This window comes from Eucalyptus grandis, chromosome 10 (genome assembly GCF_016545825.1).
Source record: "Eucalyptus grandis isolate ANBG69807.140 chromosome 10, ASM1654582v1, whole genome shotgun sequence".
NCBI classification, from domain to species: domain Eukaryota; kingdom Viridiplantae; phylum Streptophyta; class Magnoliopsida; order Myrtales; family Myrtaceae; genus Eucalyptus; species Eucalyptus grandis.
Genome location: NC_052621.1, coordinates 36,618,298 through 36,758,389, shown reverse-complemented (window position 1 = coordinate 36,758,389; position 140,092 = coordinate 36,618,298). Strand labels below are relative to the sequence as shown.

The 140,092-nt window shown below is 40.6% G+C and overlaps 16 protein-coding genes and 2 long non-coding RNA genes across 21 annotated transcripts; 7 read left to right on the top strand and 11 right to left on the bottom strand.

Annotated features, from left to right (window-relative positions):
- Positions 1–24,482: 24,482 nt before the first annotated feature.
- Positions 24,483–26,773, top strand: LOC120288862 (receptor-like protein 34). Its single transcript, XM_039303051.1, has 2 exons — positions 24,483–24,693; positions 25,911–26,773. The coding sequence occupies exons 1-2, from the start codon at positions 24,483–24,485 to the stop codon at positions 26,771–26,773; spliced, it is 1,074 nt and encodes a 357-aa protein (XP_039158985.1).
- A 1,029-nt stretch (positions 26,774–27,802) lies between these two features.
- LOC104423127 (coatomer subunit beta'-3) lies at positions 27,803–30,271 on the bottom strand. The gene is made up of 10 exons (XM_010035590.3): positions 30,232–30,271; positions 30,015–30,035; positions 29,800–29,861; positions 29,593–29,647; positions 29,412–29,448; positions 28,971–29,296; positions 28,745–28,876; positions 28,505–28,653; positions 28,249–28,317; positions 27,803–28,057 (listed from the first exon to the last, which is right to left on the bottom strand). The coding sequence occupies exons 1-10, from the start codon at positions 30,232–30,234 to the stop codon at positions 28,006–28,008; spliced, it is 906 nt and encodes a 301-aa protein (XP_010033892.2). The 5' UTR covers positions 30,235–30,271; the 3' UTR covers positions 27,803–28,005.
- A 7,606-nt stretch (positions 30,272–37,877) lies between these two features.
- LOC104423124 (probable sulfate transporter 3.4) lies at positions 37,878–43,152 on the top strand. The gene is made up of 13 exons (XM_010035586.3): positions 37,878–38,299; positions 39,120–39,168; positions 39,288–39,495; positions 39,689–39,860; positions 40,270–40,335; positions 40,439–40,552; positions 40,668–40,784; positions 40,890–41,016; positions 41,270–41,556; positions 41,718–41,908; positions 42,095–42,180; positions 42,597–42,673; positions 42,780–43,152. The coding sequence occupies exons 1-13, from the start codon at positions 37,952–37,954 to the stop codon at positions 42,921–42,923; spliced, it is 1,986 nt and encodes a 661-aa protein (XP_010033888.2). The 5' UTR covers positions 37,878–37,951; the 3' UTR covers positions 42,924–43,152.
- A 1,191-nt stretch (positions 43,153–44,343) lies between these two features.
- LOC104423122 (protein SYS1 homolog) lies at positions 44,344–47,688 on the bottom strand. 2 transcript variants are annotated; one of them, XM_010035585.3, is made up of 3 exons: positions 46,936–47,688; positions 45,109–45,335; positions 44,344–44,818 (listed from the first exon to the last, which is right to left on the bottom strand). In XM_010035585.3, exons 1-3 carry the CDS (start codon positions 47,157–47,159, stop codon positions 44,811–44,813), a joined length of 459 nt encoding a protein of 152 aa, XP_010033887.1. In that variant the 5' UTR covers positions 47,160–47,688; the 3' UTR covers positions 44,344–44,810. The 2 variants fall into 2 exon arrangements, with proteins under 2 accessions (XP_010033887.1, XP_039159816.1); XM_039303882.1 differs by having other exon boundaries at positions 45,120–45,335.
- Positions 47,689–50,556: 2,868 nt separating this feature from the next.
- Positions 50,557–52,844, top strand: LOC104423121 (trihelix transcription factor ASIL2). The gene is made up of 2 exons (XM_010035584.3): positions 50,557–50,803; positions 51,237–52,844. The coding sequence occupies exon 2, from the start codon at positions 51,384–51,386 to the stop codon at positions 52,596–52,598; it is 1,215 nt and encodes a 404-aa protein (XP_010033886.1). The 5' UTR covers positions 50,557–50,803; positions 51,237–51,383; the 3' UTR covers positions 52,599–52,844.
- Positions 52,845–54,348: 1,504 nt separating this feature from the next.
- Positions 54,349–58,505, bottom strand: LOC104423120 (pentatricopeptide repeat-containing protein At3g16010). Its single transcript, XM_010035583.3, has 2 exons — positions 58,245–58,505; positions 54,349–57,929 (listed from the first exon to the last, which is right to left on the bottom strand). Exons 1-2 carry the CDS (start codon positions 58,348–58,350, stop codon positions 56,086–56,088), a joined length of 1,950 nt encoding a protein of 649 aa, XP_010033885.2. The 5' UTR covers positions 58,351–58,505; the 3' UTR covers positions 54,349–56,085.
- A 1,581-nt stretch (positions 58,506–60,086) lies between these two features.
- Positions 60,087–67,530, bottom strand: LOC104423119 (heat shock 70 kDa protein 14). The gene is made up of 10 exons (XM_010035582.3): positions 67,340–67,530; positions 64,031–65,266; positions 63,231–63,458; positions 63,035–63,130; positions 62,712–62,951; positions 62,073–62,267; positions 61,840–61,986; positions 61,613–61,762; positions 61,395–61,525; positions 60,087–60,661 (listed from the first exon to the last, which is right to left on the bottom strand). Exons 2-10 carry the CDS (start codon positions 65,198–65,200, stop codon positions 60,394–60,396), a joined length of 2,625 nt encoding a protein of 874 aa, XP_010033884.2. The 5' UTR covers positions 65,201–65,266; positions 67,340–67,530; the 3' UTR covers positions 60,087–60,393.
- A 2,901-nt stretch (positions 67,531–70,431) lies between these two features.
- On the bottom strand, positions 70,432–72,591 carry LOC104423118. The gene is made up of 3 exons (XM_010035581.3): positions 71,839–72,591; positions 71,023–71,094; positions 70,432–70,807 (listed from the first exon to the last, which is right to left on the bottom strand). The coding sequence occupies exons 1-3, from the start codon at positions 72,439–72,441 to the stop codon at positions 70,772–70,774; spliced, it is 711 nt and encodes a 236-aa protein (XP_010033883.2). The 5' UTR covers positions 72,442–72,591; the 3' UTR covers positions 70,432–70,771.
- Positions 72,592–74,776: 2,185 nt separating this feature from the next.
- On the top strand, positions 74,777–77,827 carry LOC104423117 (ras-related protein RHN1). Of its 2 annotated transcripts, none has more exons than XM_010035579.3 (7): positions 74,777–75,051; positions 75,452–75,529; positions 75,627–75,794; positions 76,202–76,250; positions 76,785–76,858; positions 77,043–77,136; positions 77,498–77,827. In XM_010035579.3, the coding sequence occupies exons 1-7, from the start codon at positions 75,013–75,015 to the stop codon at positions 77,596–77,598; spliced, it is 603 nt and encodes a 200-aa protein (XP_010033881.2). In that variant the 5' UTR covers positions 74,777–75,012; the 3' UTR covers positions 77,599–77,827. The 2 variants fall into 2 exon arrangements, with proteins under 2 accessions (XP_010033881.2, XP_010033882.2); XM_010035580.3 differs by having other exon boundaries at positions 74,777–75,055.
- Positions 77,828–78,576: 749 nt separating this feature from the next.
- On the bottom strand, positions 78,577–82,285 carry LOC104423116 (protein ROLLING AND ERECT LEAF 2). The gene is given in 5 exon segments (XM_010035578.3): positions 78,577–79,540; positions 80,168–80,391; positions 80,646–80,821; positions 81,084–81,870; positions 81,873–82,285. Coding segments are annotated over 5 exon segments (2,181 nt in total). The 5' UTR covers positions 82,083–82,285; the 3' UTR covers positions 78,577–78,756.
- Positions 82,286–86,215: 3,930 nt separating this feature from the next.
- Positions 86,216–92,422, bottom strand: LOC104423115 (heat shock 70 kDa protein 14). Of its 2 annotated transcripts, none has more exons than XM_010035577.3 (10): positions 92,275–92,422; positions 90,317–91,553; positions 89,539–89,766; positions 89,347–89,442; positions 89,040–89,264; positions 88,286–88,480; positions 88,021–88,167; positions 87,801–87,950; positions 87,585–87,715; positions 86,216–86,760 (listed from the first exon to the last, which is right to left on the bottom strand). In XM_010035577.3, exons 2-10 carry the CDS (start codon positions 91,484–91,486, stop codon positions 86,568–86,570), a joined length of 2,535 nt encoding a protein of 844 aa, XP_010033879.2. In that variant the 5' UTR covers positions 91,487–91,553; positions 92,275–92,422; the 3' UTR covers positions 86,216–86,567. The 2 variants fall into 2 exon arrangements, with proteins under 2 accessions (XP_010033879.2, XP_039159175.1); XM_039303241.1 differs by having other exon boundaries at positions 90,317–91,557; positions 92,282–92,411.
- Positions 92,423–93,416: 994 nt separating this feature from the next.
- On the bottom strand, positions 93,417–96,719 carry LOC104423114 (methyltransferase-like protein 22). Its single transcript, XM_010035576.3, has 9 exons — positions 96,392–96,719; positions 96,232–96,288; positions 95,942–96,015; positions 95,744–95,846; positions 95,143–95,193; positions 94,837–94,990; positions 94,548–94,686; positions 94,239–94,344; positions 93,417–94,112 (listed from the first exon to the last, which is right to left on the bottom strand). The coding sequence occupies exons 1-9, from the start codon at positions 96,702–96,704 to the stop codon at positions 93,949–93,951; spliced, it is 1,161 nt and encodes a 386-aa protein (XP_010033878.2). The 5' UTR covers positions 96,705–96,719; the 3' UTR covers positions 93,417–93,948.
- Positions 96,720–97,343: 624 nt separating this feature from the next.
- On the bottom strand, positions 97,344–102,576 carry LOC104423112 (pentatricopeptide repeat-containing protein At1g05670, mitochondrial). The gene is made up of 5 exons (XM_018864499.2): positions 102,442–102,576; positions 99,043–101,491; positions 98,783–98,880; positions 97,881–98,118; positions 97,344–97,774 (listed from the first exon to the last, which is right to left on the bottom strand). Exon 2 carries the CDS (start codon positions 101,377–101,379, stop codon positions 99,130–99,132), a length of 2,250 nt encoding a protein of 749 aa, XP_018720044.2. The 5' UTR covers positions 101,380–101,491; positions 102,442–102,576; the 3' UTR covers positions 97,344–97,774; positions 97,881–98,118; positions 98,783–98,880; positions 99,043–99,129.
- Positions 102,577–106,072: 3,496 nt separating this feature from the next.
- On the bottom strand, positions 106,073–107,348 carry LOC104423111. Its single transcript, XR_721345.3, has 3 exons — positions 107,182–107,348; positions 106,880–107,082; positions 106,073–106,388 (listed from the first exon to the last, which is right to left on the bottom strand). It is a non-coding gene; the product is annotated as an uncharacterized LOC104423111 (long non-coding RNA).
- A 4,036-nt stretch (positions 107,349–111,384) lies between these two features.
- LOC104423110 lies at positions 111,385–113,000 on the top strand. The gene is made up of 4 exons (XR_721344.3): positions 111,385–111,537; positions 111,672–111,727; positions 112,505–112,546; positions 112,646–113,000. It is a non-coding gene; the product is annotated as an uncharacterized LOC104423110 (long non-coding RNA).
- A 901-nt stretch (positions 113,001–113,901) lies between these two features.
- LOC104423109 (splicing factor, arginine/serine-rich 19) lies at positions 113,902–116,177 on the bottom strand. The gene is made up of 2 exons (XM_010035574.3): positions 115,712–116,177; positions 113,902–114,516 (listed from the first exon to the last, which is right to left on the bottom strand). Exons 1-2 carry the CDS (start codon positions 115,994–115,996, stop codon positions 114,334–114,336), a joined length of 468 nt encoding a protein of 155 aa, XP_010033876.2. The 5' UTR covers positions 115,997–116,177; the 3' UTR covers positions 113,902–114,333.
- A 1,765-nt stretch (positions 116,178–117,942) lies between these two features.
- On the top strand, positions 117,943–119,943 carry LOC104423108 (mitochondrial arginine transporter BAC2). Its single transcript, XM_010035573.3, is given in 3 exon segments — positions 117,943–118,621; positions 118,872–119,103; positions 119,106–119,943. Coding segments are annotated over 3 exon segments (981 nt in total). The 5' UTR covers positions 117,943–118,351; the 3' UTR covers positions 119,585–119,943.
- Positions 119,944–133,642: 13,699 nt separating this feature from the next.
- LOC104423107 (kinesin-like protein KIN-13B) lies at positions 133,643–139,799 on the top strand. The gene is given in 13 exon segments (XM_010035572.3): positions 133,643–134,283; positions 134,926–135,147; positions 135,487–135,678; positions 135,906–136,007; positions 136,310–136,387; positions 136,495–136,576; positions 136,985–137,144; positions 137,234–137,451; positions 137,454–137,535; positions 138,094–138,312; positions 138,400–138,763; positions 138,844–138,909; positions 139,264–139,799. Coding segments are annotated over 13 exon segments (2,142 nt in total). The 5' UTR covers positions 133,643–134,106; the 3' UTR covers positions 139,444–139,799.
- The last annotated feature ends 293 nt before the right edge of the window (positions 139,800–140,092 follow it).

The following is a 140,092-nucleotide window of genomic DNA, read 5'->3' as shown; positions in this document are numbered from 1 at the left end:
GGTGTGTGCCAGAAGCCCTGGAGGTGTGTGCCGGGGGGATACCTCGTGATGCCAGTTGGAATACGAGATGCCCGGAGGTGTGTGCCAGAGGCTCCTCGCGATGCCAAGTTAGGTGCAAGCGATAAATGAGGGATGCAAACACTGATCCCCGGAGAAAGATGAAAATGAGATCCTCTTATGAAAGTGAAAATTTAAAATTGAATCACGTGCATGGTGGAATATGCATGGCTGCTTGATGACATATGTACAAGTGCATGGTGGTATATGCACATTGCATGGTGGAATATGCATGGCTGTTGATGATATAAGCACAAGTGCATGGTGGCTTATGCATGTTGTATGGTGATATATGCATGGCTGTGAGGAGAGGTATGCTCGAATGCATGAATGATATGTGTTTTATTCATGATACCTTGATTGCTCTGTTTGACGCATTATGTAGTTTGGTGGATCTTTACTGCTGAGTGGTTGTACTCACCCCTTTGGGGATTAACATTTCAAATTAGAAATATGTCTCTGTCACCAGTCATGCGTGGTACCTTTTATGACATACCTACTAACGTTGATGTGGAGTGTAAGGAGCATTCATGTATTAGTGTACCTAGTCTGGTGTTTGTCCAAGTCCATGTCTTGGTGATGTACGACGTGGGTTTTGCTAATGGCCTGTTATCCAAGAGTTTATGTTTGTTCATGTTCGACGCAATGGGGTGATGCTAGGGATGCTGTCGCCGCCGCCGCCGCTCGATGCACCGAGTTGGGTGTGATGGCACGTATGATTGGTGGAAGCTGACACTTTTTGGAATAGCCGACGCTTGTTGATGGAGGGGTGTACATGTCTGATATAGGGTCAAGTTCTCTTTTGAGTTATAACCAAGTATAGTTAAAAATCTTGGCCTTTTGCCATACCAACTCGAGATGTCCATCGTGAAAATGTAAATAAAAGTGACTCAGCTTTATCTTTCATTTGGTGTGTAGTGGGTGTGCATTTCATTATTGTTATTGAAGTAAGAGATGGTGAGACTCGTTTATGCTTCCATTGATGAGCTGCGCTGGGACCTTTACAAAAAAAAAAAAAATGGGGGAGAATAATTTTATTGATCAACCCCTATGAAATTAGACCGGTATGTAGTAGGATAAGAGATAAGTACATGTGGCGACCCTAACGGATCGGGGAGCGTGCCGAGGGGGTACCACAGAATCCATCTCCCTTCACTTTCTCGGCCCTAAAGAAGAAAAAAAGCGAACGAAACAGTAATCCCGAGGCTAGCGTTGTCGACGTCAAATCAGTTAAAAATGAAGTCTAGCAAGCTAGACGCAAGGTGAAACGTCGAAATCAGAACTTGTGCGCATCCTTCGACGCATTCATTATTCAACAACAGGAAGAAATCGAGTTTCGAGATCACGCGAAAAAAACCGAGGCGCGCACCATTTTCTGCTGATGGGAGATCACCCGCTAAACCACCGCCCGGCTGGCGAGAGCTGGAGATCAAAGCTCACGACCCAATGGCGATCTCAACACGGCAAGATTCACCGCCTTCATTGCGCACGCTTCGAATTTTGGGAGGGAGCTTGGCTTCTTTGCCAGTGTTGGAAATCCGGAGTGGCGCTTTGCGGTTAGGAAAGTCGAAAACGAACATGGATCGCCCTTGCCCCGGGACGGAACTTTCAGCTCAACCGATGCGCAACGAAGACGGGCCCAACTAGATCGGGCTGGGTTGGGTAGGGCCCATAGCGTAGGCCGGGTCGACAGGCCTAGTCCATGGTCCAAGCCCATTCTTGTAGCTTCACGTAATATAAATTAAGAAAAAAAAAAAAAACCGGGGGGGACTTAGGGCGGTTTGGTAACATTTCTGTTTAAACATTGTTCCGGGAAACGAGAAATAGAAAAAGTGTTTTTGTTCGGGAACAATTTTTGAACAAAAAAACGCGTTTGGTAAACTTATTCCAGGAATAAAAAATGAACAGAAATACGTTTGGTAAATTTGTATAATTTTTTTTATTTCTTTTATTTTTTAATATTTTCATTTTATTTTTTCTATTTTCTTTCTTCTTTTTCTTATTTATTTTTCCTTTTTTCTTTTTTTCTTCTTTTGGCCGGTCGCTCTTCCTCCTCGGCGTCTCCTCGCACGACCGTACCAACGTGCTGCGCGCCGGCGGCGAGCCGACGGTGACCTAGAGCCACACCGTCATCTCCCTCCACCGCATCGGCGCGGCACTCGACGCCTCCTCGCCGCCACCGTACCGGCCGTTCGTCGGAGCAGCCACAACATCCCCGCATGCCGCGATGCCGAACCCGCGCCCGACAACGTCACCGACCTCTGCGTCCCAAATCCGTCGCCTACCGCTCCGTGTTCTCCCCTTGCGACACCAGACCTGCACCCGAAACCTCCGCCGACGACCAAGTGACGCCGGACCCCAAAGACCACCGCTCCGCCTCATGCCCGATCTACGCATCTGCAGGTCTCGAGCCTCCGTTTGCCACCGCCGCATCAGATCTCACCGCGCCGTGACCCACGACTTCGAGATCTGCTCGATCGTCGACCACGCGTCGGCCCATGACTTGACCGACCGTCCTCGCCGCTCCGCTCCTCGACGTCCGCCGCTCGAGACCCCACGGCCGAGCCCCGCACCGCAGTCGCCGCCGCCACCCAGCGACCCGCGACCCAGCTCCGTGACCCGCGAACCAACCCCGACTCCGCCGCTACCCTGAATTGGAGCCCGCCGTCATTCACTTGCAGCCGCTCCCCCCGGCCACTGGGCGAGCTCGGCCTCGCCGGATCTGGGCGAGATCGAGCTGGCGCAGCCCAGCGCAAGGTGGGCCTCGCTAGGGGCCGGCGACGCTCCGGCGAGGTCGCGGCCCTCGACGGCATCGCCGACCCTCAACGGCTGGTCGCCGGCCATGTCTGAGGCCGGCAATTGGCCAAAGAAAAAGAAGAAGAAAAAAGAGAGAAGTGTTTCTGAATTTTGTTCCAGAAACAAGAAATAAATTTTTTTTTGTTTCTTGTTTCTATTCCAAATGTGTTTTTGGGAACAAAAAAATAATTTTAGAACAAAAACGCAAACAAACGCGTTTTTGTTCTTTTTAGTGTTTAGAAACAGAAAAAAGAAACAAAAACAAACGCAGCCTTACATAATCCCTATGTCATTTTTGAATTTTTAATTTGTTCCGTATGGTCCCTAAACTATAATTTGATGTATAATGTCATCACTATATTTTTAATTTGTTCAAATAATTTAATGATGTGGACCCAAATACATAAATATTTTCTTTTTCTTTTTCTTTTTTGTATTTGATACCTCTACTTTTCCATTCAATTAAATATCCCATACTTTCAAATTGATATGCTTACTTAAATGGATGAGAAGAAATTTATGATGCGTTTGGTAACGTTTTTGTTTAAAAATTGTTTCAGGAAACAGAAATAGAAAAAAGTGTTTCTGTTCCAGGAAATAATTTTTTAACAAAAAAACGTGTTTGGTAACTATATAAAATTTCTATTTCTGGAGTAGAAAAATAATAGAAACACGTTTAGTAACTGGACAAAATTTCTATTCCTAGAATAGAAAAAGAACATAAACACATTTGGTAACTGCACAAAATTTCTGTTCCAATTTTATTTCAAGTGTTTTTTTTTTAATAAAGTGTAAACTTGGTATTGAATTATTATTCTCATGAAATGCTCATCAATTTAATTTTGTTCATAGTAAGTGAAAACAAACATTCTAAACATGATCATATTTGCTTACTTGGAAGAAAATTTATTAAGTTTGTACCAAAATTTTCCCAATTGCTTTATTTTTTTTTTAATAAAGTGTAAACTTGGTTTTGAATTCTCATTATCATAAAATGCTCATAAATTTAATTTTGTCCATGGTGAGTAAAGTCAAATATTCTGAACATGGTTATAAGTGCATACTTTGAAGAAAATTTTATAAATAAACTTTGTACCAAATTTTTCTCACATGCCTTTTTTTTCAATAAAGTGTAAACTTGGTATTGCATTATCACTCTAATGAAATGCTCATCAATTTAATTTTTTTCATGGTGGGTGAAGACAAACATTCTGAACATGGTCATGTGCATACTTGGAACAAAATTTCGTAAGTAAAATTTGTACAATAAGAGCTAAGCTAATATAAGAATATCTTATAGATCTCTACATAGACCCTTTCATACATAACATCACAATAATGAAGTAATAGAGTTCATTGTTCAACTTCATCACATTGAATTTGATAAGTAAGTACTTAAAAACAAAATTACAAAAGTCAGAGACACAAAATCATGAAATCTCAGGCATATTATGATCCCTCACCATTATATTTGCAATCATTGTCCTAAGCATGTTTATTCCAGGTGCATCATGCAATGTATCATCTGCAACCTCCACTTCTGTAGGTCCACATGGATACTCCGGATCTCTATATAGGGAAAAGTTTCTATACATCGCATCTTGATCACGAATGTAATTATGGAGAGCACAACAAGCAATTACAACAAATGCTTGCTTCCAAATTGTAAATGGAGGCATCTGTCTCAAAATGGTGAAGCGATTCTTTAATGTCCAAAATGACCTCTCAATTACCATTCTTAGTGAAGAGTGCTTCTTGTTGAACAATTCTCTTGCTGTCATTGGTCCTTCCCCATTCCCTCTATACTTGCTTAGATGATATCGATCGCCTCTAAATGGAGTTAAAAATCCTGTAAGTGCTGCATAACCCGAATTTACCAAGTAATATTTCCTTATAACATGATATATATAAATTTGTTGTGATATTCAACCATATTATATAATCATAAAATTGTCTTCATAAACAAAGTAAGTACCAGGTGGTGGTGGTGGGGAAATTGCAGTTGAGGATTTTCGAGTGCTGCTGAAAGCACTCGACAATCGTTGGCAAATCCTTCCCATCCAGCATACACAAAAGTAAATTTCATATCAAAAGAGCAAATACACAGCACATTCTGGGTTGTTCTCCCACTCCTACCTCTAAATGGAATCTGCTGAGACACAGGGACGGTAGCATCTATATGGGTGCCATCCATAGCACCTACGCAGCCCTGTCAATATATTAACAATCTAATATCATATAAGATTATCAACTACATGTATTTGATGGTATAAAATCAATATAAAAACCATACCTTGAAGTAGCGTTTATGACTAGGATCAATAAGAATTTCTTGTGGAATGACGTCAAAGGACGGTGGTTTGATTATCTCCTTTGAAAGTTTGATCATTGCTTTCAACACTTTGTTAAAATACTTGTTAATCGTTTCTCCTGAATGTTGGAATCTCTCACATAAATCTCTATTTGAGTTATTGTGAGTAACCACACTTAAGAATATCCCAACTTGTTCATCTATTTGAACATATCGACTATCTTTCAACCAACCCATTACCCTCATTAAGTCACATAAATTCAAAAAAACATGTCTCTCCATCCTAAATGCTTCATATATCATATATCCATGAACAATCTCCCTTATCCATTCTACTCCTGATAATTGATTGTCCCTAATAGGTTCTCTCGTATGTAGGGACGTGTCCATCGCAGCTAAGCAGAACCACGCTACCAGTATGTTAATATCATCATCCAAGAATTGTTCAACTGGTTGTACCTGCTCATTAGACACACTATTCGATCCCCCTTCCATAGTACCTATACAATCACAAAAATGACTAAACCATCAATATAGATTTTGAAAACACATCCCAATAACAATCAATAACATAAGTCATAAAATCTCAATAAGATATGCCATTACATATAAGTACAAGAGTCTCAACACTAATCATATTTGAATAAATTAAAGATTAATAGATAATATAAGTTATACAGTCTAATGAAACTCCATGCAATTCATAATATATTTCCAAACATCTACTAAAGGAATTGAAGAAGTCCAATCCTCCTTGCAGGTGTGGATATAATGAAAGCCTCCCTCCATTGAGAACTGGCGCATGCTCGTTCCACTGCTTTATTGTAAACATCTTGCTCTATCTTGGGCATACTCAGTAAAATCTAGACCACATCAGATATGGAGAAAGGGTCTACATGTGGTTGTGTAGTCCCTGAGCTCGCAGAGCCACCACCAAATTGACTTGATGACCTAACTTTCAAAAAATCTTGTATGGCTCTACAAGTTTCAGCAATACCGGATTGGTTACTCTTTCTTCTTCACTTACTATTTGGAGTTCTATCCAATTTTTACTTTCCACGAACTGAAGTTCCAGCATCGTCTATTATAAAGAGTCTATCATCACTGTGGTGTCCAATAAAATCATTTGCATTGCTACCATCATAGTCACCACCTGCATTGACACCATCTGCATCGCCACCACTGTTGTCACCACCTACATTGTCATCATCATCCGACACATTCACATCTTGAGCACTTCCTATGACGTGATCCCCAGTAGCATATGTACCACCAAAAACAATACAGAGCTCAGGATACTAAGGAAATCCATTCTTCCTGAATCTTGCCCACTCGACATTATTCTACAATTTTCACAATAATGACATTTCAGCAATATAATCATACATTTTAAAATTGACATCTGTAATGATATCAAAATGACCACAAAGTTAAGAAATACCTTGATATGAAATTCCCATATACTTGGATCGTCGACAACAACTATTTTGTTCACATTATCCCAACCAAATCCGGACTAAGAAATGAGTTTGTGAAAACCGCCATACTGTTTTTTCAGTTTGTTTACCTTGTTCCTCAGTTGTACCATGGTAAATTGGAATCCTGTCTGTCTATTGAGTTTAGACTGTACATTCCTCCACCCCACTTTGTTGAAAGTGGAAGAGGTGTGGTTTCCCTTTTTTTACCTCATCCACCAATAAACCGATAAGTATATTGGTTATAGACTCCGTCCACTTTGCATTGAATGAGTGTCTCTCAGATGCCATTGAATCTTCGACCGGTTGAGCATCATATGAGTTATGAATTAAATCAATAACATAATACCATAAGAACTATATGCCATACACAGAATCAGCATGGTAACCTATATGGATCCGTATACCCTATCTTATTTTGTGCACGGTCCAACTAAATTATAAGATCTCTAAGATTAAGACAATGAAAAAAGAAGCCGAAAGGCCAACCTTAGAGTGCAGATAACTGTTTCCAAAGTCAGCAAATTGTGATTTATGTGGCAGGGACTGGCAAATTGCATACAGAGCAAGGGAAAAAAAATATGTCTTCGTGGATTAGCACCAGCAAGGCGGAACTTTGGATGGATCCACCGAAGTTCTCAAAGCATCAGCGTCGATAATGGATCCACCAACACCAGCATTGTTCACCTGGGAATGAGACAACTAATTGAGATAGAGTGAGAAACAAGGAAAAGAGCAGGAAACAGTCACCAAACTGAGTGCAAATATGCAAGAGGCTTCCACAATACAGGATAAGTTTTAATTCCACATTGCAACAAAAATCAAATGATGGAGGTGGACATTATCATTGCCAAAAATCACTATACCAAGCCTATTTTGGCAAAAAAAAATCCTTTGAAAATGATTATTTAAGTTTCACAACTTTTATAAAGTAATTAGTTAAATGATTTCAATGACTTAACTTGCCAGCAAATGTAACGTGTCACTGTAATAGAAGGGATGAGATATTGAGAGGTCCTTTTCCTCTCTTTAGTTATGTAAAATAAACTCCAACTCTATCATTTGAAAGTATTTGCGTGTTTTTAATACTACTTGTATGATTTTTCCATTTATCGTTTGATCAATAAGAAAAATTGACTCGCTTCTTATAATTACATTTATTTTATCCAATGATTATCTTGTCAATATTTGTAAGAACCCAATTTGGTTTATGTCGCCTAAGCTCCCAAAAAGAGTACCCTAGTAATCACATAATGTGATGACAATTTAGAATTAGGTGTTTTTTCAACTGGGACTCTTCCATGCAATCTAAAATTTTGGGATATTCTAAACTTCCGCTTAAGGAACGACATACTTGTTAGTCATCAAACAATACTCTCTCTATTTAATGTGTCATTCATACAATCACGTTACCTTATCGTTTGATCAACAGGATTGACACTAATACAGGAATTAACAATATTAGGATGCATCCACCTATGCATCAATCTCTCCTAGTTGCAACACAATCCAAAGATCTTCAACAACTTCAATAATCAATATCATTAGGCGCTCGCTGCTCTGTTTGCTCGAGCGTGAGCAACTCGTTTGCTCGCTCGCTCGAGCGTGAGCAGCAAGCGGACGCTCACTACTACTCACGCTCGAGCGAGCGGGACGCTCGTTGCTCAGCTCGCTCACTACTACTCACGCTCGAGCACTGCTCGCTCGAGCGTGAGCAACAGCGAGCGAGCGAGAAGCAAACGAGCAAACGCTCGCTGCTGCTCACACTCGAGCGAGCGCACGCTTGCTGCTACTCACGCTCGTTGCTGCTCATGCTCGAGCGAGCGGATGCTCGCCGCTTTGCTTGCTCGCAGCTCGCTCGAGCGTGAGCAATAGCGAGCGAGCAGAGCGGTGCTCGCTGCTCAACTCGCTCGAGTGTGAGAGCAGCGAGCGAGCAGCGAGCAACGAGCGAGAGAAGCAAGCAAGCAGATGCAAGCTACTATGCTCGCTCGCGCTGCTCACGCTCGAGCGAGCAAACTCGAGCGAGCTGCGAGCATCTCGCTCGCTCGAGCGTGAGCAGCGGTGAGCGAGCGGGCGGGGCTCACCGCTCCGCTCACTCGAGCGAGAGAAGCAAGCGAGCAGACGCTCGCGCTCTACTCGCTCAAGCGTGAGCAGCGACGAGCGAGCGAGCGGCGAGTAGAGAAGCAAGCAAGCAAACGCTCACTGCTACTCACGCTCGCTACTCTGCTCGCTCGAGCAGAGAAGCAAGCAAGCAGACGCTCGCTGCTGCTCACGCTCGCTGCTGCTCATGCCCGAGCGAGCAGATGCTTGCTGCTCTGCTCACTCATAGCCCGCTCAAGCGTGAGCAACAGCAAGCGAGCGAGAGAAAGGCTCGGCTGCTCGCTCGCTCGAGCGTGAGCAGCAGCGAGCGAGAGAAGCAAGTGAGCAAATGCTCACGCTCGCTCGCTCGCTCTCGCTCACGCTCGAGTGAGCAAACGCTCGCAGCTCGCTCGAGCGTGAGCAGCAGCGAGCGAGCAAAGTAGGGCTCGCCGCTCCGCTCGCTCAAGTAGAGAAGCAAGCGAGCGACGCTCGTTGCTGCTCACACTCGAGCGAGCGGACACTCGCTATTCCGCCGCTTGCTGCTCGCTCGAGTGTGAGTAGCGGCGAGCGAGCAGAGCAAGGCTCGCCGCAAGCAAACGCTCGAGCGAGCTGCTCATCTGGGCGAGCGTGCTGGTCCAGATCTCGGCTGCAAGCAAACGCTCGAGCGAGCTACTCATCTGGGCGAGGGTGCTCGTCTAGATCTCGGGCAGCGTCTACTCGCCAGATCTAGGCGAGTGTGCTCGTCCGAGATCTCAAGCAAGCGAGACGAGCCGCGCCGCAGATCTGGCGAGCAACTGTGCCCTAGATCTGGGCGAGCAATGCTCACCCAGATTTGCGAGACTCGCTCGAGCAAGCGTCTCACAGATCTGGGCAAGCGCTGGCTTGAGCAAGCCCTCACGCTCGAGCTCTGAGTAGCCATCGCCCAAATCCGCAAGGGGTGGCTCTCGCCGAAGCCCTCGTCAATCGATGAAGGAGGAGCGGTGAGCGAGGTTCACCTGGTGAAGGAGCGGCGGCTGTCGACGTCGGAGAAGACGACGGTGGAGAAGCCAGATGGTCTTGAGACAAAGGCGGCTGTTAGCACCGGAGAGTGGGAGGTGCCGGAGAAGACGTCGGTGGAGAAGATGCAGGAGGAGAGGCAGTGTTCGAACGGCTCAGCAAGAAATAGAAAAGAAACACGAGAGCTTATGTTTTTGTTCCTTTTTGTTCTTCAAATGTGTTCCAGAAATAAGAAACATAATTTTTTTTGTTTCTTATTTCTGTTCCAGATATGTTTCTAGGAACAAAAAAATAATTTTGGAACAAAAACACACACAAACGTGTTTTTGTTCCTTTTTTGTTCCAGGGAACAAAAAAAAAACAAAAAAATTGTTTAAAAATAGAAAAAAGAAATCAAAACAAACGCAGCCTTAGTTACCGATCTGCGCTCTAAGAAAAAACTTACTTGTTATGTCATTATTCTAAAAAATCCATATACTTAAATAATTAAAAAGCCTTATACATTGCATATTGCATATATTTTGACCGAGAAGTTGCCAATTATGATTTTTGTGTGTATATTTATATGTATTTGAAGAATATTGTGATCAAAAGCAATCATGGCAAAGAAAAATAAGTAAATACAAAATGAAACCGTTCAAGTGAATTAACGGTGTAAAAAAAAAAAAAAGTGAATTAACCAATTTCCCTTTGAAAAATGAGAGTTTTAAAGAGAATCGTCACTATCCTGAAAATGGCGGCACCTCGGCATCTTATTTCTCAATTCCAACTAACGTTCCGGCTTAGGATAAAGGAATTGGCCTAAGAACGGTGCATCATGACTGAGATCCAAGAGATCTAGTGTTCAATACAAGTCACGGGCCTAACTTTGTTAACTATCAAAAGAGAGCATCAAATCTCACATTTTAATTCTTCACGAGTTTGTCAGACCTCTTAAGCCAAAACCTATACACGGGACTCGCATTAATTGAACTCTTAACCCAATCTTCATTTCTATATCATGTTCTACCTTATCACTACATCTCGGCAAACCTCGATGGGGAGTTCTAGCTGGATCGAAACCTACCAAGTCTTTCAGGAGTTTGATCATAGGTTGTTTATGGAGGGATACCCCTGTTGGAAATATGTCAAAAAAATGAAAAAAAAAAACTTTTAGAGGCGTATAAACATTGCTATTAAGGATAATTTCGCCTCTCGGAGTACGAAACTTGGTGCAACAAATTTTATTCTTTACTCTACACTAAATAATAGAGAAAAGAGGAACAACAAAATTATATGTGAAGCCTAGGAAAGAAAGAAACGCAATGGAAGGGAAAAAAGGCAATTTTTGTTGATTTTTTTTTTTGGTCAAACAATTTTCCTTGATGAGTTGTGTGTATTTGGAGGGAAACTATAAAGAAGTCTTAAACTTATGGCACTTGTGTGGATGATAGCTGTTTTACATGGCACAACTGACTCTTACATGAGCAAGTTTCCCAAATTTGTAATAATTTTTTGAATTTTTTAATTAATTTTTTTTTTTTTGTCATTGTGGCTAGCAAGGGCACCTCGCCATATAAAAATTGTAAAAATTGTTCACGTTAAAACTGACCATGTCATGTAAGATATTCAGTATCTATGTTCGCGATTTCTAGTCAAAATTAACTAAAATGACTATATTGACAAATCGTCAAGTTTATGATTGATTCCCATATATTTTGAATTGTAGTTTGGAGGTTCTATTTGTAAATAATGAAAGACATAAATAATTCATATGCGGAAGCCAAGATCGTTTATAAACAAACCTCCAGCCATTGTTTGCATTCACGTTCGTCGAATCTCCTGAAAAATCAAGAAAGCAATAGGCGCACTCTACTAACCAAATTTCCTCACGTACTGATGGTGTATTCTAAATGTGAAGATTTTGTGTTAGACCTTGATCGCCCGTCAGAAATGAACGTACGTTCCTTATATATATCGTCTCCCATCAAGACGAGCGGTTGTCACAAAAGGGTATGAAGCATGTCGAATAGTCGTAACAATTGAGTCTAAATGTGGGATCACAAAAGAAAAATAAATAACATTCTCCCACTTGATCCCATCATTTTCATCATACGGATCATTCAACTAATTCCACGAAAACTTTATGCTTAAAGAAAAGAAACAAAACACATGGATCATGGCGACATGTCCTCTAAGAGTGAGTAATACCTTCCATATATCACAATGCATCTTATTTCTTTAATATCAGCCTATATGTGACAACATATCTTAATGAATAAACCTCATGTTTATTCCAGAACCAAGGATAAATGTTATTCTCATAAACAACAAAATGTGTACACAAAAATTGAGAATCAACATTACAACTGAATAAGAGTTCCATACAACAAAAATCGTTCATATGTCGACAAATCACATGATGGGACCTATTCCCATACTAGTTACATGATCCTTATACTTCATTGGTGGCATGCCTTTAGTTAAAGGATCGGCTATCATCAATTCAGTGCTAACGTGTTCAATGACCACTTTATTCTCCTTAACACGCTCCCTTATGGCTAAATACTTAATGTCGATATGCTTACTTCGACTGCCACTTTTGGCATTTTTAGCCATAAAAACTGCAGCTGAATTGTCACAATATATTCTTAATGGCCTAGAAATAGAATCAACAATTCTAAGCCCAGCAATGAAACTCTTCAACCATACACCATGCGAGGTAGCCTCAAATCAAGAAATGAACTCAGCCTCCATAGTGGAAGTAGCAGTCAAAGTCTGCTTGGCACTTCTCCATGACACGGCCCCGCCAGCTAACATGAAAATGTATCCAGATGTTGATTTTCGTGAATCAATGCAACCCGCGAAGTCCGCATCCGAATAACCGATCACTTCCAGGTTGTCAGTCCGTCTATACATAAGCATATAGTCTTTGGTACCTTGAAGGTATCTCAACACTTTCTTTGCAGCTCTCCAGTGGTCTAAACCTGGGTTACTCTGATATCTTCCCAACATTCCAACAGCAAAAGCGATGTCAGGTCGAGTACAAACCTGAGCATACATCAAGCTTCCAACAGCAGAAGCATATGGAATGTTGCACATTTGTTCCCTTTCTAGATCGTTCTTCGGGCATTGGTTCAAATTGAAACTGTCACCTTTCACAATGGGTGTTATACTTGGTGAACAATCTTTCATCCGAAATCTCTCTAGGACCTTATTGATATAGGTTTCTTGAGATAGTCCTAAAATTCCTCGAGATCTATCTCTATGGATCTTAATGCCAATGACATAAGATGCCTCACCCATATCCTTCATGTCAAAACTCCTAGAGAGGAATTGTTTCACCTCATGTAGCAACCCCTTATCATTGGTTGCAAGTAGTATATCATCCACATATAGCACAAGGAAGCAAATTTTGCTCCCACTAACCTTCTGGTATATACATTGATCCATGACATTCTCTATAAAACCAAATGAAGAGATAACATCATGAAACCTTAAGTACCATTGGCGGGATGCTTGTTTCAAGCCATATATAGATTTCTTAAGCTTGCACACCAAATGCTCACCTTTACTAGAGGAGAATCCTTCAAGTTGTTTCATGTAAACCTCCTCCTCTAGTTCTCCATTGAGGAACGCCGTTTTCACATCCATCTGATGTAATTCCATATCAAAATGGGCAACCAATGCCAAAACAATACGAAGAGAATCTTTCTTAGATACAGGAGAAAAAGTCTCAGTATAATCGATTCCTTCCTTTTGAGTGAATCATTTGGCAACAAGTCTAGCTTTATATCTTTCAATGTTACCCAATGAATCTTTCTTAGTTTTGAAGACCCATTTACAACCAATAGCCTTCGCATCATTAGGTAACTCAACCAAATCCCAGACTTTGTTAGATGCCATAGAACTCATCTCTTCCTTCATAGCATTGTACCACAAATTGGATTTATCACTATCCATGACTTGTGAAAATGTTTCAGGATCATCCTCAGCTCCAATATTGTAGTCAGACTCTTGTAAATACACAATATAATCACTAGGAATAGCCGATTTCCTTGTTCTAGCAGATCTTCTCAATGTTGGATCAACATTCTCTTAAGGAGCATGTCGCTCAACTGGTTGTTCAACAGTTTCTGGTAATTGCTGAACAACTGGATCTACTGGATCAATATCAGCAGGTTGTGGAACTTCAACAATTGGTTGTTCAATAGCCGGCTGAACTGAAGGGGCATTATGAGCAACAACCGATCTTAAACTTGAGGTGGAAAGTTGAGTGTCTGAATGATCTTCCTTAGGAACAAGATCCCTTGGTCGATCGCTCCCACTGATCAAGTCATTTTCAAGAAATTTAGCATTTCTTGATTCCACAATCCTAGTGGTATGAGATGGACAATAAAACCTGTATCCCTTAGACCTTTCGGCATATCCAATGAAATACCCACTTATGGTCCTTGGGTCCAACTTCTTTTCTTGTGGATTATAAATTCTCACCTCAGACGGGCATCCCCAAACGCGCACATGATGTAAACTTGGTTTCCAACCTTTAAATAACTCAAAAGGTGTCTTTGGGACAGCCTTGGTCAGAACTCGATTTAATATGTACACTGCCGTCTTAAGTGCTTCAGTCCATAAGAATTTAGGAAGTTTGGAGCTGCTAAGCATACTACGCACCATGTCTAATAAGGTCCGATTTCTTCTTTCCGCTACGCCATTTTGGTCCAGAGAACCAGGCATAGTATATTGGGCAACTATCCCATGCTCTTGAAGAAATCTTGCAAATGGACCAGTGCTTGTCCATCTTCGGTGTATCTACCATAGAATTCTCCACCTCTATCGATCTCACGATCTTAATTTGCTTATTGCATTGTTTCTCTACTTCCGCCTTAAATACTTTAAAGGCATCTAATGCTTCATATTTATTATGAATCAAGTAGAGATACATATAACGTGAATAATCATCTATAAAGGAGATGAAGTATTTCTGACCACATGAGTCCATATCCGGATTACAAATATCCGTATGTATGATTTCTAATATTTCTGTACTCCTCTTGGCACCTTTCTTTGACTTGTTAGTCTACTTTCCCTTTATGCAGTCCACACAAGTATCACAATCAGTAAAATCTAATGTACCAAGTACTCCATCATTTACTAATCGCTTAATTCTTTCTATGGAGATATGTCCCAATCTCCGGTGCCACAACATAGAAGAATGTTCTTTCACAACACATCGTTTCATACCAGCTTTATCATGAACATGCATCGCATCATAATAGGCATTGTCTTGTAAATTAATTCGAAAAATACCATCAGACAAAATACCACTCCCAACAATTTCAGATTTAAATGATAAACAAAAGTTTGAATCTGAAAAGTTAAAAGAGTATCCCAAAAGTACAAGTCTTGAAACTGAAATTAAGTTTCTAGAAAAACTAGAAACATAAAAGGTCTTTTCCAAATCTAAAACAAAACCACTATTGAGAACTAGTCTATATGTCCCAATAGCTTCCACATGCGAACGCATCTTGTTTCCCCGAATATATGCTTTGTTCACTTCCCACTGGCTTCCGGTGGTTTTGAAAACCCTGCAAGGAATTCGAAATATGGATTGTAGATCCAGAATCAATCCACCAAGTGTTGTGACTTACATCAGTCATATTAGATTCATACAAACACAAGAGATTGGATTACCTTTCTTCTCGAGCCAGGCCTTAAATTTGACACAATCCTTCCTTATATGCCCCTTCTGTCTACAGAAGAAACACTTGGATTCTTTCTTAATGTCAGCTTGGGGAGGTATTTTACCTTTTCCCTTATGCTTGCCATAGCCCTTATTCTTTCCTTGTGTTGCCAAATGAGCACTTTCTCCCAATTCCATAATCAATCTTTCTTCCTCTTGTACACACATGGTCATGAGTTCATTAATTGACCATTTATTCTTATGTGTGTTATAAGAGATCTTGAAGGGTGCATACTGTTGTGGGAGAGTGTTCAGAATATAATACACAAGGAAGGATTCAGATATCTCAACCTCAAGGTTCTTAAGCTGAGCTGCAATGTTCCTCATTTGCATGATGTGCTCACGCACACCTCTAACACTAGTGAGCTTCAATGATGAAAACTTCATAATCGGGGTCATGGCATGCGCCTTCTCGGAACTTTCAAGCTGCGCATCTATAGCCTCCAATAAAGCCTTAGCATTGCTATCTTTGAGAAACCGAACCACGAATACTAGGAGATATTTTAGCTCTTATAAACATGGCACAAACGCGGTTGGACCGCTCCCATTGGTTATAAAGAGTTATCTCGGTGAGTGCTCGAATCGGTAGGAGCGGGTGGTTCGTCTTTCCTTATAGCATAGTCAATGTCCATCCACCCTAATTGAAGAAGAACCGACTCCTTCCAAACTTTATAGTTCTCACCATTCGGTATAGGAACATCAAACTTAAATTCGAGAAATTCACGGGTTAAAACCGCATATCAAATAATCATGCTTATGTCACAAAATTTGAGGCAAATATAAATAAATCATGTTTTACCAATGTAAACATGTCACAATATGAATCACATAACATAAAAAACTACCTGTGGGCTAAGTCTTTAATTTAAATAGATTCATAATTACTTCATGAAGAAACTACCATATTATATGCATTTTCTTAATCCCTGTGGGTAAATTAAGAAAAATAATATGATATTTCATCCTAATTAATCATATTAATATAATGAAAATTCCTGTGGGATAAAATTCATCATATTAATATAATTAATTACAATCAATGTCCATTTCTAAATATGATCCGAGGCTTTTAATATATAATTTAATTAATTAAAGATGCTTTGTGGCCACTCCTAATTAATTAAATATATGGACCATTGGACATTTAATTTCATGCACAAAATATTCATAAAAAAGCATGAAATGGCATAATAAATAAATACATCAAGGGCAGAACAGTAAATAATTAAATTGGCCAAGGGCATGATTGCAAAAATTTTAAAAAATTTGGGGCAAAAGTGTAAAAAGGATAGTACAATTTCTGAAATGGCAAAACGGAAATTTATGAATTTGCGTAGGGACAAAAATGTAAAAACAGCCCCGCGGCCGCGTCAGGCACGTGCCGAGCAAGCGCCTGCAACAGTCGCGGGCGCGTGCCTCGCACGCGCCTGGCAACTGCCGCGGGCAGTTCCGCGCGCGTGGACTCCACGCGCCAGCGGTTGGCGCGCGCGTTGATCCCACGCGCACAACGGTTCCGCGCGCGTAACGGCGCGTGGCGCGTGGTTTCCACGCGCCTGCAACTGCAGCGCGCGCGTGGAGACCACGCGCCTTCTTCCTCGCGCGACAGAGTCGTTTTCTTCGCCGTTTTTCGCCGTTCCGCCACGGTTTCGCCGGCCGTTTCCTCTCCGACAGCCCATTTCAGACACAAATTAATAGTGTGTTTTGAAGATAACGTCGGCACGACCACATGGGTACAAGTTTCAGCGAAAATGATGAAGAAATTAGCCCAAAATCATAAGAAAATTCCCAAAAACACAAAACCTCAACCACAGAGACTTCCGCCGCCCGATTAGCCTCCGGCGAACACCAATATACCGGAAAAACTCATGGCTAACGTTCCTCATGGCGGTGCGACCGAATGGGTCCAAAATCAAAGGGTGGGTCGTGCGGATTTTGCCCGGAATTTGGGAGTTTCTCTCTTGGCCTCAAAATGCCGAGTTACTGTTCATGTCTAAAATGCCCGAAAAATACACCAAAAAATTCGAAAAAACAAGGCAGAGGTAATAAACACGCTCTGATACCAAATGAAAGACATAAATAATTCATATGCGGAAGCCAACATCGTTTATAGACAAACCTCCAGCCATTGTTTGCATTCACGTTCGTCGAATCTCCGAAAAATCAAGAAAAGATAGCGCACTCTACTAACCAAATTTCCTCACGTCTTGATGGTGTATTCTAAATGTGAAGATTTTGTGTTAGACCTTGATCGCCGTCGAAATGAACGTACGTTCTTTTATATATCGTCTCCCATCAAGACGGCGGTTGTCACGAAAGGGTATGAAGCATGTCGAATAGTCGCAACAATTGAGTCTAAATGTGGGATCACAAAAGAAAAATAAATAACATTAATGAAAGAACGGGCCATTTTTTGTTCATCAATTATTGCATTGACTTGAAAACTATTACAAAATAATTACTTTCAAGGCTACCATAACTTCTATCAAAATTGTTACAAAATAATGGCATTCAAATATTTTGGAAATGTTGATATATCCAATATACCCATCATGATTTAGCTATCTGAGAAAGATTAACGCGGTTCTGATAATAAATATAAAATAGACGCTTTGTCAATTAATGCACATATAGTCACAAGGCTGCTGAAAATTGATAGCGCAAGATGATAGCCAAAGAATAAAAACATCACCATTCTTCTATTCATGCACTCTCCTGGATAAGTATGGCATTGGTGAATTGCATCGTAGAAGTGATATGTGAATAAATAAATAAATAATGGTTTATGAGAGGCCAGGAATGGAGGCACACAGTTTGAGCAATATCCATGAAGAAGAACTAATGCTTTCTCTTTACCTCGACACACAAAACAAACAAAGGAAATGTATGAGCGAAACCATCATTAACTCACTAAATTTGGCTCATTATCACACTAGTTTATTGAGAACTTGCACTATGATATGAGTCAAGGAAAACAAAAATAGAATTTGTGACAGGTATTAATTAAAATAAGAGATAAGTGCATTGGAAATCTTAAAACTTATCAATAAAGTGCAATATAGTCCAATAACTTTCAAAAAATATAATCGAGTCATAAAACTTATCAAATTAGTCAAATCGAGTCCTTCCATAATAGAACTTTAAGAAAGTTTTAGGAATTGATTGTATTAGAGAAAACTCCTATGTTGTTTGAAGCTAACAAAACTTATCTATGTTCTATTCTGAAAATTGCCAGACTTTTGTGCCAAAGTCTATCTTACAACAAAAGTCTGCCCATTCTGATAAATTCCAGACTAAACGCAAGAGAAAGATGAAGACTTATCCAGACGAGAGATTATCTTTCTTTTTTCAAGGGTTCGGTTCATACAGGTTATATATAGCCTTCTGGATGGAAATGTCAGCTACGAGATTAATTATCTTTATTGGAATCAATTTAGATACATCAAATCCTTTTGGATGGCAAGTTAATTTGGAAATAATCTACTTATGGAATCAAGATCCTAATTGTATGGCGAACGGGAATGACGGACTTTCATCACAATCTTCAAACGACTCGAGATCTCCTTGATTGATTATGTCCAACGGGTTGATTGAAAGAATTCCTTTGGAAAGTGCCAATGATTGAGAAGGCATGAAAGAGTATTTAAGGAGGCCTCTCTAGTTGTTCGATAGAGTGCATGAAAGAAGAATTCCAAATCTGAAGCTTACCACTTACTTGTTATTCCTTACACTTAGCTCATATTTGTACTCAAAAGAGAGAGAGACTTACACTATGACTTCGCGAGAGCAGTACAGACTTTTCACTATGAAGTCGAGATCACAAGATTGCAAATTCACTTTTGATTCTTAGTGGAAACTAGCCGAGAAGGCTATTAGCGAGGAGAATGGATGTAGGCTTGATCTAAGCCGAATCATTATAAATTATGTGTTCCTTTTCTCATCCCTAAACTCCTTTATTTTATTTGTACATCAATTCTGTAGTTAAAGTCTAAACTCTTTTAAAGTCTGCTAATCATCAAACTCAGTTTCAAAAGCAAAATATTTTTATTGCTCTTTGTGAAAATTGTCTTCACACCTATTTACCCCCCTCTAAATGTTCATACTAGCACTTTCATATTGCACTTTCGTGACTATACTTTTTGAAAGCTTAAGAACTCGATTGCATTTTCGTGATAAGTTTTAGGACTTAATTGCACTTTTTAAAAAGTTTTAAGGCTCAACTGTACTTTTATGATAAGTTTTAATACTTCTCGTGCACTTTTTCCCTCAAAACAAAGTACATGTTAAAGCAGATTTGCACTTGCTACTCCTTGTATATGAGCCACATAATTACTTCTTTCAGTCCTAATATCCTCATGTGTCTCTTCACCCCTTCTCAATGCTGAAAAAAAATCAAGGAAAGAAAAGGGCTAATTAATATATCATCAAAAGTTCCTGAATCAATTTCTACATGACTGATGCTGTGATAATACTATTGCTATGGGCATTGTAAACATTGAGTTTTGAATGCCAAAATATATAATTGATATTATCATACCTCACAAAAAGAAATTTGTTTCACATGCACTTATGTATGGAATGGGGAATTCCATCAACTTGATTGAAACACTCTGATAATTGTAGATGGAAGAACTCATGGAACAAAAGAAACGTCATGTGATAATGTGAAACCACATAAGACTTTAGTGCCTTCACAGAAACAATGGCCACAAGATAAGTGGTTCAGTGTTATCAACACGGGAGGGCTAAACTTAGTATTCACGTAAAGTTGAATTAAAGGTGGAAGACTTACTAAGAATATAACACTTTGGTTAGTCAATCTATTCTAACCGTTGACTAGCATGGATCAAATGGACCCTGGGTGTTGATCATTGAACGGTTCAGTGAAACCGATCTAACCGGTTCCGATGCACTTTTCTATTCGATTCAGTCATTTTTAGACCAATTCCTAAGGTATTTTGAGTGCTGAACCTATTTTTGGCCTTATAATCTCCATTATTGCTCTCTAGATATTGGTTGTCTCACATTATTTTTCCCATCCACTGTGCCAAAACTACTAAAGTGCATATTATGAATAAATTAGAAGTTTCAATGCCTAATTTCTATAGATTATGACCTAAGCACTTACGGGAATGGATAGTCGACCCCAAAACCATGATCTACATGCAAGTTTATCCGCCACTGCCGCTACCATAAAGGCTTCTCCAATGTTTGTCCGTTACTCTCTCATTAGAGAATCTTTATTCCGTTCTTCAAGAATTTGGAACTTCTAGCTCCTCTATTGTTTTTGTTATGTTTGTTGCTTGAGGTAATTCTGATTTGTGGTTTTTTGATTGTCTTTTGCAAGCATATGACTTCAAATTCTAATTTGTTTCAATCAAAATCATTTACTTCTCATGCCCTTACTATAAATGCCCTTACTACAAACACAGCAGATAATATGTCACACTATTAGACAATAGTTTTATATATCTCATTGTTACTCAACCTGCCATTGGGAAAAGAATACATGAAGTGTCAAAACTTAGCATGAAGAGATATTTAAGTGCCAAAATTGAAATAAAATGAATTAGTTAAGTACCAATAGCGAGAAAATACAACCAAAATATTGACGTAGCAATTTTTGGGCAAGTCAAATGCAAAACGACGTCATTTTGTACACTCTTTTGAAAATATAAATATAAATATTTTGACATAGCTAGAAAGTGCAAAAACAGTGTCATTTTGCATAGCACTTAAGTCTCACTTTCATAATGGCACTTATTAACCAAGGCTACAATCGATCTTGTCCTTCCCAGTTACTCTAATTCTGCCTGTGAAAAGATTAGTCCAAGCGAAGCAGGTTCCCTAGCATTAGGGATGGATTCCCACCTTATCCACATAACATACAAAAAAGCCTAAAAAAGGTGACTCCACTTGGTGAAAGCAGTGTGAAAAATGAAAACCCGAATAGGGTGCTCATGATGATTCCATCTCCATGGATTCTAACGAAACCAATACACAATCCCTAAGACAATAATTTAAGATTGAAAAAAGGGTAGGACAAAATAGCAGATTCATATTGGGGAATGCAAGTTGAGAGTGCCTTTTGGAGCTATAAAGCCTAAAAAAAAAAACAAAAAACAAAAAACAAAAAAGAGCACGTGTTGCACATCGACTCAGCTCACTTGCATGCCCTTACAATCTGATTGGGGAGGCCATTGCAGTGCAACTAAGTCGAGTCAATCCTCTCTTTCTCATACCCTCTTCTTTTCTTCTTTTCCTCTTCTTGGTGAGGCCATTGCCGTGGAAGTGAAAGAAAGCATTTCTACATTCTTGATGTGCAGGAGAAATTCTAAAGTGGGCTATTTTCTAAAGGTGTATGCATATTCTATGAGAAAAGTGTAAGAAAAGTCATAAACTTACTGCGTTGGTGACAACTTAGTCTTAAACCTTTTAATGATGCCAATTTAATCATAAACATTTTGAACTTGTACCAATAAACTTTTTAACTTGGTACCAATTCAATTCTTCAGACGAATTTTGACAGGATATTGCTGACATGGATGCTAGTCGATTTACGTGACATAAGTTAGGCTAGCGCCAACATAGATAATTTTTAATAACATTTTAATAATTTTTTATTTTTTAATTTTCTGATTTTTTTTCCATTTTTTTTTCTTTTTGAGCTAGGGCTCCCGTCGCTGGACATCACCTTGGCGAGAGCGAAGGTGAAGTCCAAAGAGGTTGCCTCGGCCTAGACGAGGGCCGGCCTTGCTAAATCTAGCGCAAAAGGAAGGCCGACCCTTGCTTGAGCGAGGGCAAGCCGTGGAGAGGAGCGAGACCATCACTTAAAGGAAGAAGAATGGAAGTGGAGGGAAAAAAAAAGATATAAGAGAAAATAAAAAGAATCGAAAAATTATTAAAATATTATTATTAAAAATTGTTGGCACAAAGTCATAAGCTTTAAGAGTAAATTGGCACCAAAAATTTAGAATTAAATCGCCAATGCGTTAGCTTGTCAACGTCCACATCAACAATATCCGGTCAAAATTAACTAAAATGACTGAATTAGCACAAAGTAAAAAGCTTTAAGAGTAAACTGGCACTGTCAAAAGGTTTAGAATTAAATTGGCATCAATCCAATAAGTTTAAGACTTTTCTAACACTTTTCCCCATATTCTACTGAGATACTAGAGTAGGTTACATCACTGTTGAGTTGACTTGGAAATGTTGTACAAAGGCGCCAAAATTAGTCCAAGGAGTTCTTCTCCGTGCGTGTTGGGCCAAACCTAGTGTGTGTGGGAAGGGTTTGAACCATCCGGCAATGAATGACAATTAAGACATTTGGGGACGGTTCGATGAAGACTTTTTTTGAAGGACCTGCTTGATCGAGATTTATAGATTGTACCTGCGACGGGTAATCCCATATACAAACAGTTCCTGCATACAAACTTGATAATCCTGCATCAACAGCAATTAGAGTTAAGCAAATATGTGTTGTTATATTTTACATGAAAATTGAAACAAGTCATGCCGACCATGGTTCTATCGGATGCAGGTCTACGGACTTCAGAGCAAATTTGCTCTGGCACGGATACAGTTAAATTGAAGCAATTGCTATGAAATCGCATGTTGAAAAGACAATGTAAATTCGCCGATAACCAGAAACGAACCTTAACTGCCAATCTGAGCGGCTGTTGAACAAATTAACAAACAAAACAATAATTAGTCGCGAATCAAAACCCTGAAAAAAGAATACACATGCAATCCTTCTTCTTCAGCTCATTGTCAACTAAAACTATACAAATCAAAGGATTAGCGAACTCCATTTACTTCATAAGAAAAAAAAAATTCTAACTTAATTCCAGCAATTAAATAGAATATAATCTATTGAATACAACAAACCCAAAACCTCGGCCTTTCTTCACATACCACATCTCAAGGAGGTTCAAAAATTAAAAGCCAATGTTTAAAGTCATTACAGCTACCTATTTCAAAGTTCGAATCCATCTCCTTCGGTTTCTCGGCCCAAAAGAATAAAAAGCGAACAAAATAGTAATCCCGAGGCTAGCATTTGCGAGCTCAAATCAATAAAAACGAAGTCTAGCAAGCTAGACGCAAGGCGAGACGTATGGAATGCGGAATTCCATCAACTTCACTTGTTGAAACACTCCAATAACAAATAAATTCAAAAACTCATGGAGTAATAGAAACGTCATATGATAATGTGAAGTCAGATAAGACTTCAGTGCCTTCACAAGAACAAGGACCACGAGACCAGTGGTTCCGTGTTATCAATGCAGGCTAGACTCACTATTACATGAAGTTGACTTAAAGTGGAAGACTAAAATAATATATTATTTCAATTCATGTATAAGTGGGAATGCACCCCAAAATTCAAGTACGACGGCTATGACCCACGACCACTAGGGATAAGCAAATTATATAACGACAATGTAGTTTCAGTACTTGTCCATCATCCCCTCGCCTACCCAGCAAAAACAAAGCCCAAGTGGAGCGTTGCACAATTTAATCATCATGAAACCAATGCCATTGGTGACTTTCCTTGCAATAACTCTCCTCCACTTTGCTTCCTCCAAGACATTGCCTTGAACAAGGCCAGCGAAGTGCCATGAGCAAAAGCGGTCTGCCTTGTTAGAATTCATGCAATCATTCTTCCATCCAGAGTTCTATTTTTTCTGCTTGGGACAAGAAGCTAGAATCGTGGAAGCTGGAAGATGGGGATTGTTGTTATTGGGAAGGTGAGTGTGATGAAGGGACAGGCTATGTGACTAGCCTCAACCTCGTCAGAAGTTATCTTTCTGGTTCTATCAACTCGAACACCAACCTCTTCCGCCTCACACACTTGAAAGGTCTCAACCTTGCCGGGAACTACTTCACAAACTCTCCAATACCATCCGCAATAGGTGATCTTGTGGAGTTGACAAGCTTAAACCTCTCTTATTCCAATTTCGGAGGTTAAATCCCGTCACAACTCCTAAATTTGACTAACTTGTCCTCCCTCAATCTCTCTTCAAACAATGGACTGGAGTTGAGGAATCTCGGCATGGGTACCATGATTCAGAGGTTGACCAAATTGGAACACCTTGATCTTAGCTGGTTGAATGTGTCCGCTCCATTTCTTGAAGCTATTGCAAATTTATCTTCCTTGACGTCGCTTGTACTCAAAGGTTGCAACTTGCAAGGAACAATCCCAACAGCCATCTTTGAGCTACCAAGGGAACTTCTTAATTTGTGTTTCAATTCAGAGCTATCAGGTAATTTGCCAGAGTTTCCCTTGCACAGTCCCATTAAGTCCTTGTCTCTTTGTGAGACCAATTTTTTGGGTCCACTACCAACTTCATTGGGAAACTTGACTTTCCTCAGCAAGTTTGACATCAATAGCTCCAATTTATCAGGGAACGTTCCATCTTCAATAGGTAAACTAACTCAACTTACCATGTTGAGTTTCAAATCAAACTCACTCTCGAGTGAAATCCCATCTTCTATTGGGAAGCTCATCCAACTCTCCTCTTTAGATCTTAGCATGAATCAACTCTCTCAGGAAATTTCAATTGAGATCACTTGCCTCACCCAATTAACTTATCTCGCCCTATCCTTTAACAAATTAACTAGTCCAATTCCTGAAGACATCTCTAACCTTGAGAATCTTACTAGCTTTTACTTGCAGTCAAACAACTTGAACAGCACTTTGCAACTGGATGTGGTACTTAGACTTCAACATCTAACAACATTGCTGCTCTCATTCAATGAATTCTCATCTATTATTGAACTCAACATGAACGCTAGCCTTCCAAATCTGTCCGCTCTCGGCTTGGCTTCTAACAACTTGAGTAAGTTCCCATGTTCATGTATAACCAAAGTAGGTTGCTATGGTTGGACCTATCCCAAAATAGCATTTATGGGCCGACACCTCTCTGGTTCTTAAATGTGAGTATGGCACATTTATATTTTTGAATCTTTCAAGAAACTTAATTACCAGTTTCCCAGCTTTCAAATGGCCAAATATTATGACATTGGTCCTCAAGTACAATGATATACAAGGTTTTCTTCCTAGTCCCCAAAAGGCCATTAGTGTCTATCTTGTCTCGAATAACAAACTATCCGGAGAAATATCACCAGAGATGTGCCAGCTAAGCTCTATTCACATACTTGATTTGTCCAAGAACAAGTTGACTGGTGTTATTCCGCCATGTTTGAGCAATTTGAGTGAGGCCCTCTCCGTCTTGAGTTTGCATGGGAATGATTTATATGGAAGATTTCCTCAATGGAAAAATGATTTTTGTGGGGTTGAGATGATAGATGTGAGCGATAACCAACTACAAGGGTCACTACCTAGGGGATTAGCTAATTGTAGTGGATTGGAATTTCTCAATTTCGGAAATAATCAGATCGCCGATACCTTTCCTTCATGGATGGGCTTGCTTTTTTATGGTGCTCATTTTGCATTCCAATTGATTTCATGGAGCCATAGGGGAGCCTGAAGTTGGTGACCAGTTTCTCAAACTACGAATTGTCGATCTATCCATGAACAACTTCTCAAGTAGCCTTCCATATGAATACTTTAATATCTGGAGTGCCATGAAAGTCCACGATTCATATGATGGATACTACTATGGAGTTTCTGAGATCACTTACAACCCAATCTTCCTACATGGGGAGGAGCGTCTGAGAGATGATGATCAGGTAAGGTATCACTACTCCATGACAATAATCAACAAAAGCATTGGGCTGGAGTATGAAAAAATATTGGGATACCTAAATGTAATTGATATTTCAAGCAACAACTTTATTGGGGAAATCCCGAATTCTATTGGAAGTTTAATTGAACTTCGTCTACTCAATATCTCCAACAATTATCTTACTAGCCCCATCCCTTCGTCTCTGGCGAATTTGATCAAACTAGAATCTTTCAACCTTTCAAGCAATAAGCTCTCGGGAATGATTCCTCTAGCTCTAACCCACCTTATTTTCCTTGCTTTCTTCAATGTGTTGGACAACCATCTTTCTGGGCCCATACCTCAGGCGAACCAGTTCACTACATTCGAGAATAACTCTTATGGAGGGAACTTCGGACTGTGCGGAGGTCCTCTAACAAAGAAATGCAGAAATCCTGTTGAAACACCCTTTGCACCGCCATCTAGTGCATTCGCTGAAGAGGACTCGAGAACGTGGTTCGAAGAACTTGACTGGAAAATTGTCTTGATAGGTTTTGGAGGCGGGCTGGTCATCGATGTGGTTATGGGGCTGACCACAACTTCCAGAATTGAGCGATGGTTCCTGAGGTTTTATAGAGGAATGCAAGGAAGACCGATGCATCAAATAAGGTTTGTGTGATTTACTATCTATTGTGAAAGTTCAATGATTGGATTGCTCATTGCTAGGTGCACATTGTAGCATACATTTTCGGTGTGTTATGTGCTTCGCAATAACATCCAAATATCTACCATCTACATATGAGATTTCGAATAAAGTGTCTCTTGTTTGATCGAGCAAACTACATATGTGCTCTTTTGATAGCTATGAATATAATTTCTCGTGTCAGCCAAAAAAGGTTCTCAGCTTCATTCATTTCTGATAAACCGTCATGCAGAAGTTTCCTTCCCCTCATTTCTTCAATCTCGATCAAACAAGATAATGAGTCATGGCCTCCATGTTTTGGACGAATCGGCACTACAAGGCCCTGTTTGTTTAAATTTTTTTAGTTTTCCATTTAAAAGGCACACCAAAATTAGTGTTTGGTCAGCACTGAACATGGTACTCCAGGATCTGGATCGAAGAACTAGACTGGAAAATTGTGTCGACAGGTCGTGTCATTGGACTGGCTATGGGACACAAAACAACCACGAGAGTTCGACATTGGTTCCTGAAGAAGATTTTATGGCAAAGAAGGCGGCTTGTATGAATTCACGTCACGTTGCGAAGGTTAGTATTACATCTCAACAAGTCAAAATGTTGCAATAGCATGGCATTCCACTTTATCTTTTGACAGGTGACGAAGTTTGTGAAAAGGCTTTCATCTTAGTATTGATCTGGCTAAAGGGCCTCAAATATATGCGGAGCAACCCTTGAGTTGTTCCTGACGCAGGCAAAATGAATCTTCTATTTCAATAATATTAGCATGATGTGAACCAACTTTCACATCCCATGTGCAACAGATCTGTTGAAATTTGTGTTAGGAAATAGGATATAGATCACCCGGTTGTTATAGACTCCAGGTTCGTCGGTTTCATGTTCCAAATCTGCCATTATTTTCTTTTTTTTCTTTTTCAGGCAATTTTAGTCATCTTCGAGAGAGATTTATCACATAAATAGCACATTAGACCTCAGGTCGTTAAACGAACTTTCACTAGGACACACCGCAAAAGGAATGTATGAGATCTTTGGATTACGCTGGAAAATCCTGCCACTGGCAGGACGCAAAGAGTATACACGTAAACTAATACAAAGCGACACTTTCTTCCTTTGACAGAAGAACGGTATGCACTCTTATTTGAACTTCAAATAGAAAGTAATAATTGTAGAGGTCAGCATCTGTTTTATGGGAAATAGCATAAGGCGCCACACTATCAGCACACAATCTCGACCACGGCTATTCCCTCATCGCAGGCGACCGCAACCCTGCAGAGCGAAAGCCACAGAAAAATGAGACAATGGATATGGAAGACTTCATCTTTGTACTGAAACCGCAGAGCCTACATGTATCTCTTTATAGTGGCAATGGAAAACCTCGGACTATCAGAATAGCTTATCATTGTCAATGCATGGATATAGTTAGGAAATGAAGCATTTAGAGCAGGTATGAATGTTACCGGTGCGATCCTTTCTGATATGCAATATCCCAAATCCTTCCATGACCGAATTTCACTACGTGCTTAATCCTGTATGTGACATAATGGCGGAGTCATTTGCCAAACAACAAAGAGTCCAGGGAAATAAATGGTCTTATCCTATCGTAAATTTTGGAAAATCTGGAAAAGAGATAGGTGGTATTTTCATTCAACTCTGCTGTAATTGAAGCTGCATTCTAGAACATGCTACAACCATACAGACTCCCACAATGCATACCCGAAGCCATTTGCATCCCATATACGAAGAGTCTCGTCCTCTGAACCGGTAATTACTATGGGCAGCTCAGGATGCGCACACACAGCGGTAACATTGTGCTCATGTCCCTCGAGCGTTTGTATACAGCTTCTTCCTTTATCATCCCAAACCTGTACTTGTTATTTAATAAATCATATATCAATTGATCTCTTTCTAATAATGCACCGATATATTAAATTAAGAACGATAAAGTTTGCAAACCTTAGCAGTGTAATCATCAGAGCCACTAAGTAAATAGAGCACATCATCCCTAGAGAAGTAATCAACAAAGTTCAGCCCCTTCTCGTGCCCATCCAAAGTAACCTTAGGCGCAGAAGAGTGAACATTCCAAATCTGCAACAGATGGGAATCGTATCAGGAGCATAAATAGCATGTTTGGAAATGGAAATATGTTTTCTGTGAAGAGCGAGACCCACGAAGAGAGTACCTTTATAGTTCCATCGAGTGATGCACTTGCAAAAGCATTGGGATCTCGAGGATCAAACGCTACTCGCATCACATAATGTGAATGTCCTTCGAATGTTTGAGTACACATCCAGTCCTTCTCCCAGTCCCAGAGCTTTATAACAGAGTCGTCCGATGCTGATAGCACATAGGGAAGTGTAGGGTGGACGCACAAGCATCTGATATAATCTTTATGCGCTTGGAACTCTTTGATCTTCTCCATCGTGCCATAGTCGTACACACGAATAAAGGCATCGTCCGATCCAACAATTACCCAGCCCTTGCTCGGGATAAATTTGGCAGACCTCACTGCAAATATCATCAGCAGTGTAGATTAGGATGGATAATTCTCTGGTTTGGCATCACGAAATTTCAAAGAAATTTGAGTACATATCAATTTAATCAGGTGTGTTCTGATATTTACCTGGGGACTCGGCCACCTTGAATGTTTTCTCAGTAGTCTGAGACACCAAACGATGTCGATGTCAATTAGTAACATAAGATCAAGATAATTACTTCTTGTCATCGATATATTCAGTAACGATGAATATATTGGAGATTTCTTTGTACCGTGAACTATGAAAGCAGAGAAGGCTGTTGTTTACCTGGGATTGGTAGTTCCAAATGTAGACGGTTCCTGAATGCAAGCTTACAAGAATCCTGCATGACATCAAGCATCATTCTGGTAAGACACTAATAATTAAGCTTGGTTAAGTGAACATAGACATTAGACATATGATTGAGCTTCATTTGGAACCATACTAGAGCAATGAAAGATATCAACAAAAGAAGCATAAGCAAAATCTCATTACCATGGTTGTGTTGGATGGAACTCAACAGATTTAGCTCGCTCCGATCTTTGAACAATCTCATTCTGGTGCAAAAGTGACATTAAGTAGTTTCTCAAATGGTGAAGTGCTTATACTTAATGTCGATGAATATGCTCATGTAATGTACTAAAGTTAAACAAGTCAGCAAATGCAGAAAGGGAAATGAAAAGGAGAACTGAGGAACAAGGCTTGTGTACCTCGAACTTGAACACGGTAGACTGACACATGCCAATTGAAGAGAAGCCAAATCAGTACAATGAAAACTCCATACACAAATGTGGCGTAAAACAAAATTGTGTCTCGAGAGATGAAGTATATGAAAACCCGAGAGTATTAAGCATGTTTTGATTTGAGTTGCTTTTCTGAGTAAATTGAGATGGAAAAAAAAAGGAAAGACAGCCATAAATAACTCACCATTTTCTTGTGTGATGATCGAAATGGATATATCTCCAGAAGTTGCTGCAATCTTGGACATAAATTAATGTGTGTTCGGACATCTTTATATGCAAGGGTTGCTTGTCGATGAAGGATGTCCACGCAATTTTACTCTCTCTCCAGCCAAGAAAATTCTTCTGCATGCTGTTGTCATCCAATGCCTTTGAAGCCGTCCATTAGGCACACGTGTCGAAATAGACGGTGTGATCGTTGTCCAATGATTGATAACCATGGGAATTACGTGAGCGCGTACACTCTATTCTGCTCTCGCCCTTGCCAAGATTACTCCTCTCTCCTATGCTGTCATCCGCGACTCCTCAGCCGTCCACTCTGCTGTCGTGTCACAATACACGGTGGAGATCAAAGTCTAAAGGCTGTTCGGTCAAAATGAATTACGTCAACGTAGTCTAGAGATAAGAAGATTCAGAGGGCTGGTCAAAGTCAAATTTGGAGGGTTGAATTCTCATTGTGGATCAATATGATTGGCATCATTGATTACATTAACGGTCTGGATGGATTTGTTCTACGTAATTTATAAACTACCCGATATTCATTTTTTTATGATTCCCATGTCATCGTGTGTTCAAATGAGGGGATTAAAAGCTCAAATTTTGTAAGTTCAAGATTCAGATTAAGCCAAATATGTTTCCCCTGCATGGGCCAAGCGAGAATAGATCGAGTCAATCTTTGTCACTAATTCATGATCGATTCATCTACAAATACACAACACATCATCAGAAAAACGATAAGTTATGTTAAATTGAGTATCTAAGGAACTTCTCTAAAGATTGAACTCTCGAGGAACAAATTGAAAATGCTAAAAAAATTCGCGTGAATACCCTTATAGAAATTGCCAAGAGGATTATCAGTCCATTAATTTCCCAATAGCATGCTGGCTTAGGAGGAAGGAATTGGCGTAGCCATGGTATCATGACAACAGATCCAAGGGATCTTGGGTTCAAGAGAAGCATCAAGTTTCACACGTTTGATGGTTTACGAGTTTATAGGCCCTCTTGAGCCCAAACCTAGATGTAGGCCACACGCTGCACTGATCGAACTCTTAGCCCAATCTCGACTTCTGCATCATCTTCTGCTGGCAGAAGAAAAAATTGTAAATTAGCATAACAACCATGAAAGGGGAGCTCTTGGCGGACCGGAACCTACCATGTCTTTTAGGAGATAGATCACAGGTTGTTTGTGAAGGAATACCCATCATCATCTGGCTATCAGCGAAAGATTCACCCCATTCCCGATACTTAATCAAACATAGCGCGCCAATGGATGAAGCATTGGGCTATGTATAATCACAAGGCGGTTGAAAATAGATAGTGCAAGAAGATAGAGAATGAAAACAACACCCTTCTATTCAATCACTATTCTGGATAAGTACGACACTGGTGAATTGCGTTGAAGAAGTGCGATCTGAAAAAAAAAAATAACCAAAAAACAAAAAATGGTTAATGAGGTGTCAGGAATGGAGGTTCACAATTTGAGCAACGTCCACGGAAAAGAACTAGTGCTGTCACTTCACCTCAAGGTCATGGGGCACTTTGTTTCTTCACTTACCACACGCACACAGACCTAAAGCGAATGGATTCACCAATCTTCTTACAATTGATCGTAAAAGCACAATTGTCACTAAGCTCGACAAGAAAGTATGCGCGAAATCATCATAACCTCACTGAATCTGGCTCATCATCACACTAGTTTATTGAGAAGTTGGAGATTCTTTATTAAAAAGTGAAAGAAAAGCGAAAAAGATATAATCATAAGAGGCCATTAGTGCTGGTATAATGAAGGACATCATGTAAAAAAAGGTAGATTAATTAAAGAAAGTACAAAATGAAAGAAGGTCTGCACTTTCTGCTCATTGTATATGAGCCGCATAATCACTTCTTCTAATCCTAATTTCCTCACGTCTCTCTTCATCCTTCTCATTGCTTAGTGCTTACCAAACCAAGGAAAAGAAAAGGGCTACATAATATATTATCAAAAACTACTCAAGTCATTTTCTGCAAATTGATTCTGTTATAATATTAGATTTCGGATGCTAAGAGATATACTTCATATGATCATACCTTGCAAAAAAGGTGTTTCACATGCACCAGCAAACGAAACTATTCTGGAATGCGGAATTCCATCAACTGCACTTGGTTGGCACACTCCAATAACTATACATTGAAAAACTCATTCTGCCAAAAAAGATGTCAGATGAAAATGTGTGAGCCCGAGACTTCAGTGCCCTCGCAAGAATAACGACCACAAAATCAGTGATTCAGTGTTATCAACACGGGCTAGACTCAATATTCCACAAAGTTGACCTAAAGTGGCAGACTAAAGTACAAAGAAAATAAGACACTTCGGTCAAACTAACAATGATTAAAGCAATTGAAGCAGTGATAAAAAGAGAAACACATAAGGGTATATTCCAGGAATAAACTTGAGCACTCAGCATTCTTCTCAGCCCCTTCCATCATCTCAAAAAACTGATCAAAAGGATACTGCTAATGTAAACAATGAAAAGAAAAGAAAGAAAGAAAGGGAAAATAGGTCTGGACCCTAGCCAAGCATTATAACCCCCACTGGACGTCACTCTGGTTGGTTCCTAGTTGCTACTGCCCATGACCAACCAAACTAAGCTGACCTATTTTGACTAAAGAATGAAGGGTCGTGTCTCTTCGTTGCTTCGGATTGGGTCTTCCGTGTCTCCATCATGTTTTCTGCCTTGGGTGCTCATATGATAGCCAATACAAGTGTGGTCTTACAGGCAAAAAACCTGAACAACCATGTTCATAACTCTTCTGCATTATTGGCATTACTCAACTCAAAAGTTGGCATTCAAAGAGAGCAAGCTAATGGCTATGGGCCTAAAAGTATCCATTTCTGGTTCAGCCATTGGTCGACGTGCTCACTGAACTCAGCCCCCACTTAGAGATTCTTGAGGATTCATCTTCCTCAGATTGAGCCCCATCTCACTCAAGGAAATCACAGGAAATTACAGTCAACCCAAGAAACCCTTTGAATAAGCTTACTCTATGGGTATCCATAGAAGAAGTTCTCATCCTCATTGGGTCCAGTGGTAGGAAAATGTGAATAATTCTAACTCCATCTCAGATGAAACAGAAATCTCATTGAATAATCCAAGTGAAAAGATGAACCATCCAATTTCTCTACATATTAGTCAAAAGGGCACTCAATAGTCCAGTCCAGGCCAATTGGATTCCTCCTTATGCCCCCTCTATCTCTGCTTTTCCAGAACAGCCACTCCACAAAACGTGAGCACAAAATGTGGTTCTTTCAAAGAACGGATTCGAAGAAGGGAATAAGTTCTCATTTTCCAAGCTACATTGACATGACTGAGGTATTCCAACCAGAGAGGCCAGATTGGACAAATTTTGTACCCAAGATTTTTTTTTCCCAAGTCCCGAGTTGACAGCAAGCTACACCGACCAATCGGACATGTGCACGAGAAGAGAGAATCTTCTTCTCTACTTTAAACGGGAGAGAAAAAAAGATTTGACCTTTGGAACTCGATTTCTGTTTGAGTCTGGTCCATCAATGGTGGGTACTTTGTGAAGTGGAAGATTGGTGGAGCCTTTTTGAGGTCAAGGACTGATAGATAAAGATGGCCATCATCGAACGCAATTGCTTATCGCCGCATAGACGATTCACGCTATTTTGCAAAAGTCCTTGACTTGTCCCTTCCAATTTTGACAGAATCAATTTGTGTGATTACTCGTCGCAGCTGCATCCATTTTGAGGTCAAAAATATTCTTCTGACACCTTTCACCTCGAATGGCTGGGAACATTTTGACTAGAGGTTAATATTCCCAGAGTCAAGTTGTCTCGCTTTAGTAGATTATGCATGAGCTAAGAGAATCCAAGCTGGTTGGCCTTATTTTGCTGTGAATTAGCTTGTAATTTGCATATCTAAATTATTGACTTACCAGCTTTTATAAGAAAAGCTACCAATTAATTTTAGGTCACTAACTCTGTGAAGTTACTTATCAATGCTTAATTTTTTTTTTAAATTAATACCAACTTTTCTATTAAGTCAATCACTTTTGTTTATCTTGGTTAGCAACCCCTCATCTTTACAAGCTCTATTTTAGAGATCACCAACCTAAACTAGCGTGACTTACTGACTTTTCTCCCATTATATTATTACATAATATCAAACTACCAATTTTTATTTGAGTTATTTATCAATGTTCATTAGCTTATTTTTACTTGCCAACTTTTTTTTATTATTTACAAATATTTATTTCCATTTCTTGGCAACAGTTTCAATTTTGAGCTCATGGCAACCATGGGACGCTCAACCTTTAAGATCACTACCATGGCCGCTCGAGCTCAAGGTGGCATTGCAGCGTGGCAGTGAGCAGTGCTAGAGATAGAGAGAGAAAGAGAGAGAGAGGGGGAACAGGAAAGGGAGGGGAAAGTGATGGATAAAGAAGAGAGGAAGAGTGATGCGAGATGAGTCCAGGACAATACATGTCGCTCAATGAATGAAATAGTATTTTGATAAGTTCGCATAACTATTGTGCCCACTATTTTCCCAATGCCGAAAGTTAGTAAACTTTTATAGATATAGAATACATTGAATTGAGTCCACCTATTTTATTACGAGGGATTTGAAGAGAATCAGGCGCAAAACCTGTGAGAGGTTGAAATCAAGAGATTGACGTATGGCCAAATTGAAGAGTGACCCCATTAGCACCGGTAAAGACAAAAGCAGAACTCCGATAAAAATAAAAATAAATAAATAAATAATAAAAAAGACAAAAGGAGAACTTGATTAACACCCCAGTAATTTGAAGCAATTGAACGGTCAGTGCGTATCAACTTGCGAAGCTACCGCGTCTCTAACGTTAACAGTATGGGGTGTTCGCCAGAAATATTGCTTATTATTATGGTTGAGTCAAAGAATGTCGTCTCCGACATTACCTAGGTTTTAGGTAGCCATTTATTTCCTGAATACTTCAACAATTTTCCTGATAAAAGCAAGTCAGAAGTTGTCCCGTGCGACTTAATTACCGGGATTATCTTGGTTGTGTATACACGGGACTTTCTCAATCTAAGAAATCGAATCTTCTCATGAAAGTACTACTTCGACATCATGTCTAGTACTCCAGTATGACTTCAGTCCGGTTTGCTCATGGGGAGATATCAAAATTATCCAAGACCGCTTGAATTAAATAACATAACTATCGCTATTATCTTATTGCGTATTTCCTTCACCGAATATCTTAAATTTCGGCATCTTCTTATGCTCTTATTTTGTTTTGTATTTAACAATTTGATGGCTCTTTTGGTTTGGCATCGAGGGTTTTGCCTGTGCTCCCACAATGGACATGCCAAAGCTGGGTTCGTACTACATGGTACGTACCCATTAACGGCACATATTGTGCAGTTCATATTGAAGTCCCAGAGATGCTAAAGATGTCGATTCCAGCTAGCTTTAAGAGCAGCATCATCATAAAAATCATCATCTAAGTGAAGAACTTCAGCTTGAATCCAAAACAAAAGATGATCATTATAGAGAAGGAATTAAAATAGTCACTTGGAGCAAACGTGAGATGGAAAAAGGGAAGGAAAGGTCGACGGGTGTGAAGGGCTAGAATCTTTCGACTCGTACAAAGCAACAGAGAGTGGACGGCCCTTGTTCCAACACTCAATTAGTGAAATCAAAGTCCCAGGCTGGCATTGCGGATACTCCACCGAACCCTTGAAAGCTGCTCTCTTTGTCATGCACTTTTCCTCTTGTTTTCCTGCTCGAAACTCCGATCAGCCCTAATTGCATCTTGGAATGAATAGATGATTATCAGTTGGGTCCGCTGCAACTTGCATAATCAGTACAAAGATGATTGAAAACGGGATCGCGGCATTCTAATCATGTAAAAAAAAAGCCATGTATTGTCCCCCTAATGCATTGTGAGTTAGTCTACTTAAGCCGCCTTGTGCGTAAGTGGTTGCAAACGTGGGAGAAATGATTTGGTTGGTCCCATGTAGGCTTGGTTTTTATCCTTACAAATGACCATGTCCTACATGCAGGATAGAGGCTTTTTGTAAGTTAATCTTTTTCCCGATATTATAAAATTTTAATAAGGGGATGAACCCATGCGTATGCCAAGTTTAATTTGGGAGGCGATGAAACGATGTAGAATATAATTATAGGCGTTTGCCTTATTTTAGGACATTTTTCACCATTTAATCGTACAAATGACTATTTCTTACGTGCAAGAGAGAGGCTTCTTATACGTTAATCTTTTGCTGAAATTAGAGAAGTTCTACGTTTGAATAAACCTATCCATGCGCCGAGTCAATCTAGTGGTATTTTAGAACACCCCCATCCCTCTCTACCTTTTTCTTTGCGTCAAGATATAAAATATACTTGAAATTGTGATCATTTTAGGCGATGATACGATCTAAAATATAGTCAAAGGAGTATTTAGCTTTAGTTTTGGGTATGTGTCACCTTTGATTCTACAAATGACTATTACTTACCCACAAGATAAAGTTTTCTACTTCGTTAACATTTCGTTGAAATTAGAGAAATTCTATAAGTGCATGAACCTATACATATTCTAAGTCTAATCTAGTGGTATGATTGCAAATACACACATCGCTCGATATTTGACCAAAAAAATTATTCTGATAGAAATCATTAAAATTAAAGGCCAAGTGAAGATAAAATTGCGATTGGTACTTTTGTTTTTGTTTTCTATCCGAAGTTAACAAATGGAAAATTATCCGTCGTAAAAATGTATACACATCTTAGGCAACATTAATCTAAAAACCATTCAAATTAAAAACTTGATTTAATTAAAAGTCAAACTCATTTAGTCTTAAAATTTAATATATTAATTTAATCCAAAACCTTCTAAAAACTTGTTAATTGTACTCATTTTTAAATATTTATAATTTATCAATTTTCTCCAAGGTTGAAAATCACTAATGTGACAGCCTATCAATGTCACTCGTCTTATATAGCCCAACAACACTAATATTGACAACTTTATATTTATTTTATAATTTTATGTTTTTTTTCTCCTTTTTTTTTCCATTTTTCCATCCTTGCTAGCCTCAGGTAAGGGACACCCACACCTAGGCTAGTCAAGGTTGCCCTTGCCAACCTCACATGAGGCTGATGGAGGGAAAAAAAAAAAAAAATTGTAAAAATTATCCATGTCAGTAATCTCTCATCAAAATTAGTCAAAATGACAAAATTAACAAATTATTAAAAAGCTTAAGACTAAATTAGTAAGTAATCAAAAGTTATAGATTTCAACCGGTACAATTGAAAAGTTTATGATCTAAAGTTATAGTTTTCCTTAATTTACCCACATTTTTTAAGTTCCTTGTTATAATTTGGTATATCAATGAACAAGCTAATTTGAGTAATAAATTTAATTTCATTCACATTGCAAGTGGCATCATTGTCACAATAACATTATCCAGACCATTTAGGACGATGATAGAACGACATGACCGAACTACCCCTGGGAACGAAGTAACTGTAGCTTCCCATTAACCACCTTTGACACTTGCCCTCTCCCCCTTCTCTCTCTCTCTTTCCTCTCAGTCCCTCCCTTTTCTGTATAAATTCACGCCATGCAAAGCCTTGGTTCTTCAGCAAGCGCTCGTTGTGTCTTGCCTCCTACACACATACCACCATCACCACCATTTTTCTTCTGAAATGGGTCTCAATTCAAACAGAGTAGAGAACTTCTCAGGCAATGAGGCCACCATCATCAGAGTCTCCACCACAGACTCGACACTGCTGCCGCCACCCCCCTTGGAAGTGCACAGTGTTTGCTTGCCACCGAAAACGACCACCTTCCAGAAACTCAAGCACAGACTCTCTGAGATCTTCTTCCCTGATGACCCGCTCCACAGGTTCAAGAACCAGACATTGCTGAGGAAACTTGTCCTGGCTCTGCAGTTCTTGTTCCCCATATTTCAGTGGGCGCCTGAGTATGATCTGAGGCTGTTTAAGTCTGATGTCATCTCCGGTGTGACCATTGCTAGCCTTGCCATCCCACAGGTGAGTGAGTGAGTGAGAAAGAGACGCCGTTTGTGGTTTTTGCGTGTGCATGGAGATCTGGGGCTTCAGCGTTTCTCAGAGAATTTAGTGGTTCAAGTTTTCGTTTAACGTGTGTCAATTGACTATCAAAGGATTTTAAGGTTGGTAAATTCGGTTTGTTGATGGCTTGGTGATCCAGTCAGTTTAGTTTTCTGGGTCTTTCACTTAAATGCTTTTGTCTGGTTCTGACATGGTGCAAGTATGCCTTCATTAGTGAACTCCAGTCCCCTTTTCCACTTATTAATTTCCGGGAAGAGGACTCAATGTTTGACGGTGATGAATTAAACCAAGCTAAGTTTTTGCTAGATTCAATCATCCTATAAAATGATTTAAGGTGCCTCTGGTTCAGCTTTCCCAAAGAAGCTATTTAGCCAATGACCGCCAGGCTAGATCTGGCTCATTGGCAATGAACAGTTTGAATTTTATAAATAAAAAAATTGCAGCCAAAGCCCTTTGTAAATTTTCTTTTATCAAACACTACTTAAACCCAAAGTTGCTTTGCAAATGAGTTTTACCGAACTAAATTGCATTTCCCATAAGGCTTTGGCTTTCAGCATTTGTATTACACAAAAAGTCCATATCCAAAGTCGAACCAAACCCACCCTTAGTTAAGGTTGACGTTCCTGACTTTTCTGGCTGTGTTTTTTCCCTTTGCGAAAGAAATACTAATGCACTGTCCATTTCTTCCTTTTGTTCTCTGCTTTTCTCTTCTTTTCTCTTTTGCAATCCTGTTAAAAATTTGGATTTGGGGTCATCTCATCACCTGTATCTTGCATTGCAGGGAATCAGCTATGCAAAACTTGCAAATTTGCCACCTATTGTAGGATTATGTGAGTGTCGATTGAATAATTCTTTCCTTTTTCTGTCTCTGTCACAAATACATGAAACTAGTTGATCTTTGTCGGTTCTGCAGCTGTTTATCTAATTAAACTGCGTTTCATTCATGCAGATTCAAGCTTTGTTCCGCCATTGATATATTCAATACTTGGAAGCTCCAAACACCTCGCTGTTGGACCTGTGTCAATTGCTTCTCTAGTCATGGGTTCAATGCTCAGTGAGACGGTGTCTTACAGTCAAGAGCCAATTCTGTATCTCAAATTGGCCTTCACAGCCACCTTCTTCGCCGGTCTATTTCAGGCTTCTCTGGGTCTCCTGAGGTATCACTTATCCAAGCAATTTCTTTCTTTTCTTGTCCAAAATTGTTTGAAAGCAATATAATTGACAGAGAACTGTAATTCCACAGTGAGAGTTTTCTCTGAGGAGTTGAGTTAAACTGTAGGAAATACCATACAAGGAAGTGACAATAATCCAGAGAACTAACTTGATTGAGTTTGATTACATGATTTACAGGTTAGGTTTTGTAATTGATTTTCTGTCCAAAGCGACGCTGGTTGGTTTTATGGCCGGGGCTGCAGTTATAGTGTCATTGCAGCAGTTGAAAGGCTTGCTTGGGATTGTCCACTTCACCACAAAGATGCAATTTGTTCCTGTTATGTCCTCAGTCTTCAAACAAAAAGACGAGGTAATTCATCATTTTCTTTTCCATCTTATTTTCCCTTAGCAAGCCTAATAGGAATCTTCATACATGATATGAAGCTACTTCACTATTTCCTATTGGAATTCGAACGAGTGATATTATTCTATTTAGCATCATATCGGTATTTCAAGAAAGAAAAAGGGACAATATTTTGTAATAACACCGCAACACACAGTGATACCTTTTAATTTTTCAAAAGAAAAGTCTGGCAATCTTATTGAAATATGATCTTGGAACTGGGGGGAATACGATTTGAAGTATGGATCTAATGAAATCCCTTCATTTGGTGATTCCGACCTGTCTTATCCTTTATCAAATTCGTTTATGGGTTCAATTCCAACTTATATTCACCATCTTTGTCGAGAGATCCTTAACTTACACTTGTGACTTGCAGTGGTCCTGGCAAAGTTTTGTCATGGGAGTCATTTTCTTAATCTTTTTATTGACAACAAGGCATATTGTAAGTTTATCTCAGCCAAACATTCATTTTGCTAGCCATAATTATGTTGAATGATCGACTCATTCTTATAGTCTAACGTTTGAGTTTCCATCAAATGTCACAGAGCATTAGAAGACCAAAGCTCTTCTGGATTTCAGCAGCTGCCCCTTTAACATCAGTGGTTTTGTCAACTACTCTAGTTTTCCTGCTCAGATCAAAAGCTCATGGAATCACAATTGTATGTACTGAAGTTTTACTCCCAGTTTTTGGACATATTCTTAGCAGACTACCTAATTTATGTTTGCTATTTTCATGTTCGGGACTTTATTGACAAAAATTACTGTTATGCACAGATTGGCCGCTTGCCGGAGGGTCTGAATCCGCCTTCATCAAACATGCTATACCTGAGTGGCCCTTATCTAGCTCTGGCTGTCAAAACTGGCATCATAACTGGAATTTTATCTTTAACTGTAAGAATTGTGCATTACATGTGCGTACTGTGATTGATTTACTCTTTGGACATAGAATCTTCACTCTTGCATATACTTATCCTATACTTCATAACATCCAAACAGGAAGGTATTGCAGTCGGAAGAACATTTGCCACTATGAAAAATTACCAAGTCGATGGAAACAAAGAAATGATGGCTATTGGCCTGATGAACATGGCCGGCTCCTGTTCCTCGTGTTTTGTGACCACAGGTACTTATTTTCTTTTTGCAAAACTAGGTTTCTTTGTTTTGCATGCACGGGATTTTGTATGACCAACTGCTACCTTAGTTTGGAATATACTCCTCTTTTCGAACGATAGCAGGTTCCATAAGAGAGCGGTCCACACAAAAAAGTGAGAGGATTGGTGAATATGTTGAAAGCACCTAATTATGTCTCCTTCTCAAGAAAAGTGGCGTTCCATCTTAAATGGTTCTAACAACTATACCTCTGCTGTCATTTCCAGGGTCATTTTCCCGGTCTGCAGTTAACTATAATGCGGGGGCACAAACGGCAATTTCAAACATAGTTATGGCAACAGCAGTGCTAGTTACTCTGCTTTTCCTTATGCCACTATTTCACTACACTCCCAATGTCATCTTAGGTGCGATCATCATAACAGCCGTGATCGGTCTGATTGATTATCAGGCTGCCTTGCGGTTGTGGAAAGTTGACAAGCTTGACTTTTTGGCATGTATATGTTCCTTTGTGGGGGTCCTTTTCATCTCTGTGCCATTGGGCCTAGCCATTGCTGTGAGTCTCTCATACTTGAAACTTGTTCTGACCTTCTTAGCTCCATTCATTGTAGAAGGCATTACAGATTTTAAACTGATCTTAAAAATTGAGACTTCAAGATTTCAGTAGCTTCTTTAAGCAACCTACTTTGGTTAACTTGACTTTTTTTGGAAATTCAGGTTGGAGTTTCTGTCTTCAAGATTCTCTTGCATGTCACTAGGCCAAACACTACGGTATTGGGAAATATTCAGGGAACTCATACGTACCAAAGCCTCAGCAGATATAGGGTAGCATCAAAAGTTCCCTCTTTTCTAATACTTGCTGTTGAATCTTCGATCTACTTCGCCAATTCCACCTACCTGCAGGAGAGGTTAGCCTTCTTGACACCTCTTCAGAGTGATCAGTAGATCTAGATAGAAAAATTTTATATTGGTCAAAAGATTTGAAGCTTCCTGTCCTCGATAGGTTTCAAAGATCATGCTTATTCCCAAAGAAGTAACTTTTTCCTGGTTAAAAGCGCTTTCTTTGGGGTTGTAATTGAAATTTTTGTATGCAGGATCCTGAGATGGGTGCGCGAGGAGGAAGAATGGATAAAGGAGAACAATCAGAGTGCGCTGAAATGCCTAATTCTTGACATGACGGGTACTACCTTCACACTTCCACTAATAAAACATTATACATATATTTCCGGCAACATCTTGACAGAGTAAAAAAAAAAACAATGCAGATTGCCGATTGTTCTGAACCATAATGCGAATTACATGACATTTCTGACAAATAAGTTTCTCCTAGTGACAGTATCAAAGAAAAGCATTAAGTGGGACTTCTTTGTATGAATTCATTTGATCCATGAAGAAGTTTAATTTCTTTCAACAAATGAGTTCCTTCTAGTTCATGTGGATTCTGTCCTTCTTCAAGAGCATGTTTGCTCAATTAATCAGTTTTGAACTCCTTTATCCATAGAACATCAAATCATTGAAGCCTTTGAGTCTCCATTCTGCTTGTTTAATCCTGGCTTGTCGATTGACAAAAATAAAGGGTCTTGTATTTTTCCGCAGCTGTCACTTCCATAGACACAAGTGGCATCGATGCATTAGTGGAAATCAGGAAGATGGTAGAAAAGAGATCTCTCAAGGTACAACTCTTTTTGAAGTTGTGAATTTTGTCAGGCTTTGAATGACCTAAAGGCCAAGAAAAGTTCTTAATTCTCCCTATATGCTCTCTTCTTGTCTTTCCTGTAGCTTGTTTTGGCAAGTCCTGTCGGGAATGTGATGGAGAAGCTAGACAAATCACAAACGCTGGACAGTTTCAGGTCGAACGGGCTGTACATGACCGTCGGAGAAGCCGTTGCCGACATTTCTTCATTGTGGAAGTGCCAACCGTGAGTACAGGACAGCTTGGTGCCTATGTGGGGGAAATAATACAATAGAGGACTTAATGTCGTTCTTTATTTTCTTTCCCCCTTTTAGCTGGGAATTTTTGTAATCCCTGTTTCGATTTGCTCCACCAAGAGGAAGAAGAAACCCGTGCTCTTCTTTGTAGGAGGATTTTGTATCTCTTTCCTCCAAACTTAAAACAGCTGAAAGCTTCGAATTCATAGCCTTCAAGGTTTAACTTGGTTCTGTCGCCATTATTTTCTAAGCACTATGGGTCCTCAAAAATGAACCTTCTAGGTAGAGGAGCGCCAAATGGACCACCTAAACGGAATCTGCTCAGACTGGATCGAACAATAAGTTGAGTCCGATTCTCAGAAGTGTTTTGGTCTAATTCCTAATTCTTAAAGGTGAAAATGATGTCTCAGTAGTCCGCTTTCCGATTCCAAGAAACCAATGTCCGGATGGTACGCTTTTCAGTTCCAAGGAGAAAGTTCCAAGGAGAAACCTAATTTACTTCATATGTTTTTTTTTTATCTGTTATTTCTTTAAAATAAAATTAGTGGGTTTAGTTTTTTATTTTCGAATAAATATAAGCCTGTAATTAAATAATAATAAAATATCTGGATGAAAGTATAGAAAGTCTTGAAGGTCATATTTTGGACAATAAAATATCTGAAAGTATAGAATTTGAACCTGAATTTGGTCATATTTTGGACAATAAAATATTCTGATAGAAACATGAAAAAAAAATAATGACCGGTTCCATTAGACCGGAACCGGACCGTGGTCCAGTCTGCTTGGGAAGCGGGAACTAATCACTGCTACTTTTTGGCTTTAATTTCGAACTAAAAGATTACAAAGAAGACCACAGGAAGGAACGTATTAATTACGGTGAGCAAATCCGACACTGCTAAATTTAGATATTCTTAGTTGTTCTTGGCACGGCAAAGCCCGTGCAAAAGACGGATTATACCAATTCGCGCATCTTCTCACGGGCCCAGAAAAGAAAAATTAATTATCTTTATATGTTCCTTGCAAGGTGGAACCAGAAGAAAAACTCTCAGCTTGAAAACGCTGTGGTTCCAATTTTGACAGTCCAAACCACGGACTGCGTTTGGCCTCAATAAATTCCTCAATCTCTCGTATGTGCTGACACGAAAGCAAAGAAAAAACGGAACCGTCTGGGAATAGGTTGAGATTGATAAGCGTTTGCTGCCATTACATTTGAACTTGCCGATCAATCAAGAAGCTCGTAACTCTGCCGTGTCAAAACTATTTCAATAGCTACTGGCATCCTTGTTCGTAAATTTTTCGGTGGTTTAACAGTAAGATCCAGCGTGAGTCACACTGCATACCACAGCAAAAGCAGAGAGAGAGATGTGGGAAAGGTTAAGCTGCCCAGTAGAAGCAGGCATGGAAGTGCATCTCATCTAAAAAGTTAAGCTGGTTAAAGAAGCCCAACCTCTTTATTGACACAACTTTGCTCTCGATAGTCAAATTCAGTCGATCCACAATTTGTTCAGACAGCACCCTTCAAACCAAAAGTTGACATGGAAAAATTATGAAAATATCATTTGAAAACGTATGGACTCTAAGACAGGACATTTCATCCCTATCAATAAACTGCCAGAAGCACATTTGGCATCGATTTCTCAAAGCCACCTACTGGCGTATTAAAAAATATCCAAAACAATCCTATTCATCAGCTTGACCTCGTCCCACAAGCACAGTTCCGACCCCAGTGTGCTCATTGTTGCCGTCGCTTTAGAGTATGACCATCGTGCATGATCTAAGCTATCCTAATTTGGTACAGGATAGCATCCAGAACATCATCCAAAGGAATAGCCCATATACTCTGATTAAACTTGCTTTCGTTGGTGGCGTTTCTCCAATTGGTCAAACACCTGCACCAATGATCCCAGCTCAAAACAGTGAACTAAAGAAAGCTAGTAAAACTTTCACAAAAATAAAGAGACAAATAGCGATATCTTTTCCAACTATTATAGAGAAAGAACAAGTTAGAAAAGCTATCCTAACCATTGCTTTGATGCACCATTGCAGAGGGAAGCAAATGAGAGACGTACAAATAGGTCAAATTCGAAACAACAAGTCTTCAATAATGGGGAACTTAACAAAGACGTCATCAGAAACTCTTCCATTTGACATAGTTCAAAGAGCAGAAAAAAAGCCTTACTTGGACGATACCGTGCAATGGGAATTTCCCGCAGTTCACGTCTGATGCACAAATATTCACCTAGTAGAGACGTCACTGCAAGTCCAGTGCCATTAACGACCCACCATGTTATTGAGGAAGGCCAACCTCCATATATGATGCATATAAAGAGATGAATGATAAATAAAGTGGCAGAAAAGTCCAGGCATTTCTTCGCCCTCTCAATTAGATAAAGCATATATCCAGCTCTGCATCAAGAATAGCAGGATTTAATATAACCAACCGTGGGTGACTTTCTTCCTTTATCAGCACATAAACATAAGATTCTAAAATAGAAACATTCTCCCCCCATAAAACAACTTTAAGAATTCCAATCAGCAAAGCACCTGTTACATCCTAAGGATTTTATTTTCATATCTGTGCTTGATATATTAGCAGCAATGCGGAGCGAGCCTAATGTTACGGCAAATAAGAGAACTACAGACAGAATGATAAGGTAAAAGGTCCAGATAAAGACCTCATAGTTACACAGTCACATCGGTTGTCTCAAGCATATACATTCAAAGAAATTGAATCGTTATAGCTTGAATGCCCAATAATAGCAGACTCAAAGGGCAAACAAGTCACAGGTGTATTTTCTTCAAACTAAAATTAAAAAGGTGGTCCTGACAATGCATCTGGATTTGAACTTCACAGAAAATTCATGTCTTCAGGTCCCAAGTCACAGATTCTTCCTTTTCTTTTTCTCAGCATAGTTACTAAGCAGTCTAGGCAACGGTGTACAATACATGGGGACATTTTACAATGCTTTTTGATGATTTTCAAAATCACAAAAAGGGCCTAGTGAAGAGGCCGAGATACGGGGGTATCTGCAGAACAATTGAGTTAAAACAAACTAGAGGAGGTCAGTTAGGAGATAAAACTGGGAAATCTACTGTTAACTAAAGCATTGCATTGGCAGTCAGATCCAAAGTGAAACCATATAAATTTACTGCATATACAAGTACTAGTTCCTGTGTGGATATACAAGAGAGATTCTAAAATGGAGGTAACAAACTTTCCCATGCCACCAAGACAAACCAAGAATGAATGTCACAAGATGGTCTTTCAAATATTCAGTCATGGAACACAAACGTTATCAACCCAATTGTCCCGTTTCATAAATCTTAAATGCAATTCCTCCTCTTTTATTTGCCGAACAAAATCAACGTTTTCCCCCCCTACAGCTATGCCTCATATGGTGAATTATATAATTTTCGCAATTTATCTCAAACTAACATTCCAAAGGACAGTCATATTTTAACTTTCTAGCAGAAAACGACCTGAAATGTTGTATCAAACCACTCGATAACATAGCAAAGCTAAGTATTGCACAATGGCAAAGGGGGAAAAAAATCAGTTCGATATGTGTTTACCAATGTATTAGATCAAAGTACGAAGCAACAATAATAAACCATGTCAAGCCATTACTCCTCACTAGAAGAGTATGAATTTGGCATCGTGGATGATTGCTCAACCAGAAAAAACATAATCCCAACAGTCCCAAATCAGTTGAACAAGTACGGCAGCTCATTTTACCAACTAGATAATGAAAACCAACCAGATGGAATCAAATACATGAAAAAGTGACATAGCAGTAATGAGAACAGCATAAAGCTTAACCTGAGTCAACATTGTTATTGAGATCATATATGCACACATTCCATAAGTCGGGGCATTCATCCACCCCCCATATCAATCACAAATTCACATCAAAAACGAAAGAGCCACGAGACACAATCCCAACAACATCAATCGAACCGTAAATCGAATTACGCTAGAAACAAGAAAAGGCTTTCTCAATCTCACCCTGCAACTGCAGTGAGCACGAAAGCGGCGATGACCGACCACCCGGTCACGGTGGCCATGGTCACGGCGGCGAAGTCGAAGAAGTACACGAGGCTCAAGCGCGAGACTCGAGTCCCGACGAGAAGCGACAGGAACAACCCTAGCGTGAGGTAGTACAAGCATTGAAGGCACACGATTTGGGCAACGATGAGCCAAGGATCCCACACCACCGCACCATAGAACATGACTGCTCCCACCTGCCCCGCTCCCCCCCTAAATTCAACCCAAAAACCCTCCCCCGAAACTCCACCAGAAGCTCAAATTGAACCCCAATTCAATCAAAACTCAGAACCCTCGAACTCAAATCCAAGCATTCCCGAGCCAGCACTCCAAGAAACGCTCATGGAAGCCGGAATCCGCAGTAAACCGAACCTCCGTCCATCGAATCCGGCACGAACCGCATCGCTTCTACGACGGCGAGCCGATGCCGGTGGCGCCCGACCCGGATCCGAGACCCGAAACCACTCGGGGCGGCGGTAGGAAACCGAATTGCGGAGGCTGTGATTCGGTAAAAAGAGGAAATTTACGAACGATTGCGAATCGAAGCTCGAGAAGAAAGAGAAGAGAAGAAGAAGAAGAAGAAGGAGAAGAGGATTGAGAGTGGAATTGAGGCGAGTGAAGAAGAGTTTTTGAGATTGGGGCGAGGAGAGAGAGAGCCGCAAAAATGGAGATCGCGCTTCTCCCACCTTCTTTCCTTTCTTCCTCGTATGTCTGTTTCTAATTTATGGGTTTTGCAGGTTGGCTCAATTTAGGCATAATTTTTTTCCATTATTATTATTATTATTATTATTATTAAAAATGTGCATAGTGTGTAAGACGAGAATTCCCTATTTTTGAGATAAAATTCCTGAAATGCTTTTACTTTCTTAAAAGATGACTCATAGTGAAATTTGTTTTAAATAACTATCTAAAATAATCATAACAATATATAAGATACTAATAGCATTAGGGGTGTGCATGGTCCGGGCAGGCGGTTCCTAACCTAGAACCGGGAACCACCAGCTAAGAACTGATTCCAAAAAATTGGAACCGGGATCCACCCGTTTATTGCATGGATCCACCCGGGAATTGGACCGTCGGTAGGCCCCGTCCGGTTCCGGATGGATCCATGGAATCGATCTTGACGCGAAACAATTTTGATTTTCAACATAGAACGATTACATGACATCAAAGCAAGCCAAAGAAAAAAAAAATTAAGTATGTGGAGATGTGGATGGCGGGAGAAGTAAATGCAGCGAAATGGCGATAGGATTAGGAGCCGAAGATGAAAGGAGTGAGATAAGATGTAGGGTTTCTTTTAATATTTTTTTTTTTTTTTAATATTAAAAAGGTTCCGCTCCGATCCGGTGGGCGGGCGGGCGGATCCGCCCATGGAACCGGAACCAGGACCGGTTCCCTCAAGAACCGCCGGTTACGGGCGGTCCGAGGTTAGGTATTTTGCACACCCCTAAATAGCGTCAGCCATAGGTGAGAGCCACGGAAGCTACATATAACCTAACCTAGATCCGAATGAAGCCAACCTTACTAGCTGCGAGTACAAGAGGTAGCCAATAGCTTTCACTTTCACTTTCACTCTTTAACTCGCTTTCCTAGACCCAAAATCCTAGGTAATTGGTCAACCTCATTTTCTCGTCTCTTGAGAACTGAAATCACTATCTTGCGCTGGTAGGTAATGACCTAAAATAGCTCCTTTCTCATCTAGGTAATGAAATCTTCTAGGCTTTATTAAGATGCCAATTTTACTAGGCCTCGCCTTTCACTTTCTTCAATTGGGTCAAGGATGAATTGGATCTCAAACCCATCGGCTAATGAGGCCGTGACGAAGAAGAAGATGAACGGAAAAGAAAATAAAGACATTTAAAATAAAATAAATAAATCTTTTGGACGAAAATGTCCTTGAACATTTAGGCTACGTTTGGCGGTCGGGATAAAATTCGGGATAGGATATGATTTATCCTATCCTACGTTTCATCTTTTGCTCGGGACAAGATAAAGTCGGATATAAGGGGGATATAGACAGGATAAAATTATCCCATGGGAGAGGTGGGATAAAGGTAGATAGGATTTCTAATGTCCATATTAGGAAAGTTATTTTTCTTGAATAACAAATTTATTAAATTAATAAAATTGAAATTATATTTCAATATAAATAATATTTGAATTATAATTTAAAAACTTAAAAATGATTATTTGAATTATAATTTAAGATATTAAAAATAAAAAAATAAAAATCATTTTTAATTAATCCTATTTTAATGTATATATTCAACTATAATTCTATCTTATAATAAACATTCAATCTATAAATTAAATGTTTATATTATATATATTTATAGGTATTTTTGTATTTTAGGTATGTTAGTACAATTTACTATTTGATAAAATTTTATTAAAGAATGATGAAAAGGGGAAAAAGAAATAATAAAGAAAATAATATAAAAAATAAGAAAAATAAATTAAAAATAAATTAAGGAATAATGTTACGAGAGATTTTCACCATCTCTGTTTATGAACATTTAGGTTCATTTTATAATAATATGCTATTTATATAAAAAAAATGTATATGATATGATGTCATATCCGACTTTAATATTGTGATTCACTAAACAATTGATAGGATATAAAAATCCAAGGATTTCATATCCTATCCTATGCTATCAATCCCGATTAAAAATCCGAACGACCAAACGTAACCTTAGAAGATTTGGTCATATATTTTAAATCTTATTTTGAGAAAATGAGAACATTTCAATCTCTTATATAAAATTTTCCTAATTTTTAGCGGACCTTCAATTTTTCCTTTTCCAAATTATCTCATAAACTTTATGTCCGAGAAGAAATGCAAGAATTCATAATTGTACTCTAACTCATCTGTTCTGATATCAAGATTTAGAATAACAAGGTTCATGAAAAAAATTTGAATCTTATATCTTTGTATTTCATAATTTATCAATATCGTTATGATTCAAACATTTCCACCCCATAATTTTGCTTAATTTTTCAGATTACAATTTGTTTTGCCCACATCACGTGCATGCCTTTGCAATGTGTTGGGATAAAAACCAAATAGTAACCATGGTATAATCAACTCGTGACATGAAAAATCTGTATCACTCTTAAGAGATTGAATAAATAACTACCAAAACCTTTTCATGGATATTTATTTGTGATATTTGAGACAATATCTTTCAACAATAATTTTTATAAAAATATTCTTTGCATTTTGTATCACAACAAGATAATTCTTCTATTAAAAAAAAAAAAGACGGTATGGTCTGCAAAATTAGCTTAGCCAAAGTTAAATAAAATTAGAAGTGAAAATGCGTTTATATATTTTTAATGGATATAGTTCACTTTGAATGCGGTTTCTTGAGTTACTTTATTTTGACAATACATCCATTCAATTCGGAAGAAATATATATATCACTGAGAATAAATTATTCATAAGTTGGGATGTGTAATTTAATTAACAAAAATCAAATGGGCCTCCAGCTAGAGTTGGACCATGAGGCCCAAGAAGTACAGGAAACGCCTCGGCGCAAGATAGCACGACCCCCTTTTTAATCTCCGGAAGAATCATCGTTCTTCCTTCACGCTCCTCTTCCTCACTCTCTCTCTCTCTCTCTCGATATGCTTCCGCCTAATTCGTTTTCAGTTCCTGCTCCGTCGACAATCTCTCTCCGCTTTCCACTCCGGATTCTCTGCGGCGGAGGTTCCTCGTCTCCGGCGTGAATTCCCTGGCGGAAATGAGCGGAATTGCTGCGAAAGAAGCAGTGGGTGCTGGATGGTCTTGACTTGTTCCAAGGCTGCGAATTGTGTCTCGGCCGAGGTGAGATCTCCCAGTTCCGCTTTTGGGTTTTTGGGGCTCGGCTCGTTTGAGCTGATGGGTAGCTAATTTGGGTAGATTCCGTCTGGTTCTCTCGAGGGTCGAATCTTCCAAAAGCGGGAAAGAAAGAAAGAAAGAAAAAAGTAAGCTTGGGGCTCTGTGAGGGGTCATTGAATCTGAATCTGGCTGGTTAGCGGCTAAGTGGGTTTTAGAGCTAGTTTAGAGGAGTTGATTAGCTGCTGTTGTGCTGCATGTGTTGAGTGTTTTTAGAATAAATGTATTAGTTTGCTGTATCTTGTTACTGTCTTCAATTGGATGACACTGGGGTGTAAATTTATATCTACTGGAAAGTGAAAGACTTTCGCTTTGCCCGTTTGTGTATCATTTTTGGGTTCCTTTCCCCTTGAATTACCCATATTGTTTGCTGCTGTTATAGGGGATCGTGTGGTCTCGAAGTGAGAGAACTGAAGTACTCATGTGAGCAGAGACTCTTGCTTTTAATTTGGTGAAGAGAGAGGGGTTGGAGGTTTTTTGGGTTTCCTTGCGGTGAAATATTGTCCTTCACGAGATTGGACGGTGATAGATGGACCACGCTGAGGATGATGCTGGGTACCCCCCTAATTCACATGGTGCGAATCAGTCACAGGAATATGGTTCCTCGAATTCCCAAAAGCTTCCTGGTGGAACTCCACCGTATCCTAAGCCAGTCAGTAACCAATTCGTAGATGATGAGGATGAGGATGATGGTGACGAAGAGGATGAAGAGGAAGAGTTGGGAGACGAAGAAGATGATAAAGATCAAATGAATGGCAACAGGCAAACTGTCAAAAATGTGGAAGATGAAGATGATGACGATGAGGACAACGATGAAGATGATTTTTCCGATGATGATGACGATGATGATGATGACCAGCAGAAGAACCAAGCTAGAAGAGCGAATGACCCAGAAAGGCGCCCCAAAAGGCGGAAGCTGAAGAGTTTGGTTTCTAGTTATGAGTTTGCTCCTCGTGTACCACCACCTCAAGATGTGCCTCCACCAGTCGCAAAACCACTGCCACCTACTGGTGGCCGAAATTCTCTCATGGATTGGACTGAGCATGAGACATTTGTTTTACTTGATGCTTGGGGCGAGCGGTTTCTTCAACGTGGAAGGAAGAGCCTTCGGTCTGATGAATGGCAAGAAGTCGCAGAAAAGGTGGCAGAGGTATCCAAAGTTGATAGGACAGAGAGTCAATGCAGAAACCGATTGGATACATTGAAGAAAAAGTACAAGAAGGAGAAAGCTAAATTTGTAGAGACTGGTGGTCTCTCCAGCAAATGGGTCTATTTCAAGAAGATGGACATGTTAATGTCCTCATCACCCTCGCAACAAACTGCTCTGTCTTGTGGGGTTGACTCCGGGGAGTATGTCTTCATGAACCCTAGGGTTTACCTGAACCGTGCTAACGGAATGGATGAGATGAGGGACAGTCCTGGGAACTCGGAGTCTTCTGACAAAGAGGGAGACGATTCAGATGGCCTGCCACCCAAGAAGAGAAAATCTGGAAGAGAGTCTAGTGACGGGGCTTCGATCAAATTGCTTGCAGAGTCCGTGACTAAATTTAGTAAGATTTACGAGAAGATTGAGAATAGTAAGAGGCAGCAGATGGTGGAACTGGAGAAGATGAGGATGGATTTTCAGCGGGATCTGGAAGTTCAAAGGAAGCAGATAATGGAAAGGGCTCAAGCTGAGATTGCGAGAATAAGGCAAGGCGATGATGGCGAGAACGATCTCTCCACTGAGAATGCCAGCGGGTGACATCTTTACCTGATAAAGGTTTATGATTAGATTAGTATGTTGACTCTTCCTCTTCGGTTGTATAATATTGGTTGAGTTAAGCCCCTGAACGTCTAATTTCTGAAGCAATAATAGGATTAAAGGTACTTGTGCTCATTTCTGCGTTGGTAATTGGTGACTTGGATGAGCCCTCGCATTGTGGTATGCTCATTCTTTCGGTGCACTTTTGCTCCTTCTCTATGGAAACTTCATCTATAAGTTCTGCAAGTCTTGTGCTTTAGCTTTAAAAATTCTTGGACGCGTCTGAATTAACTGCAGATGGATATTCAAACGCTCGAAGTGCTTGTGCCATTGTTGTCTCTGAAAACCATCCGTTCCAAAGGGTAATATGAGAAGTTGAGCTACTTGTGTCCCTTTAGGGGCTACTTTTGAGTGCTTGACAGTGAACTCAACTGGACTTGCTAGGCGGCAAAATGACCATGATCGGCTACAATTGGTTTCTCAAGGGGAACTGTACAGCAAAACAAAAAGAAACTCGCTTCTTCCTTGGCTTACATAGGTGCAGGTCTGTCTCTGCCGTGAGCTGCTGTAATTTTGATGTTTGGTTTTGCATATTTGAGAGATGCGGCTCCTCGAAGCTCGGTGAGACTGCTTCATAAAGAAGCTCCTATAAACTATCGAAAAATAGTTGCCGCCGTGAGGTGTTTGCGAAACATCTTATAAAACTACGACACCCTTTTTCACAACTGAAAATGATGTAGGAAACCTGTTCCGAATATCCTCTAAGTTGACCAAGTTTTGCTAGTGACTATGCATAGACCCCTTTCTAAACGGAAAAAAAAAAATGAAGTAACCAAACTTTGCAATGGCCTTCTACCAATGATCAGCATGGACACCAATGCCGCTTATTCGAAAGAATCAAACGCCACATTCTGAGCCCTAATGTCCTCTTCCACGAATTTCAACCTGTGGCTCAAACATGTGGGGAGAACCTTTAGTATTCTACATTACAATTCAAAACTTTTGTAAATGAAAAGTTACTGAGGGAGTTCAAGGTTATCTTTAAAAAATCCTGATATCGTCATCTAAAATGTAAGTTTCCTCACGTTTAAGTAAATTTCTTTATAATGGAAGTAATTTATCTCTTATCATTTATTAGTAAACCCAATTGCAAGAGCAGAGCTCTACCAACTAGGACTATGGTATATAACTATCATTGTTCACACATCTGAAGTTAATGGGCTAGTTTGCCGAGTTCATTTGAGCCCCTTTATCATCCTGTATAAATAAAAATTTCCCAAATTTCGCAGCAATTTTTAGAGTTAAAAAGTAACTTCATATACATAAAAACATCGTTATAAATTATATTTAAAAGTTACTTTTTCTAGTTTTTATAAGAAGTGAGCTTTTCACGTTATTTAGTAAGTTGAACAACTCTTAGTTTTTTTCCACTTTCTATTGTACTTTTTCATAATTGATAGCAATTGTCGTACATCATTATAAGAAGTGAGCTTTTCACATTATTAAAGAAGTGAGCTTTTCACATTATTTAGTTAGTTTCGTCAAGACAGCAACTAGTTTATTTGTACTTTTTCCACTTTTATTGTACTTTTTCATAGTCAAAAGAAACTTTCAAGAACCATATGCTTTAGCGACTGTCATACATCATTAGTCTCTTTTTTATGTATGAAATAAGTATTAATGCACTACAAGAACAATAGGATTTTTCACGTTTATTAGCAACTTTATCTAAGATGATAATGGCTGTTAATGAACATGAACCTCCTTAGTAATTTTTCATATAGAAAAGCATATTACAATGTACTATACGAAGTAAATTTTCCACATGGTTTGTAGCCATCACACTTGACGTGGTAAACTGATTTTACATGGAAGAATCGGCGAGATCGATATTTTTCCTGGACCTGAAGATATCAGACCTGCCTTCAATAATGCAACGAGCTTCAAGAGAGTCCTTGAATTACTCCCACAGTGCTTCCACATCACTGAGTACATCCTCACACTTTCCATCGGCGGACTATCAATGCAACTCTTAGAGCTGCCTCCAACTTCTCCCTGTTAATGGGCTGCCCACGAGTCTCAGTTGCCATGTCCTTTGAAAATATGAATCTCCAACCAGCCCCACAATAAGGGGGTCAAGGCACTTTGAGAATATGATGGCTTGCACCTCATGTCAATCAAGTAGAGAGATGGAGTAGTACATGTAGGCGATGTGCTGCAGCCTTCTCTCTATGCCAGGCATCTCACAGTAACATGCTAATCCCCAAACAGCCATAGGTTCATAACCAATCACCGTTTTGATGGATCTTTCCTGGAAAAGAAAAAGGCCCACTGTCAAGAGATCACCAATGTCAGACTTCTGCTTCTTCGACTCCATCTTCTTAACACTGTCAGTCTCCAGATACTCATATCTAGCATCAAACTGTCCTCTCCAAATTCAAAAACATCCATCTTATAATCATCAACATCAGAGAAGCCACTGGTTAGTGAGGACAAGTACTTCTCTACCTTTCTCATCTTCAAGACAGAATGATCCCTGCCACCATCTTGCATGCCCATGTCCAAGACATCATTCACAACCTTTCCGAAAGTCTCTCTAAACATGCCAGGATAGCGCGGCCTTCCAAAGGAACAGTTGTTTTCTTCACCATCTTTTTTGGTCTTAGAGCTTTACCTTACCTTAAAACCAAGCCAAATCTAAGATACGGATAAAAGGGTCGGTAGTCAAAACAATTACCTACGAGGGGAATTTTAACTTGAATATCGGCAGCTCTCCAGCAACAAAAACTTGCATGACGACCAAGGAAATATGTCTCTGATCCGATAAGTGTATCAAAAGCTAGTCTTCACCTAGAGAATTGATTGAAGCCTGCCGCTTCCATTCCAATTAAAAATGCAAGCAAGGCATCCAATCCAGGAAAGTCATCAGTGCCACACCGGATTGACCATTTCCCACTCTGATTCACTTGCAAAAAGCGAAAAGAGGGAATTCGATAGCAGCAGCTGGGGAACCTCATGGAAAAGCCTCCATTAGGAACTTGCATTCGCTGCATCAATGAATGCGCTTGCATGCTATACAATTCCTATGGCTGGATGAGCCTCTTTACTGATGATCCAAAGAGATTACCCCGTTAGAAGGCAAATAAGAGGTCCAGTTTTTTCTGCTTGTGATGTGCCTGACCTGAACAAGGAGAAGTCTAGCCAATCAGATTGCTTCTGCTTCCTCTCATCTGCGCTTGTCAAGCCAACTTTGCTTTCAGGAGGTGAAACAGCGGTTGTCATGAATAGCGATTTGATTGATGATAAAGAAAGAGAATTCTTGGTTCAGTTTTCCACCTTAATGACAGAAAAAAAGATTGATCGTATTCTATTGATTTTGACTCATAGTGGTCATTTATCACAGAACAACTCTTGTTATCAAATGATTTAACAACGATTAGCCATAGAATAGACCATGCAGATAAAATCTGATCAATTATGTTTCTCATTAGGCTGGTTCCCGAACTTCATCGACTTTACCCACTGCTTCAAGTATTGATGAGTAGGTGATGAGGTCATATTCAAATCCTTGAGCCTTCATCTCCTTCATAAGCTTTGCAGCTTCCTCAAACATACCAGTGCGGCTAAGACATCCCAGTATGGTGTTATAAGATACGGAATCCGGCTTAATGTTTGAACATTTCATCTTCGTAAACATTTCCATCGCCCGATCCGGCCCACCAGACCTTGCCAGGCCATTGAGAATGATATTTTGTGAATTTATGTCTGGGCTGCAGCCATTTTTTTCCATGGTCTGAATTAATGAATGAGCTTCATCTATCAAACCAGCCCTAATCATCCCTGACATGAGTGCATTATAAGCATAAACATCAGGATTGCAGCCTATCATCTTCATCTCATTGAAAAGATCAACAGCTTCACTAAAACGTCCACTTTTTCCATAGTGTTTAATCATGACTGCGTATACTCTTGAGCTCAAATGCCCAGAATTCTCTCTCAATTCTTTAAATAACTCGTTAGCAGCTTCATGACGGTTCGCCTTTCCAAGACTGTTTATCAGGCTGCAATAAGCAGCCGGACAAGGAGGAAAACCTTTCTCATCCATCTCTTCCAGGAGAAGCAAAGCCTTTTCAACCCTGTTTGCCTTGCAAAACCCATGAATGAGAATTGAATAAGTGAATGAGCTGGGAACAATACCATTTTCCTTCATTTTCTCAAACCATGACGCCGCTTCAGAAGCTGGAGCCTTGGATTCAAACAAAACCTTGATTATGGTGTTGTATGTCACGACATTTGGCACACATCGCATGGATTCCATGCCATTAAAGAGTTTTAAAGCGTCATCAAGGCGACCGGCTCTTCCCAGAATGTTAATCATGTTGTTTATGAGGACAACATCAGCCTCACAGCCTTCTTGTCGCATATGAATAAACACACTGTAGGCATCATCAATCCTCCCAGCCTTGCCAAGCCCCTTGATCAATTCAGTGTATGTAAAAACAGTGAGCACACAACCCTTGTCTCTCATCTCCTGTACTAGACTCAATGCCTTTTCAACTTCCCCACCTTTAAAATAGATTCCCAGCAAAGTTGTGTAGATCTTTGGAGTGGGATGTAAACCATTCACCCTCATCTCATCAAATAACCTAAGTGCAGATTCTGCATGACCCAATTTAGCAAATGCTGATATAACTGTGTTGTAGGTCACAGTATCAGGAAGACAACTGTTATCATTACACATCTCTGTGTACAGCTCCTGAACCTTTTCTCGATGACCCTCTTGCATCAGCATCATAATCATAGAATTGTAAGTGCTTGTTGTAGGTTTGCACTTGCGTCCTTTGACTTGGTAAAATATCGAAAGAGCCTTGTTTACCATCTTAGCCCTGCCCAAGATCTGGATAATTTCAGATAATTCAACCGGGTTGATCATGCTTGCGCTCCGAGCCATTTCTTGAACCATCTTCCATAGCTCACCAACCAGCACAGCTTCGTCCAAGCAGCGAATCAAGGCCATATAGGTGCTCGCATCATGCGTAAAGTTTCTCCTCTTTCCAGCCCACTTGAAGAACTGAATCTTAACAGCGATCTCAACATCGACCTTCAGTATTTCACGAACGAGCTGATGGTCCACTCTCAACTTTAGCACCTCCAAAGCCTTTTCTGCATCGGGGCCCCACTTGAAAATCTTCAGAATCCTGATGAACCTTTCATCCAATGTCCGAACTGAAAGGCCTCTCCTTGAATACCTCGCCATCCTAGGATCTTCCGGCTGGTTCTGAGCATCGTCTCCGAGATCGTGCGGGAGGAACATTCGGACAATCTCATTTTCTGCAAAACAACACCCAAAAAAAAGAACTTTCTTGGAAGAGAAAAATAACCCTTGCTTCAACAGCCCTTATTTCATAGTATCACAAGAAAGCAAACGACACTGCACTACAGTACCCAACAACCGACGAGACTAGCCGTTGTCATCAGGCATATACATTACACTGTTGCTGCAAGAAAAGCCCCAGTGACCCAAAATTCATCACAAGCCAGTGGATTAATAAGACTCGTATCCACCACCGCAAACAGAGACGAACAAGATCAGAATTTGCCAAGAAAAAGAGAAGAAAGTAGGAGTTTTTCCATAATGAAGCTCACCTGTTTGCTTAATTCTCTCAGAGAGGTGAGGCAGGGTCGAGATCGAACGCCTCGAAGAGGCCGCTGTAGCATAGGCCCTTGATATGCCGACTGCTTTGGACATCATGTCACGGTGAATTAAGAGAGAATTTGAAAGAGAATTATGGAAAACCAGGAAGAAGAGCTTCTCAAGCTACGTCCGACCGCCCAAGAAACTGAGTCGTTCGACAGGAAGAAAGAGGGAGGAGGGGACAGAGAAACCGTCGACCGCCGCAAAATGGACTGATACTCAAGAATGCATGGATCTCTCTCTACTGTTTTGCTGGATGGGCTATTAGGTCCTTTGTGTCTTATTATCTTGGCCCATGAGTGGTGGCAATTAAGGTCATTAATGCGTTTGATAATCTATAATAACACATTTTTCTTGATCGATTGATTTTAAAGTACGCTTATTATATGAATACATAATCGAAACATTGATAAAAAGATTACCCTTCGTAAGAATATAAAAAGCATATGATTTGAGAAAAAGTTGGTTCAACTACGAATATAAAAAGCATTCGATTGTAAAAAAGATTTCCGGTTCCATTAGAGTTATGTCGCTGAAAAAGAGAACATAACCCTCTTTGACATCACCTTGTTGGACTCTTTGAGGAGTATGAATCTAGCCAGAGTGAATATCAAACAGCCAACAATCCCTTCTTCCATTTCCCAATATACACTGTCATATTCAGCAGGAAAATCCACTTAAGAAGTGGGTGTGTCTTCTGATTAGGCAAATCAGGGTCCAGGGATGATCCTCGCCTGGCGAAAAGATCGTCCATAGCCAGGAATTCCCAGCTTGCTGTTGGACATTGCTGAAAATCCTGGTTGAAGTGTATGTACCCCTAACCACCTGAATGCGCAGTCACGTCTTTTTTCGTCTTCATGCAAGGCAGCTAGCCAACAGAGCAGAACTAAATCTGCTGTCCACTTGAACCTTAGACCAGCATATCTCTGGGGTCTGCAAATGTTGTCCTACCTAATTGGGGTGTCATCTCTCTCCTTGCCCTCGATACGCCACCAACAAAGTGCAAAGATTATGATCAATCTCCTCACATTTACCTTTTGATAAAGTCTATACCGTGCCAAAGCAGTCTCGTCTTCCAAATCACTGTTCTTGAACGGACCCTATCTCGGGTACTCGTCTATGTATCTTAAGAGTTTTCAATATCTCACCAAGTTGAGGTAACTGTCTCCAAACCCAACATGGCTATCATCCGCGCGAGTGAATATGGGTCTACATTTCTCGAGAAGGTGAGAAGCTAAGGACATTTATCGTTCGCTACGCATCGATCATCAAACTAGCTTGCTATTCTATTTTGTGCATTAAAAATAGCCTCCTACGCTACTGGCATGCTGCGCGAAAAGCATACCAGATCACATTGGTTTCTATAGATCGTTCAGCTTCATCCAACTCTTTCTTGTCACAGCAGTACCCATGAAATTCCATTGGTACCAGCGCCAGAAAGAGCGAATATCTGATTAACTCGACAGCCTCATAAAACTGATTCACTTCCACAATTCGTACCATTTCGGTTTCCCAGATGTCTCGAGAGATTGACTCTCGAGACCTACTGAATGACCTGCCAGTAGTGAAGTGTAACGACAATCAGTGTCCCTGAACAGACGGTCCAGCTGGGTATCTATTCAGGCCACAAAGACTAGAAATAGAACAGAGCGGCCCGGTCGGACCATGAATTACGATTCAAGCATAACAACAGGCGTATCTTGCACATGAACCATCTCCGTTTTTCGACAGGCATGCACCCATAAAAATGCCATTCCAAGTACTTGTCCCTGGAGGGAGCAATGGCTTCAACGGAGAGAAAAATTGGATCTTTATCATTTAACAAAACCCATCAACACACAATAATTCAGATGCTACATGGCAGGAACCAGACCGAGAAAGGGAAGGGAAACTCAGTTGGGGGAGCATTCATAATTTCTGTCTTTTAAGAAAACCCTGCAAAAATAAAATCTTTGAAGACCACCCGAAAGCCTTTATAATAATTATGAATCAGGCTTTCCTACAACCTCTCAACCCTTTGACAGCTGAAGCTTCTGAAGTTTGAACCAGCGAATCCTCACGTGATCAATAACACATGATGTGTAGCTATACCAAGGAACTCTAAGAAGAGGGAGGTGCCTCAGACTTATCGCTATCCATAGGCTCCCCCGAAGCAGGCGGTACATCACCAGCCCCAGCAGCAGCAGCAGCAGCAGCAGCATTAGCATCAGCATCGACGCTGGCGTTGGCGGTGGCATTCGCGCTGGCGTCAGCATCAGCATCGGCATTGCCTTGAGGTTGCTGCTCCCCACCCTGAGCGGGCTGAGGAGGAGCCTCGGGAGTAACAGGCTTGGCAGGCTTCGGTTTCATCATTATTGGCCGGGCAAACCTATCAAAGCAAATCTCAGTTCTTAAGCTCCTTCTAGAATTCAGAGACCCAAATAAATAAATAAGGAGAAGCAATCATGAGCATTTGACCAGCTGGCCATCTTTTCAATAGGTATATTTAGGTTCCATGGAACTCTCCCTACTTTATGACAAGATCTGCCTATAATGAACTGTTTCAAGATTTCCAGCCCCATCTAATTATTATCAATGATTTTCTGTAACTTCCTGTAGAAGGTAAACCAAGTAAAAATCAACATTTAATACAGAAGCGAGCAGAAGATACAATCTCCCGAATCTCACTTTGTTATTATCAAGCAAGTTTCTTCCTGGCATAAAGAGGAAAAAAGAGAAGCAACTAATGAGATACAACCTCAAACACCCATCCAACTAAATCTTTCTAATGTTCCTCATTGTCCCTCTTTCCAATGAAATTAATATCAAGGATCTTACAGTAGTTTATGTTAAATTAATGATGAGTTCATAGTTTAATAGTGATCTCTCTCTTGTACGTCAGTTAATTTCTGCAACTATGGATAAATAATCTCAGTTTTCAAAAATGTAGTTGTTACTATACAATACATTCTTAAACCTTCTTCTCTATGACAAATATCTGGCTAGCTCTGTGAACCACCAAATAAATGTATTCCTTTGCGAAGATTAATAAGAATTAACAGACCACCACATCCAAGAGAAAGAGCATCTCATCACAATCAAGGAATTAAAAGGTGTCTTACCTGTCCAACGACTCTGCTTTCTTCCTTATTTCAGCTGACAAGAGAACTGGAGTAGCATGTTTGGGAAGAGAGTCCTGCTGCTGCCGCTTGTCTCTTAGCCAGGCTTCTGCTTCTACGCATTCATTCAAGACCTGAATAACAACATAAATATATCAAAAATATGTCTTCTGGATAGACAGGTGCCAGGCCCAGATAAAGGAGTAGAGAAAAATCTCTACCTTCTGCTTCTCAGAGAGATCAATGTGATCAAATTTGGGATCATTCGACATGGCCACTTCTCTGTAACTGTTTATACAGAAAACAAGTTGATCTATCACCGATCCTCGTTCCATGTGTTCCTTGTAACGCTCTTCTATAGGATCACCTTGCTGCATGTGAGACGACGTGGTGAGAAAGTGGAGTGATAGCCTCTTAACACAATATGGAATTAAAATGATTCTATTACCTTTTTAAGTTCCTCAAGCTTTGCAACATAGACACCTTTTGTTTCATCTTCACCTTCCTCGTATAACCAATCTTCCACCTCCTGAAGTTTAGCAATGAGCTCTTCTCTTTCTGAATCCGTAACAAAATCATGGTACTTGTCGTTCAGCTGACAACCAAAAACAAAGAATGAGCAAAAATTAAGTGTCCAGCTCTGCCAAAGCAATCTGCAGGTGAGAATTAGCAGCTCCATACCTTGTTCCTCATATCATAGACATAAGCTTCCACAGCGTTTTTCTTGTCTTTTGTCTCTTCCATGACCCGATCTTGCAAAGCCATCTCAAATTCCTTCTCAACCGCCTTCTGTAAGTCTCCTGATGACAATGCACCGTATACGACCTCTACCACAGGAATGTTTGTTTTCTTTACCTTCTTCTTTGGAGCCTCAGTCTGCATGTCCACAACCAAAATAATGAAAATAAAAAAAGCAAGGCAGCCAGAAACATCTCGAACCTCAATGTTACAACTCTATGAGCTTCAATATTTGCGAAACCATTGAGAAGTCTGTCAATTTGACACCAGACATCAACCGGAAAAGCGTAATCATTCGAGACTAAAGGTCTTTCAGTCACAATCACCATCTGAATAGACATAGGCATCAACCAAAAGCCTGACAATGACAGAAACCCTCACCGTACCTCTTATGACCCTGATAAGAGCAAAATCGACGCGATGATCTTGCATAATTTTGCATGAAAGGACAAAAAGTTACCCACAACAAAGTATTCATATTAATCAAGCTAGAATTGAAAAGGGATCATCCAGGCAGAGGAACATCAAGAGATATAAAAGATAAAAGACAATGAATAGCACACACAAGCAGTAACAACTGACCTTGATATCAGTTTCCATCTGTACAGGCTTCTCTCCTGTCTCAGGGACACCATTTTCCACCCCAGGAGCATCAGCAGCACCTTTTGCATCTTGCATGTTGACATCAGCTTCAGCAGAAGCAGGGGGGGCAGCGTCACTAGGGGGGGCAGCGTCGCTAGGGGTTTCATCAGTGTCCATCTTATTCGCCTCTTGTGCTGCATCCTTTGTAACTGGAACTTCCACTTCCTCTTCTTCCATGAGCTGCAGTGCCGAATGAATAAATCAAAATTCAGATTATCACGGACCCAACTTCAATATGAAATGCAAGTTCTTGCAATACTTACCGTTGCAGACTCAACAGACACGATTCCATGGAGATTTAGTCGGACTTTGACCTTCAGTTTGGCGCGTTCACCTTTTGAACATTGAAAGGGGCCAATCTGCATATGCAAAAAATTGAGGAGAAGCCAAATGAATCGACAGAGGAAATCCCAAGCCCAAACAAGCCAAATATAAGACAGCCTCCGCTTTCTCCTTTACCGTATATGAGCTGATCTTTGAAGAAGCTTGCAGTTCACTGCCATCAACATAGTGGACATCAACAGTAAATGTTCCGGATCTATAGAATGTTAAAGCCTTGATACTAGGTATTGGATTTCCTTTAGGGAAGACAATAGTCGCTTGCTGATTATCTGCAGCCGCATCCTGAGTTTCTGGTGTGGAATTTTTCCATGACAATCCAATGCCAAATGGAAAGCTTTCATGGACCTTACAAGTGAAAAAATAAGTTGAGAAAGAAGAACAGGTGATAGACATTCCGCAACAGACGAAAGAAAGAGGCGATCCTTATGAATGTGTAACCATTCTGATTGAAGACATGCCAACTCAAATTAGTTGGTATTTTCTAGATTATTTACCACTCCAAGATGCTCACAAATGCTGCACCAACCAACCAAGTACAAGTGGCTAACAGCCAAGGAAGAACAAAAAATGATTCTCACGATACAACTAGAGCGTATGACGGTTCTGGTGCCAGGATTAAAAAACATAATATAAAGATAGAACAGAAAATGTGTTAATAACACTAGATACTCGCCGGGGATTAATAGAGACATAGAAGATAACAAGTGCACCTCTGTAGATGGAAGACACACACAAGGAGGGAGAAGAATGTGAACCAATTTGCGCGTATAGATGAAGATATGCCATATACCAAATGAGCCATTAAATGGAAGCAAGTGATGAATGATATTTTACCCATCTAATACAAAAATATCAAGCTGCACAGACATATATCAGCCCAAAATTATAAGGCATTGGAGAAGTCAGATGATGTGTACCTGGAATTCTCTCACTTTGAAGGTTGGGCTAAGCATTGCACACTGCAAAGCACACCCCCTGGCAACACACTCACTTGCATTCATTGTTCGCCTAGGCTCCTTCCCAAAAAATTCCGTCAAAATCTTAATAACAGCAGGAACGCGAGATCCAGAACCGACAACCTCAACCATATGTACATTCTCGACTGCAAGACCAGCTTCTGCAAGAGCCTCCTGCAAAGGTCCTTTCACTCGCTCCAAAATCGGGGCACTGATCTGTTCAAACTCATCCCTCTTGATAACCCCTCTGACATCCTTTTCATCCATTAGGCACTCGATATTCAAAGGCGCCACCGGATTTGCACTGAGAACTTTCTTGAGCTTCTCACAGGCAGCCCTTAGCCGAAGACAAGCTCTAGCATTCTGGAAGACATCGATCTTGTACTGCTCCTTAAATTGCTCAGCAAAATGGTTGAATAAAACCTCATCGAAATCTCTGCCACCCAGAGATCGATCGTAAGAATGAGCCAGGATTTTTAATTGTCCTTTTTTAAATCCTGCAATGCAGACTTGCATGCTTGCATGACCAATGTCTACAAAAGCAACATTAAGCGAGTCGCTTTCTGGCAAATCAGTCTTGTAAATTCCATAAGCCAGGGCAGTCGCGGTGGTCTCATGCATTAACCGAAGAGGGCGTAAGCCTGCAATGGTAGCAGCATCTAGGACAGCTCTTCTCTGGAGATCCGTAAAGTAAACTGGAATCCCAATGCAACAATCCACCACTGCTGCATTTAGATTCTTCTCAGCAATACCCTTGAGATTCGAGAACATCATGCCAAGTACTTGGGTTGGGGTGAATGTCCTTGCTTCTCCGAGATATCTTGCATGTATCAAGGGATAACCCTCAGGGCCCTCAGTAACTTGGAAAGGCAATGACTGCAGATCCCTCTGCAGTTCAGGATCTGAGAATTTCCGCCCAATCAACCGCTTTATCTGGGAGATAGAATTTTTGGGGTTCATCATGGTAGAAGCAGCTCCTGCAGTCCCAATAAACCGCTGCTTCTCACCAAAGCAAACGATGGCAGGAGTTTCGCGTTTGGACTCATCATTGAGCACGACATCGATCCCCCTTTGCCTCGCAACAGCAACAATGCAACTCTCATTCCCAGAGTCAAAGCCGACCACACTCATCTTTAGCTAGGCAGACCAATTCAGGCAACAATAGTCCGATTGGCAGGAGTAAAAAGTGTTGATTTCCTGCAAAAATATTCACAGAAGCAATGCTATCTGTTTAGTTAACCACCAAATTACAAAGCTGGCCATCAAAACAAATAGTGCAGTACGTGCTAAGCAATAAGGCAACTAATCGGACAGATATATCATTATTTAACTTCAGAGATCCAGGCAATAAATAGGCTGACTGGGGGGAGTAGAAAGTGTTGATTACTTGCTAAATTTTCACAGAAGCAAAGCAACCTGTCTAATTAACCACCAAATTAAGAAGCCGACTATCAAAGCAAATAGTGCAACATCCGGTCAGCATTGACGCAATGAAATTAGACAGAAATATCGTTGTTATACTCCACATAGACAATCCGGGAGTTCGGCAACTACCCACTCAGTCAACTAACAAAAATCCGACGCGAACGCAAGACATCTACACATCAACTGGGCAGTAAAGTTAACTGCAGAAGTCTCAATCAATACAAATTTGCCTTCCTTTAATAAGTCCACCAAGCCGCCTTCCCAAATTAGAGTCATGCAACAAATGCCTACATACACAAAACTACCGGAACATGTTATCCGACGTGAATGCAAAAAATCTAGACATCAACCACGCGGGAAAATTAACTGCAGAAATCTCAATCAGTACAAATTCGCCTTCTTTTGATAAGTCCACCAAGCCGCCTTCCCAAATAAGAGTCATAGAGTAAATGCCTACATACCCAAGACTCCTGGAACATGTTATCCGACGTGAATGCAAAAGATCTAAACATCGACCACGAGGGAAAATTAACTGCAGAAATCTCAATCAGTACAAATTTGCCTTCTTTTGATAAGTCCACCAAGCCGCCTTCCCAAATAAGAGTCATAGAGTAAATGCCTACATACCCAAGACTCCTGGAACATGTTATCCGACGTGAATGCTAAAAATCTAAACATTGACCACGAGGGAAAATTAACTGCAGAAATCTCAATCAGTACAAATTCGCCTTCTTTTGATAAGTCCACCAAGCCGCCTTCCCAAATAAGAGTCATAGAGTAAATGCCTACATACCCAAGACTCCTGGAACACGTTATCCAACGCAAACACAAAACATCTAAACATTGACCGCACGGGAAAATTAACTGCAGAAATCTCAATCAGCAGAAATTTGCCTTCCTTTGATAAGTCCACCAAGCCACCTTCCCCAAAAAGAGTCATAAAGTAAATGCCTACATACGCAAAACTACCTGAACATGTTATCCAACGCAAACGCAAAACATCTAACCGTCAACCGCACGGGAAAATTAACTGCAGAAATCTCAATCAGTACAAATTCGCCTTCTTTTGATAAGTCCACCAAGCCGCCTTCCCAAATAAGAGTCATAGAGTAAATGCCTACATACCCAAGACTCCTGGAACACGTTATCCAACGCAAACACAAAACATCTAAACATTGACCGCACGGGAAAATTAACTGCAGAAATCTCAATCAGCAGAAATTTGCCTTCCTTTGATAAGTCCACCAAGCCACCTTCCCCAAAAAGAGTCATAAAGTAAATGCCTACATACGCAAAACTACCTGAACATGTTATCCAACGCAAACGCAAAACATCTAACCGTCGACCGCACGGGAAAATTAACTGCAGGAATCTCAATCAGCACCAATTCGCCTTCATTTGATAAGTCCACCAAGCCGCCTTCCCAAATTAGAGTCCTAAAGCAAATGCCAACACACCCGGAACTACCGAAACACCAAACAAAATCGAATCTTTGCCGCAACCCACGAAAGGCACGCCCGAATCACGAACAATTACGTCCAAACACTCGCAAGAACCCACAAACACAAACGCACCAAAAAAGCAAAAAAAGAAGAAAATTCACCCCCTTCATAACACTCGATTCGAAGCAGGCAGAACGAAGAAACCGAGCATCTATACCGACGAAGCGGCAATCCGAGGCCAAGCCAAGCAAGCACACAGAGGATCACGAGACCATGCGGGCGCAGAAGCATGGGAAGCTGCAGATCTAAAGAAAACAGGGGCGGCAGGAGCAGAGGAAGCGAGCCCGAGCTCCATAAAAAACGAAACTTTCCTCGAGATGAGGAGGAGCGTCAGCAATCTCACCTGAAGACGAAGGAGAGGAGATCGAAGTGCGCCTGAGAGGGGTCGCGATGCTGCAGAGGGGTCTCTGGAATTCTCCCAAAGGAGCGGGCTTTTTATACGAACGAACAGGAAGACGGTACGAGAGAGAGAGAGAGAGGGAGAGAAGGGTGTGTGGAAATTTCTTCACTGTTCGAACTTGCTTTCTCGTTTCTGCTTTCCTGTTCTGAAATTTCATTTTATAGTTTTTTTAATTTTTTTTGTAATAATTCTTTTTCGGCGAACGTTGTTTGGGTCGAGGGTCTACGGTCTAGGGTCGTGGTGGGGGTGTCCGGGCTCTTCTGGAAACTTCTTTGACTGTGGAATGACTTTCCCCCTTTTTGCTCCCTCCCTCCCTCCCTCTCTTGCTTCCTTTTTTCTTTTATGTAGAAAAGAAAAAGATAAAGAAATATCTTTATAGATGGTCCCCTGTGAAAATAATTTGATGAATTCCGTAATGTGTCTTTCTGAAAACTTGTTCTTATTTAGTATTGAATGGAATCCAACTTTTTTTTTTTGTTGATTATTTCGTTTATCGTTTATAGATTCCGTTATAAGTTTGATGATCATTTCTTCAAGATGCAAGTTACGAAAATAGAAAAGAATGTGTGATAGTTTATTTGAGTTTACTTTTTTGATAAAACTAATTGGGAAATGCATAAATAATTACGTGTATAAAGTGACTTCATCTTGTAGTGTATTTATTGAGTGATAATTTATTTAAAACTTTCCTCTAGATAAATATATTGAGGGATAAGCACAATAATAGTCCATAGCCTTTTGTCAAATATGCAATTAGGTTCATGAAGTTTTTCTTTTATTAATTTGATCCTTAAACTTTATATTATTTTGTTCGAGTTAATCATTCCATTAAAAATGCAAATGGATATATATCGACACGGACCTCCACATATTTGCCACATCAGCTTGTTGCCGCCTCCAGCCCCCCCTCAATATGCTCGGCGGCGGCTTACCGAAACACCGCATTTATGAGTGACACTTTCACTGTTGCAAGTTGCTTGCATAATTTCCCCTTTCCGCTCTCTCCCTCCTTAGGGTTTTTGCATGTTGATTGTAGGTTCTCTTTTCCTTATTTTAAGTTCTCTTTGAGCAACGAATCTAGTCAACATTAATATAGTTAGGCCGCGTCAACCCCAATAAAAGCACAAAGCGTTCGTTCGTTTGCAAAAAAAATTACTTCCGGGAATTGTTTTTCAACTTCCTGGTGGTGTTTCAGATAACAGAAAACTAATTAATTTATGGAAAACATTTTACAGCAAATTTAGGTTGAGGAAAAAATGACTTTCCCTTAAAATACTTTTCCTACACCATCAAATAAATAAAAACTTACCATTTTCCTTGAAAAGGATCTCCATGGAAAATCTGTTTTCTTTAGTGAAACTAACGCTCTCAAAATTTTGCGCAACCGCATTTTTGCCAAAACAAAATATAAAGACAAGAACGAATTGAAAGAATTCGATCAAGGGCTGAGGATCCCTTTATCGGGCTTTGGATTGGAGAATCAAACCTCGAGCGGGCTTTTGCCACAAGGTTTGCTTTGGGCCGTAGAAATTCGTGAGGGGCTCGATCAAGAGTCCAGTGGAGAGCCCGACCCTGATGTCACGAGAGTTTCAGTCGCTTCGTGAGGCTTCTAGACAGATAATCACGGCAGCCATATGAAAGAAGAGTCAAAGGTTTGATGATGCGTTCACGCCATCCAGATTTTGCCAGAGAAAAACGCATAGCAGGAGAAGGAAACCACGCGACATAATCACACTTCGACAAATCAAATCTCAGACCTTGCCCCCCATCGTTTTGACTCGGATATATGGCTGAGTTCTCACCGGACGATGACCCCAAATATGAACGTTTTTGGTGGGCGACATGGTCAATACGATGTTTTAAAAACGCGATTAATCGCATTCGATGATGACGCTCGTTCCCATGCCTAGCTGCACGGGCAATCACCAAAGGCGTAGGGCTATGTGTGATAGACTTGAGAAGTTTTGTCTTTTCATAAGACTCGAATCAATGACCGTGCTTCTTGAGATGCGATTCAATGTTGAGTTTTAACCAGTTCAATCGCAGTTGACATGGATTATCATTTTGTTCCATCTAGGAGTCACCATGGAACTGATGATAGTCCAGCATAATTCACTTTTCCCCGTGATACTAAAGAAGCTCTCTTCTTTCTTTCAAGCAAAATAAGTCTAGAAGAGAACGAAACAAAACAGAAGGTGACAAAAAAACAAGTGAATGGATGAGCGTGATCGCAAAGAAATTGCCAATGGATTATGCTGAGCCAAGTATGACGAACTTAAAAGATTGAGCCCCCGAAACTGCAGATAAGTCTCACCTCCTTTTGACGCCATCCACACAGCGACACGATCCCCCCCTCCAAGCACACAAAGCCACCCTTCCACAACCCAACAAAAAAGCCTAACAAGAATGACATCGGCAGCCTCTAATTGCCTCTCAGACATATCCAATTGGCAGCCTCTAATTGCCTTTCAGACATATCCAAACTTTGTTTTTTTGGTCCTGACTTCATATCTCCTCTGTTTCCTAAGAATCCTCACGTTTCTTGCTCTCCTTTCAGACATATCCAGACTTTGTTTTTTTGGTCCTGACTTCATACCTCCTCTGTTTCCTTAGAATCCTCACGTTTCTTGCTCTTATAACAAATACCAAGTCCTTCCTCGCACAATCGCAGTAAATTACATTCCAAGAAATTAAGGGGCAAGAGAAAGGGAATAGAAAAGACCGATGTGTCAACCTAGTTTTCCGGTGGTTGGAGTGTCCCGAAGGACCAGGAGTCGCCAAAGACAGGTTGCCCCGCCAGAGACGGTGGCACGCGAAGCCGATGGCAACGAGGCATCGAATGAGGAAGCAAGAGGGAATGGCGGAGGTGGCAGAGGCACAGCCAACTGGTGCCTGTGCTCTCCTACAGTTCATCCCAGATCCTTCAGGTGCAGATATCACCAGTCAAATTACACATGGGTCGGTCGGGTTGGATTCGACACTCGTAATCGAGTCCAGTCCGACAAGTAAGGTGCACAAAAATGAGCACCGTGATGTAAAGAAACACCTCTGCACACATCCTGTGTTAAATATGCATCAAGTACTATTTCTGTTGATCAAAAGTAGTCATCTTTGTTACTTTGTACATGGATATAAGCTCTTTTAACACAATTTCCACTCAATTAATATTTACATCCACACATCCTCTTTCAACTATTACTGGATCCTCACATATTGATCATCGTACCAGAACCCAAGTCAATACACTTTTGCCACCACTCTGATTTCTGTGCCTTAGGGGAAGTAGCTTTTACCCGGATTGACGATGTACCTTGTCCTCTTGATCCACTCGCCAGATCATTTCTTGCATGAGCATCGCAGATGAAAGCCACTGAATTAGCTTTGCAATGATGCCATTGAGCTTCCTAGTCGCTGTGGATACAAGAAGAATTGTTACCGTTCACATGTATGACTATTTTATCTATTAAGACCGCTAGAAACTGTCCCTGGTTCTGGTTGTTAGACATCTCAACTTGTACTAATTCCAGAGAATCTTATGACACTTTGTTGGCAACTTGAGAGGAAAAGAGATTCTTAACTTGGCAGTGAGTTTATGAATACAAGTTGAGAGCTTGAATTCTACTCACCTCAGGGTAACAGCTTTGACGAACAATTGTTTGGTTCTTTGTATTGACCAGTACCTCACATGATACTTTTGCCTGCAGAGAAATTACAATACTTATTTGTACATCAGGTCGCCAAGAAAAGAAGTCTGAATTAAGCAATTCGAAGTGGCAGATTGGATTGTTAAATATACGTCGTAAAGAAAGTTTCGATTTTCAAAGCATCAGTTTCACAGTATATGAAGAACAATCAATGTATCAAAAACTGTGATCTTTCCTTAGTTAGCTACTTAATATGTGTCACTTGTTAACATATTCCCGAAGCAAATACAACAAAGTACAAACTATTACTTTTTTTAGCTGAAGCTAGTGACTCTGCATCTGTCTCTGATGAGTGAAAAGCACACAAAGACAGTATCACACAAAGACAGTACAACACAGCAAATTTCAAGAGCAGAAATTCAAGGCTATGAACCTCTAACACGTAAGGCTTAGCAATATTTCATTTTTCCTGGTACGGTCTAAAACAAACCATTCATGATGCAATTGGAAATACGCCCATCACTACAAAACACAGTCCCTAAGTTAAAGATCTCGATGTAAGCAATCCCATCTCGGAGGTTGCAGGTCATGCTCGGAATCCAGAACTCATACAGAGAAACTAGATACAAACACCAATTCCAAAAACCGATTCCGACTTCATGATTCCACATTCGTGGAATGCTAAAAACTGCATGATTAGGCCAACCAGACCACCTATGACTGTGTTTAACTGTCGAACAAGAAGTCAACCATCCGGACAGCGAAAACAACACTCCAAGAAAACCCTTTTTTTCTTACCTTCAAAGGGAACCTGAAGAACCAGAGCCCGAGCTGTCCCTCCACCTCCGTCAGGGTATCGAACGGCACCGACCCCTTCGCCAGGTCCTCCAGCAAGAACGCCGCCTCCGCCAGGACCTCGACCCCGTTCAGCTCCAGCGCAGCGTCCACGTAGGACGACCCGAACGCCCGCACGCGGCCCCCGCCGGACGTCACGCGGCCCAGCATCTTCCCCCGGTACCCGACCGCCACGTCGAGCCTCCGGTAGTCCATCCAGTACGCGTCGGCGTTCCTGACCCGGATGGTGGCCAGCATGGATATGTCCACGGCCAGGACCGGCAAGGTCCGGATCCGGACCCGGGTCGGCCAGAGCCGGGCGATCTTGAGGCGCGGGTCCGACGGCCAGAGCACGTACGCGAGCGCGGCGAGCAGGAGGAGGGACGAGACGGACAGGAGCGCGCAGGCGAGGGTGCCGCAGCGCCGCCGCCGGCGGGGATAGTAAAGCGGCAGAACGACGTAGTGCTGGTCGGAGGGCTGGGGCGGCAGGGGAGTGTAGTAGAAGCCCGGCGCCGGCGGGGGCGGGGGCGGAGGAGGAGGAGTCGGGTCGGGTTTGGACTGATCCATTGGATCGCGTAGAGAGAGAGAGGGGGGAGGGAGTTTGGTTTTGTCGGGTTGCGATTGATTGCGTTTGTTTTGGTGCGAGGAATGATGGAGGATTGCTTTTGCTTGTCGTCCTTCGGGATGTTGACATAAAAATTTTGCTGGCGAAATCGAACTCGGGATTGCTCCTTAACAAGGACCCAAAAATACATTAGTGTTCATAAAAAGCGTTCGATATATAATTATTAAAATGGTCGAAACCACTGGAATAATCAGTCGTGTAACACACGTGATATCTCAGTACTTTTCCTTCTTCTTCTTCTTTTTTCAAGTTGAAGTAATTTCGCTCTTATTGGATATCTAAGAACTGAGGATAGAGGTGGAATCTGGAATAGATTGAGAAAGGCCTGACACCACAGAGCTTTCTTCCATAGAGCAGCCAATCACGGAGAGAAACAGAAATGTTAATGTTGGACTTTTGTTAAAAGCCGAGTCCGTATCATCATCGCTGGCCCAAAGACCGAGCAAACGCTGCCTTTCGATTTTGCCCTCGATGCGGACGACAATGACAAAATGGATCCCCTTCAGCTAGATGCCACAAACAAGGCCCCAATCATTTCGATCGACTTTTTGGCTTCACTAGCGATGATCGCCTCTAGACTTAAAAATTATATAACATACCACGTTAGGACCGGTTCTTAATTTTTGAAATCTACCCTATAAATTTTGGAACTGAAGACAAACACGAGTCCACCTAAGAACCGGTCAATGCCTTTCCTTTACTTTGATTTTGTTCAGTCTTCGAAAGGACAAAATTTTCCTATTAGTTTAGCAAACCGTGAGAAGTGAAACATTCCCATTATTTATTTACGACCAAAACAAAAAGTTGAGAATAATCGATTTCCAGACCAGACCTGAAACTTGAAATTAACATTGCTATGATAGTTTTCAATTTTTTGAACATGAAACTTTTTTTTTTGTAGACTTTGAAATAGACCCTAGAACCAACATGTTGGCCCAATCCAATTCTAGGGTCTACCTACAAATCAATCAATTCTCTTTTTTGTCTCATTTTTTTATTATTCTTTCAAAGAATAAACTTTTCATGTTAGTTTATCAAACAGAGAGAAATAAAACATCCCCCTTTTTACTTACAACCAAGATAAATTATTAGGGGTGATCGATTTTAAGGTAAATAGGTTTTGGACCTAAAATTTGGAACCTACCTTCTTAGGACTAGTTCCCAACTTTTGAAGTATGAAGCTTACCCGAGAAACCCTATGAATGGACAGAATATACAGGCAGCTTCATTTATCTCGATAAGCACAACAAACTTGCACGTTGTGATGAGCAAGACTCTATCAATGGGATGATAAACATGACACTCAAATTTGTTTTAGGTGGGAGATGCTTCCCACAATATACATCCATTTATATCCACTTATAAACTTGATTAGCCAAACACAAACGATCCCATGTCTTCAGAAAAAAAAAAAAAAAAAAAAAAAAAAAAAAAAAAAAAAAAAAAAAAAATCTAAGAAACTTACTTATTGGACTCCATAGTTCCACTTTGAATGTCAACGTTACAAGATGATTAGCATCGACACCAATCCAATCACTAGATCATTAACTAATAAAATAAGGAATGAGTATTGAAAAAAAGAATTTTCTTTTGTTTTGTGAGATAGCTTTTACCTTGACACCAAAGAAGAGTTCGACCCAATACTTTATTTCTATCCTAGTTATCTTGATTCGACATTAAAAGTATATTGATTTTTCCTCAATAATCGAATACTTTTGTCTGTAAATACTACATATTTGATTCCATCCATAAATCGATTTTCTTCCCTATGAGTTCGACCGGTATTTGTAGTTAGCCAAAACAATGAGAAAGCTAACGAAAGATTAGTGCAAATTCTAACTCGCGTTAAACGCCCGTGTATTGCTCCTGTGGAGGGGTCCATTCAGGTGCTAAATTCTTCCGGAGAATGAGCACTTCATCAATAATTGAAGGCCAAATGCCTGGATCAAGTCATAACCAATATTCCCACTAAAAAAATCATTTCCACCGCAAAAGGGGAAAATTTAAAAAATAAAAATAAAAAACAAGTTTCTGAATTTTTATTTTTATTTTAATTATTAGCGGGAGCGAGACGTTAGCAAAGTCAAACATCACCAGATGCAAAAGTCCATTTTTTCTGCTTAATTTTTCTTTTTTTTAAGATTACAGAGATGTCTTGAATAAATTTGATTTTTACACCATGTTTGATGATTATTAAGATATAGGAGTGAGAACAAAACCGGAATGAAAAAAAAAAAGAGGAGAAAACTACCAGTCACAGAGCAACTACCAGTCTCTGTTTCTTGCACGAGAAAGCTCTCGTCCTTACGCACAATTGACTATTGCAATCCAGCTCGTTCTTCGTTTCTTTAAGAAAAGAAGCAGGTTGTTCTTTCTTATCCCAATACAAACTAAGCAGGTTTCTTTGTCAGGCCATAAAGCTCTCTCCTTTTACTTTTTCTGGAGGTTCTTTCTTCCTTTCTTTCTTTCTTTCTTCTGTGTTTCTGTCGATCAAGATCGAATTTTTGAGTTCAATGGCGAGGCCTGGGAACAAGATTGTCCAAGCCAAGCTGGTGGGTATGTCTCTCCCTTCAGAAACAGAGAATTAGGATCGTTCTTTCGTGCCAATTTCATTTACTTCGTGTTGTAGTATGTTGTTGGCAACCATGCATGACAGGGTGTGTGAAGAATTGGTTCCACATTTTGTAGAACAGGATCGATACAATTCGTTTGGATGAAGTGGTATGATCAAGAATGCAAGATCAACTTTGTAAATGCAATTGAATTGATCGAAATGCTGAAGTATATTGTAGAATCGGTCCTGAGGGGCTGTGCTCATTCTGCATTAGAACCCACATTCTGTCGATAATAATTCATGAGGAACAATGCTTTGATCGGCATAGAATGATTATCAGACTAACAATTTTGACGAAGAAATGTATTCGAAAATTAATCCTGAATTTGCTCTCACAGGTGCTTCTGGGGGACATGGGAACCGGGAAATCAAGTTTGGTTCTCAGATTCGTAAAAGGCCAGTTCATCGATCACCAGGTCTCTCTTCATTATTATGCATAAATCGTCTCTGTTGTTGTGCTTTACTGTTTTTACTCATGATTTTTTTTTTTTCCTCGTATCGGTCCATCTGCAGGAACCCACTATAGGAGCTGCATTTTTCACCCAAATTTTGTCCTTGGATGAAGCAACTGTAAAGTTCGACATATGGGACACGGCGGGACAAGAACGATATCACAGCTTGGCTCCTATGTACTACCGTGGTGCGGCTGCAGCTATAGTCGTTTATGACATCTCAAGCATGGTAAGTGACTCTTGAATTATATCTTATCTCCTCGTGTTGACAAGTTTGTAATGCTAGCAAAAATCTCTAATGGCCAGAGTAATTTCTGAAGAACCATGTGGTTGCCTCGATATTGATCACTAGTGATCCTAGTATGCAAGCTTCAGAGGGCACGTAGCTGTCGGGGCATATCCCTTACTGTAGTCACATTGCTGCTCCTAGTAACCGAGCTAAATGTACATGATATTCTCCTGATTCTCCTGTGTTTGTTCACGGATGAGAGATTAGATACACTATCTCAAAGTTAAAAGGCTGTCTTACTGTTCCTACAACCGATATTAATCTAGTATATCTTACTGTATGTGTATCAGAATATCTCACTCTTGATGTAACTTATGTGATGGCGTGTATATGTCGTTTTGCTCCAGGATACATATAATCGAGCTAAAAAATGGGTTCAGGAGGTGCAGAGACAAGGTGAGATCTTCAGAATGCAATTTCAATGGCAACTTCTTCTCTTTATTATTTTTTTGGACATAACTCACCTCCCCTTCACTTCATAACTGGTCCTTATCTCTGTTTGGTCGCGGAATCAGTAGTTCCTTTCTGTACTTGCTATGAGGAAAGCGATTATTCCTGCCTTTTCTGTTAGAAACTATGCTCTGGTAGATGATTGGTTCGTCTCAGCAAGAACTGGGTTGTTCTCATCGTTAATGGAGTTCCTCAGTAAGTCGTGAAAAGGAACAGCGACTTCAGTTTGCAGTTGCACGTGCAGTCCTTGTCGTTTGCCGAAATTGTTAACCAGCCATAGATTACTTTGATGGGATCTAGTAAAGCACTTGTCATCTTCAGCAAAAATGCTCATCTAACTCCTGTTTTAGAGCGTAACATTTTGCTCGGAAGTATCTTTCCGACATGACATGAATTGAGCTCCAGGAGCTTCCATCCTTGAAGGGTGTAATGGTATTCCTCATCACACTGATTTGCTTTTCACTTTCCATTTGATTTTAGGAAATCCAAACGTCTTGATGGCATTGGTCGCGAACAAGTGTGACCTAGACCCAAAGAGAGAAGTACAGAATGAGGTATGAGCAGTTTTAAAATTTTTACTTGTGACCTTCAGAAACTGCGTACAAAATGCTTGATGCTTCTAGTCTACCCGTCTCTAGGCTCATCGTGCCTCTTCATGTTGTGTCGCTCACCCGAAGTTTTGCCTTCTATCTCACTCCTTTTTCTTATGTTAAGTCTGCCTATCTGGATTGCTTGCAGGATGGGGAGCGATATGCTCAGGAAAACAGGATGCTCTTCATGGAAACGTCCGCGAAAACTGCACATAACGTGAACAAGCTTTTCCACGAGATAGGTAAAACTTTTTGACTTAATTGGTAATTCAGTCACTCGGAGGGGGTGCTCGATATTTCTGCCGATTACACCACTGTCAAATCTGACATCTAGATGATCATAATAGCCAGCCATCATTTTTGCCAAGCAAGACTCCCGCCTTTCGTGCAGCTTCCTCTCATGCATCAAATGTTTAGAAAAACAAGCAGTAGAACCATCAGCTTATCAATTTGCAACATCAAGACACACTGTTTCGGTTTAAAACATTCACGCACATGATGTCCCGCTCCTTTTGAAGTCTTTTTCGCATTAAAGAAATAAAACTAAAGTTAGAAGAAGGGTCAATTCTCATAAGGTTTACCTTCTTGTTGACATTTTCGCAGCGAATAAACTGGCAAAAGCTTCCCCTTCAAGACCAAGAGGAATGACTCTGAACAGTGAACCGCAAGATGGGAGAAGAAAACTACTTTGCTGTTTAGGTTGACGTCCCAATTACTTCAGGGTCCCAAGGTGACCAAAAACGACTACCAATGTCGCCATGTCCATCGATCCTCCAACCTTAATTTGTATTCTGTCCCATTGTTAATCCCCAAAACATCCACTTCACATGGATTGTGCTGTGAACATATTCCAGCCGCAATCAAAATGTCCATGATAATCAGACTCTTTAGGCTCCGTTTGATTGCATATTACAGTAGGTTTTGCCGGAAGTCTCTTTTCATCGCCAGCTTTGAGCAGCATGAACTTAAAAGAGGGCCATTGAGCAGTGCATGTACAATAGGCACAGGCTAGATCACACGCGCAATTGTTACAGGGACCCAGAGCACATCAGCTCGATGGATGTGATCCGACGCGCAGACTCTCGGTCAAAACTGATTTTAGCTGTACTGGATGGAAGTACTCCATATGCACATTGATCAGATATAGTTCGATTACCATAACAACAGCACTGATATAATGAAACTTCCCCACGCGAAAGTTACAAGGGCGCTTCTTGCGCTAAAATTGACGAATCATCATAAGCAATAAATTTAGGTTACAAATGACAGAGATATTCCACTTAAAAATTATGCATAAGCAATTGATGCTCAAAATACCTAGCACAATGACTACTGCGCTACAGGACTGACAATGATCGACGTTCCTTGGATTAACACTTCCAGACCTTCATATGAAGTCATCAAGCAATTAGACTAGTAAGAGCCTAAAAGTGAATTAAATCTCATCAAATGCTGGGGAAAACATAAAAGGGCTTAACATAGAAATATCCAAAAGACCGGTTAAACAATGAAAACAGAAGCTACTGGACAAAAAAGACATTACTTTTGCTAATCGCACCTCTGATTTTCTTGTGGAGGGTAGACAACTCTTCCCATGTTTCAAATCTATTTCCAAAAGCCCCTCCTTTGCTATCGGAACAACCAAGACCATAGCATGGCAGAACAAATACTCAACATTGGCGTGCATGGCAATAATGGGCCAGGTTCAAACCAAATTTGTAACATTGATGCTCACAAATTATGACACGCATGTTATTGTATTTGTCCAGTGGTAAAAGGACAGAAATATTATGAACAAAGCTATCGTATTTGTATGTTGAACTATACATAACTTACTGCCAGACTCATGTGGAAAACTCTGGCTATTCACTGAGATTTCGCTTTTGTGGCTGCGATGATGACCTCAAGTTGCCATACATCTGTGAGGAAGCCCAGGCAAAAGTTGACAAGGCTTTAAAGACCTCCGGGAGACGATTCTTGAAACTTACCAACGTCTTTTCCCTCACCTGAAGGCACATCCTCTGATGAGCATCCTCTTCCTCTGCCAACATCTTTTTTAGCATCTCCACTGCCACTTCTTTCTCGGTAATGACATTAATGTACCGATCATCATGTGCTGGATCCATCCCATCTGGTGGGGTCCTGCGCGCAACATATTCTTTCAGTGAGCGCTCTTTGCGATTAAGTTCCCCCCTGGTTTCTTCACATCTCTGTTTAACTCCCATCTCTTCTCCTTGAATACCCAAGATAGTTGCTAAGACCTCATGGAAACTATGCATCTCTGTTCTTGCAAGCTCATCAGGAAGTTTCTGCAGAGTTTCATCCCAAGCATGAACAAGTTTCTGGATGAGAGGATTCTCATCCCGAGGAGGGGAAGAAACTTTCTCCCTTAAGCTGCTTTCTATCGGAATTACATTCACCTTTAACCAGTTCTTGAGAGCCTTTATGTACTTTTTCTGATTGTCCATAACATTCCTGAACTGCTCATTCCAGTCACCCACAACTTTCAACAGCTGGAGGGTACGATCATGATGATGTTCACTCGTCTCTTTGGCGGCTCGGTCAATTTCAAGATATGCCAAATTCCTCACAGTCTTGTACTGATTCTCGTGGCAGACTTTCATGGCATCCCACATTTTTGCCATCCTGCATTATTACAACAGTCAGTTATGATCCTACAACATAACCGGGGCAGTTGCGAGGCGATAAAAATTATGAGGAAAGATATGACAAATAAGAAAGATGAGACTCTACAAGAGGACCAAGCAATGATTCAAATAAACTCAAACAACTCGAGTAAGTTTATTGAATCAAACCCAATATTCAAGCGCCACACCAAATCTCAAAGGATCTTGTTAACAAGTGCCCCCAAGACAGTGGTTAAGTCAACTAAAGGTAGAGATTTTTCTAGAGATCTTGGAAATTTGGAAGGTACACATTTTAAGGAAGTTATTTAGTTCAAATAGAAAAATTTCACATTTCTTAAACTTATTAACAAGGCTTAACAAGTGTCCTAAGGGCACTCAATAATATTTCCTGATTTTAGATGATCTATTAACTTCAAATGGAAAATTTTACATTTCTAAAGCAAACGTTGGTAAGGCTTAACAAGTGCCACGAAAGGCATTTTGACATTTTCCGGTTTTGACTGATCATATTGATGGTCAGGGAATAGAAATGCTTGAGGTATGGTCCTTTGATTTCCACCATGACCAAATTATACAGATGGATAGGTGAAATTTCTAAATTATTCACAGCCTTGACTTGACTTACCCATCAACAAGTTCGACTAGTTTTGGGTACAACTGTTCGTCTCGTAGACGCTTTATCTCCAAAACAGTTGAATCCATGGATTGCATATCAACAATATATCTTGTGTGAAGATGACTCACGGCTGCTTTTGATTTTTCTAGAGACTCAGAATGGTTCCCTCGATTCTTTTGCTTGTTGAGCGCAGCAACCTTCTTTTGATACTCATACTTCAAAAGCTCACCCGCCTGTAAAGCCAAGAGACACCTCAGATCTGTTAAACTCTATGATAGAAAGAAACGAGATAGGCTTCAGAACTTAGTGAAATACAGCTCAGAAACTGATACTGCATGCTCATTAGATAAAAACTGCCTAAAAGATGCATGGATGAGAATTAAAAACTAAGACAAACAATTTAGATCGGCAATGACGGAGTTGACAAGTTGATGCACCATGAACAGATCCGAATATCTCTGGAACGTAATGCGTGGTTATAGCTCACCTTCACTTCATCATATAGCTTCTTCTCCCATGCTAGCAATTTGTCCAACACCGTGGCATGAGTTTCATTTTCCACCGAGTCAAATTCATCCTTCACATCATCAGCATTTGGTAATCCTCGGAAAGAGCGATTCCACGTGATAACACGCATTACCCTTTCGGAATGATTAATTTGACCTGCAAAGAGAAAAGACCAGATTAACATAACAACGATCCAAATTCGACTAACAGATACTAATAATTCCTTACAATCCATAGTCTGCCATTCAGTATGCTCCAAGTTTCCAAAATTATGCTTTAACAAATAAAACAGAACGCCTATCACTTAATGCAACCGCTTCATGTTGAACTGATACATTATCTTAAGAAGAATAACAACTAGACATCCAAAAAGAAGTTCTGATCTTGACAGTTAACATTAGCGACAAAGACTTCTCACCGCGATTATCTGCAAAGTTCGAGTGATAATGCAACCTAGTCGCCTCCAACATCTTCGAAACCTCATGGGCACTCTCGCAAGCCTTCAGAAAATGATCATCCAGTTCCATAAATATCTGTGCCAAGGTCATATTCCCCTTCCCCGCCCGCTTCCCATCCGACGTCATCCCCGCCTTCCCTTTCTTCACACTCTTCGCTGCCAGTGCCACCTCCACCGCAGCCGGGACTGGCGGTTCCAGCGCCTTCTCCGATACCACCGGAGCAGCAACTTCACCATCATCTTCCACTCTCTTAGGCCTTTCGCTAAACGCCTTACTCTCAACCTGCCTTTTGTCAATTCTCACCTCCTCTGTGGCCTCCTCGCCCAACGTCGTCCCCGGAACGTTCTCCATCGGAGAGAATATGTAGTCGTAAAACTCCGGCTGAGGCAACGCGGTTCTCTGCGGCGGAGCCTCGCTCTCCGCCGCCGCCACCTCCTTGCGACTTCCACTTCTACTACTACCGCCGCCACCGCCGCCACTTCTCCTATCTCTACCTCCCCTGCTGCTCCTCTGCCTCAAGTTACTGCTCTCGTCGTTCTCCAACTCATCCTCTTCCTCCCCCTCCTCGATCGTCGGCCCCACCGACCTCCCCACCTCCGCCTTGGAGACCTTGATCATCTCCGGCATGCTCGTGGCGCGCTGGAGCGGCGCCTGGGGCGGGCCCCCGGAGGAAAAGTCCGGCGGGGGCGGCGGGGCGAGGTTCTCGATCGGGTCCTGCACCGCCGCTGCCGCCGCCGCCGCCGCCGCCGCCCCGCTACCGGGGTGGTACTGGGGTGGTGGGACTCGCCGGCGGCGTAGTCGCTGAGGGCGGCGCCGGTGTTCTTGAGGGCGACGGCGTAGGCGGCGTGGGCGGCGGCGAAGGCGTTGCGGGTGGCGACGGCCTCCTTCATGTGCTGCCTCCGCTCCTTGCACCGGTTGACGGCCTCCTCGTTCTCGATCTTCGATTGCGTGCACCCCATCGCCGGCGCTCCAGCACGAGCCTCCGATCGATCCTCGAAGCAGCTCCGACCGTTTTAGAGAGAGAAAACAGGAAGGGAGAGAGAGGGAGGGAGTTCGTTGTGGAAACTAGAACGACGATGTGGGGTCGGCGTTTTTAGGGGGAGCTCGCGATTGGAAACGACGCGCCGTTATAGGGAGGTGCGTGCCGGCGCTGCTTTTCGAGGTGGGGGAGCCCGGAAACGGAAAGCGAGCAGCTGGGCAGGAGAAATTTATATTTTTAAAAATATGGGGTTTTTTTTTTAATTTTAATTTGATTAAAGAGAGAATAAGAAAATTCTGGAGTCAGGAGTTGGAGATTGATCCGACAATTTTTAATTACGATAATATTAGTCAGATTAGCTTTTTAAAAAGGATTAGCTTTATTGAACAAGTTGGTCTTTGCTTACGCAGCTGGCACTAAGGAAGGCCACGCTGGCGGTGCCTCAGGCGAAATTCCCGATTCGCCCTTCTCTTCCTCTCCTTTTACTTTCGAAGTTCCTTGTTTTTACTTTTTTTAATTTTCTTTTGGAGACCAGATGCTCGAAATCTTATCTACTTAGTGATCGGTTTTGATTGATCCTAACTACCGGTAATTGTGTATCTTCTAAACCACTTTTCAATGGTTTATATCCTTTTATATAACGAATAGTTTTTGGCCATGAATTATACCCCCTTCTGAATTAGGAAAAAAGATGTACATTCTCTAATTTACGGACAAAAAATTGGATTTTGTGAAATTACGCATGCTAAGTTGCCAACTTCGTGGGATCTTCTTCAGCCCCGTAATTTCTAGACTTAAGTCACTCGATACCAATTGTGATTTACCGCAAATTTTAAAGTCGTGTGTGTACTCGAGGGTTGCAAGCAAAATTTGCAAGCATGTTTAAATACCGAGAAGAATTAAACCATTGAAATGGGCACATAAGCTCTCTTCACTTTTCCATATGCTGGTCAAATTGAAATGACACGAAATGAAAATTAGGGATAAAATTGCTACATTTTCATTGTCGTGGGAGATGTGGGAACGAGTGAGAATTAATAGGAGTTGGTTAATAAAGAGGCAAAGACAAAAGCTTATTGTTAATTACTAATCAGGTTTTCTAGATAACTTTTTAGGAAAGTTGTGCCCAAAGTTTAATCAAATCCTAAGCATTTCAAATAAGTGCAATCAAATTCTCGTAAGCATTTCAAAAAAGTGCAATCAAATCCTCAACATTGTGATTCTAGTGCGATGGAATCCTTTCTACGACCATGCAACCGATTCCATTGATATGATATGTCAGCAATGACATAAGGTATATTCAATATTTTTTCAGCACATGTAAAGTTAATGTGGTGCCGTGTTGGAAAAACATTGATGTTTTTAGGGAAAATGATACATTGTGCCAGATAATTTCTTGTCACAAAAAGCAACAAAATTTTAAAGTAAGAAAATCGCCAAAAAACAAAATAGAGAAAGCAGAGCGCGGTCGGTGAGGTATGAAAATTGGTGGGGTGGCACCGCCCCCAATTCGTCCGATCCCCAGCATCCATTCTCTCTCCATTTGAGCGTCAATTAATTCTTCTTTTTTCTTTTCAAGTTTTTGAGTAACGATTTTTCTCATGTCACGTCAACACCATCTCATCGCCACATATAGCCACATTGAATTTTCATCATGCCACATTAATAAAATCGGTTAAGAGATCACCTAAAATGACTTGACTCCTCAAAGATTCAAGACTTTTGATTGCACAATAAGACTCAAGGCGGTTCTCTTTAAATAACAATTCAAAACAGAACCGGTCTCATTTTTAAAAAACTATCTTTCCCATGTCACATTAGCACCATTTCATCGCCACATGTGAACGCATTGAATTCTCATCATGTCCTATTAATAAAATCGGTTAAGCAATTGCTCAAAATGACTTGATTCCTCAAAGATTCAAGACTTGATTGCACAACGAGACTTTCAAGACAGTCGATGCAATTCTCTCTAAATGACAATTTGAAATAACGAAATACAGAACCAATAGAAAAAATACATACACGTTCAATCCCAACGCATCACAAAACACCATAATTTTCAAATTACTTCACATTCCGATTTCTTTCTGTTCTATCCTGGCTCCTTTATTTCAACAATCTCATACCTTCTTGCGTGCCAAGAAGGTTGGCTTAAATTCCTCCATTTTCTGCCCAACCAACATGAGACATCCTAGTCAGTGTAACTTCTCGGAAGGTGCTGCGAATGCTTCCTAGTCTCAATCACCATTTTACAAAATAGTTAGATCATATTTTAAGTCATGGGACATTGCTTTCGCTAAAGCGTCATCATGGCACGCCTTCAAACGTTGCTCCTAACTTTCTTCGAGCTTGATGATTGCCAGGGTTCTTGTGAAGACCATCGATCAATCACCTCATCAAAAATAATGGCTTACTATCTATCTTTTCTCGATGGGTCTACCGTTGAATAATGATGCTTGCACAACTCAAAGCCTGTAAATCCACTTCAAATTTTCACATTCTACGTTCGAAAAACGAATTTGAATTTTCCCGGGTTCGTTTCTCTTCTCAATCGAACTAGTGCGCGTGCGTGGCTGCTGGTTTGCAAGGGCAGTTGAATCGGGACCAAAATAGTCTTTTGGCCGAAAGTTTAGATAAGAGGAGTGCGACGAATATATGCACAGAATTTGTTCAACCTCACTTTGGGTCTTTTTATAAGATAGGGATGGGAGTTAGGTTTTTTTTTCTTTACTTGGCATGAGCCCAATTCACACACCCACCAAACAAAATGGAACATGGCAGATTGAATGAAATTATAATTTTACTTTTTTCGACGGTCTTAATGAACTAACAAAATCTAAAGAAAAATTCCCATTTGTCAGTTCAAATTATCTTTTTCGAGTCATTGTCGCGTCTATTTCTGTATCTCTCTGTCTTCTCCCTTCTTTTTTGCGCAGTGGCTGGCTTTAAAGTTGCCCTGTCCTGGGGCCGACCACGACAAGATTCTTGGGTTTGAACGTGAATGGCTGGAAGGCATATGGTCATTGTCATCATGGGTTGTCCCCACAGACGAGAGATGTAACCAAGAAGCCCACCTATCCACCTCTGGTGAATCCCACAGGATTGAGGTGGCAAAAGAAAGGCGAGGAAAAGAAGCAGAAAGAGAGACTATTCCTGTTCCTCTGGCTGAAAAAAGTGGGAGCACTAGATTCTCCAAAATATTTGTAACTTCACGTTCACGGGAATACCTGTGATTGCCTTTTCTCCTGTTACGATTACTTGCTGTCCTCGCATCTTAGAAAGCAGAGGTTGACCCCATGCCGAAAGATTTCGGGCAAACCAGAGAAAAGTAGGGCTAGCCCGGGATTGCTGAAGTCGGACAACTGAAGCACTACGAACGTCTCCATCTCTATGGCAAACCCGGCGAAATCAGCAGCTGAAGGGGCACTGGGTTATTGTGGCAAATAGCTACACTGGTTCTCCCAGGTTCAGGCTAAGATGGTTTCGTCCTCTGTGATCTTCCTCAGCTCAACCTCGTTTCCTCGGTCATAATGGAGAAAAGCTAGTCTGGAAGTCGAGCAAGATCAGGGCGTTGACAACCAAAACCAGGCTGTGATGCGTGAAGTCTGGAGCTATTGATGATTAGCTGACTTTTCTTTCCTTTTTCCTTTTGGCAATTTTTATTACCGGGACAGGTGAATTACTGCAGCCTGAATAAAAAATCTCTCGTTCTGATGCAGATTAAAAGATGGATCCCTTGAACGCAGAGCACAATCAAAGCACGATGCCGTCACTGAGGGAACTAGCATTTCGTTGTTTTTGTGGGCAGTTGCATTTCATGAATCCCACGTACGTCCCAATCGATTCTTAAAAATCAACCAACAAGCCACACCGCACGCATGCAACAATATAACAAGGTTATATAGCTTCTTTGAACCAGCCAGCAGCAGACGGCGCAGATGGAAAAGTCGAAGTTCAAGAAACCTGGGTTTAAATAAGGTGCCGACAATGCTACAAAACCTAGGAAAGGAACCGAAAAACACAACATCAACCATCTGCATTTTCGACAAGCATGCACTGTCAAACATGCCGGTCCAAGAACAAAACCCTGGCGGAAGCAATCATTCAAACTGAGTGCAAAATTGGATCTTACCATTAACAAAATCCAGTAACAAGTAATAATACAGATGCCACCACACATTGGCCATAACCGAGAAAGGAAAGTGAAAATCCGTTGGGACAGAATCCATAACTTCGTCTATAAGAAACCCTGCAAAAAAATAGGATTTTGGAGACCACCCTTCTGACAAAATTCTCAGAAAAGGCTTTACAGGTACAAATCATTATAAATGAGGCTTCATATAACCTCTCCACCCTACACCAGCTGAAGGTTCTGAGGTTCAAACGTGAGAATTCTTACACAATCCATGAACACCTGTTGCGCTGCTATATCAAGCAACCCTAAGAAGCGGATGGAGGTGCCTCAGACTTTGTCTGTTTCCATCGGCTCCCCAGAAGCAGGTGGAACGTCACCAGTTCCAGCATCAGTATCAGCAGTTGCATTGGCATCGGTGTTGACCTCACCTCGAGGTTGCTGCTCACCCTGAGCAGGCTGAGGAGTCTCAGGAGCAACAGGCTTCGCAGGCTTTGGCTTCATCATTATTGGCCGGCAAAACCTGTTGAAGCAAATGTTAGTCTGTAGTTTGATCTAGAATTAGGGAAATGAAAAATGGAGACAGGAAATCACATGCGCAATAACACCACCAGTTACTGCAATGACCAGTTGGCCGTAACATGAAAGTTCCATGAAGTCTATCTTACTGCAATGAAAAATGGCTTAAGATTGTCTTTACAAAGATCATTTCAAGATTTGTGGCCCCATCTAGTTGAATACAACTATTTTCAGTCACTTTCATGTGCAGAGAAATTAAGAGCAAATTAACAAACACTGTCACCAAAGCAAAAGTAAAAGATAAAGATAATTTTTGAAACTCAATTCGCCAGTTGAATTACTTGGGCAGGAGATCACTGGAAATTCTTTTTCAACAATATAAGGAGCAAATTTTCTGTCTGCCATAAAGAATAACAAGGCAACTCATAACAATAACAACCCATCTGCAAAACGAATGTAACTAAAGCCTTCTATTATTGCGGATTGTCTACTATTTCCAATGCTATTCCATCTCAGGATCTTATTGTACAGTTTCTGTCAAACTGAACCATAAGCGTGCACATTTTTTTTTTTTTTCGGTCGCACAAGCATGCACATTAATAAGCCTCTTTTTCTCCTATTATGCTAGTTTATTTCTAAAACAATGTCTCGAATAGAAATCCAGGATGGGTTAGACAAGATGTTAGACTTTCTTCTCAATGATGTTTCTGGCTTTGCTCTGAGAACCACCCAGTTGAACATCTTCCCCTGTGAAGAATACTGGGAATCCACACTCCCACATCTTAGAAAAGGAGCATCATGCTACAGTGACTAGAGAGAGCAGGATACCTGTCCACAGACTCCGCTTTCTTCCTTATTTCAGCTGACAAGAGAACTGGCGGAGCATATTTAGGAAGAGAATCCTGTTGCTGCCGTTTGTCTCTTAGCCAGGCTTCTGCCTCGACACATTCGTTCAAGACCTAAAATAAATATAAGAATAGATTAAGTATCTTGTTCAAAATTCCTCTTGACAGACAGCTGCTTAAGTAAATATATTTTCTCTACCTTCTGCTTCTCAGAGACATCGATGTGTTCAAATTTGGAATCGTTCGAAACAGCTGCTTCTCTATAACTATTTATGCAATAAACAAGTTGATCTATCACTGATCCTCTTTCTGTGTGTTCCTTGTAACGCTCTTCTATTGGATCACCTTGCTGCAAGTTACATAACATGGTAAGAAAGCAGGGCTATTGCCCATAACAAAGAACAGAAACAATTTGTTACCTTCTTAAGTTCCTCAAGCTTGGCAACATAGACACCTTTTGTTTCATCCTCACCATCCTCATATAACCAGTCCTCCACCTCCTGAAGTGTAGAAATTAACTGTTCTCTTTCTGGATCCGTGACAAAGTCATAGTACTTGTCATTCAGCTGGCATTCCAAAAAAGAAAAAGAAAAAAATGAAGCACAAGTTATGTTTGTTGCACAAGTTATGTTTGTTTTGAGTTCAGCAAAAGCAATCTACAACAAAGAATCAGTAGCTACGTACCTTGTTCCTCATATCATACACAAAAGCTTCCACAGCATTTTTCTTGTCTTTTGTCTCTTCCATGACACGATCTTGCAAGGCCATCTCAAATTCCTTCTCAATCGCCTTCTGTAAGTCTCCTGACGACAGTGCACCATATACCAGCTCAGTCACAGGAACATTTGTTTTCTTTACCTTCTTCTTTGGAGCCTCAGCCTGCGAATAAACAACCAAAGCAATGAAAATTAAGAAAAGCAAGGTCACGGTAGCCAACAAATTTATATTCTCACACAAAGACAAAAGTGAAAATTCAATGTTTTAAAGCTCTACAAGCCATCACTAAAAAGCCCACATCATCCAATGAAAAACTCATTAAGTCCACTTTCGAGACTACAAAGCAAGACATTACAACAGCAGCAAACAAAGGCTCATCCCACCAAGTGGAGCCTGCTCCTATTATGCCATTGCACTTGATTTTGAAAGAAAAAATAACCACAATGCCAGACCAAAAGGTTTGTCAATCCCCATACTAAATACAAGGACAAGCCTTGACAATTGACAGAAATCCTCACCAGACCTCTGATTCTGGTTGCATCCCTAATTTTAAAATACATCCACTTGATGTTATAGTGTTATTTTGAATAAAAGGACAAAATAGCACCAACAACGAAGAATTTATTTTAACCAAACCACAGTTGAAACAGATATGGCCCAGACATGCGGAATCCACTGATATAAAGAGAACAGATAACTCGCACAAGCAAAGAGAACTGACCTTGCTATCAGTTTCCGTCTGCACAGGCTTCTCTCCTGTCTCGGGGACACCATTTTCTACACCAGAAGCATCAGTAGCTCCCTTTGCATCTTGCATGTTAACATCAGCCTCACCAGAAGTAGGGGGAGCTGCAGCATTAGAGGTTTCATCAGTATCCATCTTGTTTGTTTCTTGTGCTGCCGCATCCTGTGTGACTGGAACTTCAACCTCCTCTTCTTCCAAGAGCTGCAGCATTGAATAAATTGATGAAAATTTGAATTATTCTGGACCAACTTCAAAATTAAATGAAACTTCTTGCAATACTTACTGTTGCGGATTCAATAGACACAATTCCATGGAGATTTAATCGGACTTTGACCTTCAGTTTTGCTCGTTCACTTTTTGCACATTGGAAGGGGCCAATCTGCACATTATAAATAGGAGAAGCTAACAAATTAACGAAGGGAATTCTATGCCTAGAGAAGCCAAGAAAAGACATTTTCCCTCCCCTCTAACATACCGTGTATGAGCTGATCTTAGAAGAAGCTTGTTGTTCACTGCCATCAGTGTAGTGGACATCAACAGCAAAAGTTCCCGATCTGTAGAATGTTAAAGCCTTGATACTAGGAATTGCATTTCCTTTGGGAAAGACAATGGTTGTTTGATGATTATCTGCGGCCCCATCCTGACTTTCTGGTACAGAACTTTTCCACGACAAGCCGACAGAAGATGGAAAGCTTTCGTGGACCTTATAAGTAAAAACATAAGTTGAGAAAAGAAGAACAAGTGATTAAAATACATTCTGTAATAGAAGAAGAAAGAGCCAATCTTCATGGATATGCAATTTTCCAGATTATTTATCACTCCCCGACGCTCGTGATTGTCACGAAAACCATCCAAGTAGGAACATCTAATACCCAAACTAGAGCAACACGAGACTCTTGCTTTACAACTTAAGGTTATGACTCCTCTGCCACCAGGATAAAGATAGAACAAAATGCAGAGATCTGACAGAAAACAAGGTCAATTCAACTGAATATTTTTATCAGGTAACACAGCAGAAAAATAGGATAACCAGAGCCTTTTACTCATGCCAGATGAGCAGAGTAAGGGGGAAAATTGGGAGACCCATGCATTTGTGACTATAGACGATGCTATCCTGCATATGGAATACGTTTATATATATATAAAAGCAAAAAATGGATGACACTTTCTTCATCTACTATAGCAAAATAAACTTGAAGAAATATGTAGCAGCCCAAAATTAGAAGGCATTGCAGAAATCAGAAGATGCTTACCTGAAATTCTCGCACTTTGAAGGTTGGGCTAAGGATTGCACACTGCAAAGCACACCCCCTGGCAACACACTCACTTGCATTCATTGTTCGCCTAGGCTCCTTCCCAAAAAATTCCGTCAAAATCTTAATAATAGCAGGAACGCGAGATCCGGAACCGACGACCTCAACCATATGTACATTCTCAACTGCAAGACCAGCTTCTGCAAGAGCCTTCTGCAAAGGTCCTTTCACTCGCTCCAAAATCGGGGCACTGATCTGTTCAAACTCATCCCTCTTGATAAATCCCCTGACATCCTTGTCATCCATCAAGCACTCAACATTCAAAGGTGCCTCGGGATTTGCACTGAGAACTTTCTTGAGCTTGTCACAGCCAGCCCTAAGCCGAAGACAAGCTCTAGCATTCTGGAAGACATCGATCTTGTATTGCTCCTTAAATTTCTCAGCAAAATAGTGGAACAAAACCTCATCAAAATCTCTGCCACCCAATGACCGATCATAAGAGTGAGCAAGGACTTTCAACTGTCCTTTTTTGAAGGCTGCAATGCAGACTTGCATGCTTGCATGACCAATATCAATAAACGCAACATTAAGCGGGTCAACTTCAGGCAAATCAGTCTTGTAGATACCATAAGCCAAGGCAGTTGCGGTGGTCTCATGGAGTAACTGAAGAGGGTGTAAGCCTGCAATAGTAGCAGCATCTAGGACTGCTCTTCTCTGGAGGTCTGTAAAGTAAACCGGAATTCCAATGCAGCAATCCACTACTGCTGCATTTAGATTCTTCTCAGCAATACTCTTGAGATTCGAGAACATCATACCAAGTACTTGGGTAGGTGTGAATGTCCTTGCTTCTCCAAGATACCTCGCATGTATCAAAGGATATCCATCAGGTCCCTCAGTGACATGGAAAGGCAATAACTGCAGATCCCTCTGGAGTTCGGGATCTGCGAATTTCTGTCCAATCAATCGCTTCATCTGGGAAATAGAATTCTTGGGGTTCATCATAGTAGAAGCAGCTCCTGCAGTCCCAATAAACCGCTGCTTCTCACCAAAGCAAACAATTGCAGGGGTCTCACGTTTGGACTCGTCATTGAGCACAACATCGATCCCCCTTTGCCGTGCAACGCCGACAATGCAACTCTCATTCCCAAAGTCAAAACCAACCACACTCATCTTTAGCTTGGAAGACCAATTCAGGCGTCAAATACGCCGAACCAGTGCAGTAAAAAGTGTTGATCACCTGATAAATAATAACAGAAGTAAATCAATCTGTTAATTAAGTACAAAATTGAGCAGCAGACCATCAAAACGAATAGTGCAGCATCCAACAATAAGCAAAAATCAAGCACAATTATCGGTCAAACTCAAGCAACTCCACATAGACATGCCAGAGTCGGGAAACAATCCACTTGACCGAATTACACATTCAACACAAATGCAAAACATCTAAAAGCCAAATCACATGGGACAATCAACCGGCGTAAACTCCCCACAGCTTCAACAATCTCAATCATCGCGAATCTGCAATACTTTGATAACCCACCGAGCCGCCTCACCAAATCAGAAAGCCACAAAAGTAAATTCCAACAACGCGGAGCTACCGAAACGCCAAAACAAAATCACTTCTTTCCCACAACCCATGCAAGATATCCACGAATCACGACCGCATCTCCCCCCCCAAAAAAAAAAAAAAAAAAAAAAAATTCATCGAATCCAGAACCACAAGCAATCAACGCCAAGACGCTCTCGCGACACTCCGATTCGAAGCCAGCAGAATCAAAAGAAGCGAGAGAATCCGAGGCCGGACCGAGCGATATCAGACACAATCGCGGGCGAATGCGCGCGCGCGTGGTACGAAAGACCACAGATCTGCCGAGAAAAAGCTAAGAGGCAAGGGCGGCGAGCGCGAGTTCCGGAGCTCCGGGAAGCGGCGCCGCCCCGGCATTCGCCGGGAATCTCACCTGACGACGACGGCGGCGGAGGAGGAGGAGGAGAGGTCGGAGGAGCGGCGGAGGTCAAGGACGCCGGCGGTGGGGAAATGGAGAGACGAGGGTCTGGAATTCTCTAGAACGAGGAGGTGGGGGGTGCCTTTTATGTGAAGCCCGTGGCGCACGACCTGGCTCGCCCTTAGTTTCTTATTATGTAATTTTTTTCTTATTTATTTATATTTATTTCATTTGCTATATTAATTCTCATCTTTTCTTTTCTTTTTTTTTTTTTTTTTTGGTTAAAAAGACAATGGTGATCTGATCTCTCTACTTTTAATCCAAGATCTGAGATCATTCCCACACCCTTTTTTTCTTCTTTTTTTTGAGATGGTAACCTTTACCTTATGTTGGCGGATTATGCAAACATAAATTTGACACTGAAAAAAATTTGCGGCAATAAGGATGTTTTTATGAAAAAAAGGTGGCCTGGATTTTTATTTTTATTTTTTTTGCTTTTTTTGCGATTTTTTTAACTCTTTCTCTTTGATGGAAGGGGGCAAAAAAAGTACAGGGAGCTGCACCTTGAATGCTCTTCTTGTAAGGCCAACAAACTATTGGCACCGCCCGCAACCACCATTAAAGGTACAAGCTAGGATGCCCTTAATAGCAATAGATGCCTCGCCTTGTTAGATTAGATCCAGATGTGATTCTGTTCCTTTTTTTTATAATGGTCTCAAGTGATTATTGTGATAAACTCGGCAACCACCGCCATAGTGGCCGCCATGGAGGTGGTAACTGATGACTCGGCCGGATCATCACCGTCTACAAATTCTGAATGCTTCCATCCCACTTTTATCTTTGTTCTTTTTTTCACTTTCCATTGATTCTTTTAACCTTCGGACCGTCGATTTAGCACTCCAGCAGCTAAATATAATCGAAACGCAAAACGTGACGCCCTCGAAAGAGAATGTAGATGGGAACAATTTTAATCTAACAAAAGCAGAGGGCCCCACAAAAAGTGCTGCCAATTTGTCGTCATTCATTAGGGCAAGAGACCGTTCGATGTCCTGGGGTCGAGGGTCGCGGTCGTGGTTGTTCCAGAAAGTACTTCCTTCGACGAGGTGGTCTCTCTCTCTCTCTCACGTCAAAAAGGAGAAGGTAAAAACTAGCGTTCGAAACAGAAAAGCCCAGATGCTCTCTCCTTTGAATTAATCCAACGGTTAACATGCATCCATCATAAGCGTTGATTAGCGCCAAATTGGAAGTTCACGCTCCTTTTCTTGATGATGGGAAAGAGAGCTCGCTCCCACAGAGCTTTCTTCAATCAATTAAAACGTGGCCAAAGTTTCACATCTTCCTCAATGCAAAATGTCATAAATTTCTTATTTGTTTTTCCTCTCCTTGGAATTTGGCTGATGGACGTGACCCCTTAGATTCTCCACAAATGGTTGCTCCATGTTCAAGGGGGGATGCCTATGATGGGCCTTTCTCCTGGCACGATCCTCCAGCGTAGGTGCGGCTCGGAAAGCTAAGGATGGCTGCTGCCGGAAATTTGGAGCGAGTCGGAGAAAAAGTAGGCTGACCCGACATTGTGGAGTTTGGAGAACTGAAGCTCTCTGGACTTTTCTCTGTGGCGAAATTGGTGAGAGCAGGAGTTGAATAGCACCGGTTTCTTGTAGCAATGGCGTCTCCGGCTCAATCGAAGGTTCAGGCTTGATGGTTTCCTCCTCTGTTGTACCTGATCTTCCATATCTCGACGTCGTTTCCTCGGTCATAGTGCAGAACGTACTGGGGAACTTGAGTGAGATCAACACATTTGCCAACAAAACCAGGCAATGACTCGCAGTCATTGAACTCACATCCTGCAACATCTGGCAAAACAGGAAACAGCTTCCATTTCTCAACAAAAGGAATGTCGAATAATGCAAAAGTCAGGGGAAAGCAACAATGCTGCAAACAGTTTCCAGTTACTCCATCCACATGTATGAGATGCTTACCTTCTTCCATCCTCACGTAACTTAAGAAGTGGGAGTAACCATTCGCAACCACATTCAGATCATCGAGACTGAAGTTATAACGCTTTTCCAAGGCCAAGTATAGTACCTGAAAAGGAGGAAGTAGCATCTTACATTTCCTAATATATATATTGCAAGAGAAAAATTTAATAACCATTTGATTTGACTTAAGACTGTGAGAGAAGTTCCACATCAAACTCTGCCTACCAACAGATTGAGGAGAAAAGAGATTACCACTTCCCCAACACATCATATATCGTCATCAAGTCAAGCCATATATATGCTAAATACCTTTTCTGATCCTCGTGACATTAGTCTTTGTAAGGTACAGAATAATGCATCGGTTAGATCATCACTGTAGATGACATCAGCAGCTAAAAGTAAAGAAGAGCTTTCGGCTTCTTCCACTTCTGAGGATGTCCAAGAGTACCTAAAAGGTTACCACATTACCCAACCACTTTAGTTAAATCTACAGTTGTTGCAGGGCATCAATTAAAAGTACAAACAAGTCCATGCACGTCTGTATATGCTGGTGTCAATTACCAAAAGCTTTTAGTTATCATCTAAAGATAACATTTACCTCGCTTGTGACTCAGAAACTTCTGTGCATAGATTAGGAGGCCAATTATTCATCCAATTCAGTTCACGTACATGAACTTTAGCCTTAAAGTTCAGAACCCCATCATTGAGCTCCGCATTCTTTGCACAATTGTTAAGGATTTCATCTCCATGATCTGGCAACACTCAATGAGACTATTCTTAGAGTAAAAAGAGAGAATGAGTTGTGAATACGCTAGATTGCCTAATGATATTAATGTATGACATGGGGAGTGTTGTATGTGCTGAAAGAAAATATTATGGTCAGATTTGAGTCCAGCATTCCAACCTGTGAGAAATACTGTCTTAGCTACACGGGAGAGCAATATGCCAACCAACCCTGACACAAAATTTGACATGAAGACTGTCATAAAAGTGTAATGCCAAGAAACTTTAGCAGATGAAATGAAGTCAATGAAGAATTAAAGCAGTACTAGCTGTGAATGCCCACGGAAAATGGATAAGATTCTCTGTTAAGACAAGTTCTATCAGTAATCCTTAAACCTCTAGACTGTTCACCTGGGAATTGAACTGAAGCACTTTCAAAGGACTGAAGTTGGCAATGTTTCGAAAAGACCAGAATGCTACATTGAACTGATTATCTACCCCTCCTCTTTGTTTAAATAGTGGATGTATGGATATGTAATGACAGTGATAGGTAAAGGTAATCCTGACCATTCAGAATGTGGCAATTTGTATTACACCTACGATACTATGCTCGCAAGAAGAAGACACCCATGACAGTAAATCTCCTCATATTCTCTAAATTACTTGGACACTCCCTCATGGTACTTCACCGCTTGAGAAAACTAAGCAATCTGTGAAGCAAGTTTAGTCTTTTGGAACAGTATCGCCTGACATATTCAAGCAAACAGCAGAAACCAACATACCCGTTCCAGCACCAAGCTCCAACGCAACGACTCTGTCAAACTCAGAAGAAGTGGACATGGTATGCAACACGAAATCAGATAATGCTAGTTCAGCTTTCCAAACCTGAACAAATGGGGAAAAACAAAAACAAAAAATTCATCTAATGTCAAGCAGTTCACAGCATACCGAAAGAGAAGATCATGAATGTAACTAAATACCTGCAACCCGACATTCGGGATAGAAGACGTGATGTTATGCTGTATGATCACACTAAAACAATGCGAAGATGGTTCTGCACGTCGGAAAATGTCCAGTCATCATCGCCATTTCGTAGGAAAAAGAGGATGCAAAAGCAAACCATGTGGGCATTGAGTGGTTAAGCAATGGGCAACTCGGGACCAGAATCGATTTCATGCACTAGTCAGGATTGCTGGCGAATTCAAAGCAAAGTGAAATGCATGAACAGTTTAGGAACCGGTGTAGAAGGAGATAACGAAAAGACACTCACGGTCTCGCCTTGTTAAAACGAGATCACCATCCTGGTCGAGCACGATTCCTCGGCGCTCTGCAAAAATCCATCGACTCCGCTCAAAACCCACAACGCGATTCCGCCGCCAAGCGTTTTGCTGGGAACGGAAAAAGGAGGGTGCGGGATGCAGGAACATTACCGGGCGGGGCGGAGATGGTGAAGCTGGAGAGGTGGGGCCCGGAGGAGTAAGGGGGGCAACCTATGTGCACTTCGCTCATCACTTCCTCCTCCTCCTCCTCTTCTTCAGCAGCGCTCGAAGCCGAAGGATCATCAGTCGCGTGCTCCATGAGATACTCGCCAGACCAACGGCGACGAGGAATCAAACGTACGGCCGGCGAGCCGAAGGAGACGAAGGTTGTCGAATTGAAGCACCGCCATCTTCGTCGTCTCTCCGTCTGTTCTTCAGGGGTCGGATCACCCACGAGCTCGGGCCGGGCGGGCTCTACCTCCATTGCTAGGCCTCCGCCGGGCCGGGCCAGGCCCGCGTGAAAATTATAATTTTCACACTACTTGGGTTTGGAATAATGACATAAATAATCACCGAATTTTAACTTAATGTACAATGTAATTTCTGAACTTTTAATTTATTTAATGTAATTTTTAAACTTTCGCCCAATGTGTAACATGGTTCCCTAACTTTTAATATCATCATTCCATTAATTCATGTTTAAGAACAATATTAAACTTTTTCGTATGGCTTAAAAATTGAATTGAATTGATCATATTGAATAAATTAAAAGTTCATGGACCATATTGAACATTAAGTTAAAGTTCCGGAACTGCATTACACATTTAATTAAAGTTTAGAGATCATATATGTCATTTTCCCTTTGAGTTTCTCTGCTATTTAAGTTAATGAATCAAGCTGGAAATTATTTCTTAATTTTTAAAAATGAAAACATCTTTTTCGTTGTTTGATGCAACGCAAACTATAAGCACCAAAAGTCTTGTCAAAGAACTAGATATTTACAGCCACCTAAAACAGCCAGAAATCCTTTCAGCCATGGAAGATCACTGTTCGTCGAACCTCTGTCATCGACAAGTTGTGGAACAATGTATCAACAATGAACGTAAAGCAAAGAAAGCATGCAGAAAGCACGAGAATGAGAGGTATACTTTTCTATAATTGAGTCATATAACACATCATTGGGACGATCCTCTTCCATAATTCACGGTTTTCAAGCGTGAACAAAGTCTAGAAAGCAAAACAGAAGAATGGGGACAGAGCGAGGGCACTTTTTGACAGTGCCCATGTAATCTTCAGGGCTGTTCATCAACTGAGCAAATGACTTGGAATAGGCCATTGCTCCATATTTAAGAATGAAAGAGATTGTCATTCCTTAACTAGAGTGTTGGCCTGAAGGACGACCGCTTCTAACCCACAAACTTCTTGGTGAGGACCAAGTCGATTGTGTGATATTTTACTTTGGTCATGGTTGGTAAGCTAGCTGATCGACCCTCCTGCTGCGACAATGTTAGTCCAAAACCAGGAAGAGCTGCCGAGTGACCTCCTCTCTAAGATCTAGATGAAGATGTCACGAGAAAAGAGAAAGTAATCAGTAAAATTATTCATGCCGTAATATCAATGTGAGTAGCATCAGCAAAACCTGTGTTTGGGTACAACATACCACTATTCAATGGGCGAAGCTTTCAGGCCAGTACCCATAATTCTCGCCTCTGCCGCCAAGCCTATTATCGCATTTGAGTTTGTGACAGCAAGCATTATTGCTAGTGGGTCCACGGAAGATGGCAGCTCACTCTAGAGGCAGATACCCAGCAATTCAATCTGGGTATTCAAAGCTGCCTTGAGAGGTAGCAACGGGAGATTTTTTTTTTTTGGTAAAGGTAGCAACGGGAGATTGGAACCTGCATCAAGCTATAGTGAGTGCAAGAGAAGGTCTCCACAGCAGATCACGGAATAAATTTGTCCAACTATAGCCCATAGAGAAGTATTGTGTCATGGGATGAAAGTATATTTGGATCTCTTATAATAGAAAAAGGAGATCGACATTGCAATAGATCCCCAAGATGGGGCTTTGTGTAAATAATCAAGGGGGAAATGAAAAACACAATGAAGCACTAAGTAGCTGAAGTTACTTAACAGTATCCATATGCCACAGAAACTTGTGCAAGAACCTTAAATGCTTCTGAGAAGATGGACAAACAAAAACAGAGTTACCAGCATTTAAAGGAGACTGTGGCATGTCTATAATTGTTGTGGGGAAAAAAAGAATTTACATACATCAATGTCACCCAAAACTATACTTTAGGAAACCTCAGACTGCCCAAACAATATTAGACCAAGTACTCTTGATATGTGGCTCTACACAGATAGTATCAAGTCCCCAATATCTGAGAATTGAACAATTTTAACGGAGTAGTTTCCTATAAAATGTTCCTAATTTGCCTAACTAGGAGCCAACCAACATATAAGATAGATACAAGCAACGCCCCCATGTTTTGCTATGCGAAATAATGGGACAGTATTTCAAGTTGCCCTGCCATATAACTATGAAGACAAATGGCTCACCTTTTATGATCTGCAAATCATACTCGCTGAATTGCTGAGGCATCAGGGATTCAAGTGCGAGCTTTTTACAGCCCCTCTTGATCGACTTCTCTCCAAAACTTTAGAGTTTGACAAAAAAAAAAAGCAAAGACAAAGACGTTCAATCATCACAACTGAATATAAATTAAGGAGAACATATATGCATCTCCTATCATTTATCTCTTAAGAATCGCATCCCAAGTTCCCTTTGGTTGCGCAACAATGACCGAGAAGGATTTTACCTGCTTAGGTTGGAATCAACCCTGCAACTCAATCAAATCAAATTGGAATTTGCCGAATGTCAAGGAAGCAGCATGTAATCAACACTATTAGTTCCCACTCTTTTCCACATCCAAAAGAGATTTCTCTATCACCTCATCACAAAGGCTAAGCATATTTCCCACTTTTCCCTCATCATACATCATGTCCACAAAGGCATTGTAGATCTCTCTGTCTACAACCAGTCCGTGAGTTCTCATCTCTTCAAATAGTTGCCTGGCCTCAGAAAATTTCTTCTTTTTTAAAAGTCCCTTAATAAGTGCATTGTATGAAGAAGCAGTCGGTATATATCCCTTCCCAATCATTTCTCGATGCAAAAACCATGCTTCCTTCATATTCCTCGCTTTGGAATGACCCCGTACCAATATGTTATAGGTGTTACTATCAGGCATGACTCCTCTCGCGCACATGTCCTTATAGATCTCGGTTGTGGCACGTATATTATTTCTAATGCAATACTGTTTCATCAGAGAATTGTAAACGGCAGCATTTGGATTAAGACCCTTTTCCAGCATCCATTTTAGTAGCTGTTCCCCATCTACAAGCATTCCTGAATTACAGAATCCATTCATCAGCACACTGAATGTAACAATAGTAGGTTGAAGACCCTTAGCTAACATTTTCCGAAGGAGCTCATGAGCTTTCGCCATCTCCCCGAGTTTACAATACGTATCCATTAAAGTTGTGTAAGTAATGGTATCAGGATGAATCCCAGCGCACTCCATATCTTCCATGAGTCTCACAGCTAGATCAATATTTCCTGCTTTACAGTGACCATTAAGAATAGCATTGTAAGTGCAAAGATTCAGTTGAAGTCCTTTCCTCTGCATCTGATGAAGAAGCTCGTTCGCCGAATCCATGTCTCCACGTTTACAAAGGCCATCAGCCAGGGCAGTATATGTAACTATGTTTGGGGTAAGCCCTATCTTTACCATCTGGTTGTGAAGAGAAAATGCCTTTGCTATTTCACCAGCCTTGCCATAACCATCAATAAGTGTGGTGTAGGTAACTTCATCTGGTTTAAAGCCACAATCAATCATCTCATCAAACAGTTTATTTGCTTCCATCATTTTTCCATTTTGGCAAAGCCCAGAAATAAGGGCAGTATATGTCACAGAATCAGGGGCGACTCCCTGACTTTGCATTTTACCAAACAGACTAAAAGCAGCAACAAAATTTCCTAACTTGCACAATCCATCTATAAGAGTTGTATAAACAACACCATCAGGATATATTCCATTGTTTATCATATCCTGACAGACCAGTTCAGCTTCTGCTATTTTTCTGGACTTACATAGAAGAAGAATTATACTGCTGTAGGTAAAATGGTTCGGCTTCAAGCCTCTTATTTGCATTTCCTCTATGAGCTTCAACACAATTGGGAGTTCGCCAACATGGCAATAACCATTAATTACGGAACTGTAGCTTACAACATCCGGTGACAAGCCTCTCAACTCCATTTGCCAAAGTAAACTATGAGCTTCTTTTATTTTTTGAAATCGACAAAGTGAATGTACTAAGATATTAAATGATTCGGTATTCCAAGTAATGCCAAGATCACCAAGCTCGTTGAATGCCTTCGTCAAAATTTGAGGGCTGTCCACATTATGAGAAAGACGAGTGAGGTATAAATTACAAGAATCAACAGAAATGACCACCCCGTAATTCAACAACTTGTGGAAGAAGTTTCTTGCTTCAGCAAAAAAACCAGCTTCAACAAGAACTTGGAAGAATATGTCGAACACGCGGGGATTAGAACCCCAGTCCTTGTATGTATATATTAACTGCTCAGCAAAACGAATAAACCAGATACTGGTCTCCAAATTGGGCTTTGAACAAACATCACCAATAAGACCATGAGCCTTTTTTAGATCCCCAGAAGCCACAGCTACTTGAACAACTATGCAACGAGCTTGTAGTGTTGGGTCTCTCCGAAGGCAAGCCCAATCAAAGAAGTCCAAAACCAGCTTGTAGTCATTCTTAATGTTCATGAGAACCCAAATAAGATGGTCAGGCCTAAACTTAGATTCATAAGGCTTAAGTATACGGTGAAGGGGCTCAGTGCGGCGTAATTTTATTGTGGTAGAAATATGATAAACGAGCTCAGAGTCTTTGATGGTAGGTTTTTTTGGGGAATAATCAGGAAAAGGTCTGGCAGTAGTTGATCCTGAGGAGAAATATCTTAAGCTCGAACATCTACAAGGGAAGAATAGCAACGAGATACTTGAATATTCCCAGTGAAGCTGATGCCTACAGGTGTTAAACAAATGTCCTGAGACACTAGTGGCGACCCTCTTCATGCCTCTGATAGATATCAATCAAGACAAACATGGAGAACCACTCTTGGAGGAAACAATGTTCTCCTCCATATAGAAGAATCATAATGACAAAGCCTCATCATCTCTCCATCATCTGTAGAAGGAAAAGCCATATAAGCAAGTGCCTTTGAAAAGCCAGAATAATCAAGAACCAAAGAACTGTCAGCAGTCTATCGCATGTTTATCTCCTTGATGAAAATGATGTCAAAGTTCACATTATAATTGGCCACCTGTCAACATATTGAGAGAAACACGTCTGATGCTATCATATAGCAAATAAGAAAGACAAAAAGAAAGAGGTCACGAACAGATATAGATATTAATACAATCAAGTCAATCGTGTGCTTGAATGCCAAAACAACTAAAATATCAGTCTAGCATGTACTATGAAATGCAAACCCAGCTTTATAAAACATGCTGAAGATCAAAACCAAACAAAGACAGCCATTGAACAAACTGTGATGCACACAGTTCGAAAACACAATCAACCAAACTAGTCATCCCCGTCACAGAGAAAACAACCGTCCACGAATATGTCAAAAGATCCAGTGAAGGAGCGGGTCTCCAGCTCCTCCATTTGGCACGGTCATTATCACAAACACGTTGAGCGCAAAACGCAGCCTTCCTAAAGCTTCACCTTAAACTTATATTCAGATGCTAGAAAGCTCAGTAAGGCATAGTATCAAGAATGATTATCTTGCAGCTTGAGCCAAACAACAAGGCATACGCATCCATGGAATGATCAAATTAAAAAGAAAAAAAAAAAAAAAAAAAAGGCATTGCATTGTCAAGAACTAGAGCCGCAAATTCCCAGGCCCAACAGAGAAACCCGCTACAACCCAGTATCCAGATTTTGCAAAGCATTGATTCGGAGAGATGTCTCCTGCTCCTGCTCCTGCTCACAGGAAGGTGAGAACTTTCGGTCGGACGAAGCCAGGCCACCGGCCAGGCGAGGCGGTGCGATAAAAACGAAATGAGAGAGAGAGAGAGAGAACAGAGCAGATGAAGGAGATGGAAACATCATGATGAAGAGGGCGAGCTTACTGGGTATTTCGCCTCGCCGGCTGCAGAGACGGGAACCGGAGCTCGGTGTCTCCGAGCGTGCCGCTCGACGGTGGCGTCGTCTTCGCGGCGGCCGACGGTTCGGAAAGCGAAAAGGAAGGAAGTGGCCTGTGTTGGTTCGACTTATAAAAACTTCTCTCTTATTTTGTTTTATTGCGGTTTTAAGCCGGAAAATATGAGCTTATCGAAAGAGTTATTTTGCTATCCTATAAAGAATAATTATGAAAAATATGCGTTTTTTTTTTTGGTCGAAGAAAAATATGCGTTAAATAAAGGCGCTATTGGACTCTTGATTTTTCTTTTTTATTGTCTAAATAAAACGAATTGTATTTTCATGTGTCAACGACTTGATAATAACGAGAAAGTTGGTGATTGAGATTTGAAGCTCCCATTAATACAAATTCCCATAAACCTAAAAGAAACAAAAAGATGAAAGGCCTAACATACATATTATACGCATTTTATTCGATGGTTGGAGGCAAATTATTAGGTAACCTCTGGTATCCGCCATAGGATAAATTGTTGCCTCTTTGGCTCCCGATTAAATTGTTGCCTAAGGCTCCATTTGGGGACAGCTTGGCCAAATATCTAGTGTTTGGCAATCTTTTTTTTACTTGCATTTTCCAAAAGTAAGCCTTCCCAAGGCTGAAAGCCCAAAAGTTAGGGGCTGCCTTGGGCATTCTCAGTATGCTGGCTTTGAAGGCAACAAAATTTTTGTTCCAAAATTGTCCTCGTTAATTTTTCGTTTTTCCGGCATTATCTCGACAATTGTTCATCATCTTCATCCTTCCCTTCCCTCTATTGAGAACACAGCCAGCATTTACGCGCGATCGCCGGCGAAGGGTAGGTGGTCCGGCGAAGGGCAGGCGGTGTGGTGAAGGACAGGTGGTCCGGCTAGGGTCCCACGACCCTCCGATAAAGGTCGCCGCGCGGAGGACGCCGGCAACCCAAATTGTGTGCAGATCTGGTCGCGTAGATCTAGGTCACGACGACCAGATCGTGGGTGCCAGCGACTTCCGCGACGCGGCGAGTCGCACGACAGCTCGGCAAGGGTTGCGGTGACCGGGATCTCGCGATCTGGTCGCGGCGCCCAAGCTTGCGAGATCCCGTCGTCACGACCCTCGCCGCGCCATGTGCAACCCTAGCCAGACGCTACCTTTTGCCGCATCGCCTCCCCCTCGCCGGACCACCTACCCCGCCCGACCCCGAAGCCCTTGTAGCGACCTGGCGAAGCCCTTGGCCGACAAACTCTCATTTTTTCCCTTTTTTTTAATAATAAAAGCTTTTTTGCAAATTTAATTTATCCAAACACTATTTTGCTTAAAGATACTTCACAATGGACTTTCACAAGTATAATTACCAAATACAATTTGTATTTTGAAAAATTCCTTTAACTCAACTGCCTTTATATTTTCTCAATGACTTTCCCCAAAAGTCTTCTCAAACGCACCCTTAATGCCTCACTCGGACTCTCATAGGAGAGGGCAATGGGAAGTAAAATTGATGTTTGTATTTTGCGGTCTTCTTACTGACAATAAGTATTTATCCAAATACATAATTGCTAGCATTATAAATTTTTTTCTTAACTAATTTTTTTTTTTTGTAAATTAAATATGTTATATGTAATTTTGAGAATAATCGAATGTTCTGTTAATTGAATTTAAAACCTTCGAATGTACATGGGGAAAATTCTAAATAAGAGCTTGAAATACCTCTTTTTTTCTCAAATAAGAGCATGAAATGAACTTTATTTTCAAATAGAAGCCTAAAATGGCTATATAATCTCAAAGAAATGCCTAAAAAGATTATAATTGTTTCAAATAAGAACATTGTCGACTCGTTGGTCGACAATAAATTCTAGCCAATAAAAGGTATTTTTGTCCAAACACAATTTAAATTTAAATTTAATTATATCAAAACTTAAAAAAGAAAGAATAAAAAGAAGAAGAAGAAGAAGAAGAAGAAGGGGAACATACAAACCCATTGCCAGTGGGACGGCGACAACAACAACTGCTGATGGGGTCGTTAGTGCCTAGGCAAGGGCTGGCAACCCCATCGACTAGATTCATAGGCCTACTGGTCCCCGCTAGGGACGAGAGAGGGCAATGACCCTCTCCTAGATTTGTGCGAAGGTCATTGCTCCTCGTTCAATGCTCTCAAACCTGGGCCACGAGGCCCAAGGGCCTTGGGCGAGGGCCGCCAGGCCGACGTGAGGGCCACCGTCCCTCGCCCAGATCTAGGAGAGGGTGCCCTTTCCTGTCTCTAGCGAGGGCCTACTAGCCCTTGCCTCTAGTTAGCAAGGGTCATCAGCCCTTGCTGAAGCATCGGCGACCCCTCTGGCCGTTGCCATTGCCCCACCAGTGATAGTGCGTTGGTGAGTTATCTTGCTTGTGTGTTCCTTTTTTTTTTTAAGTTTTAGTTTTATTTAGTTTTTTTCAAAAGAAAAAGAGAAAATTTAAAAAAAAAAGAAAATTTTAAAAAGACGAAATTACCTTTCTAAGCTGGTGAGTTCAAGTCATTATTTGAGACGGATAGAATCATTTCAGTCCATTATTTATAATAATATCTAATCCATATTTTTATTTGAGAAAATGAGGGCACTTCGATATCTTATTTAAAATTTACTTCAAGCCTTTATTTAAGAAAATGATAACACTTTAAGTCATTATTTAGAATTTTCTTAATATACATGTACAAGCCCAAAAGAGAAAAGCATAACGAGGTAATGTCAAGAAGGAAAAATGAAAAGGTTCGCTAAAAATAAGAAAACCAAAATCACAACATAGGTGAGAACCACAAACTATACTCGAAGGTTGATGTTTATAATGACTAATAAATGGGGCTAGGCAAGTAGAGCCAGTTTGCTAAGAAACCAAGAAGTCCTTGTCTAGGCCCGCACATGACCTTAGAAAATAGTACATTTATTAGGTAAAATGGTTGAGTCAGGATCGATACAGATAGATCTGCACGGGCCCTTATAGAAAATTGCTTGTCTAGATTCGTGCGCCGACCTAAACCAATCGGGCCCATAACCGGGTCTATATACTACAAAACAAAGATTGTATCTATACCTTGAATTATGTACAAATATTAAAGTACAAAGATCTTTCTTAATTCTTATGGACGTCGAGCATTTTCAAAGTCTTAAACTCCAGGATCAGTAGCTCACCTCACCTCAACCTATTCTATTCATAAAATCAGCTTTTGCCAAAAGCATGAACACATCCTACAGGAACCGTAGCCTTATAAAGATTTTTTTGAATATTTTATTCCGTATTAATATTTAAATACTAAATCACGTCATTTGTTTATAAACTCAAGTTGAGAGTAGTTGAAATTCAAATAATTTAGGTTGACTTATTGCTGCGATGCTGGCGAAGGTCTCTTGCACTGTGGAAGCATACTCTGTCTTCCCATTCTGTTCGCCTTTTGCTGAAAATTTGCATTTAGACATTCTTCATCTTATGAAATCAGACACTCGCATCATAACATTCCGAGCGACCGACCGCAATGTTCGCACGCTACAATCAATTCCCATGTACGAAGTTGCGATGCTCGCTTGGCCCCATGAAAGGAGAGTACATATGTGTACGCGAAAGAACAGGTAAGAGGATGGAAAAAAGGACCATGGATTCTACTTGAAGATGTCCATGTTCGAACTCTTGCGAGCACTCAGATTGAAGATTGCAAACTTTACTAAATTGGAGGCCAAATCAAGAAACGATGATATGACAAATCCTAATACATATCGCCACCTGATGATCGTATAGCCTCTGTCATGGACTACTAACTAATGCTTATAGCATGGCATCTTGCCGTCGTCTTGCGACGCCTTTCCGGTACCAAGATTCATCAGCTGATGCGCCCGAGCCAAATCATATAAACTCTCTGAGCTGGTTAAATTACCGGGGGAAGGATCTAGGAGAATTCTGCAATGCAAGACCAAGAACAACACTGTCATTTTCCTCTGGACTCTGCATTAACGCATGAACCGACAAAAGAAACGTTGCCAGCAAACGTTTATACTCGAAACGGGACCGGATTTCTCGAGTCAAGCTATGCAAGATTCGCGTGAACCCCGCAAAAGGAATGAACATAATGAGACTTCTAGTCAGGATTGACAGGTAAACCGCTTATCGATATGGTCTCTCGTGCGCGGCGAATTAGCACCTGGTGCTCGGTGCGGATTCTAATGGAATTAGCGCCCCGATCGTTGAAGGTTCACAAAATACATCTCGCCGCGAGTTAGTGCTTCTTTTGTTTCCCGGCACTACCGATCGTGCAAGATGAACTCGAAAATCAAACCAAAATAAAGCATGATCCAGGAAAAGGGAAGACAGAAAAATGCATAGAAAGAGCTTGTGAGTCAGGCAATAGCGACGATGAGGACAAAAGGAGGATCGAGGTTAATGGGAAGTACCAGAAGCAGCGGAGGAGATTAACGAGGAAATGGAAGAGGTAGTTGTCCCGGTCGAGGAGCTCGTGCCGGACCAGGCGCTCCAGGTTGAGGTGGCGAGGGAGGAGGTCGCTGTAGTACAGCAACGTCGTCACGGTGCTCGCCGGCTGCCCCACCAGCGACGCCACCAGCCTTAGCAGCGACCGCATCAGCAACGGCATCAGCGACTGAAAGGAAAGAAAGATAAAAAAACCAAAAAGATCGAATCAAGCGATCGACCCGCCAGCAGCTCGGCTTGCGGAGGAGAGAGAGAATGCGGGAGTTACCATGATCGGCGCGGCGAGGGAGAAGAGAGGAGGAGGGACGAGGGATCATGTCGGAGGCGGCTGCCGTCTGCGAGCTCGCGTTGGCCGGTGACGGGAGGGAGAGAAGGAGGAGGAGGAGGAGGGTGAGGTAGCTGCGTTGAGGAGAGAGAGAATGGAGGCAACTGTCAATCATCACCTGATTTTCAAACCTACCCTTCTATCTCCATCTCCTCCTCGGTCGTCCTCCTTCTCAGCTGCCATGGACGACGCACTGGTGCGACTAAAAGTAGATACTGACATTTTTGCACTTTGAAAGGTCAATGAACAACTTTGCTTACTGATAATGATAAGGGCGGTTCACGGAATCCTCCCTTTCTTGCCATTCGTCCTAAAATTTGAGATGGAGCACAAAGAGTGGCGGGCGTCTTTACCACGGTCCAAGGCAACCGGGTTCACCGTTCTGAAGTGCTTGTAAGTGGTTTAAGGTGTGTATATACATTAACTAGAAGTATATTGCTTCAACAAGGGCGAGAATTAGGTGTGTGTATCAGTTTTGGTCTAATATGAGAAGTGGACTGAACTAGCTATTTCTCGGGTGATTCTTAAGAAGGTCGATCCAATTCTCGATTTTTTAAAGTTTGGAATTAGGAATAACCGGTCCATTTCGGATTCTTAGTTTCACATAAGTAATAGGACCGCCTGGACTTAACAAGATTTTTTATTTTTTATTTTTTATTAGGGAAAAATTTTATAATAACCAAAAGTCTTCTCATTTTCTTAAATAAAGAATCTAAAATGAACATTATTTTAAATAAAAATTTAAAGTGCCATTATTTTCTCAAACAAATGTCTAAAATGGACTTTATTACAAATAAAAAGCCTATATTAACCATATCGATATTAAATAAAAGCCTGAACTCACCAACTATGAAAGGTAATTTCTTTGTTTTAAAATTTTCATTTCTTCTTCATTTTTCTATTTTTCATAAAAAATAAATTGAATAAAATTAATAATAATAATAATAATAATAATAATAATAATAATAATAATAATAATAATAATAATAATAATAATAATAATAATAATAATAATAATAATAATAATAATAATAATAATAATAATAATAATAATAATAATAATAATAATAATAATAATAATAATAATAATAATAATAATAATAATAATAATAATAATAATAATAATAATAATAATAATAATAATAATAATAATAATAATAATAATAATAATAATAATAATAATAATAATAATAATAATAATAATAATAATAATAATAATAATAATAATAATAATAATAATAATAATAATAATAATAATAATAATAATAATAATAATAATAATAATAATAATAATAATAATAATAAAATAATAAAAGGAAAACACCCTCCCACCTATGGCTGCCCCCATCACTAATGGGGTAGCAATGATGGCCTGGCAAGGTTGTCGGTCCTTGCTTAGGTGAGGGTTGACAATCCCCATTGACCAAAGATGATAGTCTGCTGGACCTTGCCAAAGATAGGAGAGGGCAATGCCCTCTCCTAGATCTGGGCAAGGGTCATCAGCCCTTGCCTAGCCATCGGCAACCTCGACTGTTGCACCACCACACCCCACCTGGCGATGGGGCAGCAGCCATTGGTGGGAGGGAGCCCTCCAGCTTGTGTGTTCCCCTTTTTTAAAAAAAAAAGTTTTAAGCTTTAATATAATTAAATTTAAATTGTGTTTAGACAAAAACACCCTTAATTGATTGGAATTTTTTGCCGACTGGTGAGCCGACAAGACTAAGCCCTTATATGAAATAATCGTAATCCATTTCAAACCCTTCTTTGAGACTAATACAGCCATTTCAATTTCTTATTTGAAACAAAGTTTATTTTATACTTTTATTTGAGAAAATGATAGTATTTCAAGCCCTTATTTGGAATTTTCCATTTTTATTAAAGTAAACCCTTAATAGTAAATTATTTTTCTTCTTTTAATATTAGGTAACTCCCACTTGTAGGAAATAGAATAAATAAATAAATAAATAAATCACTAGTTCTAGGACGGACCTTGGAACTAGACCGGTCCTATTGGTCTGGTTCGATTTGAGGACCTAGTAGGCTAGTTCCCCATTCCACAAGGGGATCTTGCCTGCCTATTTCAATTTCAAGTTTCGAGGTGGGAATTGATGATCACCTCTGTTGACAATATCGAATATAACTAAGTTGTGTGATAGGAGGTGCCTGCAAAATATGAGGAGAAGAATCAAATGGTGACGCTACTCAAATCAAAAAGGTGTAGAAAATGGTAAATTTCATGACATCCTACATGAGCCTCCATCAATATGTTTAGAGTCCATTGTTGGGCTTGCTACGAGTTCAGCACAGATGGCATAGTCTTAATCATGTCGTTCTTTGGTCTAAACCCTTCCAACGATGTTTAGAGCTCGCATAGTAACATTTATATTTCTTGATTTTTTTTGTTCTTTTATTCTTCGAAATGGAAAGAGAATAAAAATTCATTTAGTAACGTAACTTAATTTTTTTATTCTCCATAATAGAAAAGTGGCAAGGGAATAAATTTGGAATAGAAATAAGAAATAGAAAAAAATAGTTTCTTTTTCTCGGAAATAATTTATAGAGATAAGCCTTTTCTTTTTTTTTTTTCTTCTTCTTCCTCTTCTAAGCGGTTGGTGGAAACTTGCCACCTACTACCGATCGCCGACCTCTGTTGCCCTCCATCATTGCCCACCGCCATGACCACGCGCCGCCACTGCTAGTGATCATTGTCCTCCATCGCCTACTACTAGCTAAAGGAGGATAAAAAGAGAAGAAAAAGAAAAAAAATCTAAAAAAATATTAAAAATTAAAAGAAATTCTAAACCATCACCGATCGCCGTTGGCTAGAGGGGAGAAGAAAGAGAGGAAAAGGGGAAAGGAAAAATTTAAAAAAAATTAAAAGAAATTCTACAACATAAAAAAAATCTATAAATTATACTAAACGCATTCTTGTTCTTTTTCTATTCCTGGAATAAAAATTTTGTATAGTTACCAAACGCTTTATTTTTCTCAAAATTTATTCAAAAAAATAGAAAAAGAAAAAAATTATTTTTTAAAGGAAATTATTTTTCAGATTATCAAACGTATGCTTAGAGTTCAACGGTCGCTTGGGCCTAGGGGTGATTGGTTCGGTTCGGTCGGTTCAAGGTGGGCAGGGAACCAGGAAGCAGGGAGAATCGGTTCCCAATTTTGGGAACCGTGGACCAACCGTTGGTCTTAGGACCGAGAACCAGACTCGACCATCGGTTCCGGTCCGGTTCGGTCAGGTCCAAAAGAATTGGCACTTTATTTTTTCACTAAAGAATGACCATTCACTAAAGAATAATCATGCTCGGACCGATCAATCAAATTCGGTTTCCGAGCAATCTAATAAAACTACTCACACATGTTTCCACGTGCAAAATATTCAAACTTCACTTGTGTGAATATAAATCATAGTTTATGTGTTTCATGCTTAATTTTAAGCATAAAACCCATGAACAACGTGATTAAAGGTTGTGCTTGGCTTAGGTTTTATAGACAATCTCTCTTCTATACTTTGAATGTTTAGTCGATATGAGACTTTTTAAGGCTTGAAGTGCCTTGTCGTTTGCAAGTGAGGGGAGCAAGAGAGAGAGTGTGAGCATGATGAGAGTTTTTTCTATAAATAAAGAGTAACAACAAGAGTTTTGGTGGTCTCTTGGCCACGTAAGAGGTTGTTACCTAAATTGCAATTCCGATTACAATAAGTTTCATATATAATATTAATATATTATATGTGTTTATATATTATATGAATATAAATTATATATAAAAAAATTTGGTCGCCCAGGTCGGTCAGTTCACCTTAGAAGCAAGGAACCGGACCAGCCGGTGGCGGGTTCCAAGATTAGGAGCAGGAACCGGACCCGACCATGGGAACCACCCAAAATCGGCCGGTGCTGGTCGGTTCGGTCTGGTTCTAGTTCGGGCGGTTTCCGTTGCACACCCTTACTTGGGCCAGACCGCTCTATACAGAGGCGTACAAATCTTCTCAATCACGTGTGGGCCAAGCACATCCCGAGGCTCAATGCGGCCGGAGCAGCGCGCCCCCGTCGGTATTGGGGCCGACAGATTCGAGGCCCAATGGATAAACAAAGCGATGGCCAGGATCGGTGGCACGCTTCCCGCGTGCGAAAGCTTTTCTCTCCTTTATATACGAGTGCGCTCCGCCCTAGGAAGTCGTGCCATAATTGAGTTGCGGTGTTCGGTCGATTTCCGCGTGCTCTCTCGGTTCGTCGAATCCTCTGAATCGGGCACCAAACCCTAACCCTAGATTCGCGATCATGTCGTCCAAGCAAGGTACGGCCTCCGTCCTCTCATCATCCCGTAATCCGATCACGTTCCATCGGAGAATCGATCGGAATCGTCGCGCCTCCGTGCGTGTTCTTTCGCCCGGCGAGATCGATTGATGTCTGTCGTTCCGTTTGTTGCAGGTGGCAAGGCGAAGCCTTTGAAGCAGCCGAAGGCTGATAAGAAGGAGTACGACGAGGTAACGAGTTGTTCTTTGTGCAAACTTTGCATCTTGTGATGGTTTTTTGTTCGTGCCACGCGTCGATTGGGATGCTGAGATCCGTTCATGTTGGGTTTGGGATCGCTTAGTTTTTGATCGGTTGTTTGTTTTACGCGGTAAGAGCTATGATCGGGAGCTTCGGATGATCGGTGGAAGATAAGCCTGATCATGCTGAAAGAAGCGCTGGGGATGTGCTTGTTGATCTTCAAAAAGAATTATATTTATTTTGCGTAGTTAAGCTGATGTGCTTGTTGATCTTGAAAAAGAATTATATTTATTTTGCGTAGTTAAGCTGTTGGTTTTGTCCCTTGTTATCTGGGATGATGCAGTACCACTCTTGCCCTGTATAACTGTGTCATCTTTTCTATTACAGAAACCAAATTTTCACTTGTTGCACGTTTGCTAGGTGCTTTTCTCTTTAAAATGTCGGTATTTTGAAGTTCACATCACAGAATCTCAGAGTGTTCTGATATAAGGCCATAGGTTTTGGTGAGTGCGGAGCGAATTATGGGCAGTTTTGTTCAGTTTGTGCTTTGGGATGACGGGATTCCATCCCATGAGCTAGATTGTTTGTTGTGTTCTACTTCTATATTATTTGTAAATGAATTGTTTGTGGATGTTAGATATTAGCATTATGATTATTGTTCCCAAAGTTACATAATAATCTAGGTGTTGTTTTGGTTTGCTTGTTGGCCGTTTCATCCTATTGCTTGTTTTACGTGTGACATAAAGTGAGACAAAGTTGTTTTTCTGCAGAATGATTTGGCCTACCTTCAAAAGAAGAAGGAAGAAGAGAAGGTAAGATGTGATTTTTTTAAATTCAGATGGAAAGCTGAGTCATTGTTACTATCACTAATGGTGCAAATTGAACTCATGGTGAACTTGACTCTAATGTAGGCATTGAAGGAGCTTAAAGCCAAGGCTACGCAGAAGGGATCCCTTGGAGGATCTGGACTCAAGAAGAGTGGCAAGAAGTGAGGGTTGTCTCCAACAATGATTGGAATACAGGACATTAGACTTGGGCACTGTGATTACATCTGTATTGAACCTCGTTTAGGTCAAGTATGACCGTCCTGTGTCGTTCTACTTGTGTTTGTGCTTGTGTTTTAATGGAGACTAATCAGATCACTTAAAGCTGTGTGTCAGTTACGCTGCTTGTCCTTAATTATGGCATGGCATTGATTTCTGATTGTGCTTTAGCTGGCAACTGCTGATTATTGAATTGAACAATGTTCCTTTCGAATGTTTTAAATTGACATGCTTAGTAGGGCAATAAATGTATTCATCCTCGGTTGTGGTCGCTGTCTCTATTGAAATGCTGGTCTACGATAACTGCTTCGAGCTATGGCAAACGAAAAGCAAGAGACAGATTCACAGAGGAATCCGTTATGCCCTGCGTCTTGAGTCTTGGAACTCAAATTATTAAGTTGGCTCAGGAAATTAATCAGCTGCCATCATTTCCTTGTAAGGCGTCTTGGACCCTACCCTGTGTTGGCGGCATGCCAAGCGGCCTGAGCCTCATCGCGAGGATCAGGCGGGGAATGTTCCCAAATTTGGTTACAATTCCCCCGGTTTATCATTACCTTCTTTTTACCTTAGAAGGTTGACTCCAGGCAGGGGATGTTCCCAATTTGGTTACAATTTCCCCCGGTTTATCATTACCTTCTTTTTACCTTAGAAGGTTGACTCCGAGAGATAGGAAGCAATTTAAGGTCTTGCTTAGGATCTGAACTCAAATTATTAAGTTGGCTCAGGAAATTGGATGCCGGCACCCCAATTTACGATTTCATTCCTTTCTCCTGTTTCGCTAAATTACAAGTTACAAGCACCAAATCCGAAGATGAGCTTGCGATCTTTGGAAGGACAATGGGAAACTAAAATTATGAGGCAAAGCGTTCTTCTTTTTCAATGATAGAGGTACGGTTTCTCGGGGCTACATTGTGTATAAATTCCTTTTTCCTATGAAATTAGATGGAGCGATGAACCTTCTTTCTCGAACAAATCGTCCATCAGTGCATAAGAGGCTGCAGGAGTCTGCTTTAAACAGAATCAAGATGTGCGAGTGAATGTAGGTTTTTTAAGTCGCATGGATTTGGTTATGATACATTTAACCTGTCCTACCAAATATGAAAATTCGTTTCACGCAGCGGACAAATAAGAAACTTTCTTCATTGGGAACAATACACCATGTGAAAACCAACTCCTGGGGCATCCCTCTCCCTCTCTCTCGAAAATCTTCTCACGTTAACAAAGACAAAAAAGACAATGGTGCACTCGCACCCTAAATCCTCAGCCGGATTATTTCTGTTTGTACAAAACTACAAACGTAAGAATAAATTAAAACCATGTGAAGTTTACTCACATAAGATTGCATATCTGAGTCACAACACAAGAGCAATGATTTTGCATACTCGACCAAAAGATTTATGCTTCTGGCAATAAATAAAACTCGAGCTTTCGCTCACTCTACCAACTATTCCAACATCCACTACAAAATCAGCAGGATCTGCAACGGCTACTGGAAAACTCGAAACCACCAAAGTCGTTGCAAAAGATGCGCATGAGCCTCCTCCTTACCCGCCTCATTAACTTTCTGGTTTCTCTGTTTCCTCCTGTTCTGGGTCTTCTTCTTCTTCCTCTTTCTTCTCTTCCTCCTCCTCATCTTCTTCAGGGGGATCTGCTGGCAACGGAGGTGGTAATGGTGTTTTCATTGGGCTGAACTGCGGGAATATATCTGGTCTCCGTCCTGGCTTTGGTCTCTCCCATTCCTATCGTGACAAAAAAATATATATAAATATGCAAGAGATGAGCCAAACTCCAGATTTAAGCTATCATTGCAGTCAAGTCATTTGTCAAAAAAGGAAGGAATGAAAGAACTACATGTTCAATGATTATGCTCTATGACATAAAGGTAATGATGTTGGTATCTGTTTGTGTTGTGCTCTCCTGATTCCCACACCACATTCTTTGCAGTTAGGCTGTCTGAGTGAGGGTACAACTATCTAAACATTCACAATTCAACCAAACATTGCCTAGTCTATTGGTGCCCCGTGGTCCATAACCTTGCAAGGCGACTTAAATGTAGAGTCACATGTTCAGACCATACCCCACAGGTTAGAGCTTGAACTTGGGCTATCCATTAAGTTTCAACACGTGTGCAGACAACAATCAAACGCAAGTCATCATGCTGGAAGATTGAGCTAAGAATACAGAGAGCAAAAGCAAGAAGCATAAGCAGAGGCCGATTTCAACATATTACGCCATTAACATAATAAGCTGAGTCTCTTGTAGAGGAAACAAACATTGCCATTATCTCCACATTTTTATTCACTAACCCGATAGAAACTTTAAGATTTACCAAAATCATCAAGCAAGACCTAAATAGTATGCTCTAGCTCAATCTGCTGCATTTTACCGGCACATTTCCTCAAGAACTTAAGACAACGTTAAACAGAAGACTTTGGGCACATTACAGAGGTCTACCTTTGAATAGATCATGTACTTCTATTCTGAAACCTTTCAAATCACTCATTCACTTGGTAAATTAAACATTAAATTCTTCCCACACTCAAGAGAAGTGGTATCCACAAGCTCCAAGAACGATTAAAATATGGAGGGCCAAGTCATAGATGAATTCGACATCATGAAATCCAGCCAGGTGAATTTGCGGTTTTATTCACTTACTCATAGCCAAACTCTATGGATTGACTAATATTGGAGGGCAAAACAAAAAAATCGAGGACTAATTCGACATGACCAAATTCAGTCAGCAGAATTTGAGGTTTTCCTAAAGCGATTGCAAGCATCTATCAAAAAAATTAACCACATAGCCCATTAACAATCGCAAAAGGAAATTCCAAACAAACTTCTCAGGAACCTCCAGAGCGAGCACCAAAATCACCCACGCCCACATCAATTCGCACGCAAATCAAAGGACGAAGAACGGGAGGGGGCGGGACTCACGATCGGAAAATCGAGAGGAGAGCGGCGAGTCATCTTCTCTTCCTCCGGGGCCATCCTCACAATCTGACTCCGCGACCGCCGGTTACCGCCGCCGACCGAGGCCGCCGCCGCCGCTCCACGGGGAAACCTCAGGGCGGCCACGGGGAAAGAGCCCCGGACGACACAGCTCCGCCGACAACAAGCCGAGCCGGAAGGCTGAGCTCTCTCCAGCGGCGGCGGCGGCGGGGCTAGAGAAGGAATCGTCGGACGCGACGCCAGGAAGAGATTCAGCGACGGCGACGCCATCGGAACCGGCTCGGGAATCGCGGAATGCCTCCCGGCCTCGCTGCGGGAGTCGGCTACCGGCGAGTCGGGGCGAGTCGCGAGGTTTCTCCTTGTCGTGGCTCGGGGAGGAGGAGCGATTTATCCACCACCAACCGCCTCTTCTTAAACGACGATGAACCCCCCCCCCTCCTCTCTTCTTCTCGTCAACAGGTTTCTTCGTTTCTCGCTTTGCCCTTTGGGAATATTTGAAGGGACGTTGGAAGAAACGGGCCGATCCGTTGGGCTTCAAAAGCCCAATTCGAATGAAGCAGGCCCACTAACAACTTTTTGGCCTTCGGGTTTGGCGGATCCGAGAGCTCTCCAATCGCGGGAATCACTCTCGTCTAAGTCATATTTTATTCCTACTTTAACTCTCAGTTTCATACTTTTATTCTTTCTTCTTGTAGAACATGAGAGTCGAAAAGTCACACTGAAAATAAATTATTTTCACCCCAATCTCTCTAAGAAAGTGGGGATACGATCCCCCCACCTCTCTTCTCACATGGGAAGAGTGGTAGTCGAGACAAATTCCAGTCATTGATCACTCTTGTTCACGTGCTTCGATTTTAATTTGCCCTTTTTTCATCGCTCCTCATTTTTTGCAAGTTCAATGGCATGATATTGGAGTGGAATTATAGGTCGAGAGTGGTAAATAAGAAATTTGTATGATGAAAGAAACAAGAGACTTTGTAGTATTTGCCATATCGATTGTGAAATTATGTGGGACTATTGCCAACCGTTGCAAAAGTTTAAACTATCAGATGAATGTATAATTTATTTTTTAAGTATTCTAACATAAAAAAATATTGATGCATGTGGAAATGACTAATTGAGCTATAGCCCTTGTATTTGTGAGGGATCTAATCACAATCTTAATGGGTCATAAATATATTTGTTATATTGAGTGAATTATTTAAACATAATGTGTGCGTATTAAGTGGATCATAAAAAGTTTTACAACTTATTTAGTCACAGATTATGGCCGATCGGCACGCAAGGGTTCTCGTCGACTTAAACTGTTGCTATTTTGAGCGGCCACTCGTGCAAATTTCACGAGCGAAGATTCGCATCTCGATGGATTCTATGATTCGTCCCCAACAAATGTATTGAAGTGATACGAGGATCCAAATAAAGTCATCTATCTAGGAGCGACAATGGATATTCTCGGCGGTCCACCTGACGTCATTAGTGGATGATGGATTGTCGTCCACTCCACAATCGAAAAGGGGCAAAAGCTCCTGCGTCCTCTCCTCAGCCAGAGGAGACGAGGACGCTGATGCGATCCACACAACGCAAACATCCAAATCCCATTGCTTGTCATATAATATAAGAGAAAATAAATAAACAAAAAAAAAGCAAAATCGAAGTCCAGCCAATCAGAGCGTTATGAGTCTTTTTTTTTTTTTTTTTCTGAAGAACGATTGGAAATAAAATTAGGCTGATTATTATATTTATGCCACGATGATTTAGGTCTTTTTTTTTTATTCTTTTGCTATTTACCTCGACTTCCTCCTCGTCCTTTCTTTTTAATTTTATCTTTCCTTCTAAAAAATCGGTTCTTGCAACACCGAGTCAGCTTCCACACCGAAAACAACTCGCATTGGTTGAAGCGGAAAGCACGGTTTAAAACACTAAGGCCTCAAGAAGCACCACCACGCGATCCAAATAATCTCCTACGCGCCCGGCACGCGAGCTCATCTCATATCGGGCCGTTGGATCGTGTGGGTCTCGGTGGGAAGCGAATGATCCGACGGTCCGGACGGAGTGGGATCACAAACAATCGGGGACATGAGATTACGGCTGGGGTCCACTTAACGCCTCGCCACGTGTGAGGCACCCTTTGGTCCAAGTGGCGACCTCATTGACTGGTCGGTTCCGGTTATAAAAGCGGCCGCTTCGGTTGCGGACCTTCTTCACGCAGGCCTTGAGTTTCGTTCTCTGTTTCCCCTCTGCAATTAGCCACCCCACCCCTCGCAAAACAGAGGAAAGAGGGGGGCAAAAACAGAGGAAGAACCACCACACACTCAATCCTAGAGAGAGAGAGAGAGAGAGAGAGAGAGAGAGAGGGGTGCAGTGCTTTTCATTGTCAACTGGCTATCTTGATGAAGTTTTGTGAGAAGCAGTTGTTTTATCAGAGTGCTCTTTGATTGATCTCTGAATGCATCTCTTTCTTTCCTTTTTCGGTACCTTAAGATTGAGAGCTCTGGCATTACGAGCAGAGAAGTGATTCTAGTTGGTGAGAACGGGAAGAAAGGTTGCGAGTCTTGGAAAATAATATATAAGTTGGCAAAGATTTGGCACGAGGGGTTCTTCTTGTTTTTTTTTTAGGGGGGCTATATGTCTGAGAGTTGGGCTGGGAATGAGCAAAATATAATGGATTTCTGGCCGGAGTTTCTTGCGAGCAATTGGGGTAGAGAATTCGTGGCCGGTGGATGTGGCGGGGTCGCGGGTATTTTATCTGGCTATCCGCTTGATACTCTCCGGATTCGGCAGCAGCAGTCGAGGGCTGGCTCTGCCTTCGGCATCCTTCGCAGCATCATCGGCAATGAGGGGCCGGGTGCTCTTTATAGGGGCATGGGTGCACCCTTGGCTACTGTCACTTTTCAGGTCATCTTTTGTCTGGAAACTCTCTCTCACTCCTTTATCATGTAAACAATTCTTTCTGAGATCAAACTGTTACTGACTTCACTCCCTTGACATAAGATCTCTTGATATGTATGCGAAGCGTATTCTCAGATGTTGATAATCTAGACACAATACCTTATGAAAACATCGGTGCTGTTTTTCAACTGATAACGACTTGCCATTTTTACTCGAGTTAAGACAACTGAACTTGACTGATCCATGAAATCTGCAGAATGCCATGGCTTTTCAATCCTACGCTATCCTATCCCGCGCTTTTGGTGAGTCTGGGTCTTCCCAAGACCCTCCTTCCTACCAAGGAGTCGCTTTAGGAGGCATCGGCACCGGTGCCCTGCAAAGTCTGATGCTAACTCCCATTGAACTAGTTAAGATCCGCCTTCAGTTGCAGGACAGAGCCTGTGCTAATTCCCATGAGCTGTATAACCAACATAATGGACCGATGAGTGTTGCAAAAGCATATTTCAAAGAGAAGGATTAAGAGGTATGTACCGAGGCTTGACCATCACCGTACTTCGAGATGCGCCATCCCATGGGGTCTACTTCTGGACTTACGAATACATGAGAGAGAAGCTCCACCCTGGATGCAGAAAAGATGGTCAAGAGAGCTTTAGGACAATGATTACAGCGGGAGGCCTAGCAGGAGTCGCAAGTTGGATCTGTTGCTATCCCTTAGACGTTGTGAAGACAAGGCTGCAAGCTCAATCCCACCTCTCACCGATGCAATATAGTGGCATAGTCGATTGTCTGCGTAGAAGTGTGAAAGAGGAAGGATACGGCGTGCTCTGGCGAGGCCTAGGAACTGCTGTTGTCAGAGCTTTCTTTGTGAATGGTGCGATTTTCACTGCTTATGAACTCGCTCTCAGGTGCTTCTTTAATAACAAGAGTAGCATCAGCATCCAACAAGAGAGTGCAATCTGGGAAAACTAGCGGATGCTTCGGATTGTTGGCCATCACCACAGGCTATCTAGCTGCTAGCAAGTGTTACTTAAATATGTATAAAGGGATGAATCCCACATGATTGTACAGGATTACTTTCCCAGGATTGCAGTAAGATTACTCTTAGAGGATGAACTTCACATGGTTATTGCTATGTACCTTTCCATAGTAAAAAAATTATGAAAAGAGCCGAAAAAAGTATCAATGCCAATAATATGGCTTGTTTAGTTCCTTAAACTTAAAAGCCACGAATACCTATTGCATTAAACTATTAGTGCAACAGGATTCATGGTTTTCATGGAGCGCGATCTCATCACATCACGCCACATAAGCTTGTTGAGGTTTTGTCATATGCACACAGGCATGATGTGATGGGATCAGATGAAATCATAGCGCACTTATTATTGGATGTTAAAGTCATCTGTTTGATCGTTAAAAATGATATCTTTGTATTCATGTCTAAAAGCGGAATGAGCCAATGGATGTACAGCTGATTCTGTTGGCTATCATACATGATTTATGCAGTCGATCTAGCCAGACTTGCAATGCTGATATAGTGGTCTCCATTATAAGCCATTGGCACTAACTTTCGTGTGATGAGCTCAGCATTTCAAGAAATGGATGGTTTAATGCATGAGACCGGTTTGAGTAATACTGTAATAGTACAGTGCCTCCTCTATGTCCAACACTTGATCCATATGACTCATGTCCATTGTCTCCAACTCTTTCGTTCTCTTTGCTAATACTAACCCTCCTGCATCTACTCTCTCTGTTTCCTCCGTTTTCACAAACTCGGAACCAACTACTTTCTTCTTCTTCTTCTTCTGTGTCTTTCCTCTGTTTCCTTCCCCAAGTTGCTTGTTCTTGATAGGACTCTGATGGTTCACATGCTTCGTATCTGTCACTGCATGAATCTTCACCGTCCTTCACCTGCTCTTTGGCATCCTTCTGAATTTGGTCCTGCCTTTGTCAAAATCATACTCCCACTCATTGCAGAAATCAGCATAGAACTTTTTTCCATCTGAGGGTCTTTATCTCTGCTGCTGCCACAAGAAAATGGGCGGAATGCGGGTGGTGGGGGCAGCTTTTGGTAGCCTCCAAAGAAGAAAGACTTGAGATTCACGAGTCTGGTTGCAGAAGAAGTTCTTGGTTTTCTCAATGGGAGTCTCTTAGCAAGATTTCTACACAAAACTGGCGGATTTCTTCTTTTCGCCCATGTTTTTTTCAGTGTTTTATACCAGTGTAGTGATAAGAGAGAGAGCAGAGATATGAGATAACGACAGGAGAAGGTTTCTCAGGGTTACCTAAAGACAAAGGCAAGAGGAGTCTTTAAGAGATTTTTTGTTTTCTGGGCTTTCTTTTTCATCCCCACACAAGAATTCTGTCTGTTTGCTTTCTCAGTCTAAAAATGCGCCTTCTTAAATTGTTGGTGACTCTCTGATAAATTTTGATCAGAGTTCGTAGTACCACATTTATGAAGGCTCAAAGGCCTAAGCAGTACAGTCCACCAGACAGGACATTGCTTTAGTAAATCTCAGAGACGTTTTATTTCTTTGTTTGGCAAAAAAAAGAATGAAATTCAGTGGAAACAGGCTTGGGAGGTCTCCAGTGGTAATCGTAACATCTTTTGTGTTAGACTGCTGGTTTGCCTAAAGCTCAGTGGCATTGAGTAAGATGCAAAGATAAGGGCAAGAAGAGTTGGTAAAAAGCTAATTATACAAAAGCATTGTCTTTATCTTAAGCACATCCTACATACACATATTCGAGCACTTCAGTTGCTGGGATCCATTTTGGGACCCAACAGCAGAGATCAGGCGCTAATAACTCTCATTTTACCGATGACTTAGATGCTCTTTTACAGGTAGGTGCACCGTGACAGTTCTGCTTGACTACTCTTGATCGAAGTTTGTCAGGTTCAAAAGCTTCTGTACATGCTTTCAGGAATGGGAGATCTGTAAATGCTCACTAGTAAAAAGCGGAAGACCCAATGAATATTGTCAGAGAGGTACTGTTTGATTGATTTAGCATTTTTTGCTAACTCAGTGAATGCTGAGATTGATACTCTGCATTTGTCTAATGCATTTTCAGAATGGAGTAGCTAGTCCGAAGATGGAGTTTGTGATATAACTAGATGTTTTAATGCCTATATTTGCATGATTGGAAAACACAAAATTCTCATATGGTCATTTGGAAATATGTCGCAACTAGACCATTTGATTTTCCTTATCATGCATTTAGTGTTGGTGATTCTTACTAGATATTTGGAGCATGTGTCCTCCAAAATATAATAAGAACGCAAATGCACGTTTTTTTAGGTAATCGAATGAATGACCGTTCATTGTTCTTACATTTTTCGGGAGATAGACTTACCAGTCGAAGCAGCCCAACCTGGCAAAAAGCTAGATGATTTCATCACTAAATTGAATGCCATCCTTGCTCAGAAGGCTGCGGCATCCGTCAACTGCAAAACCACTTGGCCCATTTTCAAAAGCGTTTAAAGGATCACAATGTCTTAGTTTCTTTTTCTGGTTACTAGTTTCCTCCGAGATTACTCTTAGAGGATGAACTTCACATAGTTACAGCTGTACACCTTTCTACAGTTAAAAAGCATCGAGAGCACAAAAGAAGCAAGCCCTCAAACATGGTAACTAGCGTTTTTCGGCGCACCTTTATCTCAGTATAGCAGTAAGAACATACCCATCACCATGATTTGCCGTCACTTTTGGATTTACGCAACTTTTGAGAACCTTTGCAGTAAATTTGCAACCTAAGTGAAATAGCCAACAGAATGATACGGTACAAGTATGTTCACACAAGACATCGCAACATGGTTTTGATGTCACCCGCTATGCTTAAGTAAAATGGAATATTATTAGTTCATAAAGGTCTGAACCTCCAAGATGCATGCTTTAAACAGTTTGCAAGGATCACAAAATTGATCATCAATTGATTATTTGACAGTAAGCGCAGACAAGATTTCACCAGCAGCGTATTTGACCATCTCTGTACTGCATTGGAATCTGACTCTTTCATGAATTAATGCCTAGGAGAAATCAAGACAAAGCAGCCACAAGACGAGCAACGACAAAGATGGCACGTCAACGAACTACGAACCAACTCCTCTAAAGTGAGGAGGAGAATGTTATAAGATGTCTGCTGATGATACTAGCGTCTCATTCTTTCTACATGAAGATATAATCTATACCCTACGGATATATTTTGATCATATTTAAACGAAATTCTAAAATTTGTCACGAAAGTACAATTGAGTTTTAAAACTTATAAAAAGTGCAATTAATAAACTAACCGAAAATAGTGACGCAGCTTTTTAAATATTTTGTCTCTCCTACTATGGTGATGGCATGGCTAAAACATGACACACCAAATTAAAACGACATCGTTTTGGATTTAATTCTAATTTTTAACCAAAAGCTTAATTAAATAAAATATAAATATTTTAAAAAACACAAAAAAGTAGCTAAGGCAAGGGTAGATTCCTTTGCCGCCCCGCCCCCCATTGCTAGAAAGGGCTGGCAAGGGCTTGATGAGGATCAGCAAGGGTCGCTGGGTCCTTTGCCAAGGCCAGCAACTATCACTAACCTCAGGCAAGCGCTCAGCAACCCTCACCCAGTCGTGGTGGCCCTCAAACCCTCACCCAGTCGTGGTGGCCCTCAACGTGGTCTGGCAACCCTTGCCAAGGGCCACCATAGTTGGGCGGGGTTGCCACGCCCTCGCTTAGATCTAGGTGTGGGTGTGGTCGGTGAGGGTTGCCAACCCTGTCCAAGGCCCTGATAACCCCCATTGGCCTTTGCCGACCCTTCGTTAGTTTCGATAAACTTTATTTTCAAATTATTAAGTTAGATGATACGTGACAATTGATAAATATATCGATTTGTTAAAGGTGTACTAGTTTGTGGTATTTTGTGGTGTCGGTCAATTTAGTAGAAACTAAATGGCACATTTGTAACAAATGTACCTATTTTGGTGTGAATGCATCCGGATGCAGAAGTAGGTGCTCGCCCTATGACACCCAGAATGTCACCTGACATGTCATTCTTGTATTATTACTCTCTTTTAACATGCATAAGAGTAATTAAAAATTTATGAGTATTCTTTTAATAATTAAAGCCTTACAAATATAACCAACATACTTATGTTTTTTTTTTTTTTTATACCACGTATGAGTTCACAAGTTCATTACATCATAAGCAAAAGACAGAAGTTTGGGTAGGGGTAGGGAGGCCTATCTCCATATTATATTATACTATATTTCCAAAGTTCTACCTGTACAAATATCCAAACTAAAGTTATGGGTCGATAGCTCGTCCTCATCGTCTAGATCGAAGCCACTCAACGGACCAACAAACTTTCCATCAAGATTTCGGTACTAGGTGACGAATCAAAAGGAACCCACTTCGCAAAATCTCCTATATCAACCCATACCGTAGAACTACACTTGATATATATTATTCCAAACTATGATTCAAGCACGAAAGTTTCATAATACATAGGGACTCTATAGCATAAAGGTTGAAGTGTGTCCATTACATGTCTGAAAAATGAAAAGAATGAGTCAAAGTTTAGTAAATGAAATCAATAGTTTTATATTAGAAAAATCCTCTTACTACTTCACCTAGTATATACAAAATGAATGCATAATCATTTAATAGGTGTGATACAAACCCAAACAGACTTTACCTTCTATTTTCATTTACCACATAAATTGTTAACCAACAATATGTCCATCCAGATTCATGTATATGTGCACCATATTTCACACGAACAAACCATTTAAGCAATGTTTTTTTTTTTTTTTTGGGTAAAGTTTAAGCAATGTTTAGTTCTACACATAACAATATATTTTATTCATTAATATTTTTCTTCTCCCGAACTCTTTTAGGGCATCCAAACTACTTGGCATCTCAATTTCAAGGCTTCTCGTAAACTTTCATCACAGATATCCCTATCAAACAGATATCCCTATCAAAGGGGCAATATTGACTTCCGAGATATCTCGAAACACTTCTTGGGGCATCCCAACCATTGGCGCATTCTGCGAACTTCCACCGCAAGGTATCGTCAGTCACCTCTATACAAGTGATGGAATCACATTAATCTCATTTAAGCAATGATATACGTATACTCACAAGTATAGTACACATATCTCAACTCAATTCAATTTAATAATTAGTCAAATAACCGCATATGAAATAAGACATAATCATATTCTGGTCGTTGCAGTTTGAATATCCAAATGAGTACATTCTGAATCTGGACATTGAGTAGGTTTTACATATTAAAAGCTAATAAATCAAATGAGTATATACCAAGTTTGAACAAACAAGTACATTATGGTAGTAAAGTTTGAACAATCAAAATGATAAATTTTGGCTTTAAAAAAGCTTATGGAATAAAAGAATAAATTCAACAAGTGAGCTTGTGTTGTAGTGGCCCTGTTGTCCAGGTTGTTGTTCTAGCCTTCCTCCGAGTATAGGAAAATCCAAGTCCATTATTTCTTGTTGTGCTCATGGTGGAGCTTGCAGCTTGTTTTGCTCTTTATGACCCTTGTGATGTAGCCGGTTGTCCTAGCCCTCCTATAAGATATCGATCAAGATTAGTTAATTAAACCTGCTTACCTTCTGCTTCTTGGGTCAATCAATTCAATTATGAAATAATCGAGTTAATTCTTTAATTTTTTTTTAATTTTAAGTCCCAAATAAAATATGGAGAGCTCAATTTTAATGAAGATAACCAAAGGGAGGGAAAGAAAAAAGGCAGTATATCAACTTGGATTGATCAATTGAACTGGCTTACCTTTTGCTTCTTGGGTCAATCGATTCAATAAGGAGATAATTGAGTTAATTTTTGACTTTTTCAATCTTAAGTACTGAATAAAAGATGGAGAACTCGATTTTGATGAAGACGACTAAAGGGAGGAAAAGAAATAGGCGGTATATTGACTTGGACTAATTAATCGAAGTAGCTTACCTTTTGCTTCTTTGGTCAATTGATTCAACTTAGAGATAATCGAGTTAGTTCTTTGACTTTTTAACCTAAGTCTTGAATAAAAGATAGAAAACTCGATTTTGATGAAGACAACCAAAGGGAGGGAAAGAAAAAGGTGATATATTGACCTAGACTGTTCAATCAAATCGACTTATCTTCCACTTTTGGGTCAAACAATTCAATTAAGAGATAATTGAGTTAATTTTTTGACTTTTTTAATTTTAAGTCTCAGGTAAAGGATGAAGAGCTCGATTTTGATGAAGACAACCAAAGTGAGGGAAAGAAATAGGTGATATATTGACCTGGACCGATCAATTGAACCGGCTATACCCATCAAATTGGTGGGTCGGGTCGGGTATGGGTTGGGTCAAAAATGGTTCGACCCATATTTGACCCATTTTACCCGTTTTGACACGTATTCTTCTAGTGTAAATCTAGTAACCCATACTGACCCGACCCATATTGCTAAAACCCACTAATATTCTAGAAAAACCCGCGCTCACTTTAAGCTATATGCTAATTGGATAAAAATCTCAAATTAAATTAAAAAATAATAAATAAAATAAATAAAATGTTAAAAAACCTATAAATTAAAATATTTATGAAGAATTAAACTATGCACATGCTTCTCTTATTTAAAGTGAGCATACTATTGAACAACTGAAAACTGCAATGTGAAACATCCGCAAAGGCAAGAATGAAAATGGTCTTTCGCAAATCAGATTTATGCGAGCTTCATCAAATCTGGAATTGAAAGTAAACGCTTCTCTTAATAAGAATCTCGCTCGTTTAAAGAAAATAATTCTATAGCTATATCTGTAATTCAAACAAAACTGTCCACTCTCCTAGAAATCCTGGAAAGACAGATGAAAAGATGTAATGCTCAAAAACTTCTTCACATACAGTTATCACCCTTCCCTCCTTCCAGACTAAGTCGACTTCATACGGGTCAACCAAGTGCAAAACATGATCAAGTCCCAAATATGATGATTTAGAAAATTTTAAACCCGACACCAATTACAGTTCATCTTTTAACAATGAGATGAAGCTCTTCTTCTGATTAACGTATAACTTTTCATGGGAAGAAAATACTTACATATGCCTCCCCAACTTGCAAATCCCCATAAATCTTCTCCCCCTCCATGTCATAATGAAACAATGTAAAAATGTTCACATGGACTAATTAAACATAGTACAACTTGTTTATGGTTGGCCACCCCTAATCAGCTTCCTAAACTGTGAAAGCTTCTATAGATATTTGCAATTTACCAAGAAGTCAACTGCCATATCAGAAGAAAAACATGGTACAAGTACAGAGAAGGCACCTTATAACCAAAAAGCTCACAACATGCCCGTCGAAACACTAAAGTTCGGTCTGCAAAGATAGTCTTGTACCTATGCCATATTGTATCATCCATGAGGCAATGAATATGGAATATTGAGAACAAACGTATCATGTAACACAAACCTTTCTTCACGCTTCTCAAGTGTTGCAATTTGTTCTTTTAGCTGAGTTATCTTTTCAATATTTGGCAATCAACAGATTTTGCAGCATTGCCTACAATTTACATGTGCAACAACACAACAAGAACAAAAGAGCATTTAGTTATGCACCACCAAGCTATAGTTTTTCAAATAATGTAAAATCATTTACAAGCCTAAATCAAAACTCCATCATATGGAATGCAATAGGCACATGAATTTCATTATTATGTTGCATTAGCATTTAATGTTCGGATATATATATATGAGAACTTCCATAGACATTAACTCAACACATTGATCCTTAAGAACCTACAATATTGCAAGAACAAGACAAAAACCATTTTAACATGCTAGACTAAATCTGGAGACAAAAGAGATAATTTAATAGCGAACTTTATAAATAAAAGAAAGTACCTAATGCAAATAGTCTTGGAAGTCGACAATGAGAGACTCATCATCAAGATCTTCCTCAGGCGGAACTCCAAATAATCAATCTCTAGTGCATAGCTCGGCCTCCACATTTTTAGGCAAAAGGGAACTACGATATTTATTTAGGATGCATCCTCCAATGCGAAACGCTAACTCTGAGGCAATCACGTGCCATGAGAGATAACTCGGATATCGATGTAAATTAGCTTTCCAATAATCAAGGACATTGAGATGAGGGAATTTTTTCTATCAACCCGGGCTCTTCTAAATACAAATCCAATTGTGACTTAGTAGATTGCGAGCCAAAGTGTTCACTCTCAAATGCATCATACTCATCAAGATTGTCCCCAATATTTTCGACAATGTCCTCAACCAAAATGTTACCTCGACTAATTGAAAATGTAAAGCAATCATCTCTCGATGTAGAGGTCACATATTCATCAAAAAGCATATAAAGCTTTTCTCGAATGCTCCGTACAAATTCCACATGATCATCCATCTCCAACTTCAAATAGCAAAATTCTAATAAGTGTAGCTTATAGCAAGGATCTAATATAGCAGCAAAAGACAAGACAACACTATAACACTTCCAATATTTTTCAAACTTCTTTAGCATTGCCATGGCCATAGATCTAATAGCTACATCCTCACTTGCATTTATCAAACGAAGTTGAATCTGCCATACTCCATAGAAATATAAATTCGCCGCGGGATGTCTAACTTTGGAGAAAAGAGTAGAAATATCATAGGAAGGTTACAATGAGAATGCAATTTTCTTGACTCTAACCCAATCCTCAGGTGATGGACATGTAAGAAAGTTAGAATTAATTAGCTTCAAATGGAAAAATGCATGTTCAAAAACCAAAGCACCTTCAAGTATTAAGTACGTAGAGTTCCATTTAGTAGCCACATCTTGACGTACTTTTTTACCTGTCTTCAAGCAAGACTATGTTATACACTCAACAAATTTTGCTCTCCTCCTTGTGTAGCTCTCACATATTTGACAGATTCTCTAATATTTTGCAATGATCCATCAATCATCTTTAGACCTTCTTGGACAATAAGATTGAGAATGTGTGCACCACAACGTACATGAAAAACTTCCCATCACACAACAAAGAGGATCTCATAGTAGGTGTACTTTTCCAAATATCAACCATATTGTTATTGTATGATGCATTATCTAATGTGATACTGAAAATTTTCCTCTCAATGCCCCACTCTCTTAACAAAGTCAGCAATTTTTCCAATAAAATGGCGCCATTGTATGGTCAACCGGCTTCCCTTTTGCTTCTTGGGTTAATCGATTCAATTAGTAGATAATCGCGTTAATTCATTGACTTTTTTAATCTTAAGTCCCGAATAAAAGATGGAGAGCTTAATTTTGATGAAGGCTACTAAAGGGAAAGAAAAAAGGTAGAATATTGATCTGAACTGGTCAATTGAATCGACTTACCTTATGCTTCTTGAGTCAACCAATTCAACTAATAGATAATCAAATTAATTCTTTGACTTTTTAACCTTAAGTCTCAAATAAAAGATGGAGAGCTCAATTTTGATGAAGATGACCAAAGGGAGGGAAAGAAAAAGGCAATATATTAACTTTGATTGGTCAATTGAACATGTTCACCTTATGCTTTTTTTGGGTTAATCGATTAAACTAGTAGATAATCGAGTTAATTCTTTGACTTTCTAAATCTTAAATCCCAAATTAAAGGTGGAGAGTTCGATTTTGATGAATAGACCAAAGGGAGGGAAAGAAAAAGAGCATTATATTGACCTAGACCAGCTGACTTACCTTATGCTTCTTGGGTCCATCGATTCAATTAGGAGATAATTGAATTAATTTTTTTAACTTTTTTAATTTTGAAATCCCAAATAAAAGATGGAAAGAGGTGAGCTCACTGAAAAGTGGGCCCCCAATTGGACAGGTGGCAACCAATTGATGGAGAGAAATTTGGCCTACGTGACAGTTTGAGATTACCCAAAAAATTTTAGCTTGACATGACCCACAAATAAAACCTAGTTATATTATTTTGTAAATAAACTTTATACGTCTTTGAGCTTCTTGGCACTGCTCTTTGATAGATTCATCCAAGCGCAATAGACATTCGCTACCCAAATAAAAGGAAGAAAAACTATTTTGACATGCCGGTTTTATGCAAATTGCAATTATTATTTCATGGGTGCGATCGTATCAAGATTATTGTATTGGCTTTGACGAATTATCATTATTAGAGTATTGCCAGAGGGAGAGAATGAAAATGGGATCAATGGAGAGTCTGGTGACATATTTATGTCTTTCAATATGGAAGTTGGTAGTTAGTTGACAACTAGAATAACAAGACGCCTAACAACTTTGAAACTCAGTCGCTCTCAAGCAATGCTTACTTTAGTTGAATTACTCTCCATTTATGGAAAAATTAATTTTTAATTTCTATGGAATTCATTATTTTGATATCTATAATTACTAAATTCTTTAGCTTTACCTAGCTTTGTGTGCTCTCCATGAGAATAGCTCGTGACCATGATCAATCATATAACCAATTGTAGGCAATTTTTCTTCCAAGTAAGAAGACTAAAAACAAATGTCCAATATTAATTATCTCTAAGTACAATTAGGAGTTCAGCACTTGTTACGAAATGATCGATTTGAACCATAATCATTAAATTTACCTTAGCGTCTCTTGTGCACCAATGCCATGTAACTCTCTTATGGTAACTTGCATAGCACGACCTTATTAGAGTTTCCATCATTATGCGAACTAATACACGTGTATAAAGAAAGGTAAGCATAGTATTACTGGACAAATAGGCAAAAGATAAATGAATTGGACTATATATCAATAATTACAATCAATAGATTTTTTGTGTGCAGATTGATGACTTTATGTTGCAACCTTTTCATAGAAACAGTAACTTTCGTTGTGACCGATAATTACCGATAGTAAGTAGCACGGATTCTTTTGATTTTGAGAGCAATGCGACATGGGAATCCCCATGTTAACCTGATGTTGTGCATAATGAAGTTCTGGAATTGGCTAAAATGAGAAAACAAGCCAACCATTATCAATCAGGCCAAGGAACTTGTATCCTCGTGCATTGTTTTTCTTGCGTAATCAATATATCATGGTTGGGAAAATTGTTAGAAAAGTCATAAATCCATTGCATTAGTGTTAATTTAGTTCTATCCTTTTTAATTATGCCAATTTAGCCTTAAATCTCTTGACTTAGTGCCAATTTAGGGTGCGTTTGGTTGTGTTTTGTTTAAAAATTGTTCCAGGAAAGAAATAAAAAAAAAGTGTTTCGTTCCTGGGAACAATTTTTGAACAAAAAACGCGTTTGGTAAACTTGTTAGGGAACAAAAAAATAAATAGAAACACGTTTGGTAAATTTGTATAATTTTTTTATTTCTTTTATTTTTTTTAATATTTTTATTTTATTTTTCTATTTTCTTATTTATTTTTCCTTTTTTTTTTTTTTTTCTTCTTTGGTCGGTGGCCGGCCTCGGCCATGGCCCAAGAACCGGCCGGCGAGGGCCGGCGGCCTCGCCCAGCCACGGCGAGGCTCGTCGGCCCGGCGAGGCCGAGCCCGGCCGTGGCCGGGCGAGGCTCGGCCGCCTTGGCCGGGCGAGCTTGAGCTCGCCCGATCCCGGCAAGGTCGAGCTCGCCCCGGCCGGCGAGGCTCGGCCTCGCCGGGCCACCGCCAAGCGACGCCGACAGCGGTGGCCGGGGCAAGGCCGAGCCTCGCCGGGCAGGCGAGCTCGGCCTCGCCGGCCCTGGCGAGCTCGGCTTCGCCGGATTTGGGCGAGCTCGAGCTCGAGCTCACCCGGCCCGAGCCTCGCTCGGCCTCGCCGGGGCCGGCGAGCCTCACCATGGAATGGGTGAGGCCGCCGGCCCTCGTCGGCCGTCGCGACCATGGCCAAGGCCGGCCAAAGAAAAAGAAAGAAAAAAAAAAAGAAAGAAAAAAAGAAAAAAGAGAAGTATTTAGATTTTGTTTGTAAAACAAAAAACAACTTTTTGTGTTTTTGTTTACATTTTTTTTGTTTTAGGAGCAAAAGAACAAAAAGTAAACGCACACAAACGCGTTTCATTCCTTTTTGTTTCAGTGAACAAAAACAGAAATTTACTCTTCGGGAATAGAAATAGGGTGCCAAACGCACTTAGTCATTTCGACCAATTTTGGTCGGATATTACCGACGTGGACAACGGTTGGCTTACATGACTCCATGAATGTTGACGTGAATAATTTTTTTAATAATATTTTAATATTCTTTAATTTTTTGTTATTTTTGATGATTTTTTTCTTTCTTTTCTTTTTTTCCTTTCTTCTTCCTTTTGCCAATGATGGGCCATGGGGCAGGCTAGCCTCTCCTAATTGTTATATTTTCTATTTGTTTTGCAAAAATATAATATTTTTGGAAAATATTTTTAGGAAGCCATTTTCTAGCAAACTAACAATATTTTCTAGTGTTTGGTTGAAACCTAAAATACACTATAAAATATTTTCTTGCCATTTGGTATTTGATTTGATTTTTTGAGAAAAATAATCAAAAAATTCAACTTTTTTATTATTTTTCTTTTCTGTTTTTTCTTCTTCCTTGGCCAATCATCGGTCACATGCAAGCTCAAGTCTTGCCACAAGCATACGAGGCTTGAGCTCACCAAATTTCGGTGAGATTGAGCTTGCTCGAAGTCACTAGAACCTTGTCAAACTCTGAAAACCTCAGGTGAGGCTTAAGCATCCTTAGCTTGCTGTATCTAATAAGACTTGAGCTCACCCATTGCTGGTGGTGGACCATAGTCGTGGCTGGCAATCAGGTGAAGAAGAAGCAAATAAAAGAAAGAAAATAAAATACAAAAATAAAAGGAAAAGATGTTTTGTGAAAGAAAGTTCTTGGTCTAGAGATGAAAGAAAGAGAATGGAAAATATTGGAAAATATTTTTCTCACTTTTGAATTTTTTTTTTCCATTGGCAGAAAATGTTTCTCTTAACTAGTTTATTTTCCGAGAACTAAATATCGGAAAATTTGGAAAACAACTTCCTAAAAAGTATTTTTCGTAAAAAAAATGGAGCCTAAGAATGCAAACCTTTTCCAGATGAATTTGTAATAATTTATACAATAGATGTCATAGTAAGTAACCATTCCACCATTGGCCATGATGTATTTTTTTTCACAAATATCGTAATTTTAAAATCCAGTGTTGAGTTTATTACTTGATCGACCGACATATTGGCATGTTCCTCTTTCATTTTGAAGAGTAACTTTTGATTATAGGAAAGCGTTATCTTCAATGGATGAGAAAGCTCTAAGGGGCAATTGACATCAAGCGGTATCATCGGCTATAGGACGGTTGATGTGAACCATAATGACTAACTCGGCCGATGGCCCTCTTGTCGAAGGTTGGCGAGTAGCACTTATGAGCTCAATGACGTGTTAACAAGGTGTAACTCTTTCACGAACCGGACAACTTTTGAAAGTAAAAATTGATGCGAACCATAATTTCACTGTAGGGATCGGTTTTCTCGAACCCAATTGTCAAGTCTCCGAGATAAAATGGTAATTAGAGTGAAGTAATTATTCAGGGACACGTCTCATGACCCTACTTGTCATGATTTGACCAAGCATTATTAGCATCATCAAGATCTTAGCGGCCCCGCCCCGCTCCCTCCGAACCAGGAGATCCGAATCCCCTCACCTGGGCCGAAAAAGCCCATTAACAACAACAAACGAACGAGCCCGAAGTCCACGAAGAACGCGCCCTTGCCAATTTTTTCGGTCAGAGCAGTTAAAGATACGAAAAGGAGAGATTCAAAACGACAAACACTCACCCATCAAAACGACGCGTCGCGCCCGTCCCCACCATGTGGGACGGTTCCGCCCCTCAGCACCCCCTTCAAAAAATTTCAAACGACGGCCACGCAAAAAAAAAGCGGTGGGGACCACCCCCGCAAAAACGCCGTCGCACTACCCCGCTCACGCTCTCTTCCCAACCGATCGGACAGCGACAGACAGCCGTGGCACGTGCACGCGCCCCGAGCCGCACGTGCCAGCCCTGCACCCCTCTCACCTCTCTCTCTCTCTCTCTCTCTCTAACTTCAAAATTCGAAAATTGAAGCAGAAGGGCATCATCCTCTCCATCATCAATCTTGCCAAGTCGTCGTTTTTACTCCTCCTCGCATTGCTCTCTCTCTCTCTCTCTACTCTCTCTCACTACTTTCTCTCTCTCTACTTTCTCTCACTATTCACTCCAATGGTGGCAGCCTCGTTGCTCCCCGTAAAGGCAAAAGGCGAGAGCGCGACCACCAGCAGGACGGCACCTTCCATGTGAAAAAGATCTTTCACTGCATTTAACTCCCCATATCTCTCTCACTCTCTCTCTCTCTCTCTCTAGCTCCCTCACCTTCTCTCTCTCTCTCTAAAACCTCCACTTTCTCGAGAGGGCGAGGGCTTCGCGAGCTCCTTTCGATCGGGAATCGCGGGACGACGGCGGGCGGGGGCGGCGATTCCCGTTGCCGGCGGCAGCGGATTGGGGGGCGGTTGTTGGAGCTGAGGTGATTTTTCTTGGGTTTTGTTGCGGAGGGAGAGAGAGATGAGTACAATGGGGAGGCAGGTGCAGAGATCTGGTGCGACGGCGGTGCACCACCAGCGGCAGTACTCGGACAACTTCTTCGAGAGCTCGTCCAACGGGAGGTGGCTCCAGTCCGCGGGCCTCCAGCACCTGCAGTCCTCCTCCAATCCGTCCGGTCCTCCTCCTCCTCCTCTTCAGGTAACTCCTTATCGATTTCGTCTCCGTCTGGTTTGCCGGATCGAATGCTGTGGCTGGAATCGAAGGGAAGTGGAGAGGGAAGTCCGGAATTGAATTTGTCGGCGTAGATGGATGAGGGCGATTGCGATGACCTCGGGTCTTTGGATCTCGATAGATCCGGCTCTAGTTTGTGACTGGGGCGGCTGTTTTTTTGACGATGCTTATGGTTTTAAAGTTATGGGAGCTACCTTTAGTGATTAAGGACGTTTGTATATGTATGTATTGTGTTGTATGGAATGGGATATCGCGATGACCAAGGGTGTCTCTAGTGGTTTTGATTCTCCCAAGGAAAAGGGAAAATTAAGAGTGGGGTTATTGAAGAATTGAGTTCATTTCAAGACGCATTTGGTGGCATGACGATTTTGTTTTCTTCTTTCCTTGATGAATACTTGATTTTTCGAATTCAAGTTGGGAGCATTCCTCGAAGTGCTAGTGTAATGGTGAAGAAGAAAATATTCAATTGTTGTTTTTATCTGGGAAAGCGATAGCATTTGCAGCTTGTGGTTTTGGAAGAGCTCTCTTTAGTTGGAGGATCACGTGCAATTGTGTGGACTTAGATTATTCATGCCTTTCACTTTGCTTTTGGCTTTGCAACTTGATTAGGACTTTGGTTACTATGGTGGCGGCGGTGGAGGCCAGGGATCACGAATGTATCGGAATGCCCAGAGGAGCTATAATGGAGGGAATGAGTTCTACATGGAGCCTTTAACACCTCCCACAAATACAAGGTCATCAAACCAGAGAAAGAATGGGGAGGATTCCCCAAGTGAGTTCAGTCCTGGGCTCCTAGATCTACACTCTTTTGATACCGAACTTCTTCCTGAGGTGGGCTTTTCATCTTATGAAGAAATCTTGCACTTTATTGGGGGCTTTGATATTTGCTTAAGACTTTAGTTACATCTTGCATTATTAGTCATTACAATAAGTTCAAGGTACTCTTCTCTAGGATATCTGCTTGTAACCTGCTTTTACATTGTACTAGTAGAAATTGCTTGACTATTGAGAGAAGAATGGTTGCTTTGACATCCAACCTGTCTGAAATACCAATCCATTTATCTCAGATGTGGTGCCATAATGATGTAAAACATTTTGAACTAGGAGATTATATTGGGAAGACTATCATTTCACTTCAACAATTTTATTGTGTGTCTATCATTGGAACAGCTGCCAGTTTCTAGCCTCCAGGATGGCCCTTCTATATATCATCCTCGTGGTAGAAGCTTTGATGATTCTGAACCATACATGCGAAACAACAAACAGGCTGGGAGAGCTCGTGCCCCACCTGAGAATAACCTGTTGAAAAGTTTTGCTGCAGACAAGGACAAAACTAGTTCTGTTGCAAAGATCAAAGTTGTGGTATGTTCTCCAACTCCTTTATCTATTTCATCTGTTTGAAGCCAAACCAATTTCTAATACCTGTCAATTAGCCAATGGCTTATTTTGAGTTGACAATGTTCATATTTGCTTTTCTAGTCTAAAGCACTGTTCTTTCTTGTTCTTCTTCTTCTTCTTCTTCTTTTTCATTCCAATCTGAGTAAGTCTCTTTGGCTTCAGTGCTTATAATATCTCTTTCCTACACGCAGGTGCGAAAGAGGCCACTTAACAAGAAGGAATTGGCTAAAAATGAAGAAGACATAGTAGAGACACATTCTAATGCCCTTACGGTCCATGAGACTAAACTCAAGGTGATTGTTACTGCTTATTAGATACACAAGTAATATTACATGTTCAAACCATGAACACATTGTAATTGAAGTTCACATCTTCAATGACTATATAAGTGGGTGATGGTGATTCCTTTTCTTTTGTTTCTTCTCTTTTCCCGGTTTTTTTTTTTTTTTTTTTTTGGAGGTGGGAAAAGAGGGGGGGGAGGGGGAAGAGGTTGTCATTCATCTTTTCATGTGTATATTCTTCTTCATTTTCAGCCTTTGACTGAAACACAGCCGTCATTTTGCTGAGAACTGACCTTATTGGATTATATGTTCAGGTTGACTTGACTGAGTACGTGGAAAAACATGAATTTGTTTTTGATGCTGTACTAAATGAGGAGGTGTCAAATGATGAAGTGAGTACAGGTCATTGTTGAAGTACTACCAAGAGATACCGATGAAATCGCTTCTTAGATTGCAATCTTTCGCTTATGCTCTCTGGTTTTCTATTTTGGTTATGCAGGTTTACCATGAGACTGTGGAGCCTATAGTTCCTATAATTTTTCAACGAACTAAGGCTACTTGCTTTGCATATGGACAGACAGGTAAACCGTGGTTTTGGACATCTTAATGGACTTGGTCACGTTCCAGTCACATGCTGCATTCCATTCAAGAAATCACTTATTTCTGCTTTTCACCATATGAATGTACTGAGAGTACAACAAGTTTCTCTAATTCACCTATCTTTTCATCAGAATTGTTGTCATGTGTTGCTTCCCTTGTTCATTTGCTGAGAGAATGTGCATCTTGCTATTTGTTGTCATTCAAGAGCATTTTGGTTTCCCTCTAGAATTTGGATATAACTCAACTGTAGATAAAAGGTATTCTGATTTGTTATACTTGTGAAATTTATGTGTTAAGAGTGGTAGAACTCAATTGTAGGTAATACCTGAATACCTGAGTGTTATTTGTGTAATTCTCACTGTATCTTGTTTATGTCATATTTTCTTCAGGAAGTGGAAAAACTTACACTATGAAACCATTGCCCCTTAAAGCATCACGTGACATTTTGAGGTTGATGAACCACACTTACCGCAACCAAGGCTTTCAACTATTTTTCAGCTTCTTTGAAATATATGGAGGAAAACTATATGATCTTCTGAGCGATCGGAAGTAAGCTGCATAGGTTTTCTGATTATATATCTGGCATTTCTGGCCTAAAAATATACTAGAGTTTAAAAGCTTTTATTATACATTTGCAGGAAACTCTGCATGAGAGAGGATGGCAAGCAGCAAGTATGCATTGTAGGTTTACAGGAGTATAGGGTCTCTGATGTGGAGACAATTAAAGAACTAATTGAGAAAGGCAGTGCAACTAGAAGTACTGGCACAACTGGTGCCAATGAAGAATCGTCCCGATCTCATGCCATACTTCAGCTTGCCATCAAGAGGTCAATTGATGGCAGCGAGTCAAAGCCTCCCGTCTTGTGGGCAAGCTCTCCTTCATTGATCTTGCAGGAAGTGAACGTGGTGCCGATACTACCGACAATGACAAACAGACAAGGTAATTTACCCTCTGTTTCATGCTACATGTTAAGATGTTCTCTCTTTTAGACAATTATTATCAAGTCATTGAGTGTGTATGGACACAGAAAAGTGACAAAACTATTCTATCACATTAAAAAAATATTTGTGATATTCAGATGGTATGAAATGATGATTGCATAGAAGTTGATATTTAAATACTTGGACTTATTCGTTAGAGGTGCTAGCTAACAATCTGAAGTTACATTCACAGAACCTAATTCAGTGGGAATGGTGGTTGTCTGACTTCGACATATTTAGGTTGATGGGTTGCATGTGTTTGGTCTGTAATTTCTGTATCCTGTGGAATTGACTCTGCTCATGAAATATATGGGTTACTCATCGAAGTGATTTACAGTCACCAATGGAAAAGTGCTATTGTTATTTTCTTGTCCATGCTATATAGAGATAAAAAATACCACCTGTTTATAACACTATCCATCTGCCAATTCGTGGATAACTTTTCTGATGTTATAGTTGTACTAGAGAATGCTGTTCCATTTTGTTGTTGTATTGACTGCTTTATATGTGTGAGCAGAATGGAAGGTGCAGAAATCAATAAGAGCCTACTTGCACTCAAGGAATGCATTAGAGCTCTGGACAATGACCAGGGTCATATTCCTTTCAGAGGCAGCAAATTAACTGAAGTTCTCAGGGATTCCTTCGTCGGCAACTCTCGCACTGTCATGATATCCTGCATTTCTCCAAGTTCTGGTTCTTGTGAGCATACTCTCAATACCTTAAGATATGCTGACAGGTAAAATATCCGAGCAGAGAATTGCGGCTTGTAAAGGTTATGTGGTTGTTTTCAATTGATTATAGCTTCCTACAAATTGTTCTCCAGGGTGAAGAGCCTCTCAAAAGGAAACAATCCGAAGAAGGATGTACTATCTTCAACTACGAATCTAAAAGAATCAACTACCTTACCTTTGCCATCTGTTGCATCAAATGCTTCCAACTTTGAGGAAGATATAACCACCTCGTGGCCAGAACAAACAGGTGGAGATGATTATGATGTGTCGGAAGAGTTTTATGAACCAGAAAGAACACAGTGGAAGAGGAACAATGTGAAACTTGACTCTTTGAATCGTGCTGCTCCAGAAGAAAAATTACAGAAACCTAGTTTTGCCCAGACAAAGTGGAAGGACCAGCAGAGATCAGATGCTAATAACTCTCATTTTGGTGATGATTTAGATGCTCTTTTACAGGTAAGTGTGCTGTGACAGTTATGCTTGACTACTCTTAATGGAAGTTTGTCAGATTCAAAAGCTTCTGTATGTGCTTTCAGGAAGAGGAAGATCTGGTAAATGCTCACCGAAAACAAGTGGAAGACACAATGAATATTGTCAGAGAGGTATTATTTGATTGATTTAGCAATTTTTGATAGCTCAGTGAATGCTGAGATTGATACTCACTGCATTTGCCTGATGCACTTTAAGCATGGAGTAGCTAGTCCAAAGATGGAGTTTGTGATGCAACCAGATGTTTTAATGCCTTTGATTCCATTATTGGAAGGCACAATATTCTCATATGGTCATTTGGAATTATGTCTCAATTTCCACCATCTGATTTTCCTTATCATGCATGCACTGTTGGTGATTTTGTTAAATTTATGGAGCATGTACCCTCCTATATATATTAAGTACGCCAATGAATGGTTAATTTAATATATCAAATGAATGGCCATTGACTATTATTACTTTTTCAGGAGATGGACTTACTAGTTGAAGCAGACCAACCTGGTAATCAGCTAGATGATTACGTCACTAAACTGAATTCCCTCCTTGCCCAGAAGGCTGCAGGCATTCGTCAACTGCAAACCCGCTTGGCCCATTTTCAAAAGCGTTTAAAGGATCACAATGTCTTAGTTTCTTCATCTGGTTACTAGTTTCCTGAGGAAATTACCAGCCCATTGTTCCTTCCAAGTTACATAAGGCAGGATATTGGCTCAACCAATGGTTTGGTCATCCAATGTTTGGTCAATGTACTCAGAATGTGGGTAGGAAGTTGGGAGACCTTTTCTTTTACTGGTCTCTCCTGCAGCTCATTGCTGCCCGGATTGGATTTCTGTATCTCTGATTTTCTTCAACCAGATTCAAGGTTGGAGCATCTTTCAGGGTTAAGCATTTGATAATTCTGTATCTCTGATTTACAGGGAGTTTGAGCATGTCCTAATGTACTCGAGGTATGGCCTGCTCTGTAAAGAATATCAGTTCTCTTATTTGATTATCAAATGATTTTTTTGTAGCATTCACACATTGATTTGAGAGAACTGTATATCGATGCCAATGATATGGCTTGTTTAGCATTCATTCGGTTCCTTAAAAACCATGAAGATCTATTGCAGTAAATGTCAAGTGCCAGGTATGCATATAACAAAACCTCAACAAGCTTATGTGGTGAGATGTGATGAGGATCAGATGAAAATATAGAGCGCTTGTTATCAGATGTCAGATTCATCGGTTTGATCGTCACAAAATGATGCCTGTTTCATGTCTTGGAGCTGAATGAGCCAAAGGACTTGCTGCTGATTCTAT

Excerpts from the sequence above, each read along its gene's own strand:
- LOC120288862 (XM_039303051.1), top strand. The coding sequence starts at position 24,483 with ATGGGTACCATGATTCAGAGGTTGACCAAATTGGAACACCTTGATCTT. Across the intron at positions 24,694-25,910 it reads TTTCAATTCAGAGCTATCAG|GGGAGCCTGAAGTTGGTGAC; the intron begins GTAATTTGCCAG and ends ATGGAGCCATAG.
- LOC104423127 (XM_010035590.3), bottom strand. Across the intron at positions 29,297-29,411 it reads CAAGGTGGCCGAGTCCCCAG|TGAGGTCTGCCAAATTTATC; the intron begins GTAAATATCAGA and ends TGATATTTGCAG. Across the intron at positions 28,654-28,744 it reads CTGATGATTACACTGCTAAG|GTTTGGGATGATAAAGGAAG; the intron begins GTTTGCAAACTT and ends TAACAAGTACAG.
- LOC104423124 (XM_010035586.3), top strand. The coding sequence starts at position 37,952 with ATGGGTCTCAATTCAAACAGAGTAGAGAACTTCTCAGGCAATGAGGCC. Across the intron at positions 39,496-39,688 it reads GCTTCTCTGGGTCTCCTGAG|GTTAGGTTTTGTAATTGATT; the intron begins GTATCACTTATC and ends CATGATTTACAG. Across the intron at positions 40,785-40,889 it reads CTGGAATTTTATCTTTAACT|GAAGGTATTGCAGTCGGAAG; the intron begins GTAAGAATTGTG and ends ACATCCAAACAG.
- LOC104423122 (XM_039303882.1), bottom strand. The coding sequence starts at position 47,159 with ATGTTCTATGGTGCGGTGGTGTGGGATCCTTGGCTCATCGTTGCCCAA. Across the intron at positions 45,336-46,935 it reads GTGCTCACTGCAGTTGCAGG|AGCTGGATATATGCTTTATC; the intron begins GTGAGATTGAGA and ends TTCTTGATGCAG. Across the intron at positions 44,819-45,119 it reads CGGGAAATTCCCATTGCACG|GTGTTTGACCAATTGGAGAA; the intron begins GTATCGTCCAAG and ends TCATTGGTGCAG.
- LOC104423121 (XM_010035584.3), top strand. The coding sequence starts at position 51,384 with ATGGACCACGCTGAGGATGATGCTGGGTACCCCCCTAATTCACATGGT.
- LOC104423120 (XM_010035583.3), bottom strand. The coding sequence starts at position 58,350 with ATGATGTCCAAAGCAGTCGGCATATCAAGGGCCTATGCTACAGCGGCC. Across the intron at positions 57,930-58,244 it reads TGAGAGAATTAAGCAAACAG|AAAATGAGATTGTCCGAATG; the intron begins GTGAGCTTCATT and ends GTTGTTTTGCAG.
- LOC104423119 (XM_010035582.3), bottom strand. The coding sequence starts at position 65,200 with ATGAGTGTGGTCGGCTTTGACTCTGGGAATGAGAGTTGCATTGTTGCT. Across the intron at positions 63,131-63,230 it reads CAAAGATCAGCTCATATACG|ATTGGCCCCTTTCAATGTTC; the intron begins GTAAAGGAGAAA and ends TTGCATATGCAG. Across the intron at positions 61,763-61,839 it reads AGCTTGAGGAACTTAAAAAG|CAAGGTGATCCTATAGAAGA; the intron begins GTAATAGAATCA and ends TCTCACATGCAG.
- LOC104423118 (XM_010035581.3), bottom strand. The coding sequence starts at position 72,441 with ATGGATCAGTCCAAACCCGACCCGACTCCTCCTCCTCCGCCCCCGCCC. Across the intron at positions 71,095-71,838 it reads TCTTCAGGTTCCCTTTGAAG|GCAAAAGTATCATGTGAGGT; the intron begins GTAAGAAAAAAA and ends ATTTCTCTGCAG. Across the intron at positions 70,808-71,022 it reads GTCAAAGCTGTTACCCTGAG|CGACTAGGAAGCTCAATGGC; the intron begins GTGAGTAGAATT and ends TTGTATCCACAG.
- LOC104423117 (XM_010035579.3), top strand. The coding sequence starts at position 75,013 with ATGGCGAGGCCTGGGAACAAGATTGTCCAAGCCAAGCTG. Across the intron at positions 76,251-76,784 it reads TCAGGAGGTGCAGAGACAAG|GAAATCCAAACGTCTTGATG; the intron begins GTGAGATCTTCA and ends ATTTGATTTTAG. Across the intron at positions 77,137-77,497 it reads CAAGCTTTTCCACGAGATAG|CGAATAAACTGGCAAAAGCT; the intron begins GTAAAACTTTTT and ends ACATTTTCGCAG.
- LOC104423115 (XM_010035577.3), bottom strand. The coding sequence starts at position 91,486 with ATGAGTGTGGTTGGTTTTGACTTTGGGAATGAGAGTTGCATTGTCGGC. Across the intron at positions 89,443-89,538 it reads CTAAGATCAGCTCATACACG|ATTGGCCCCTTCCAATGTGC; the intron begins GTATGTTAGAGG and ends TATAATGTGCAG. Across the intron at positions 87,716-87,800 it reads ATGTCTCTGAGAAGCAGAAG|GTCTTGAACGAATGTGTCGA; the intron begins GTAGAGAAAATA and ends TATTTATTTTAG.
- LOC104423114 (XM_010035576.3), bottom strand. The coding sequence starts at position 96,704 with ATGGAGGTAGAGCCCGCCCGGCCCGAGCTCGTGGGTGATCCGACCCCT. Across the intron at positions 94,687-94,836 it reads GTTTCTGAGTCACAAGCGAG|GTACTCTTGGACATCCTCAG; the intron begins GTAAATGTTATC and ends GTAACCTTTTAG. Across the intron at positions 94,345-94,547 it reads TGTCACGAGGATCAGAAAAG|GTACTATACTTGGCCTTGGA; the intron begins GTATTTAGCATA and ends CCTCCTTTTCAG.
- LOC104423112 (XM_018864499.2), bottom strand. The coding sequence starts at position 101,379 with ATGAAGAGGGTCGCCACTAGTGTCTCAGGACATTTGTTTAACACCTGT.
- LOC104423109 (XM_010035574.3), bottom strand. The coding sequence starts at position 115,996 with ATGGCGTCGCCGTCGCTGAATCTCTTCCTGGCGTCGCGTCCGACGATT. Across the intron at positions 114,517-115,711 it reads CTCCTCTCGATTTTCCGATC|GAATGGGAGAGACCAAAGCC; the intron begins GTGAGTCCCGCC and ends TTGTCACGATAG.